The sequence below is a fragment of the Pyrgilauda ruficollis genome, unplaced genomic scaffold (genome assembly GCF_017590135.1).
Source record: "Pyrgilauda ruficollis isolate IOZ18807 unplaced genomic scaffold, ASM1759013v1 scaffold25, whole genome shotgun sequence".
Classification (NCBI taxonomy): Eukaryota; Metazoa; Chordata; class Aves; order Passeriformes; family Passeridae; genus Pyrgilauda; species Pyrgilauda ruficollis.
This window is the reverse complement of record NW_024523822.1, coordinates 5,866,246-6,010,424: the sequence shown is the minus strand read 5'-3', so window position 1 is coordinate 6,010,424 and position 144,179 is coordinate 5,866,246. Positions and strand designations below refer to the sequence as shown.

Genomic DNA, 144,179 nt, shown 5'->3' with positions numbered 1-144,179 from the left:
AACAATTGGAAAAGAAAACCCCTTGGTATTAACATCTACAGGTGGTTGTCTGGAGAAGAAAATGTATGCAATGCTGTTGTTGCAAAATACCTGAATACTTAGACAAAAACATGCTGGGAGTCAGTGACTTTACATTAAAAAAAAATTACAAATAAGAACACCAAGGTAGTGTGTTAGACACGGAGCATTAGATATCTGAAAAAACTTTTCATAGTAGCTACTGATACAGACCTGGAGCTGCCTGTGCCAAACCAAAGGAACAAGGTCTGTGTCATGAAAGAGAGGTTGGTTTCCAGCTGTGGGCTGCAGGACAGGGCCAGTCTCCGTTCACCATGGACTGCCAGCACTCACCAGTCAGTGACTCAGGTAACAGCTACGCCAGCTCAGCAGTTCTCCCCAGAAGGCCCTGGAGCGTCTTCTGCAGGAAAACATATTTTCCCTTGCTTTTTGCAGATAGTAATGGAAAAAGAACACTCACCTGGTTTACTGAAGTCTTGACCCTGGTTCTCCGGAGAGCACCCTGCATGATTTAGTGTCCTCTTGCTCCTTCAGTATTTTTGCAAAGAGCCTGTATGGCTCACAGGTTTGGACTCTCTTCTGGGAGTGGAAGGGGACATTTTCTCAGTCAGAGGCAGAAGGTTTAAATCTGGATTTCCCCAATATTACATGAATGCCCCAATCACAATTCTTACCTAACCACACCAAGACTTTCCCAGAGTATATGGGATTTGCAAACATAGTTGCAAGATGTAGGCTAGAGCTGGATCACTTGAGACCCTGAACTGCCAGCCTGGGCTCCCTCCTCCATCAGTCAGTAGAGTGTAAATCCAAGGCAAGCCCAAAGAAAGGCCATTCTGATTTCAGCATTTTCCAGTGAAACCAGGCACTGTCAGGCTCCTGCTGGGATGTTGAAGGTTTAGTGAATGCTGGTGTATGTTATCAACATGCAGGTATGGTGATTTCAGGTCCTTGTTGCTCTTTAACCTCAGAGTGAAAGAGCTCAATTGATGTTCTTCCTTTTTATCAGTGGTTATGGCCAACCCAGGAGATTTCACAGGCTGAGCAACACCCTAGTGCCAACAGTGCTTGCTCCCATTACACCTCTGTGTGAGATCCCCCTGAGTCAGGTTTGAAGGAGCAAATTCACACAGAGGAGTCACTTCCAATCAGAGACGCTACAGATTTGCTGTGCAACTATCCAAGTTTCCAGCATCCATCTCAAAGAATGTAGGCGTCCTGTTTATCTGCCCTAAAAGCAAGAAAGGCCATGCCATTTCCTGTGTCTGTGGAATCTTCGAAGGCAGTTTGCAGAGACTTTGAGTCAGGCATCTCCCTCTTTCCATAGCATGTGATTGTGAGGAAGCTATTAGTCATTTGTGTAATCTATTTTAGCAGGGGAGAAAAAGTTGAGGTCAATCAAATACTTTGTAAATATAAGTATCTCCTAACAGGAAAACAACTTCCATTCCTCTATGTAAATTGTAAACAAGAAAATAAAACCCCTTTTTGAGATACTTGTTGGGTACTTGCTTTGGTATTTCTTAAGCATATGCTGTCAGTATAACCAGTTGGTGATTTACCCACACAGCATTCAAACACATTTCCAGTTACAGCTGCTCTGCACTTGCTAAAGAAAGGCACTCAGTCAAAGTGGACTCTGCATTGGCTGTACAAACAACTGGCTTCATCATTTTTGCTCTGTTCATTGAATCAATAGCTAAGAAATAAACAGGTCCATGTCTTGTATACCAGAAAAGTGTGTGTAGGCAAAATAAATTTTGCTATTTACTTCAAATTATTCTACAGTTACCCACGTGTAGCGGGGCTGATGTGTTTTTTACCAAAGCAGTAAAAGTTGGACAAGTTGTCAACAGCAGCCATGCTATTACTTGAAATACACATATCAGCTCCAAGAGGTCTGGAGTTACAAAGGCTTTCAAATATTCAAAGAACTAGAAACTTTCTGTTCCAAAATGTATATACAGGAACATGTTATCATTGAAGTTTCCCATAAAATAAACACGTACTGGTGACTTGTGGCCAGTGAGCAATTAAACCACATAACAGTTACTTAAGGGAGACAAGTGAATTCCTAGGCAGTCGGACTTGTTAAAGAAAATGACAGCACTCACAATGGAGAATGACTTAAACTATCACTGAGGTAATAGGCAAAACTGCATTCAGTATGCACATCCATCCTATACAGACTGTAGCCCTAGTGCTTGGAAGGAGATGCAATGTTTACAACTATTCCAGTATCTGACAGAAAGTCTGATTTATATTATACATATATTGATTTTTTAAAATTTTATATATATATGTTTATATATTCTTCTTATGTGTTTGTGTTTCTCAAAAAAGAGATTGGTTTGTTGTTTTGGGTTTCTTTTAAAGGAAGATAAAACTCTAAAGCAGAACACGTACTTAGGCATTTCTCAGCAAAGAACTGCCCACTGCATATAGCTGCCAGTCTGAGAACTCCCCAGCAGGGTGGCAGTAGGACATCTGTGAAACTAGATCAGGGCTGCACTGCCTGGCAGCCCCTGAGAGAGGAGCAACTCCTTCCTCTGCAGCTGCATTGAAGATGCAGGAGAGAGCCTCCCTCTGACAGCAGAAGGAGGGCAGACAGGCTGGGCAGTGAAGGCTCTCACCCTCCATCTGTGCAGCAGCCTAATGGGACATGGAATAGGCTGCTAAATGTCCAAGGTCTGCCAAGCACAGCACAAGCTGAGCTTGGTGCTGAGGGAACAAGCTGCTGTTTCCTGAGCTGTGGAGTCACACAGAGACACCATGAACCCACCATTTTACAACTTTCAGGCTTTCTGGGGTACCAATAAAATGGAAATGGGTTTAAAGTGCCTTTAAGTTTAAATTGTGGGTTCAGATTAGAGAAGGCCATTGCAGAGATCAGTGGTGACCAACCATTACCTCCCTCCTTGCTCTTGAATGGCACACACAGAAGTACTTGTCTTCTGAGGGCAGATTCCATGCTGAGAACCAAGCAAATGTCTCTGAATCCCAGAAATCAGCACCACAGAGAAGACTAAATGAACCTAAGTGCTGCAACCAGGAACAAGGTGACCTCAGGAAGGAAAACAGGCACTCACTGATGATTATATTGCAGCATTCCTAGAAGCATATAGGACTCACAGTAAGACCTCTGCTGCCTTACTTACAAATAACTTTTGTATCTGCAGATTGCTAGATTTACCATTAATCACTAATTGCTTCCAATTAATACAATCAGTCAAAATCCACAGCAAGTTCACCCTGTTCCTTTCTGCACTTTGACCAAGACACCAGGAACACTGCAACTCCATTTTTAGGTAACACTCGTGCCAACAGACCTAACATGTGAATTACACCCCAGGCAACTTAACTCAGCCAGTCGGGGTGGTGGTTATATAAAGCTGGATTTTAGTGATCTGATCTGATGAACTCCACAACTGGACTTCTTGAAAGAATCCTCTTAAGTCAAAATTCAAAATGTTCAAGTCATAGATTATTTATTTCTAATAGAAATAATAGCTCTTGCCAGCTGCAGAGGGAACAAAAGGAAAGGCAAACTGAGCTTCTAGGTCTTGCCACTCGTCCCTAAACAGGACTCTCCCTTCTAGTAGGAGCAAAACTCACCTTGACACTTTCTTCTCCCAGGCAGTGTGGCAGATCATAGCCCGTTTGCCTAAGGCACAGCCCAGCACATCATCTCTGCCTTTCAAACAAACCCATGGGTCTGCTTCCAAATTACCTTCCCATTTTTAGAAACTCCATCTAATCCCAGAAAGCTTGCCTCTGTAATCCTCCTATCTCTCTCTGCTTCTCTAACCAACTCCTTCCTCAGCACTCACTGCCAGCAAAGCAGCTTCCCTGGGGCTCTGCATGTCTCAAAACAACTTCCTACATGTCCCTCCCTAAGAGATTCAATTTCATTGATATGTACTTGAATGCCTATACTTGTATTTGAAAAGCAACCTCTTGATTACTTATTTTTTATTATTTCGAGAAGTTTCTCACCAATGTGCTTTCATGCACCACATCTTGTACCTATGCAAGATGAAGTTATGAGCTGGAGCAAAAAGTGATCAGTCACACAGGTTACATTGCATAAATTTATTCCAATCTATTGCCTCTGTTCTTGGAAGGAGTTCTGAAACTCCCATCCCAATGCTCAATCTGCTCCTCCTTTGTTTTTCCCCAACAAATTTATGTAAAGTAATACCCCTCTCACTGTGAAGCCATGCAAATGCTTCGCAGTTAAAACCTCAAACTGCAAATAATTTCATGTCTAGCAGTGCCTACCAGCATGTATAAGGCATTCCCACAGAAACAACCAAGCAGCAAGACTGGAAATGAGGAAATGATCATGTAAAGCAAGCATTTCACCATGCAGAATCTCCATACAAATAGATGTGAAAATATAGATTTCACCAGTTGCAATGAAAGAACATTTTGTTCTGGGACTGCATTTGGGATATGCAAGCTCTGGCAGGAATTACTTAGTTTGAAATGAGTGAAGATAAATTAATACAGTTTCCATTGAATATGCCAGGACAATTATTTTCAGTCTGTATAAAAATATTCACAGAATGTATTTCAACATAGCATCACAAGGACTGACTTGAAAAAAGTGGCGCAAAGCAGATTGGAGGCCACATAAATAGACTCTCTGTTGAATTTGGAATTGTAGAAGGTGCAACAAAAGTTGTAGCTGACCCTCATCTATACTTAAATAAAAAGAGAATGTAAAGGGTTTATGACCATTTCTGTCCTATTTACTCTTCTTTCCAAACCAGTATTTTCTGAGATGCAGGAGGGGGACATAACTCATTACAGCTGACGGATTTCTGTGCACAGGGCACTAACGCATGGTGTACAGGAAGCTGCTCCCCAGGGCCACCAGCATTTCTGATGTCTCAAGAGGAAGTTCCTTACCTCAGTTTACAGGAACGACTGCAAACCAGCTAAGTTCTGATTGAGAAAAAGAATTGGGTTGAACAGTGCATTTGGTGTGAGGCTGGAGTGAGGGGGTACTTTCAATCAACATGAAAATCAAAGAAGAAACAGCACTAATGTATTAACATTAATGTATTTAAGAACTTGATTTTTAAAATCAGATGCAGTTAAATAACAGAAAATCCTTCTGAAATAAACCCAGTGCAGTCCTCACTGCACAAGTTTGAGCAAGTTCAAATCAATGCATTTTATTTTGATGTTGCTGGACACGGCCAGGTTAGGTGCACAGTGAGAAGTGTCTCCTTTTCCAGCCACACACACTGAGTGGCACTGGGCACAGCACACCAACATACCAACACACGTGCAATTAAAAAAATACAACATCAGAAAACTCAGAAGAATGCTGTTACTGGCAACGTGATTCTTTTGTGTCTCTGTACTTCAGAGGTCTTTTAAAAAAGCACAAAAACATTAAGTGCATGGAATATAAACAAAAAGTTTATTGATTTAATATATGTTTTCAAGGCACTTTCATGTTGCAGTTTATAACTCCATTTGGTAAAAAGGGGAATCCTTCAGAAACACCATCTTCACTAAATAAAACACACAATTTCAAGGCCAAGGAAAACAACCAACATATTCAAGCCAGATTCTGACCATAAAATATGTGTTCCTACAATCTCAAAAAAATCCATAACCACAAAATGGGGTAGGTTTTTTTGCATTTTCTAGATTGATTGTAATTTAGGAAACCCAGTATGAGATTCATCACAGCTAGTTTTTATCATCTCAAACCTGGACTAGCTAAGCCAGAGCAGACTTATCTATACTAAATACCTATGTATGAAAAAGATAAACTGTCCTCTGCCAAAAAATATTCTGCACTGTCCACAGGGAAAGTGTAACATAATCAGTTTTTAATTTGGGGGTTTTTTTACTAGGGATTCAGGATGGGATTTTAAAGCTAAATTATTATACAGTTATCAGTTACAATATTGCCTCTGCATTTTGCATTAAACCAAGTAATCACTGATTAACAATAAACTTACATTAATACAAAGTTTTCATTAAAACATTCCATAATATGGCAGGCACTTTGGCACAGTTGTCTCACAGCAGCAAAAGCTGAGGAAGAAAACTGAATGCTGGCACACTTCCCTGATTAATTAGGTATTAAGGCTGATTTTAACTATAAAAACAAAAACAAAATTGAAAAAAACCACCTCTCAATGCCTTAAAAACTGAGCAAAATGCACAAGATATAATCCTGTAATTGCTAATCTACTGGAAATCAACATCTCTTGTAAACCAACACCATTTCGGAAACAGAGCAAGATTTCAGCCCCTTATGCTAAAGCTGAAAGAGCCAGCATAAATTCCACCATTTCTCTGGATGTTCTTATGTAGTGCTTTTTTCTCCTACCATGCAAATGCTCGAACTCAAGAATGCCCATTCAATTGTGGAGTAATAACTGAATGGAAGTTTTTTTGACTATTACATCATGGTCTCATTTTTTACCAGCATCTCATTTACCATCTCATTTCACCACCAGCACTACATCAGACCTGTGTTCCATGTCCACCACACACTAAATACCACAAATTTAAGCACACCTGCCTTTACACCAATATACTTAGCAAAATCTCACAAAGAACACATTTCATTTCTATTTATTTGTTCAGCCTGCCACAAGCTGATTTTGTCACCAGGCTCCAAGAGTTTTCAGCAGTGCTCTATTTTGGTATCAAACTGCAGGTACACTGTGTGGAAGGATCTGGAGCATGAGGTGTCTTTTGCTCTCAACAGGAAGGTCTGAGAGCTAGAAAAAAGCGAAGCATGCATATTCATGTATCAGGAAAGTGCTGAGATTAGAATTCTTTATTCCTCTTTGGAATGTGTCCTTGTGTAAAGGGATCAGGTTGCTGCCACCGTCTAGAAGGCGTTGGAGGCGGGCAGCATCTGACAGCTGGGACCTGGAGGAAGCTGGTGTTGGTAGAAGGCATCCCAGGAAATGGCAAGAGACATACAGCTGTACCTCCACAAAGTGTGCAGGGGTGTCCCTGTGGTGGCTGGCAACACCACCTCTGGGCTGAGAGTCGCTCAGAACAGTCCCAGAGACCTCCTCAGGGAAAGCTGGAAAGGTCCACCACACACAGATCTATAGTGAGATCCAGCTGAGACACCGGAACATCAAGAGCCCTTTATGCTGATCAGATGCTTGAACTCACACACTGGCAGCAGGGAAGATACAGTGATGACAAATGTAAAAATTGTGTAACAAGGTTCTAATACATTTTAGTTTGGGCACATGAAAGGTTCATACCTTCAGTCTCTAGCGCTCTCATAACTTGACCAGCTGAAGATGTGGCTTGTATATTTTCCAAGTATGACATGGACTACTCTTCTTGAAGTGGCCTCTAAAAAATGCACCACGATCATGTCTGCTCACGGCAGAGGTGGTAAAGATGAGGACTACTCCCACTACTCCTGTGTTCAGCTCCCAGAACACAGCAGTAAGCACACTTTACATCTGGCCCACCTTGTGGGTGAAAATTTCCCATAACTAGAATCTATAAAGTACAGAAACACACTTAATCATCAAAAATTTTAGAAATCAACCAAAACAAAGTAGTATGAGATAAATACCACCAAGGATCTCAAGGTCAGCAAATCCATTCTACAAAAGCAAAAATGGCAGTACCTGAATAAAATTAGGCCTAAATAAATATGGTATTCCAGTGTTTACTGAGCGGATGCAGTACTGAGACTTCTGATAACAGAGTATTTACAAAGAGGTTGGATGGAACCCATAGCAATTTAAAGGCGAAATATAGATGAAAAGTTCATAAGAGACTGGTTATGATCACAGTGCCATTTTTCCTTGAAATCAGTTCATTCTTTGTAGTCAACAGGAATTATATTATTTGTTCTCAGTGAAAATAAAATTGGGCCTTAACTCAAGACTGCACATCACTACTGAGCTTGGATTTCCAAAAAGAGTGAAATATTCACTTTGTACAGAAATTATTGCACACTTTATCACAGAGCAAAGGTGGAGTACATAGTACTTGGTAGCAGTGCATAAGGCATATTTGTTCAGTATTCTGGAAGATGAAGGGTAAACTGTGAAACTTCCAAAGAGGAGACACACTACCTTCAGGATTGCTTCTGTCAGTAGCTTCAGGACCCATGACAATATGCAGCCCAGGCCTTGATTCTACTGCCATCTGCTTGAGTACATAGACTCCAAAGAAAGTTGTGTTTGCTTCACTGAAAGCAGAATTTACCCATTTTCAGGAGCAGGAAATTTTATGCACATCCGGACATAATCTAAGCCTAAAGGCAATTAAGCACACTGACAGACAGATATCTGTCAGGCTGACTGACAGATGCTCAATTTTTGCCATGTGGAGTAGAGTTAAAGGATATATTTCAGCAGTTTTCAGACACTAAAGCCTAGAGTTCAGTATAAAATCAGGAAAAAATAAACCAAAACAAAACCCAACAGTATCTCACACTATTCCACCAGAATCCTTATCCACTGCTGTATTTTTGTTGCTGAATTGAATTCTGGATATCAAGTTTAGTGACCCGTCAAAATATTCAGTTTTGTTTCTTTAGTATTGGCCTCTGAACAGCCTTCAGGTCAAAATTACATTATTGAAATTAGCATCATGGAAAAATTAATTATTGAAACAATTTGAAGTTCTTCAAAGAGAAGTAGTGATCCAGAAGGAATAAAAGACCTTTATAGCAAAATCATTTAAAAAAAACACCCCAACAATTCCATAAAAAATACATAACCCATGACAGAACATTCTATTTTACCTTTCATGAGAAATAAAAAATACTGCATACATGTGGTGCACTCAAAATCCATGAGGCCAAATTTCCCACTGAATTAAGTGAGAATTTTGCTGACATACCAACTGCAAATCTTCTATCATGGCCACTGTATTCAATAGGATTTTTGTTATTATTATTTCACTGGTATTTAGATTTCATCTAATACACAGTGTATTTGACTCATTTGATAAATGAGTTTATATGTCAACAATATATATCAATTTTCCATACAACACCAATTAGCAAGGCCAAAACTGGTGTGTAACTATACCCAGTACTGACTGTGCTTCAAAGTTGGGTTTGTTTTTCGACAATATTGGATCATTTCAGGATCAAGATTTAAAAAGCTGTTTTTCAGATACCTCTCTGTAGTTGGAGAAGCCACTGCAGGAAGCAGCTGCTCATGTTTTACTGTCACGAATGTAGAGGCTGTACTTCTCTCAGCCCCCTTCAGGAGAGGAGTCACTGTGACAGAAGGCACAGTCAAACTCCGTTCCATACATCGATCTGCACTACTGAGGATTGCATCTGTTTGACTTTTGACTAAAGGTTTTGTCTTCTCTTTCTTCTGATACATTAACAAAATGCACACAGAAGTAACAGCAACAATGAGCAGCACAGACACCAGGACCAGGGAGATAATAATGTACCAAGGGTTGCTTTCACCTGCCTGCTCTCTGGGACTCCTGGCATTAACCTGGTTTGTAATCTTCATCTCCACAGATACACTTGTTCCCATGGCCTGATTTAGCAGTGGACCTTCCTCCCAGTGATTCTGCCCTGGCCACATAGTTGGTTCAGTCTTCTGTGGTGCTATTGCAGGCTCTTCATTCTGTGAGGAGACTAATGCCTCATCTTTTGAAGTAGAGTGAGCCTTGAAAGTGATCATGCTGGTTACAAAATGCACTTCTGTTGTAAAACCCTGCACAACTGGAGGACTGTGTGGCACAATGGAATACTGAAAACAGCCAACAGCAGGCTGCACAGCATCTGCCCTGAGTATAAATGTAAATGAATCATTCAACAGATTGATGCCCGTCATATTTGTGTCTATGTCTAGAAGCAAAACACCACTATCAATGTCAGCCTGGGTGAAAGTCTGAATATCTTCAAACACTGCATCATTCACAAACCTTTTCTTAACAATTCTTCCGTGAGAGGGGGGCACTATCACTTCAAATCTAGGATTACTGTTTGTCAAATTGGCTAGCTCAGAAGCATCCAGGTCACCGCTTCCAAATGTATAAGCTGCTTGATTTGATATCTGCAGGTCAGATACAATTTGTACTAAAGGTTTCACTGTGATGTTCAGCACTTGTCCTGTTAAACTGCCTTCTGCAGTAAAAAGCATAAACTCCAGTACGTCACTGGAAGCAGTAAGATTTGTCAGGTGATAAGAGAGCCTTCCCGAGTACAAATCTGCCTGCTCAAATTTAGTAACCTGCTGATTTCCAATCATGAGGTGCCCATATTTGAGTGGCTGAGTTATTTCATACATAATATTAGTGCTTTTTCCATTTGTGACGGCTGACAGCTGAACGTCAGTAATAGTGACAGATGTCTGGCCCTGTGGCAGCGCAACATTGGTAAGGTTGACTAGGACAAGAGCAATTGGTATGACTTCAAGACTGAACAGTTTGTATAAAGGGCGATGTTTACCATCAGTCACACTGAAATAAAACACCCCAGAAGATGAACTTCCATCCTGTACAAACCACACTTTACCATTGTCAATATCAGCTTGTGTGAAATCTTTTATAGAGACATTGAGATTGCTTTTCATTGCTAAGTAACCATTATTGGGGTTGCTAACAATGGTGTATTTCAGCTCAGCTGGAGCATTATCTAAGTCTTCAACTTTCAGATTCTCTGCCCCCAGCATTGACACATCTCCCTGCAGGACTTTCAAGTGCAGTCTTTTAGTCTTCAGTTCTGGAGATTGGTCATTCACTGGGAAAACAGTGATATTAAACATCTCCTCTAAAACTTCACTATGGGGCTTTGTAGCAGGCTTGCTCTTCAGGTTCAACCAAACAGCAAAAGTGAAATTGTCATTTAGAGATTCAGAATTATCATGTATGTACATAATTCCAAATTTGTCCAGTACATATTGGGAGAAGTTAGGCTTTTCTTTGGTAACGTTTCGTTCTCCAACAAGAATCATGCCATGCTGGGGTAAAGACATAACCTGATACCAGACCTCATACACAGAGCGCTGTACATCAGGTAGCTTAATCAATAGGTTTGAAGCATCTAGATTTGTTTTGTTGATTAATACTCTACCTCCTTCCTGGACTATGGCACCTGGCAGAAATGAAAAGAGAATCTTAGAAACTGAACATTTTATAGCTGCACTATAAAAGCTTCTGATAGTGTTTTTCACCATTACAGACAGTGGTTTTTTACCATTATAAAAAACAAAATATCTTCTACAGCACTAGGGAGCATCAAACATATGTAGCTATCTCATTTCTAAGGGTGCAGTGAACACAGCTTTCCAAGCTACTACCCTACAGTACTCTCTGTCTCAGAAGTATTCTGGTCACTGCTTACTGAAGAGAAAGAAATTTTTGGTTTTACTCCATTCTTCAGTGGACCTCTGACACATCCAAAACAATTTTGAGCCAAAACAGTGAAGCATTTTTACCTGAATTTGCTAGAAGACGGCTATTCTGATCATGCCTATCAATTTCATATGATATGACAACATGGAACATCTGGATATCCAGAGCTGATGGTGGAGAGGATACAGTAAATGTAAAGAAATCTTCTGCACTCCAGTCAGCTGACTCAGCATGTAAGTGTTCATACATGATCACACCTTCATTGACCTGATTCAGGTAAAAAGAAGACAGATGTGTAAGAGCAAGGTGATTACAAACAGAGAAGTGTTAAGGACAGAAAAAGTATCTTAGAACATTGTTCAAAAAGACCTTTGTATCTTAGTCCATGCACAGTATACACAGAATCACAGAATTGTTTAGGTTCCAAAAGACCTGTAAGATCTAAACCAACAGTTAACCCAGAGCTGCCAAGTCCATCACTAAACCCTGTCCCAAGTGCCACATCTACACGTCTTTTTAAAATATCCAGTTGGTGATTCAATCACTTTTCTAGGCAGTCTGGTTCAATGACATAGTCAGCTATGTTTCATAAGAAGAAAGGTGTTCTGCTATTCCATTTAAACCTCCCCTGGCACAGACTGAGGCCATGTCCTCTCATCCTACTACTTGTTACTTAGGCAAAGAGGCCAACAGCCCCCAGCTCCTTTTCCATGGGGCAGCTTTCCAGCCACTCTGCCCCCAGCCTGGGACTGTTATGATCCAAGGACAGGACCTGGCACTTGGCCTTGTTGAACCTCACACCAGTGACCTCAGCCCATCAATCCAGCTTGTATGTACACTGAGATTATCCTGCATTTCTCCTTCTCTTAAGATGGACTCTGTGTTGCCAGATAAACACCTGAAAGTAAGTGAAATGTTACTGGGCATGAATGCTTAGTAAAAGCCTTACATGAAGAGCATGAGAACCTGCCTCAAACTAGTAATGGTGATCACGTGTTCAGATGGACTGTATTTTTAGTAAATCAGAGTATCAATGTCTATGGTTTTCTTTGTAAGGACACTAGCAGGGCTGGATTTTTTGTCCTGAAAAAGCATATGAAAGGCTGAAGGCTGGAGAAGGACTTTCATGCAGTTATTTCCTTCAAATGGCAAAAGATACTTGGTAAAAGACTAAGAAAACCTGAAGGAAGTGTAATTACCACTGATATTTACTCCCACTTACAAGCAAAAAGTTGATGGAACTACGCAGTGGAAAATTTCTACATCACAGCAAGATGGGGATCCCTTTTAGGGGATTCTTAAAAGACAAGAAGGAATTTTGTTTGTCCTCTCCCTGCCTGCACTGACCTTGCCAATCATCATACTCAAGGAATCTTATCAGTCCACTGTGAGTAATCAAGCTTCAAAGTATTGCAATATACTGCAGTAGTATCTCCAGAGAAACAAACGAACATATAAGATAAAACCATTTATCTCTTTAGAACCCAAAGCAAAAGGCAGTATTTTCAGTTTATTTCTCACCAGCTTGAACTATACCTGAGTTTTATGATCAATACTACAATACATTGGAACCGTAATAGAATTCCTAATGATAACAAGACTAGACCACTTACTGAATCTTATTCAGTAGATTCAGCATCTGATCTGCTTGATAATTCATTTACTGGCCTGGAGAGATGACAGCTACACCCATTAAATCCTTGGCAAGTTTCCAGGCAACCACTAACCAAACCTGCACATGTTAGTTTGTAACTGCCAGAGAGATCTCTGTCAGAGATGGCACTGGTTTTATATTTACTGTTTTAACACACTCCTCACCCCCTGCAAACACCTTGAAGGGATTTATTAGTACACATTTCTATCATATATGCTTGAAAGATGTGAAAAAAAGAAAACAAAATCCCCCTAGTGTTAACACAGATGAAGTTTAGAAGTATAGAATTTGAGGTGTAAATACAGAGAGATTGAATCCCAAAATTACTGCAACAGCCCCCACTGAGATCACCAGGCAAACTGGGCTTTCAAGGTCAGTTTTCTCAGCAGCCTCAAAACCATCCCAATTTTTCTCTAAAAAATCCAGACTGATGTGATAAAATCCTTTATGGACATCTCCAGGTTTCTAATTTCCCTATACTGATTTCATTCTTAATGGCTATTATAGGACAAACAAACAAAAAAAATAATAGCAAAAGGATATGTTAGCTCAGGGTAACTTTCCAAAACCTCTCTAGGACTTCAAGCTGAGGACAGCAAATTTTTGTAAAAAATAGAGGCACAATACACATCCTTTAAATTCAGCAGTGTTTGGTATCTATCTTAATTGACTGGTCATTTTGGGTTTTTTGACTGAAAATCCATTCTAATGTCTGTGCTAAGAACAGAATGGAATTGGTGAGGATTTCTGTGTTTACTTCTGCAATGACTCTATATAGAAGAAGCTGTGGCTTGCTGTGAGATGAAAATACTTCTAAGATATCACAGAAAGTACTGCAGAGAAAAACAAAAATCAAACATTATGTTGAAAAACTCCTGTGTTAATAAAGACTGTTTAATGTGCAAATAATTTTCTTATATTAGCTGAACATCTGTTCAAGAAAAATGTCCTGAAATGCAATAGTAATTTCTGTTTCTTTTTGCTGGGTTTTTTTTTTCCTTTTGGCAACAAAGCAATAAACCACAATACATACAGAAGAGTTCAGCACCCCAAAAAAAGTAATAACTACTTTTCCAAAGTGAAATTTCAAGTTCCTCAACACAGAATTAAGTCAGCGAATACCCACAGACCTACACTAATACAAAATGGTTTTGAATTCAAATTAGTTTTTCAAGCTTATTACTGAAAAGAAACTAAACGCTTTCATCTCTATTACATGGAAAATGTATAATGTTTGTAACATAAATGCGATTTTCTTCACTCATACTTAACTCCCACACTGAACTGAAAGTTTATTTAAGATCCTTTTTCTTTCTGTTATATCTCACCCTCTACCAGAATAAACAGCAATCTTGTTTGGATCCTTGAATTCCACCTGAAAGAAGTAATTTAGCTCTACTTGTCTGAAATTAAAATGACCAATAGAAGTATCTCCAACAGACAAGAAAAGCATACATATTATTTCAGCCCAAAACCTTTCACAGTTTATAAAGTTAAAAGGGAAGTTAGCTATACATTACTAAAAACTAAAGTTACAGAGAATAAGTAAAATGTTCTGACATGGTACTGTCCAATACACACACATAATGGTCATATTCATAGGCAAAAAGAGTGACACTTCAAAAACTAAGCTGAAATATTTTTTGTCTAACATGCTTAGTTGTTTCATCTAATACTCAAAAAAAATCACGTATTTTGGGATCAGAAGGGTAAAGTGTAATTATACAGTTCTTTGCTTTCATAAAACAAGACAAAACTCAGCAACTTTAGAAACAAGACCAATGACATAATGGGATTACAACATGTTTTTTATGAGAACCATTCTGTGTTCATCTTGATTTATAAAGTCCAGGTGGAGACCCATTCTACAACCAACCTTGGTCAGGTTGTTTCAAAGCCTGATGACAACAAATAAAAATGTTGTCCATTTTCCAGGTTTTACTGCCCAAGTTTCAAATTCTGGGCAACAGATTTTCTTATTCCTTCATATACTCAATCAAATAGCTATATTTAAAATCTGTAAAAATATATTTTCCCATAAGCGAAGTCAGAAGATTGACCCCATTTTATCTCCCTCACTTTGATTTTCTAACAATAGCTTAATGTATGCTGAAGATAGTTATATTCAAATTCTGCACATAGACAAGTAATTTCTTTTGCAGAAGAATTTTTCCATCAAGTTACATAAGCTGCCACGTTGTAGTCATTTAGTAAGAGAGCCTGTATCACGGTTAAGATACTTCACACACTTAGTACCATAGCCAATCCAGTCAATAAAAGTCATCTTGGGGACAGCCATGAGGACTTTGTACAGCTGAAATGGATCTGATACTTGGGACTTTTCACAGAGAAAAAAGCTGCTCTTTCTGCCAAAAACTAAAAGCTTCCAACCTCTGACTGCTGGTTAATGGCACCAGAACAGCTCTTCCTGACAAATAGTTTTACAAGCAAAACAGTGGGAATTGCCAAGACCCTGCTAGTATCCAAGCAGAAGGGAACAAAAGTTCTTCTTTTGTTCATTACTAGATGCCAGATATTTAATGACATAGCAAATCCTGGTGATTGCACTGATGGGTCACATATGCCTGGTTACTTAACAGATATAAATGGATCACACAAAGAATGAGCAACTGAGATGCCCTCTGAAGTAACAATCTACCCCTCAATTAGCTGTTATAAATGCTTACCATAGACTGCGTAAAACTGAAGATTTCCTGAGTGGTATCATCAGAATCTACTCTGATCAGCCTTCCGAGTTTTGGGGAAGTTACAACCACAAAAGTTATAGTTCTGTTTCCTGCACTGGTCACATCATTGGTTACAGCTTTCAAATCATGTTGTGAAATAGGTTTCCTGGAACCTAAAAAATGTCAAGTATAGGAAGAAGATTTACAACAGATTTTTTTCCAAAAGTCTAAGTTTTGTATGCACTACTCGCACTCTCACTCAGGTATTCTACTTAGCATTTTAGTAACATTTTATAAGATCAGCAGGGTTACTCTTTTTCTAGTTACCTTCTGGTTACAACTCTTCAACATCTTTTCCAATTAAAAAGCCCACTAGTAGGATGTACCCACGTTTTAAAAATGCAAAAAATGCAGTTCTCTTCAGCACATGTAATCACTAAATACTGGCTTCTGCAAAAACTGCCTGAAGTATAGAACAGAGCATGTATAAGAAGTTCTGTTTCTACATCATGTGTCTAGAGCCAAATTCAAACTCCAATGTTTTTGGTATTCCCAGATGCCACAGAAGACATAGGTGATTTGACTCAGAGAAGAGTCAAAATGGCAAAGTTTCTAGTGAACACATAAACCAAAAAAAAAATCAATCATTAACAGAAGTACATTTTATCAATATGAAATAGGATTTTAATTAAATAAAATTAAAACATAAGTACTGAATTAAACAAACTAGGAAGAAGACCATGTAACAGAAATAACAGCCTGAACTGAAATTGTGTATTATGTATTAAGACAGATGGAGACTGAGTGTAACAAAATTGTTTTAATACATAGCACAACGCTAACCTTACTAAGGTTACTACCTTCTGTCTTCAAGATTATAAAGAGCTTTCTAAATTAGTCAAACCAAGACAATTTTTGACACAGCTGGGACAATAATTTCTTAGCTAATAATTTCCTAAAAGAAAAAAAAATTATCTGGCCTCTTTTTGATGCAGTTTCAAGGTACACAGTCAGCAAACTAAAATTTATGTTCAATAATCATTTTAGAGGAGCAAGATTCCCATTATCCTATTCCCCTGTATCCCCACTTCTGCCAAATTTTTCAGATTTTCTCTTCTCCTTGAGCAACAAGCTTTATAGGTTTCAATACATAATTTCAAAGACTATATGCTATTAAATATACTCGAAGTCTGAATTATCAATCTATCTCATACAAGAATAACACAAAATAACACAAATATTTTATATATATATGCCATAATATTCAGAAGAAAAAAACATGGTAAGGACAGTGAAGAATAGGGATGCTTTGAAAGCCATTATTAATACCAGGAGCCTGCTTGTTCACATCTGCTTGTGCTCTGGTTCAAATAACAACTGCTTTGAAACAGAGCTGTTATAAGATCTTCTGTCTCTTCCTGTTTTCCCATTTTTACCTTCCCATGTCTCTCTGTTTCCGTACTGTTTTGAAAAGTGAAGGAGTCTCTCAGGTTGAGAAAAATTCTCCCAGACAATAACTAATTCAAGAAGTCTCCCTCCTCTACCTCTCCCTTCTTTTCCTTTTTTTTTTCTGTGACAGGAAGATATGCACATGACCTTGTGCATACAGCAGATGTGGTCAAGAATGTACAACTTAGCACAACAGTTAATCAGACCACATAAACCGGCAAATGCAGTTATTTGCATAACCTGCTAGTTATGCAAATCAGGCCTTATTGCCTTAACAGAGTAGGACAGTGACCCTAAAACATGGTCACACTGTAGTGATGGAAGTTACTGCTCCAATTTTTCTTGACCATACCAGGTTACCACACGACTGCCATCACAGAGCATGGCCATGGGGAGCAAGGGATCTGCCACAAAACTCCCTCGATTCCTAGCAGACCTGATCTCACTCATTGAACACCACAGGCTGAAATAAAGTCAAGAGACACAGACAACATAGTCTATCATGCTCTTTTGTAAATTAGCATCCTCCCCAAACATAACCTTCTCCTTCATCCACTTCTCACCTGAGAGTTGAGAACTTCCCTGGCACTCACAGTAGTTCTCTGGTCTGACACCGCAACAGAAAGAGGAAGCTTATTTGCCAGCCAGCAGACTGGGTGAAAGAAAATGAAGTGAGAACACTGTCCGTGTGTTCCCAATCACAGAAGGAGAGATCACAAAAACCCGACCCAAACACAGGGGACAGGATCAGACAGAAGAGGAAGACACACAACAAGAACAGGTGACACTGAGTAGGGTCAAGCTAATCAATTCAAGTAGAATGCAGCAGCATAATGTCGGCGCCTCATAATTTTGTTACACATTTTTACTGCCTGCATTTAAGATTTGGAAAATGCTTTGGCATGAGCATTCTCCCTACCACTACTGAACAGTTATAAATCATCTCATCTAGAGACTGATTAGACAGCTCTGCTTCCAATAAACTACAAGTCAGGCTTACTCTCCTCAAAGAAACTCAGCTCATTTGTTTTTTGAGCAATTGCCTTCCTGAAGAAGCATATCCTGCCATTGCACATAGCTAGCATACAGTAGAAAAAGCTAATATATCTAGCAGTCAATTTTCTGAGTATGCGGAATAAAACAAGCTTCTGTTAAAACAGAAAAAAAATCTATGAATTATATAAACAGATCTGGTATACCCAACAGAAAAAAAGACAGCAGTTCATGCTCTTGTAAAATTGCAGAACAATATGTTTTAGGGAATAGTTTACACCCAGTCATGACATGGTAAATTCTTCACAATAAATTCAATTTTTACTACTCCAGAGAGAAGATTTCTCAAGCTGGCTAAAAAATATGCCTTTTAAGTAGGGCTATAAAATTTAACAGGACACTGGCTGTTGTTTTTATATATAGTAAACATTTGGCACCCTAGTTGTTGCAATAGTTATTTCATGATGGCAAAGTACAGCTGAAAGCTGTACAGCTCCAGAACGTCTCTAAAAAATACCATAAAGAGAACATGTAAAAAAGCTAGTAACACTTTATAACATCTAAAAGGAATTTTGCTAAGGCAAAGTGAGAATTCAAGGAAAAAACTGTACTCTTGGATGATTACAGTTTGCAGTGGTGAAAGAAATACTTCATTTTCTAAATCAAAAATCTGATTGACAGCCTAGAGACTTTGCCTTCTATGGAAGTATTAGGCATACTTTTCTTACAATTATCATTGGCTTAAGATAGAATTCCAGTAAATCCCCGTGCCCAAGGCAACCTTACACACCAAAATTGCAGGTTCATAAGCGTTGTAAGTGGATTTATGTGAATCCCATTTATATTGACTGAATTAGAAGATCATGCTGTTACAATCTCATTTTTTGTTGCCTGAGTTTAAGAGGCTTTTGCTGCAAACCTTTGTTTATGCAACTTATATTCAGGAAGTGTAAGAAGATAAAGTGCTTCTCTTCCATATCCAATTAATAAATCAAGGTACAGATTACAACCTCTAGAACTCTGCCAATTCCCAGTATCTCTCTGATTCTACAGATCACATTCAGGGAAACTAAAAAAAGAAGGCATCACGAACAAAAGTGTGATGCAAGACACTACTGAGAGAAAACTAACCTTTATTTCTCCTTTAATCCTGCAATAAATGTTAGATTCCTAACTCAATAAGGGATTACTCTCGCCAGTGCAAAGGAATAAATGGCTCTGGTGAGACCTCTTAGCACATCAACTCCTTCAATGGCATGATTTCATTAAAAAAATACTCAGCTGCTGAACCAAGTAGCTACAAATGCACAAATATGAATCAAAGTTCTCCAGCCTTCTGATTCGTCACTGAGTCTGTGCTGCTGTCTATAACTCATTTTAAACAGAAGAAAGTGAACTAGCAATCTAGAAAACTTACATGTGCTACTCACAGTCTCATGGCCACAAGCTTCACTCCTCTATTGCTTTTACAAGGCTCTATCACAACCACCAAGATATCTCTAAATATCTGAATGGACTACAGGGATTTTAAACAAACCTGAATAGGAAATCTCCAGAGCTTAGGCAGACAGTGTTATTATCACGTTGTAGTTGAATATTTCACTGCCAGTTTCTAAGACTCCAAGCATGCACTTATCAAAAGGTTAAACACTACAAAGCAAAAAAGCAGCATGCTGTTTGAAAAAACATTAACCCTTTTTTAAAAAACATACAGTCCCAGCTACAGTTTTCCATAATTTAATCAGTTAATTATCTGACAAATTATCAAAACAAATCAGTTAAAAATCAGACAAATAACTCTATATCAGGCAATACTTTCAAGTGGACAAAATCATGATCATCTCAAAAAACAGACCTGGAAAGACTCCGAGTCCTTTGTTCACTTCAAGGCTAATGATCAGCATCTGAGCTGTGATGGTAAAAATCTGTCGGGGTGCAAAGTTCAAACCATCTGTCACCTGAAAGTTGAAGCCTCCAGACATTGCTCCTGTGAAAATCAAAACTATAAATTTATTCTTGTATTACTCTGTCACAGAAAACACAAACATGCACTGGACACCTTTCACTCTTGGCTACAGAGAAATACTGTTGAGGAATACATTCAGTGGAGCTGCAGGTTGAGCTCTGGGTGGCAGGAGCCTGAGGCAAGAGGTTGAGCCTTTGCTTAACAAAGGGCACTGGGACCTGCTGCCAGGGGACCAACACTCAGAGACATGGCAGGAGCTGAGGACTTCAGACTTTTGCAGCTTAGACTGCAAAGTCTTTTGGTCAGGGTCCCCTGTCAGGGGCTCCCAGCCAGAGCCATTATTCTGTAGTTGCACAATAATTAAATTATTTTAAGGATACAGGCACCTGAGATTCTGCTAAGGGAAACCCAGAGTGAACTCAGTGAGGAAACCTTGTTTGACTGTGTGAGTGTTGGGTATGTCAAGCAGGGCTCACTGGAGCCACCAGATGAGAAGGGGGGTCCATCTCAACAATCAGTCTTGGGTGGTGTCAGACTTCTCTTTCTTCACTGACTCAGTGGAGCTGAAATCTACTTAAACTTGGGAAGAAAATTACTCCAAAACTTCCAACTCCATTTATGTCTTAGGAGGGTCCAAAGCACTTAGGCAGTCACTTTTTGGCAAAGAAGGAATTTGGGGAGAAAGGTAACTTGAATGTTCTTTCATTTTGTTTTATATTTAAAGGTCTGAATAAACTCTCGGGTTGCTTCCTTAGCCTCTTCGCTGCACTTCAGCTCTGCTGAAGAAGGTATGTTGTCACAGCTTAAAACTATTTCAGAGGTTATGTGTACTCATAATAAATGCACATTTTTCCCTTTAATCTTAGGTTTTGTATGTACTTTGGCACAAGCAACAGCAAAATACCTCCAGGAGTCTGAGTGGATTCCTGTAAAAACACATGTCTCAGAACTTACAGGCTGCTTTCAAGCAGAGGGTCCCCATGTTGTTCAATTAGGTAAAAAGACCAAAAAAAAGTGAAACATTAAGTGTTGCAAAGAATTACCATGCTCTTGTATTTGCTTTGCCCAATTTAGCCATAAGATACTGCTACAACAATACAGATACTGAAAGCCAGAGAGCACCGCATACTTTCATGTAAAGATCAACATACTTTGCCTAACTATAAATTAACATATCAGAAGAATTAAATGTATGTTCTGAGATTACAGTTAAAAATACATCTAAGAAATGCTCTTATATTAGCCAGGCAGCTGAAGCAGCTGTGGAAGATATGATCATATTGTTTTTATTGTAAAAGCTCCTATTTTCTGATATATTCTAATAAAAAAGAACCAGTTGCTTATTCAAAAAAGCATCTGGGAGTCTACTATTTGTACTAAGTTGAAAACAAACCTGCTTGTACAGCCTCACTTGCTTTTTTGGCTAAGGCAGGTCAACTGCTTGATTGACATAGACGTTTTGTCATCAGCAGTCAGGAAGAGAACTGCATCCACTGAAGCTCTGCTTGGGTGGAGCATTTATCATTTTATCACAATTAATTTTTTAAAACGTGACTGATCAGAGGCGATTAAAAGGACACCAGAATGAGTGTTTGTAAAAGCTGCACTGAGAAACACAAAGACTTCAGAACCAACAAGAGTTCAATTTATTGCTGCCCTAAGAAAAACATTGCCAGGGTTTCAGGGCAGGGCCCATACTGCAAAAGTGACAGAGGAGCACCCTAGAGTGAAGCAAGAGTGAAAAAGACAAGGAATTCTTACACTGAAAGAGGGGTACAGAAAAGGAAAAGTGTGTTCCAGTTTTGCATTTACACTGTGATAGAACAATCAGAGATTATGGAAGAAAGAAATAAAAATCCAAGGGGAAAACATGAGAACAAAGAGGAAGATTTGCAACTCACACCACAGAATACGCAGCATAATGTAATTCATAAGGCTGAGCAATGTGAAGGGAAAATTCTGAGGTCTAATTTAGAGGCATAAAAGCGAAGTATAGTAGTACTTTCATTGGCAGTAAAGAAGACACTCAGAATGAAGAGTCATTGCCACGTACAGGCATAAAAAATTATAGTGCTATGAGAAGTAGCCAGAGGATGGAAGAGCTGCCTCAACCAAGGAGAACCTGCTCTTCCCTTTGGAAAGTGCTCAAGTGAGTAGGAAGAGTAGATGGGGGTGCTTCCAAGAGGAGACAAAGTAGCCAGCACACACTGTAAGACTGATGACAAGGAACAGAGGAAACAGAGAAAAGGGATGAAAAGCTGAATGACAGCAACATAAGGAAAGGCCCCAGGTAAGGCTGGAGGCAGTAAGATGGGAGTAACAATTACATTTCCAGCAACAGGTCAAGATGAAGGAGGGAAGAAAATTGCTGACCAAGAAATGCAAGGAAGTCAAATGACCAGAGTACTTTGTGAAGCACTGGAGACCATGAGGTTAAGCAGACAGCAGAGCCAGAGCAGCTGCAATATCTGACACACAACCTGGGTAATTTTATGTTACAAATTTACTCTACACTCCCACTCACTGGAAAATGAAATTTTTTGTTCTTTTCACTTTTATTAATCAAGATTCACTCTCTAAGACTACAGATGTGCATTTGCCCTTTCTGGAACACAGAGCAGATTAATTTCCTCACACTTACCACTGTCCTACCATCACAGGGCTTCTTACATGTCAAAGTCTCCCTTGGAACAATTTAAATAGCTTGGCTCACTTTTATCATGCTCTTGACCTTTTATTTCCTGACCAAATTATTTGAGCAGGATACTCACAGCTCACCAACAGCTGATTGTAAAGCAATTTCAGCAACACATATGCACTTTTCAAGACAGTGCATTATAAGGCAGAGCACTTTGGCCTCATGAAGACACAGCACAAATCTGGAGTGACTGCTGCACCCAAGGGAGCACTGGAACTCCAGCCTGCCTCTGGGCTGGCAAGAGAACAGTGTATCTCTTCCATCTCCATCCCAAAACAATGACTTATTCCTTCTGTGGCAACTCCTTTCTTCCTTCAACTGAGGCAAATAATAATACAGCTGGAGCAGGAAACAGGCAGCTATCACCCTGTGAAAGCCCTACCGCTTCTGTCTGGAACCCCACTGGGAAGCTCTTTCCTGTGGCTTCCCACCACAGCCACTCAAGGATGCATGAAGCTGCCCTGACTTCTTTTATTCCCCACACATTCTCCAAAATGGAAAAAAACCCCAATCTCTAGCTCTGGATAATAGGAGAAAGAGTCAATATTTAAAGCTTAATTCTTTCAGAACCTGGAAGGCACACTGATATCACAAAGATGAACCATAACTTCATCATTCATTACTGCACTATGGGAGGTATCTATGAGACCGTCGGTCCATGAACAGCTCTGCGCTGTAACAAGACAGAAAGGCTTCAGGAAATTTTTGATTACAGTAGTCAAAAAAATGGACTCCTATCTCTGAAAGGTGCATGGAAATGTTCCCCTACTGCAAAACTGCTTTGAGAAAGAAGGCTGCTATCTAATGAACCACAAAAAAACCAAGGTTTCCCGGTGAGCATACATTAAGTAGACATCACACATCTAGTTTCGTTTTTGAGATAATGTATAACCAGTGTATAATACTTCACATAACCAGTGTTCTGAGGTCTTTGTGACATTACAATGGGACCTTTAATGGATTATAAACACAAATATACTGAAGAGGACCACTATTCTGGTATCAGATGTGGTATTTTGAAATCACATACCATTGTGTACAAATACCAGCTGCCCTTTAATAATATGAGCCTGGGTAAAAGCAAGGATGCTCTTGTTTGGAGAAGACTTCAGAGCCAAGTGTCCATTGCTAGGTGGAGTAATAGAATACACCAGTTCTGATGGTGAAGAGTCCTTGTCTTCTGCACAGAGGTCATCAACAGTTATTTCTGCAACTGAACCCACCCAGACCTAGAAAAGCAAAAATAATTTTAAAAATAAATAAATAAAGAAAATGCATACAAAAGAAAGTTGGGACAACAGATGAGGGACAGGGATGTATGACACATGACTCCAAGAAAAAGGAAGAATAAAGATTTCTGCTGTGCAACACTAGCAGCTGTAACAGGTTTCCTAACTGTCCATCCAAATCTCTGATCATAGACTGGCATAGCTCATCCTGGAAAATAGCTTGCTAAATAGAAGACCTTAAAATAATACAAGCAAACACACCCACCCCGGTTAAGAGTTTCAGACAGTTGGAGCACAAGTGCTCTATTTGTCAAGCATTATACAAATTCTCAGAAACATAACAAAAATTGTATTATGATAACTGAGTCAAGGAGATCCTTTCCAACACATACACATGAATACTAGTGTCATGCATTTCACAGCAGGTAAGGCACTGAATATGTTCTACTTTCACCAGAAGAAAAGATGAAAGAAAAACAGCCTGGGGACAGCACAACCTCCAATACAAATGGAACACTTCTTGTATATGTACTATCTTCTTCTAGCAAAAATGCACTAAAGGCCCTTTTTTAGTGCACTAAAAAACCCAGAGATGCTCAGTCAGAGCACTCAGGGAGATGAAACAACTAATGCCTCTAACGGCTGCCTACCATTTTTGCAAGGTTACAACTGCAGAAAAATAGTTAACTAGTTTTTAGAAAGAAGGTATAAAACCCATTATTTACGTCTGGTAAATCTAATCTAACCCATTATTTACGTCTGGAGCACATTCTAAGTCTAATTCCAGAGGAGAGACATGAGATTGATAAAAGGACTGGAGGACCTCTTCTATGAAGTCAGTCTGAGAAAATGGGGGCTGTTCAGCCTGGAGAAGAGAAGGTTGTGTGGGACCGCAAAGACACCTTCCAGTATCTGAAGGGGCCTGCAGGAAAGCTGGAGAGGGATTCTCTGATAGGGACTGGAGTGCCAGGAGAAAGAGGAATGGGTACATACTGGAAGAGGGGAAATTTAAGGGCAGGGCCCATACTGCCCTTAGTTAGGTATTAGGACAAAATTCTTTACTGTGAGGGTGGTGAGATACTGAAGCAGGTTGCCTAAGGAGGTTGTGTATTCCCAGATTCTGGCAGTGTTCAAAGCCAGGCTGGATAAGGCTTCAAGCAGCCTGGTCTAGTGGGAGGTGTTCCTGCCCACGGCAGGGGGAGTTGGGACTAGATGATCTTTAAGGTCCCTTATCTCAAGCAGAAAGGACTGCTCTCTGGGTTTCATTCCTATCTGACTAATAATTTATTGTTTGGAAAGGATAAGCAATGGCCCATTTTGTTCTTCATCTCTGCTGTATATATCTGGAAGTACACACAGAAGTGCTATACAAAGAACAATACATATTTATCTCAACATGAAGTGAAATTTCTAAAATATTCACTACATCAATATCAATTATTTCCATACACAATTTATAATATAGCATAAAATCTTAAGAGCTTAACCTTTAAATACCTCAGCTTGTGCTTCAAAACACAATGCATCATTCCCTGCTGTCTTCCCAGGGTCTTAGTACTTAACAAATATCTGGTAGTAACATCACACCAAATGGTTGAAGGGGACAAATGATCCTTAACAAAGAGCATTTTACCTCTGCCAAAGCCAAAAATCAGTAATCACAATTCACTAAGTATTAATTCTACTTTTTAACAAGAACCATGAAAGAAAATTTTTAAGAGACTGAAATTTGTGTCACCACACTTCAACAGAGGAAAGATTTAATTCTAGACTGTGTCACAAAATATGTGCCATGGAAAAAGACATACTAAAATGAAGTTTGATTTTTTTTTTCTAATCATATATATAAACTAAGTAAGTTTATAATAGAAAATACCTTTCAACTAACTAACTTTTCAACCCCTGAAATACGTATTTTGCTGTAACGTAATTATTAATATTAAATTTTGATAAAGAATTACACTTATGGCACAGAACAACAAGTAACCGCACAGGGTGACTTAGTGAGTGGCACCAAATAAGCACATCAGTGTCACAGGTTTTGTACTGAGACCCTTTAATTCATCTCAGTAGAGCATTTGCCTAGATTATTCTATGAAGAAAATAAAAAGTTACACACAGAATATGCAAAAATATAAGAAATTATAATGGACAGATGTTACTACAAATGACTCACTAAGTTTCAAATTATTTTCCTTACTAAAGGAAAAAAGAATTAAAATTTCTAATTACAGAAAACTGTTTTTTTCTGTAATGTCAGTATTTAATTTTGTTGTCCCAGCCCACTACCACTTAATGCTTTTTAAGTACTATACATGGCCTGCAACATGATCTTCGAAGAATGGAAGGGGAGATCTAAGACGTGGAAAGAACCATAGGGAAGCAAACACTGAGAACATAGCACGAATGTTACAAGCATATTCTTTTTCATATCTGGGATGAAAATCTCCTTGAAGAGCACCATGAAAACTGTATCTGAGCTTCCATGAAGTAGCATGACACTGATTTTTCATATGCCTAACATATTCCACAGGTGTAGTCCAAAAAAAGATTCTGACCTTGCTGATGTAAAATAATTTATTCTGCTCTACTTACAGGATTCAGCTCATCAGTATTTCCTTGCATGCCACATATTGTACCAGACAGTGTGTACTCACACTTTAACTCTAGAGAGCAATTTAGAGAAAACAACAAAAATAATCTGTTGAAATTTGGGCATTTTAAAAAAATCTAATTCTAGGAAAATATAGCCCTCTTGTGGCAACAGGAGAATACAGTAATTTCATAGCATTGCCACCCATGTATTTAAACACATATAATTGCAGTATATAATGCCAGGATAGTGATTTTCTTCAAAACGTCCTTTTACCTTTACCCATTCCTATTCCAGAAAAAAAAGAAGTCCATAGAACCTGTGGAAATTTTAAGAAATTCTTGTACCTAAAATGCTGATAATTTAAGTTTCTTAATAAAAATACATCTCACAAAATTGTTGCAATGGAAAGCATTTAAATTAAATTCATTACAGAAGTTCTCAGGACAGTAAAACTTTCTGCATCTCAAATGTTATGTCATAAATTCTGAGCCAGGGGGGAAAAAAAACAACAAAAACAAAAACACCTTAAACCCTCATTTACTCCAGCTTCCTAGAGAAAAAACAGAGAAAAAATTCCCAAAATGGCTGGATGTCTGTCACTCTGAAACTCCCACCATGGTGCTCATAACATTGATAGCAACATATAAGGCTGTTTGAAGAAGGAATGTTATAGCTGTCTCTGAAGTGAGGAAGCTACAGCTAGACTCATTCAGCATACATACACACACCCAATAGTTTCTTGCATTTGGACAGAAGCCCATGACAAAGGCCTAAATTAACTTCCATATACCCACAGCAACATCACTGGCCACATAATGCACCTCTTCACAAAAGCCACTTCTCAGCAGCAGATGCTACATCCTAGCCTATTGTTTTAATCACTTTCTGTTGTGACCTGCAAAATTTCTGAGGTCCTAAACTTCAGTCAACTCCCAGCAGTTCTACTGGACTTCTGTTTTTACAGTACTTGTCAGTCATTTTATACTTTTGTACATTTCCAACCTTACAAAATAGATAAAATTGCTACTGAGTTTTTAAAAGCAACATCTTCTGTTATTCAGTATCTACCACTAGCAATGTTCTTGAGGCGCACAGACTGTTTGGCTGAACATGGGGCCAGCCATCATCACCCTACACAAGAATGCCCATCACATCTCAATATTTAGCAGAACTAAGAAAAATCCATTTTCTTCCATCCACTGAGGATGCGCAAGTTTGATTCGAGGAAGGATCACCTCAGCATATTCCTCCCAGCAGATAACTTGACTGCCAGATTTGTTTTAGACTGCACATGAATCTATGAAATTTATTTATTATTCAATTTTAGACTGCACATGAATCTGTGAAATATGTGTACATATTGGTAGCCACTCACAACAGACACAAACTTGATTTTTCAACAATAGCTTGTGCATGATTAGCAAAACCACAGGCACAAAGGCAGCATCCTGGTTCTAGTACACAACTGCCTTCCCAGTAGAGAGGACCAGCTCTGGGTAGGTGAAGCTTTGTTATCCCTACTCTCAGGAAGCCTAGATTCACAAATATTTTTAGAAAAATCTGTAAGTTGCATTGCAGTAAACTACACAGCCTTAGGTCTGTTAATAGACTGCAATTCCAGCAGTTCAATGCCAACAGTTTAATGCCAGCAATGCACCAGAACAGAGACCCCAAAAAACTTGGCTGAACTTGGCTGCTCTCTTCTCTGTGACTAGACAAAGATTACTGCATGCTGTACTGATGTCTGTAGAGTACCACTGTAATTACTTCAACTGGGGAAGATTTTGCTCTGTGCCACTCAAATATTTGTGAAGGCAGTCTGCTTTTCTGCCAGCAGTGTCTGCACAGGGCAGGCTATCTTCTGTTGTGGGCACCTGCTGATTATCTTTTTCCACTATGAAGCGGTACAATACTTCCACTACAGCTAGTTAAAAAATAATGTATTTTCTCACATGAAAAGATGTGAAATACACAACACAAAATTACCATCATCTTTACAGTAATACACTCTCCCTCTCAACACACAATTAACTACATAAAATTAAATGCATGTTTTGGTACCACCTACTTATAAACTGCAACACAGACCACTGGGAATGACTGCAGCTTCAAAATATCCTGCTTATCTTCTTTCAAGCCTGTTCCTAAATACTTTCTCCACGTTGATGTCTTCCAGCTAGTTTACTGTGACCACTTAGCTGACCATGTTCATTTCATCCTGATTTTTGGAGTCACTTAATTTGTTTTTACTAATCAGACCTCAGATTGAAAGTCTTTACAAGTGGGGGCTTTTTGGGCACAGTGTCTTTACTAAAATGGTTCTCATTATTGACTGCTATCGCAACACAAACAAATATTATACAAATACGTCCCAGTTTAAGTACTATAAATTAATTAATTAATTAATTAATTAATCAATCTGAAAATGCACTGAAACTGAAGTGACAGTAGTCATTTCTGTAGTGGTAGGTAACTTTTCAAAGATCTGTAGATTAAAAAGTCAGCAATGGTTATTAAGAGCTAAAGGTAGCTTTGGCTAAAGGTAACTTTAAAATTTTCTTCAGGATTTTCTGGGGGGAAGGCAGTTAGAAAAAGTTAATATGTTTTTTCTTAGCTCACAGTATCACACTGTGATACTGTGAATTAATAGCTCCAGTGATTGGACTAATATTTTGATGACCCCAGATTTCCACAGATTGCATCATATTATTTGTAACTCTTTAAAAGGGAAACACTCCTGTTTTGTGTAAGAAATACCCAACACATAATGAATTCTCTCTTGTCCCATCCTACCGGCATATCTGGACAAGAACAGGCAGCAGAATGTACTTCAGCAGGTCTGACCCTTTAGTGCACTTCATGGCAAGTGGCATAGGGTTGGAAGGCTGCACAAATACAACAGTGAAAAGTTGGCATTCTCATCATCACTATTCTTGGTACTTTTCTAAGTTACAAGTTCATTAACAGCCCTCAAGACACCTCAGCAAACAACACGAAAATATAACAAACATCCAGGTGCAAAGCATCCACCCTCACAAGCCTTACATCAGTCCAAGAGACTTCACATAACTTTAAGATTAAAAGAATGCTCATTCAGCCAGCTAGATAAACTTTACAACAGCCAAAAGAGTTCTCCATGTCTACAATCTTCCTAAACACAAATACTATGTACTGCCTCCTTTCATTAGCATTAATTTCTCTAAATCCAAGGAATATGACATATTATACTGACTATCCTACCAGATACAAACCTAACAGTCTGTTATTGAAGGTGCATGAAATGGCATAAGAATTAATGGAATTAATTTTAACACTCCAAAAGGTTGACAAACATACCTGAAGAATTCTGTTTACTTTTACAACCGGAGCTTCATCATTTACTGCAGTAACAGTTACAAACACCGTTCGAGGTAAACTCTGTTTCCACAATTCTGTGTTATTTACTATCACAGTAAAACTGTCCATCAGCTCTTCACTATCATCATGAACATAGTAGATTAATTCTTGTTCCACCTGAAAAATATAACAAGCTGAAAAACTAAAGAGGCTAGAAGAAAATAAACGCCACATTGAAAAAAATCCTAGTCACGGCTCTCTGTATTTACTGTATGAACATTTCATTTTAATATCAGATTGTACCTCTATCTTTGCTCCATTCACAACAGTGAATTTTACTCCTCATCTGTCCATTCTTCTAGTCAGACTATCTTGCCAGTCTTGGCACTCTTTCCTTCCTCCTGAAGGAAAAATGGAAATCCAACCCCACTATATTTAACAATGTTTCCTGGAATCTATAAACTGAACACAGTGCTAGTGTGTGACCTATGATACCAGCTTGCTTCTTGGACCTAAATGACTTAAAATTATTGTGCATATAGTGGCTATCCGTGAGCAACGAAATTACCTAAAAAAATTACTTTTTTTCCACTTTTCTACTTGTTCAATCTATGTAGCACTTCCTCTGCTTTTTTTCAAAATGGACCCACAGTCTCACATTTCCAGAGTATCTACAATTCTACTTGAATATGAGTGGCCCATCAGTCTACTGTGGCTATAGTACATTAGTCTGTATCAATAGTGCCATCAAGGAAGTGATGCAGTTCACCACAACAAGGCAGCCTCCCTCCCCACTCCAAATGACCAGATGGAAAAAACAGAAAGATCTTTTAACTTAAGGCCAGAATAAAGCTCAAACTCCTATATCTCACTACCTCTCACAAAATCCCACAGCTTACAGCAAAGCAAATAATTAATCAAGACTAGGTCTAAGAAGATCTAAAGACAGTACCTGTTTTCTGGTAAAGGTGGCTAACTTTATTCCAGGTACACGAGAGTTTTCAACAAACCCATGTTTTGGCTGCTCAGTTAAAATGAATTCACAGCTGAGTCCTGCAAAGTGTCTACTAGAAATTTTTAGATAGTCTTCCACCAGGGCTTTTGAGCCCCCTTCAAATACCGTAAAGTTCCGTATTTCCAGTGGAATCATTCTGGGGATGATGTCTACAGAGATCTCTATTCCATTCACTGTTCTGACACCATTGGTCACATCCAGAAAAAAATGGTCATCTAGTTGGTTAGAAACTGTCTGCACATACTGAACTTTGCCCTCGTCGACATCTTGCTGTGTGAAGCTCAAAGCTGGCTTTTGGTCAGAACTGAGATAACTTTCTTCCAAGGAAAACTTCCGAATGTATCCATGTACTGGAAGCTGTCTTACTGTGAACACAATCTCAGATGGAGGACTATTTTCATGAATAACCTTAAATTTAAGAACATATCCCAAAATTATTCAAATGGAAGTGGGAGAAATTCCTTAATTCTGAATTTTTCACTTTTAACTCTGGGATTGTCTACCTAACTAAACTGGCACTTCTTAGTTGGATTACACAGTTCCCAAAACAATACAATACCTTAAGCAGACACACGTTAAATAAAGGTGGCATGGGAGGCGTTTTGTAATCCCAAATATGTTTTCTAAGTTAAGGAACGTACTGCATAATTAACCACTGGCCTCACATCTACAGATCCCTGCCCGAAACAAGGAACTCAGGATTTCAGTAACATGCAGCCAGAGCCCTCTCGCGGTGGTTCCTGGAAGGCTACACACAAAAATTGGGCAGGGAAAAATTAATCAAACAGAAATGGCCTCAGGTTTATGACTTTTTTTTTTTTTTTTTTTTAATTTTGGATGTAACTCTCAAACAATTTTAACTGGGCTAGCTCCAAATTAAATCAAACAAAACGCTTTCTTACTTGGCATTTCCCACTAGCTCAATTAAGACCAATTACATGAAGTACAAATAATTGTTATACCTAAAACAAAAATATACATGCAGAATCTCCAAGTGATTATTTTCTTATGCACCAATATGTAATAAAGTCAAAGACTATGGCCAGTATTTTCTTTAACATGATCCATTTTCCTTCCTAAAAATGGATGCTTGCTAGTGTCAGTCTCTCCTGAACTGAACACCCAGAATGCAGTCATATTAGTGGTAATCAAAAAGAGTTAAAGAAGAGAAGACAAAAACTAAAGACACTGCCAACGACTAAAAAAACTGAGGAAAACTTACTACAAGATTGGAGGAATGGACAACATGGTTAACCTACTTGCAGTTTTCCTTTACTGATTTTTACTGGTTTTCCTTCTTCAACCAAGAGATTGTTTTTGTTCACAATCCTTGGTGGCTGCTGATGACTTTCCAAATACACGCGAACCTGTAGTCCAGCATCCAGATGGACATCTCCAGCATGGACTGTGAAGTTAAATGTGTCAGTAAGGTTGTTGCTGTCATCATGTCTGTAGGCCACATGTCCCTTTATCAGATCAAGCTGAGTAAAGGAATCCGTTAATACATTATTCACATATATTCTTCCGTACTTTGGGAAAGAGAGTATCTTGTATGTAAGCTCATGATCATTTCTTATGTCTTGGTTTGTAGCAGCACTTAGATTAGCTGTTGAAACAGTTTCTTCTTTCCCTTTTTGAACCAACAATCCTGTATTATTTGCCAACTTAACATAAGGATCAGTGGCATTAACTTCCAGAAGCAAGGAAGTATAGTGCTTACCATCTGTCACAAAAAGCACAAAACGCCCAAAATCTGCACCATGGTGTATAAACAGGACTTGCTTTTGCTCCAGGTCCACTTGTTTGAATTGATAGAGTCTATGCAAAGTATCATTTGTGAGCACCAAATCTCCATTGGAAATACCACGTCTAGTATATAGCAACTGTCCATCATCAAAATCAGAATCAGGATCATGATAGCAAAGATCTGCCAAAGTTAATAATCGCTGCCCATTTCTCACTATGTCAAATATCTTATCAATTACGCGAACTGGCTTCTCATCATTCTTCAGCTGGACAGAAATAAAGAATCTGATTTCTATTGACAAAGGTTCTACTTCTGAATCAAAGTTTGCCCCCTTTCCTGACTCTTTGCTGTAAGCTCTGACAAGAATTTCATCAAACATGGTCTCAGAATCGTCATGCACATACATAAGGCATTTATCAGTTATATCTTTATTAGTGAAAGTTGTAAGATTGTCATTATTCTCAAATGAACCAGAAAAATTAGTAAGTTTTAATTTCCCATGCTTAGGAAACTGTATAACTTCATATTGGAAAGTTTTATTATCTGGTGTTTGCACAAATAGTTTTGTACTTGTTATTAATTCTCCTTCCCCTTCAATAACATTAAGGCCATTGTTAGTCAAAATAATGTTTCTGAAATCTGATTTGATGTAGACTTCAAAGTCATAGAAATTTGAATCCAGATACTTTGTAGAAATGAGAAATCTAAATGAATCATAGTCTTCATGGTACTGGCTGATTAACTCATATGCCACTTTTCGATCAGTAATATCTTTTTGGCTAAAGACTGAACCTCTTTTCAAAGGCTGGTCATTAAGCAGTATCTGTCCATTCTTTGGTACGGACAGAAGTTTGAAATGAAGCTCATCTTCAGGTATTTCTAGATCTTCAATCACAGCAAACAGATTATCAGAATTCAAGTACTTCTTTTTTGTTTTTTCAATTTCTAGAGGAGCATGTTTCAATAGACTATACCTTAACCATTTCACTCTGATTGGAAATGTATGCTCTTCACTGATTCTGTTTCTTATCCTAACTTTGAACTTAAATTGTTCCATAACGTTTTCCAGCTGAATGTCTTTAAAAGTGCTACAGTATCTCACCCGGTTGCGCTGAACAGAGCGTTGAGAAAAAGAGCTGACTTGCTTCCACGCCCCCCTTGAATCCTGCCTTTGGACCTGACCAAAGTGAGGTGGCTCTGTGATCTCGTACCAGATTTCCAGTTCCTGGAGGACAGCATTTATTTCAACTGCCAGATGCCTAGGTCTTATAAGAGTTGTAACACCTTGGAGAAGATTTATTCCTGAGTTGTTGACAACTCTGTAATCCAAAGGAACTGCCATGACACGTAACACAACAGTGTTGCTCACCTTCTCACCATCACTTGCCCTGAGAACAATCCTTGAGTTCCTGACACCTGTGTGAACAAAGAAAACAGTACCTTTGTCTAAATCCTCATTAGAAAAAGTAATGATAGCTTTTCCAGGATGCCTTGAATTTTCTAAAAATCCTGCATCTGCATTCAGATTTCCAAGCACTGAAAGTGTGAGACCCACAGAATCTGTATCTTCATCTACAACTTTTATCAGATCATTTGTCAAACGTTTCTTTGAGTTCTCTAAGAGAAGAAGCAAGTTTCCCCCAGGAAGTATGATCTCAGGTGCATCATTTACTGGAGTAATAGTAATGCTGAACATATGCTGCTCATTTCCACGCAAATATGGAGACACAATCTTCTTACTGCTGGCAGAAATGGAGAAATTAAAATAATCATAAATGTCCTCAGAGCCATCATGGACATACAGAATCTTCCCTTGCCACACATCCTGCATAGTAAATGTATTTACTTCCTGCAACGGTTCAACATTCAGCTTCAAGCATCCATGAGAGGGTGGTTCCTTTATATCAAAAAGAATTTGTGACTGGTTAACTCCTAATTTCTGAAAGTCTAAGTTAACTTTAATATGCTTAGATTCAAGTGAAGCTTGTTCACCCTCCAGCACAATCAAGTTACTCAGAATTAAAAGGTGGCTTTTGTCTTCCTTGCCCAGAGAAATCGAGCTTTCATGGGAAATGGCAAATACAGGAGCTGCTTTCACAGAAGAGTTCTTTTCAGCCATCTGTAAAGAAAGATTTGTTTTAAAAGAACTTGGTATTTCACATCCAGCTGAAATGTCCTTAGTTACTAGAACATTCTTCAGTGATTTCTTTTCTGAGTTGGCTTTCAGGTTCCTTAAGCAGCCTTTGAAGGAACCTCCTCTGGCATACTTCCCAGATACTGAGATTAACTTCATCACTTCCGATCGTATGCTGTCATCTACACCACCTACAAAGAAGGATCCCTTCAGAAGGGGCAACTTACTCTGGGGAGGTAACGACTTTCTCACAGTTTCTTCATCCAATGTTAGCTGCAAATATTCTGCAGTAAATTTCAGTTTGATGTAGTGCCAACAACTATCATTGACTGACCTACGAGAAGAAAGATGGATTCTACTTTCAGGTTTTCCAACATAAGCTTTAATTAAACCATCTTCCATTTCCATTGCAATGAAATCTCCTGCTTGCCCAGGATGGTAAAGCAGCAAGCCACGTGCAGCTGAGGTATGTAAAGCATACTCAAAGATTCGCTCATTGTCCACATTCCTTGATGGGAAAGAAATATAGGACCTGGAACTGAAGAAACTAATGGGCTCTTCTTCACCTGCAAAGAATTCATCACTGCACCCCACTGAAACTTCATGGATGTTTCTGAAGCCAGGAGAAGGTCTCAGAGGCCTCAGAATGTCAAACTGATTGAATGACACACCATCAATACATCCTCGGAAACTGGGTAGTGCTCCAACAAGGTAGGGAACGTCGAGTTTACCAGTACCACCTATGTAGACTCCATAATCAATGTTTAATTCATAAAAAATTCCAGGCATTTTTGCACTAGTTCTATCATGTTTATCAATTACCAACGTGACATTATCATGTTCATGATGCAGTTCAACCAGGTGCCAAGCCAAATCATTCAGCTGAGATCTTTTCTGAGAATGCAGTACTCGTTCTCCCACACCAAAGTTAATTCTCAACTGCAAGAGACAGAATTTTAACTATAAAAATCCAAAATCATCTTTTTTACAATCATACATTAAGATATAGCTAATACATTAATTGTCATATCTTTTTGCACTAACCATATAATTCACAAAATAGATTTGAAAAAATAAAACCCTAATAAAATTCTATGTAGGTTTACTTGTCATCACAGATGTTTGAATAACTGCAGAAGCAGCAATGGACTCCTCTGCAATTCTGCTAGAAACAGCAACTCCTGAGAGCCCACCTGAAAAGTGATCTTTCAAAAACGCACCTTGCAGAAGAACAATTACTCATATCCAAGCATTTTCTGTAATGCTAACATCATTAAATCTGAAATTATGTCTTTGCTGAACCTCATGTTTTGAACACAATGATCTTGATTTTAAGATCTAGAGATCTCAAAGGCTACAGAGATATAATTGTAAGAAATAAAAGCCATACTTTGAAATTATCAATTATATTAAGTGACTTTTCAATTTCTCTAAACAGCAACTTGTTTAGCTACCTTGTTATAGATAGGAGCCTTAAGAAAAACTGTGATAAACACAGACTACACATAATTTTAGCTACAGTTATAAAGCATACCTGTACATATCCTGAGCGCAGCTCCATTAAACAATAATCGGTTTTCCCAGCTGCAAGAAGAAGCAGTCCCTGTGGCTTGCTTGTTCGAAACTGCAACTGTAAGGATGTCTGAGAGGATGCTTCTGCCATGTTCAGCTCCACAAAGCTACCACCATAAAATGATACTGAAAGAAATAAAGGAAAATAAATAGGAAACTCAATCACACACACACACACAAAAAAAAAAATCTGTCTTTCTTATTCATACCTATATTAAGTAAACAATTTATATTCTTTTCTATATACCTATTCACATACAAATGAAAATAAACCTCAGATATCAAATTCACCAGTCCAAGCAATTTAATAAGAGCCCAATGGCCATACCAGAATGGACAAGGGATGAATACAGTCCAGTTTTCTTACCTCCAACAGTAATGACTGGAATGGTAAGAACCACGCAAATATACTGAACACTTTCAAATAATCCTTAATTTTTGTTTGTTTGTTTCAGGTCTTTTCCTGAGCTTCACACCCAGTCTATTTTCTAGGTGCCACAGAATTTCTCTCTGAAGTACTCCTCTAGTTTCTCTTTGGAAACATTTTCATCTACAACATGCTCTTACATCTCCATCAGAGACAATCTATGTCATCTCTACAGAGAAGACACACAAGTCTCCTATCAGCTGTGTCATTTTCAGATGTTTTCATCCCTCTCTTCCAGACATAACTGCCCTCTTGTTTCCTGTATGCAACTTCCAACCACCCCACCATCCTGTTGGCCAGTCACTCAAATCTGTACAAGCCTCCTTCATTGTCTTCTCCCCTCTTTCCTGCTCTGAGGAACAGTAACACCAGTAAGAGTTTTCATTTGACTGCTCACTGCTTTTACCATCCCCATTATTACTATTTTGAACAACAAATATCTAAAGACCAAATCCTCCAAAATTCTGCTGGTAACTCCCCTCTGACACATAAAAAAAATCAATCATTTACCACTTCTCCTATTTAATCAATTACTTAATATACAAAGCCCTGCACTCCAGTGAATGCTAAAAAGCCTTGGGCAGCCAACTTTTTATAAAGTTTGAAATTCTAAATCTTGGACACCTTGCCCACCCCCATCAAGAAAACTCCAAGGGGTTTGTAAGGAACTCTTTAAAGAAATCTTATAGATGCCTTCAAAATTGATCCTTCTCATTTGTGCATCTTTTATCTTTTGTTATAATACCTACAAATTTGAGTTATGGATTTCAGGCTTACAGTCCCCTGGTAATTCTTGTTTTAAATATTAGCATAAAACCTGCCACCATCCAGGCTTCAGATACCAGGGAGTTGAAGCATGAGATCAGATATTACCGTTAGCAAGCAAGTTATTTCATCACCAAGTTTATTTTAGGTCAACCCCCTCTCCTCCCCTTCCACCACCCAAAAAAAAGGAATTTCAGTATAGGAATCTTCCCATTAGCAGTGAACACCACTTAGTTTAGCTTCTCTGCAGTAGCCATGCCCTTTCTGAGTGCTTCCTCTATACTAGTAACTTCATCAAGCGAGCATGGACCCTCTGCAGGGCTTTTGTTCCTGATGTACTTAAGCAGGATTCAGTAAAAGTTTTGATTCCTTCAAGCTGATCCTTGACCTTTTTTTTTCCAGACATGTCTATTTTCAAATTCTGTCTGTCAAAGTTTATGATGCTTTCAGCTGTGTTTGGACACAGCTTGTAAGAACACCACATTTAATAAATTAACACCATATTTAATAAATTAAATATTTATTTTGCAGTTTTTAGCCTTTCTCATTTTAAATAATTTTCTCATTTTGAAATCAAGCATTACTGCAGAGGACTTCTGAGGTTTAAATGTTCCAGTTCCTACATTAACTGTCCCCTTGCTTAATCTAATACACTTGGACAACTCCTATGAAGTGTGACTTTAACTCTGACTCTGAACTGGATTCTGTGCAGAGTACAAAATCAAAGACCTAATTTAGTAGCTCACTCATGAAATAACAACCAATAATAGTATCTAAAAATTTGCTATAGGATATATAAGTAGCTTTCCCAAGAAAAAGATTTCAGCAAAACCCACAGCCAACAACTATGTAATATCAAGCTATATTAAGTACCCAGAGAAACACAGGAAAGATCTTTACATTACTGAAATACACATATTTCTTCCAAAGAAAAGTCACGACTGTGCCTAGAAAACTTGATCCCAAGTGGAACAAAAATGAATTCTTCCCCAGCAGTTTGCTTCTAGTTTAAAAGAAGCTTTCATTAAATAGCTCAAATACACCTTGCAGGGTTTAGATTAAATTTATACACTGAGAGGACCTATGCCCTTTGTTGTACACAAAAATGTTATTCTGTGGTGTAAATAAAGAAAGACCTCCCCTTTAAAGCAAGTAGTGGAATAACATAACTAGAGACAAATCCCCCGTATAAGTAAGGAGAAACTAATAAGACAGGAAATAGGTTAATTAATTATAATGTTTTTATATAATGCTAAATTCATATATTGGATTTTGGGGGAAGAAATTAAGCAGAGAGACTATGGATTACTCAATGCAATTTAGAGTAACTCGAATGAAGCTGTGAAGTCAATATTTTGCAGAGTACCACTGGAAAACAGTTTGATATTTATACTATATATGAATTTTCTGGGAAAAAAAGAAACTCAGGTTAAACCTTCTGCCTTCTATAAAACACTTCAGAGTCAGAATCCGTCACTGAAGGTGGGGCAGGTAGTCACTGATCCACCAGTTAAGAAGATTTTGAACCACCTACAGTGCCTTGGCATGATTTCTTTTATAGCTAGCACAACCTTATTTTTAATATTATTTTTTGACACATTACTTGCTATATCACAGATAAGATCAAATTCACTGTTGAGAAAAACATCACCGCTACCACAGAATACATAATATGGTTTGCTTACAAATCTTACACTCTCCAAAATATGGTGCTGATATTTCAACCCACAGGAACTGGGTTAATGAAGCTTTGTTACAAGGACAAATAGCAAATGTAAGCAGCAGAATGAGAGGTGAAAAAAACCTCCAAAGAATCAAAATAGGACACTTCATAATGAAAAAACATTCCTCCATTTTTGTCAGCTTATCTAAGCTGGTAGCAGATGATACCAACAGCACATAACATACACAGGAAAAATGGAAGTGGAAAAGGAAGCTGCCAGATTCACTGGGAATGCCCTTTAAGGCTAAATATAACAATTATTCAAAAGGGAATTCTCAGGGTTGTTTCACACTTTCTCAGTGTAAAAATTAGTGAGATTTTGAGGGTAAATCAAACACTACCAGAGTGTGTAAGCCTCTTACAGTCACCTAAAATGTACACAATGAAAAATATCCCTATGCTGCATCTACAAATGCTTTACACACCAGAAACTATGTTTAAAGGTCCCTTCCAAACCAAAGCATTCTACGACTTGCAGATAAAAGACAGTCCTGTAGTTAAAGCACTGAATGTGAAATGAACAGTGCTGATGTTATTTTCTGGTTCTATTACAGAAACTCATTGAAAACTGAAGAGTTGAAAAAGCCACTTAAACCTAATTTCAGTGCACTGCCTATAAGAAGCTCATGGGGTTTTTTTCCTTCCCAGCCTTCAACTGTTTTCTGCCCTTTTGCTAGATTGCCTCTGGGTGAGGTGACAGCTGTAACAGAACCTGGAGTAAATGAAGAGAGCTGGATTTTAACAACCTCTCCTGAAGGAGAAGTCGATCCACATGGCCTAGCAAATCTCAGCTTGAAGGCAGCACAAGCAGAGCATCATAGGTTTGTGCACCTATAAGCAGCAGGCTTGTGTCCCTACCAGGTGGTTTGGAAATGTATCATCTGCCTGTGCCTTGCACTGCCTGCAGCGCCAGGGACAGAGGACACTAACAGCAAGCCATAAAGCACCAGTTGGCCTAACACCACTATCAGTAATATCCACAAAACCCTTTGTCATGTCATTTAAGACAATGCCACTATTACTAGACATTGCCATTTCAGTGGCACGCAGATCTTCTGACATCCTTGATATGTCTGAGACATCTCTTTGAGGAATAAAATAATTCCTCCATCCACTCTGGCTGCAGGGTCTTCACTCACAAAACTGAGGAACATCACTTAGAGCTCCATGCACCGAAATTCTCTCATGGAAAGAAAAGATGGGTGTATTTCATTTACAGTATCTGAATTTAATCCTTTCATTAATCTCTTCATTAACTTCTGAAGTAAAAACTATTTTTTAAAGGTTACAATTAAATATTATTTCATTTTTAACCGGTCTTCTCAGCTAGTGAAAGAGATGCCCCACAACCACAGAAACTGACCATTCAACATTTTTAAAGAACGTTATAGCGATTGGTTTTTCTCATACGGGATTGCAGAGAGGAACAGAAGGTGGGTGAAGGTGGACGAAAAAGTACACTTCTTCAACTGCATGCTCAACCAATAATTTTTAAAATACATAAGTAATAAACTTTACCAGTCTTTTAAGCTCAAATTGCCATGTACTTCAAGTTACATCTCAAGAAACAGAATTCGCAGGTTAAGTTTTTGGTTGTTTCAATGGTTTTGATGACTGCCCGAGACCCGCACCTTAACGTGCATCACTACTGGCGAGGTGCCTGGCCTGTCTTGAAAAAGACGCACAAGTCTTCACGCACAAGACAGCCTAAGCTCTATGCTAAAACTCAGATACCTGCAGTTGCTGGCTGATACTTATCATCAGGACTACTAGCTCACACGCACGGAGCCAGAATATTCCTGTTTCTACCTCAGCGCTTTTCCTCATAACATACTACAATTATGATAAGAGGTGGAGGGAAAAAGTTTACATTTACATTGCTAGCAAAGCATCCACACAAAATCCAAAGTTTTTTATTAAGAAGTCTAGCTATGTCAAGTCTCAGCGTCTGTGCAGCAGGAGGGGAGGCAGGCACAAGGCGGGCTCACACCCGAGCGGACAGCTCGGCCTTCAGTCTAAAGCAAGAGGACACCACGCCTTCACAAAATGCCCGCCATCCCACCACCTGTGCGGCCGCCTGCACCGCCCGCCCGCCCCGCTCCCGGCCGAGGGGCTGCGGCGGCAGCTGGCCCGAGCCCGGGGCCCACGCCGCCCTCTCCTGTCCCCGTCGGGCTGCTCCTTTCGCGGGAACACCGGCGACAAGTCGCTCCAGCGCTCCGAGCAGCCCCGGCGCCGGGGCTGCGGTCGGGCCGCCCCTTCCCCGCGGGCGCAGGTGCCTTCCGGCCCCCGCCACGGCCCTACCTGCGAGAGCGGGCCGGCCGGAGGCCAGCAGCAGCACCAGCAGTGCCGGCCGCAGCAGCGCGGCGGGCGCCCCGGCACGGCCTACGGCCTGCGCCCGCCGCCCTCCTCCCCTCCTTCCCGCCCTCCTCACAGCGCAGCCCCTGCGCCGGCCCGCCCCCGCTCCAGGAGCACAAGCCTGGGACAGGAGACGGTGCAGTGCTTTCCCATAGCCTGGAGCGCCTTTCACGGGTGTGGGTTAGTGCGTGCTTCGGGTGGGACCTGCCCACACGTGGGTTACAGCTGTTGTCAGTACTCACCCACTGCGCACCCTCTGTCTCCGTGGCGTGTCGCAGGGGGACATGGCGCAGTGGGACATGGCGCAGTGGGACATGGCGTGTCTCCATGGCGTGTCGCAGTGGGAGGCTGCTCTGAGGGGCCGCAAACCTTCCCCTCTGCTGGCTGGAGCATCTCCATCCCTCGGAGTGTTTGCATGCTGTCTATAAAGAAACGCATCACACGGCTTTGCGAATAGACATGTTACAGGTAGACCAAACAATGGTTTCAGAAGCTGAGATGATAATAGAATCAATTAGGCTGGAAAGACCTTTGAAACTGAGGCCAATCTATGACTGAACACCATCATTTCAACTCCACCATGCCCGTGAGTGCCAAATCCAGCCTTTCCTTCAACACCTTCAAGAAAAGGTGACTCCATCATCTCTCTGGGCACCCCATTCCTATGTCTAATCACCCTTTCTATGAAGAAATTCCTCCTAATGTCCATCCTGTACCTCCCCTGGCACAGCTTGAGACCATGTCCTCTCATTCTGTTTCCTGGGAGAAGAGGCTAACCCCCACCTGGCTACAATGTCCTCCAACCTAGTTATAGTGATAAGGTCTGATTATAACAAGTACAGGTCCTAAATTAGAAAAAATATGCAGTTCACACCTCCTCACTGCAGTCCTGTGCTTAAAAGCACAAAGTGTCAGCTTAGAAAATGTTTTTAAAGAGCATATTTCAGCCAGTCATTTATAAGGCTTTACCACACTTAATTCAAATATGCAGACATGCCTTGAGTTAATGATCCGTGCCAGGAACTGCCTTGCAGTCATAAAATTTTCTGCGATTTTATCAGCTAGCAGGGTGCATTGCAATGTGTCTCAACAGGTCGGTTGTTTTTTTAACTTGTTACTCCCTTACACACAGGACTGGAATCTGTGACCTGAAATATGACACTAAGCAAGCAGAGTAAGTAACTGAGATAGCAAAACTGAAAAGGAAAAAAAAAAGAGAGAAAAAAATGGTGATGGCACGAATATCTTTTCTGGGTCAGCTGTCTGGTTCTTCTCTTCCTTTGAGGTTTGCAGTCAGCATTAAGTCTAGGTTTTCCTTAGAAATTTTTGGCAGGCTTTGCTGTCTTTACAGTTTTAGAATAATGTATGTGACAGCAGGGGGAATCTGTGCCCAGATCGAAATCATCGAGAGGGATCTTCCCCTAAGTATCACTTAAAAACTTTATTAAAGATCTCAAAGGTAGAGGCCTGATAAACTTCATTCACTTCAGACTGGCACTCAGAGAAGATTTGAGAAAACCTGGAAGAAGGTATTGCAAAAAGCATCTATTTAAGATGTGAACAAGGTCAAAAAGAGGATTTAATGTGGGATAACAATTTATAGCATGACTAATACTGGAAAAGCAGATCTCCAGATGCGCATCAACAAACCCCTGTGCTGCAGCAGGGAGGCCTAGGGAAAAGTTTTGCCTTTGCATCATTCACCTGAGTTACACAGGTCTCACTTAACTTATCCCTACACAGTGCAGAGAAATTTGCAGGGAAAGTCATTGGATTATACCTCAGAAGGGCCCGCATCACTTGCACTGTGGGCCTTGAGAAGCAGTAGTCAAAAAATACTGCAGCAAGGTGCTTGAATGGGGGGCACAAGGTATGTAAAGGAGTGTCCCATACATGAGAGGGATTTTGGGATGTGCACCTAGTGAGGCACATGCAGGAGGACACTGTGCAAGCAGGGGGCACATCTGTTGTGGACCAGGGCACCACTGGTGGTCTGAGTTCAGAGAAGGAAAAATAAATAAGCAATGTTGCTGGGCTGAGCTACAAAAACTTTGTGAATATGAAAAAATATGAACAAGCCATATTTTTTTAAATACTTCATGATTCATGGTATAGGATGAAATTTGAGAATATGATGCAGTTATTTTAGGTAATCTATTCATGTTATAGCTACCAGTACAGTCACAAAAATGTAATCAGTCTCTAGTGAGTAATGGCAGGAATCACCGAATTAATACTTTCCTTAAACAAAATAATCTTCTTTTTTGTTTGCTCATTTAAAATTTGCCTTTTGTCCAAAGAAAGGCAATTGACTCTGAGACTAGTTGACTCATAGAAGGGGCTGACAGAGCTAGGATTGTTCAGCCCAGAGAAGAGGAGGGTCAGGGGAATCTAATCAATGATTCTATCAATGTCTATGAACAGGCGATAGGAGCACGTGAAAAGAGGGAGTAGGACTTGTTACAGGTGTCCAGGCACCTGTACAAGCTTGTACATTGTACAAGCACAATTAAGCCCAAACTGAAGTAAAAGAAATTGCATTTTGTTTTGGATTTGGGCAAATCTGGGAGAAAACTTCTAAAGGGGGCTCCCTCTAGAAAGCAAACTCACACGGCCCCTTCCTCTTACCAGTTCGGGAAGGATTCTTTGGAGAGAAGTGGAAAGAACTTGTTTATTTAACAGGCAAAACACCCCCAGCACACAAAATGAACAATACCAGATGGCAACACTTTCACTGATTTGAAAAGGATGACAAATTCAGAAAGTCTTTCTTGGGAATGGTCGCTCTGTTGTTGCTCCCTCCAGCGCTGGGGATAGCTGCTGCAGTCACAAGATGCAAACTCTCGGTGTTTTTTAGGTCCCAGTTTCAAGCAGGTTTGAATGGTTCCAAAAAGGGAAAGGAAAAACAGTCTAGGGAAAAATCTGGACTGCTTAGCTAAACTGACTAACGGAAGCAAAAAGCAAAAGCAAAGCAGGAGCGAAGCAGGAGCAAGAGCAAAGCAAGCAGCAAAAAGCAAAGCAAAAAGCAAAAGCTGCACTATGTACTGCCTCATCTCTCTGTCCTGCCAGCTGTTGGGGTGTAGGCTGATAACAAACCAAAACAAACCTTGCTCTTCAGAGCCAGTCTTGAAGGCACAGTGCATAATATCTAGCATTAACAGAACACACGACTGGGGATACAAACATCATAACCTCACCTTAGGACACATTTAAATACAAAAAATCCTGTTCATGCTTGGGATAAAGCACTAGAACAGATTGCTCAGACAGGGTCTCCATCTTTATTCACACTCAAAACTTGAGAGGGCGCAGCCCTGAGCAACAAGCTGGGTGTCCCTACTTGGAACAGAGGGGTTGGTCTGTACAGGCTCCAGAGGTACCTTCCCATCTCAGCTGTTCTGTGGTGCTGTGACTCAGAAATCTTCATGAACATTTAAAACAAACATTGAGACTTCTGAAAAGAGAAAGGCCATATCTTGAGCAATGCCTACATGGCTATGGCTTTAAGGCACATTTTCTGAAGTAATTTAGGATTTTCCAACTATGGGTTCTGCTTGCTTTTAGTGGAATATAGTTTCTAAAGAAATGTGCCAAAGATTTGGATAAATACTATTCCTGTTAAACCATACTTCATCATTGTTAAGCACCATCAATCTACTTCTTTTTTTTATTTCTGCTTATCCTATAAGTCTGTGATTTGGGGGGTTTAATTTTTCCCCCCTTTTTATAATATTTAGCATATATTATTCAAGGATTTTTTTATGTCTTAAAACACAGCAGGATTTGTTTCCTACAAAAAAATCCAGTCATTGAATGGTTCTTGTATGCCATCTGCATAATCCAGTAGTTGATCTCAGTGCTGAATAGTTCTGTTTGAATGTGTAAAATCATGCAACTAGTTAGTTGACCAATTCTTTACTAATAATGATGGAGATCTGCTTGTTTGCATCTGACAGCCTATCAATATAACAGTTTATTTTTATTTTATTTGGCTGGAAAAAGGTTCCACTGAGAAGACAGGATTTTCATGTGGTACTGGAAACCACTTTAAAGATTTTCAATTAATAATACTCTTTGCAAATTGCTGCTGCAGACAAGATTTTCTTAGGGTTCCCACAGGCTTTCAGACAACTGGGGGGAAAAAATACAAAACCAAGAACAAATAAACAGAAATCTCCCACCAAAGGTCTCAACATATTTTGAAACAACTTCTATCCTATTTCTTTGAATTTGGTAAAATTATGCTGAAATTGCAATTGTGGGTAAGTTACGAACACTTAGCAGACATGCCTGGATAAATATAATGGGAAAGATTGAACACTGGCTACACTGTGTCAGGTGGAAAATATTGAAGTTCTACTTCCTGAATGGAGGTGTAGAGTAGTGGACCAAAGCTTCTTAATATCACAGATACAAAGCAGTTGTGTATCTATGCTCTGAAGCCTCATCAAAAGCAAGTGCAAACTTTCAGTGGCCCGTATAAATCCCAAAGATGCTGGTTGGAATGACACTAGAGGGAGTCCTTTTTTCTTGTAACAGCTCCTTAAGTAAATAGTGCCTTATCAATGAAAGTGTTGAAATAGAGCTCCTGGGAAAAATGAAGGAGCTGTTAATTTAGATGGGATCAAACAGTATTTAACTTCTAAATTCTAAGCTTGCAATGATTCATTAATACAACTGAATTTTTAAAGGGCTTTTTTTAAAATAAGAGCTTTTTTTTCAGTAAAGAGTGTATTTAAAGTCATCATTCAAAATCAATCTCTCACATTATTGTTCTGGTAATTTAAATTACAATGGACCTGTTCTACAAAGCTATGTTCTTCTCATGATACCTAACTTAAGATTGATAGGCTCTATGTTTTCAAGTTAGACTAAAGACTTTTACTGAAGTCAATGGCAGTTATCAGCTCTCAGCATCTTGGTGCATCCCACAAGTTACTGTGGTATACTGGTCCATGCATGTTCCTAAACCACATTAACAAATTTGAAAACTGTAGGTATCTGAAAGAGAAATTCATATGCATGCAGGACTGGAAGTCCTCAGTAGCTTACAATTACAGTTTATCCTGTGCCACTGGGATTGGGAATATTTATTGTGATGTGGCAGATCCTAAATTGTAAGCCTAAAGCAAGCCAAAGCTCTATGCTCTGAATTAAGCAGGAGAAAGACAGGCATTCACTAGGGATCAAAATGCTTCCTTTCTTCCCCATGCCTCAAACCAATACGTCTTAGCCTGCTTCAGGTATTCACCATATTCTTGTCCCTTCCAGGATCTCACAGAATTAGTGCTCACCTCTTGCTCCTCTCCTGATGTTGAATGAGCAGTATTGGGGAGCTCTGAGATTGACTTGGGCACAGGTCATCCAGGAAAATAAAATTATCTTTTTCTGCTACAAAGGCATAGTCTGAGAAACTCAACACAGCAGTCAGCGCAGGAGGCTGCAGCTATTACTGGGAGGAAGAGGTTTGGAGAACCCAGAGAAGAAATTGGTGGAATGAACCTGGTGGGTAGTGGTGCCCTTTGCTTGCACAGCAGTAGTGTGCCTTTGAGATCAAGCTATTAAGAGGCCAGCCCAATGGAGATCTCCACTGTAGTAATGTTATCAGGGCAAGAGAAAAATCATAGCCATGTAAGCAGGCCATATAGCAAACTTTTCCCCCTTAAGCTATTCATGGGGTAGAGGTTTGCTCATCCTTCTTTTTTCCTCTGTGGGTGGTAAGGCTCAATTCCATCAGTTTGCAGGTCTGTACATCTTCAGGCTGTGCAGTGGTGGATCTACTGTCCTCACATTCATGCTTGGATTCTCATGGCTGCTCAATTGCTCTAATAAAGGCTGCTAAAGCAATAGAGTTTTAGAAGAGACAAAGAAGCGTGAGTGTATATTATGATGCCATGGCATAGAGTCTGACTTATCCCCTGTAGGGTAAATGCTAGCAAACACACGACACTCACCCTGTGATCTCTCCTAGTTACAGATCAAACTGTTGTTGTTTTCTTTATCCCATGTGTTTACTGATTTACATGTATGAAAGGGTCTGAATTTTCACACTGGCCTTAAAAAGAACCTTCCTTTGCCCCAAGTTTGGTGTTAAGTGTTGCAGTTTAGTGTCCTGTCTTCTGAAACTGTACAAAAATCTCAGGTCATTTCTTTCTTTGGTACCTATTTAGAACATCCAACTCCAAAAGTGATAATCTTTCCTCAGAGATAATATTTCAGAACTGGGAGTCTTGAAACAGACCTTCATTCCTATCTACCACCAAAGCAAATCAATTGTCAGTCAGCCAAAAGTCCAGCAAAGAAAAAAACAGCAGCTACAGCAAAACTATGCAAGTTATCTTTGCACAGGGGGGAGACTAGAATGCAGCTTTTGTACAGGTCAAAGAAGGCAGAGGAACTCAAAGGGATGCTGCAAAAGAAAATGCTTTCATGCCCCTGGCTTCAGTACACTGAAAGAGATAAAGCAACTCCCTGGAGAGGGCTTCACTTCCAGGACACTTGTGTATGGTCTTTCTCAAGATATTTGAAGAATTTAGGTTCTTAGGTTTTAGTGAAAAATATCATCTCATTCCATTAAATGGCTGAGTTAGAGACTGTACAGGGATCAGAGAGTGAAGCAGCTCAATTACAAGCAGTATGTCAGAATGCTAAATAAAAGTAGTTAAATAGAAAAAAAAAAAAAAAACACTTTCCTACAGTTTTGAGTTTGGGGGCTTTTTTTCTGCACTGATATGTGCAGTTCACTAATACTTTTTGGCTTTAGCAGGTTTTTATGCCACTCCTGCAGATCAGAACCTTCATGAGTGTTGTTTGTACCCAGTCTCCTCTGGTTAGACTCTGCAGGTGGTTAGACACTTTTTCTTCAGGAAAACCACTTCTATTCCTCCACACCAATTTGGTTTTTTTCAGTTCTCTGTGCAAATGGTTTGGATTCTTCCAACAAAACTAACTCATCCTGGATGAGTGAGAACTGTCCAGTGCCATTGTTATTGTTCTGGTGGAGGATCTCACACCTTTTCATATGCTGTCTTTAGTTAGCATCACTGTAAGCGAGTGGTGTATTCTAGCCCTCCTGCTCTGATATTCACATGACTCTCATTCCTACTTCCTGTATTGAAAAGTGCATTTGCAAATGTATTTTATATAGCTTTGCTTTTTGGATTACTTATTAAACTGCAGCTGTAGTAAGTTCATACCATTGCTATGCAGCAAACTGTCTCTTTGTCTAAATCAATACCCTCTTGATATCTGGATGGGATTCCTGTCTTGCATCAATCTTAAAGAGATGCTGCTGCACTGGCTAAACAACCTCTGGCTCATGCTAGCTATTTTCACAGCCTTCACGATTTTGACTGTTTTGTTCTTACTAAAGCACTTGCATTAGGAGAAATGTGATCCTGCCTTTTTTTTCTTTAGCCATGGTTACAGAACAATGTTGGCTCTGGGTGAATAATAACATAGGATGGAAGCAACCACCTGTATCATTAAATGAGACCTTCCAGCTACTGTAAACATTACCTCATATAATAATCACTGTTACTGAGTTATTGAACTCTGTCTTTAAAGCATTCAGATGGCTTGGACTCATCCCTGTCCTTTACCTAATGCAATTTTTGCAAAGCTGACCCTGAACATGATTGGAAACTACTGAGTTTTGGCTGAAGTTCTTTGTGGGCAGTTGATATCTCATTTTTGCCAATATTACTTTTGAATCAAGATAGCAAACTCTATGTGCTGACATTTTTCTCAATGTATTTGTAGCTGGCACTCTTTTTACCATCAGCCCTGGTTGAACAAGCCTGCCTTGTCTATCTAGCTTCTTCTCGCAAATTAAGTTCTCAGTCCCCTCACTGTTGTTTTCAGCCTTCTCCTCCTTTGCTGATTTGCAAGCACTTGCAGAAACAGAGGTGAACAGAATAATGTATGGCCACTCGGATCTGGTCACAAAAAGGCTTTGTCTCACACTTTCCTCTCATTGCTTCAGATGGTCTGGCTCTGCCCTTAGACAGTGGACCACACTGTCAAATCCAAGAGAAATCCATTCACTTCAAACCTGGCAAAGGAGAGGACATCTGCAACATTTTGCAGGGGAGATGGCTGCCACCATGCTGCTCTCCAGAGGCCCCAGATTTCTCTGGTTTGGCTTTCTGATAGCAGCCTCTCAGTGATGGATCAGACCAATGGAAACATTGGATTAATAACTATGCTCCCCATGCCCCACGTGAGGAGCATGGCTGGCATTGGCAATTGGCCTTGTATCTCAGCAGGGTCTACCATATTTATCCCAACTGAGAGCCTGTGTACACACTGTGTTAGATTCACTATTTTAGCTCTTTAACCCCTATAATTATGTTATTCATTTCATGCACCTTTTAGAACTTGTGTTCTGGTTTTCTCATATCTAAACAAGTTGCCTCATTGCAACTTTTTCTGAGAACTCTCTGCCAGTTCTCTTTTGCTGCATCATTGTCATTTATTTGTCTGGGGTAATACAAGTACTGTACTCCTCCCTGAATGGACAGTTTAAAAACAGTCACAGTCCAATAGTTTAGGAAATTGGTCTGATAAATAACAAGAAAAGAGTGAAATGGTGGACCAAAGTGTGATGTGATGACCAGAACTGCAAAGGCAGCCTATAGGTTTTTAATACTTTGATATAATGTTACTGTAGTGATTAATAGGGTTAATATTTTATATATAGTGTAAGTTTTGCCACAGAGTTTGGAAGAATAGGATTTGAAGGCTGGGTTGGTGCTCTGGTGCTTGAGAGCATTGTATCAGATAAGAGTATGTGAAAAAGTTAATGAGAGTTTTTGAGTAAAGAGAAGATTGAAAAGACCATCTAATCTACTGTCCTTCATGAAGCAGATGACAAAAATTCAGTGAAGTATGGCCTTGGACAGAAAGACAAATAATATTACTGACCTAAAGTCCTGCTAGCACTATCAAAAACATTTGCATTGAGCTTCACAGAGCTTAATCAAAGATTTTTAATTTAGTATTTTTAGAAACATGGAGACATGGAGGTCTTGGGGTGACTTGGTCACCAGTAGAAGTGGATTCATAATGGCTGTAATTTTTGCAGGCAGCAGGAAAAATTCTGACATATCTTCAGGTTCTGTTGCTCTGTGGCTAACTTGTCATGCAGCCAGGTTTCCTGGTGTCTCCCAGCCATGACAGTTTCTTATACGAAGAAGAGGAAGATTGTTTTCATTTTTAATCCATTAATTTCTTTATGAAAGACAGTGTGGATTTGAAAAGCAATGTCTTAACACTTTGGGTATGTTTGACTCATCCTGTCTGACTGATCTCTCACTGCCATAACAAATCTGGTGTGAACACTTTGTTCTGGTGTGTGGTATTTCAACTCTAAGATTACATTTTGGAAGCAGTCCTGTATCCCACTCCATTGTCCAGACCAACTGAACTGGAGCCAATTCAGTCTGTGCTCTTACTACCACAGAATGTGTCAGGGGTTTGGGTGGCCCTGTGGCAGCTAGGAGAAAGAAAGATGTACTCTGAAACCAGCCACAGACCTCCACAGCTGTAAATAGTGTCCATGGTACCGACTCTATTTTATCAAGTGTTTCCACTACTCCGGGTGATACGCCTGTATACTACTCTATGGAAAGTACTGGGCTTCTACTGTCTTCCCTACCTGGTGTATAAGTCGTCCATACAACTGACCATTGCCTACCCACTGGCCCTGCAAATAGTCCCACAATTAATTGCACATGTACCCAGACACCCTTTCAGACAGGGGCTCCGATACTGGTAACCCAGTCACCCTGCGGGTTTTTTCCAGCTGTCAGACCTTGTGCTAATCCTGTATACCTCTTTTAAACTGATCACTGATGAAAGTTTGTGTTCTTGGTCTTATTTAGGTAGGAAGACTCAGTACAAAAGACAGAGATAGCATCAATCATCTTAAGATCTTGATGGCTTGTGTTCACCAAGGACTGCTTGTTGATCAAGAAATATGCATTTTGGCCCTGAGGAATCACAGGTGACAGCAGGGTTCATCTGCAATGTCTTTCAGTGCAAAATTTTAAAAGGAAATGTTGTTGAGAGTTAGTTTCTTCTTCCAGAGAAGCTTTGCTGGTCATCTCAGATCTGTGTAGTGCTGTTGCTCTTCACCAGGCGCTTCAGGCTAGAATGGGAATTATTTTACTCTTCAACAGTTTAAAAATGGCAGATCTCATCAAGGCAGGCTATGTCCATGCTTTCCCACTACCCCTGGGTACTATCAGCACTAGCAAAATTTGTGCTCTTGTTGAAGAGTGGGTCTAGTGACATGGTAGTTGAAAGCAATAGCTGGGATTGGAGACCATGGAAGCTTCACTGAACCATGGCATTGTATGAGTGTGTCTGAGCTGGCTCTGAGAGCAAAAATAGGGCCAGGTATGTCGAGTGGTAGTATTACTTTCCAGATTATATCCAGGCTGCCTCAGGCTTCTTTAAAGACATGTCTGCTCTACAGGGGGTTTCAAAATAGAAATTCTTCAATGCAGCATCACTGGAGTCAAAAGGAAACAGAGATGAGTTTCTTCAAAACAGAGGTATCCTGTCTTCTGATGGTCCGTCCAAATTCTATCTGGGAGACCTAGAAAGGATTGTGGGAGGTGGATAAAGAAGACAGGAAGGAATGTTGACAGAAAAGGAAAAAATGTGGAAAGGAAAGAGAAGGGAAAGAGTCTCCCTTGCTGTCTGCTCTGCAGGTGGTAAGTGTGTGGCTGAGACAGAGATACTAGAAGGAAGAGTGTTGTAACAAATTACAGAAGAGGTTTCATTGACCATTTATTTTTACAGTCTGTCAGTGTTTCCCCTAAAGCTAGGATAATCCAGAGACCTTAAAATTACTTCATAGGCAGATCCCCAAGCTGCCAATTGCAAATTGGCGATTTCTGTTCTCCTTCAAAAGAGAAGTTTGTTCTCCCCCTTTTTTTTATGCTCACAATAAATTGTGATTTTTCTGAGGCTCTATATTTGTATTCTTTGCACAGAATTTGCACAGAATTCTTTTATTGTTACATACTCTGGCCATGCTTCTTCTGCAAACACTTTAGCTTTTAAACACAGCATGTCTGGTTTATTTTGGCTTCCTTTCTCTTTTTACCCAACGTATTAGAAAAACAGACATGTGTCTCCATTGCACTCTGTATTCACAGCACACATGATCTGTGCCATTTTGCATCTTCTGCCACTGTTGATCTCATGTGGTTATTGAGAACCCTTTATTGACATTGACCAAAACACGCTAAAACTACAAAAGCTTTATTTTCCCAGTATTAACCTAATTTTCTCATTAAGAGTGGCAGACCAAATCTAATTCAATTCTTGCAATGAGATCTCAGGACTAAGCACTTACATAGCTGTTTTCTGAAGAGCAGACTGCCTGCAGGAACTCCTGCTCCATCCTCAGTCCTAGTGATGTGACACCACTGAATCCAGTTGAACTCCAGTGTTTGAAAACACTGCTGACAATGAGAGCAGCATCAGACCCACCTCATTGTGTGTATTTTACATGTGTCTATAATTTTTTTCCTTCCCATTCCTAACTTTGTTATCAGGTCTGTACCACCGATGCTCATAAAGTCTAATGCTTAATAGCTCAAGATAGATTTTTTTTTTTTGTTGTAGTTATTAAAGAATTTGGAGTTTTGAAAGGAAGCAGTCCGTTGCCTTCCTTTTTATGAATACCATTTTTCATATAGAAAACAACAGGATTAGTCATTTGATAGCTGACATTTGAGTCATGTTATCTTTTTCCCTTAAACACAATGCTACACAAATACCTATTGCTCTGACAATCAAAATCCATCTATTGTAAAAATGTCCTTAACATTTGGGTTTGCTTGAGAAGGTAGCTTTAATCCTCTGTCTGACAGTCAAACAAGAATGTTTCTGTTATGGGTAGCCTAGGAACTATGTTTCGCAGCTGCTCAGCCTTCTTTGAATGCAGCATGACTTCAGAAATAGACCCATTGAGAGCACTACTTTCCCTGATATTTAGTCTTCTTTCTAGAATATTGCCCCATCTGTGTAGCAGTAATCAAAAGGGAAGTATAACAAAGGGAGAAATTTACTTCTGTTATTCTTCTCCTTTGACAGAATCACAATGTAGGGAGTGCATGGCTAGTCTCCACACACGGAGAGTCAGCAACAAAGCCCTCCATCCTCCAGCAGAAAGAATTTCCTTTGTGCTTCCGGTCCTCTTACCTGAAAGTGTTGAGCATTCAGCACCTCCTTCCAGTTCCAAAACAAACAGCCAGCTGCTTTTAAAAAGCTGACATCTTGTTCACCTGTCTAGAAAATGGAGTTAGGATTTGTACACATCTTAACCAATCATCTTAACATCTTGTCCCTGTCTCGAAACTTAATATTCCCCAGTTGCTGCTGTTTTGAATGATCAAATTAAATGTTTAACACTTCCTTCATTGTGTTCATTTTCAGTGGAAAAAATTGCAATTAAATGTTGGTGTTGCCAAAGAAACCATAAAGTCACCAGTTATTTTTGTCTGTGAAATCACAGAGTAGCCATATTATCTTGCCTATGCTGGCTAGTGAGGATAGGCACATGCTAGCACCAATGTGGCAGACATCACTACAGTATGAGGCAGAGAAAACTTCTGAATTGTGAAAGGAAATGCCTTGGAGACCACTGAGACTTAGGAATAGATGTCCATTAGTTAATCACTGGAATTTGAACATTACAGTAATTTGCTTTTCCACAGAGAACTTGTGAAAACTTACAACAGACTAACTGGATCCCAAGTCCAGCTGAGATAGAAATTGCCTCAGTTCTGCTTCAGTGATTGTAGCAATGATGATTTATACCATCTGAGCATTTGAGTTCATGTTGCTGTTTGTAACCATGGTGAGAAAGGTATATTCCTGTGAGCTGAGTAACATAGCACGCTGGAATTTAATTATTTTTCTGTTTCTAGTTTCTCACTTTGTCTTATTAATGTTACAAGCAACAGCAAAAGTAATATGAAAAATATACAAAAATTCAGATATAATATTTTGTAAGTAGCTTTTACAAACTTCACTTGATGATATAGGAACACAGTAAGTTAAGTTCATTCGTCTGCAAATATTTTGTTAAATTTGGAAATATTACCCACTCTTTTTGTCAAGAGATCAAAATTTTAGATTCATTTTCCAGTGTGAATGTGATTCATTCCTGATGTTTCTGATGAATCATCCCCTGTTCTTACCTTGTTTTCTTCAAATGTAAATGCGAAAATATATGCAGCCTCTAATTCTCAGACCTGTTTTGGTACATAGGTAAAACTCACTATGTGTTTAAGACATTCTTAGGAAGCATGCAAGGCAGTCACATTGTTCTTGCAACAATGGAGAATAATGTTTGGATTAAAGTTATAGCATCTTTGTTTATTATCATTTTTCTGGACACACCAAGGATAGTCAAATAAGCAGTTAACTCTGAAGTGTCTGAGTCTTAGTTATATTCTTGTAGGATGGTGAGAATGATTTTATCTTTCAATTAGGGAGCAAACTCATGTGGAATATTTTGGAGGTAATTTGGGAAAGAAAAGTGCTGAAAATGTGGTGAAATTCAGTATTTTATTAGATCCATTAACATAACATTTATTTCACTTTCAGCAGTGCTGAAAAGCAAGCACAGTGAAACAGAGTTCGCTTGCATATAGGCAATTGCAAATGGGTTTGCCCATTTTATCACAACAGATCTGATTTCTTCTTTGTCAAGGGATAGTAAGGGAAAGAAGCAGCCTTACAACTTTTTTATTTGCATTTAGCTGAGCTTTATCTTAAACACATATTTAACCTTGGTTTTTAATCCTAGTAATCAACTGAAAGAATATCTTTAAGAAATTGTCAGCCAAAAATAGCAGCTCTATTGCCAACACTACCTCCCCTTCCCATCCAGCTCTGGCAAAGGTTTCCCTTCCTCTCTTTCTCTTCTTATCCAGCCATGTCATCCAACAGGACCAGAGGCTGGGATCTGAGAGTATACAGGAAGGCAGCTGGGGAGAGAAGAGATAAAAGCTTGGAGAGGACAGAGATGATTTCTCTTGTTCCTTATATACTTTCTAAGCATCCTGTCTGACTTATAGGGAAAAGACACCCTATCTGACAACTAGCTTAATGTCTTTTAAAGTGATATCCTTTTCCTAATCTGGTATTTGGAAAACAGTAATGACAATTGATAGTCCTGAAGTGTCATTTTGAAAGATCATTTGAAATAGTCTATTTGGAAACTTTAGAATGACGTCTTGAGTTTTCTAGAAATAAATAAATGGTCTCCTTTTTCTTACTCTAGTTTACAGAACCAACCTGTTCTCTCCATCCAACCCCAGAAGTGCCTTTTTTAAACAAACTCAGTGCCTGTGGCCTGCTCTAATGCATTGTCAGATCCCAAATATCATCTGCCACCTGCCAGCCACTGACATACATCTTGATAAACAGTGTTTCTCATTTCATGTGAACTAGGTTGTTCTTGTTTACACCCAGCAGTATAAAGCAGCTCCTATTGTCCATTGTTCCCTTATTTACTCTCAGAAAACCAATTTGTTTCTGGCAGCCTTCTCTTCAAGGTATGTGATGCAGAGTACAGATAAAAGTGCAAGCATCTGTTAAGATGACTGACATTATTCTGACAACAGTGTAGAAATCATCTGCTGGGGAAGGCAGGCAGGCACAGCCAAACAAAATTGACTGTAGCTTCATTCTGCAGTGGCTATGATAAAACATATGCTTTAATTACAGGAGAATTAAAACAGCTGTGCAAAGCCTGCTGTTTATTTCCTAGGCTTCCTATTCATGGCAGACATGCACACACTGATTCCTTCAGCAGGAGCTGACTTTTACATAGATGCTAAGCTCCAGCACACTTTTAAGGAAAATAGTCTGGATAAAGGCAAAAAAAAAAAAAAAAAACAAAAAAAAAACAGGGTTCTTACAATATTAATTGTTCTTGGAAGCTTTAAGGAATGTTTGCAATCCTAGAAGCTGGTACCTGACAGACTTCAAGTCTTGATGCTTTATTTCAGCCCTGAGTGATAGAGGAAAGTCTCTCCAGTCATCAGTGCTATTTCAGGCAACACTAAGAAAATTCTTGATGTTTTCCAGTTCAAGCTTTGACCTGACCTGACCCTGCTTAATTTTAAAATTTGACCAGCAGGGTCTGAAATTGTTTTTTCTGTATCTAAGGGTTGAATGCATGTTTAAATGCTTGAGGCCTCTACTGTCAATATTGGTCCTCTGATTAAAGAGAAATTGTTCTATTTGACCTTTACACAGCTGATTTTGTCTTGGCAGCCCTAAAAAATATTTCTGAAGGAAAAAATTACTGAAATCTGAGATTCTATGGATTTTTTTTTTATTTCTCACTAAAATATACTTTTAATAAGGACCTAAGAATCTTCAGTGGTGTCTGCTGAAAGTGGTGTTTCTCCATTGTTATTTTTTTTCTCATTATTGCTGGCTAGAATAAAAAAACAATGTTCTCAAAAGAGACCAGCTATTACTCTTCCTTCCGTTCTATCCTTCTTGAGTTTTATTTTCAGTTTTTATTGTGTAAAATCAAGGAATTCCTCTGCAAATACCAGTGTCAAATTCTCTAAACATCAGAAAGCAGAAATAGCCATAGAGAATCTTCTGCAAGACCCCATTACTTTCATAAAACAATCAAAATTAGATAACTGACATGTAAACCAGGGAAAGACTCTCTCCCATCACTGATGTTTCTCTGGGCTGCACAGGGATATCAGGTTGATACTTTGATAGATTGCAATCTGTTTTCAGCAGCTGACCCAGACATAACATCATCATTTCCTGATTATATTGATATGTGTTTCTATTATTTGCTTATTTTGCGCCTTGAGAAACAATTCCTTTTTGTTGTTAAACTGTAAACAGCATAGCAAGGCCTCATATTAAATCATAATTATTTACCATGCTGTTCACGCACCTTTGTCCCTGGGGAATGTGGTGACGTGAATTTACAGGAAGATCGGGGTATTTCTCACCAACAGTTTCCTGTTATTGATATGCTTTTGTTTAGTTGTGATCTTTTTTTTACTCTTTCAGGTTCTCAGGGGAAAAATAAACAGGCACATGACATTAATCACAGTCCTTGGGTATCGTATTGGAAGTCTCACAAATACTTTCAATGTGGAATTGTGAACTACGTTTGCATCTTTGGAAAACACCAGTGACAGCTTATTGTTTGCTAGTACTTGCTCCCCTATTCTGATAAATGATTCCAATAATTCTTTAAAATTCTTTTGTGATTGTGTTCCTTTTTAGATGCCAGAAGGGTTCAAAAGTTTATGAAGACAACCTTGAATAGTTTGCATCTGTGTGTGTAGATTTGCATAATTAGGCTGTTTTCATTTGAGACAAAATACAGACCACATAAGAGATACAGAGGTAATTCAAAAATCCAGAGTCCTTTCAGCAAATACTATCAAACATGGCCAAAAATGTTTTCTTTAAGATAGTTTGCCAACTTTTTTTTTCTTTAAGAATATATGAAGTCTATATTCTTTCTGCAAAATAATATTATTATATAAATTGTATTTACAAGTGTGTCAAAAGTCACCAGTATAATTATCAGGGTAGTTATCTAACATATCTAAGACGTAGCTTCTAAATCTTTTTCAGTGGTTTTGGCTATTCTAGTTTTATGTCTGTCATTATGGATATGTGGTACACTACTAGCCAAAAACCTTTGCAAAATATCTTGATTTTGCAATAAGGAATTGCAGTAGAACAACCAAGAAAGTTAGTAACAAACCAACCTTTGGGAGGTCTAGATATTTTTTCTTCCAGAGCATTGTGGAAATATTGTGGTTATAGGCAAAATGACATTGTGTCCTAGAGAAAGCACACCAGGAAGGCCACCAAGAGGTAGATCTGTTGGCTAAAGTAAAGTACCATTAACATAACTCACAAGTAATGTAGTAGCTATTCAGATTCATTACCAAATTCTCAGGGTTTAATACTTTTGTTTCATCATTGTTAAATAGCTTCTTTCTTAGCATCTGTGCTGTGAGATTTAGAGAAAAATCTCAGAGTTGAACCTACATGTCCACAACCTATTTGTGGCTGCAGTTTTATTGTATTTGGTACTTAGTAATTCAGTCCTGCACTGTGTGTGACACTGTTGTTTTCCTTCATTTCTGCTGCTATTATTAAGGACTAAGAATAAGCTCACAAAAGCTGTATGTGATATAATGTTAATAAAAGTCACAGGATCATAAAATGTCTTCAGTTGGGTGGAACCTTAGAGGTCAACCAGTTCTAAAGAGACATCTTCCACTATCACAGGTTGCTCAGAGCCCAATCCAGCCTGGGCCTGAACAATTATAGGGATGGGGCATCCACAGCTTCTCTGGGCAAACTGTGCCAATGCCTCACCACCCTCACAGTAAAGAATTTCTTCCTAAAATCTAATCAAAACCTTCTTTCAGTTTGAATCCATTCCCCCTTATTCTGTCACTGCATGCTCTTGTAAACAGTCTCTCTCCATGTCATATAACTTCATTCCAAGGTTTTTAACTACCTTCTTCTCCTGAAGTGTTTAACTTCTGGATGACATGTAGATGTTATATGATTTCTTAAAATACTCAATTGTTCCTGTCTGGGCAGGCTATGTAATCTAAATGGCTCCGTTAAAAGTTTTTCAATCCTGCTCCCACTTGATTTCTGTGAATTTGTCCTCATCTGTAAGCTCAGCCAAATGAGATCTCGAAATTCTGAGAAATTTCAGGTTATTAGGTCATTCTAGTTGTGACATGTTATCCTCTGGACTTCCACACCTTGAAAGCAAATTGCTGGTTCCATTACTGAATCAGATGCATTTCCTCCCAAAGCTATCAGTTTAAGAATTCACAAATTAGGCAAAATACCTTTCTCTTTGTGGTGAAAAAAAATTACAAAACCCACAAATTATTTATTAAGTGGGCTATAACAAAGTTTTCTATCTAATGTCTTTCATTAAGTGCAAGTATCCGTCAAGTCATAAAAGTGTGCCATCCCCACAAGTCAAGTTTTTTCCATTCCAAGCAAAGCTCAGGTCTAACAGATTAAGTCCCTAGCACACCAGCAAACTCAACTCCCACTCTGATATCACCCTTCAGAATCTTGGGTTCTCTCCCAGCACATAGTCCTCTAAAATCCATGAAGTCCTAAAGTCCCTTCAGTCTTTTTCCAACACATTACCTTTTTAGCATCACCTGTTGGGGCGTCAACTTCAAGTTGTGCAAGCTGTGCCCTTGGCTGCACCTCAGCAATTTTGTGGCCTGAATTAAACCATGGCTTAATATTTCACTCATACAGCTGATGTATTCTTCAACCTACTGCCAGACACAGCTGACCTGGTGAAGATGAACTCAGATAAAATGTTTTGGAAATTTAGGAAATGCCTAATTCCCTAGTCATATCCACTCTGCTACACTCTGAATGCACTGTATTAACGCAGTTCTTCCTTCCTCAGCAAGTATTTAAGATACAAATCTGGATCTTCTATTTGAGTACCACACAGGATGGAAAGTAATCAGAATTACATCTGATCCAAAATATTTCAGATTCTTTACTCCTACTGGTTTGGTGTTTGGGATCACTTCTCAGGAGAGAGGAAGAAAAAGGATCTGTCATTTTTCTGAGTCATTGAATATTTTGTTGCTGTTGTTTCTTAGTAGTTCTTGCTCTCTGGTAACTACCTCAAGAGCCATTTCCAACAAGATGGTGAGACACTTGTACTTTGTTATATCTCTCTGAAACCTCAGTAAGTGATCTTGATATGTTTAACATCTCTCTCAAGATATTTCTATTATTATTCTGTCATTCCACAGGAAAAAGTTATTTCTGTTGTTGTTAAGTGCCTTTTGAAAACAGAGATGTCAGTCATGATCATTACAGAATTATGACCCCAAATCAGAATGCCTTTTCCTGTGCATGGATGCTTTGGCCACTTTGATTTGTCTGACTAACAGATTGCTTTCATTTGTCACAATTAGGAGGACAAATGTCCAAGATAACAGTCAAAACGAGGTATTCAAAGGTCAATGTTAGGTAGAAAAGCTTATTCACAAACCCTGCCCTGCTTCCAGAAATACCGAAGTTCTAGAAAACTAAACTTTCTCAAAAGCTACTAAGTCTCCTCTGTTTCCATAGTTCGATGTCGTATTGGAAAATTTTTTTTTCACACAGAATGTGCACTTATCTATTCAATCAATAACAATTTTACATATTCCTCTGCTTCCCTCATAACAACTGTATTTTCTTCTTTAAATTCATACTGGTCTAATAATAAAAAGGTCCTTGATTTCCCTGCCACTGCATTGTAGGTTTGGGTGAGATGTTTTTTGTAGATCCCTTCCAATGAAAACAATCCATTCCATTCCATTCCACTCCATTCCCTTCCATTCCACTCCATTCCAACTTCCACTCACCAACTGCCAGATAATGTATGTCCTTGGTACTGCATTATTGTTCACTATATCTGATATGTATATAAGTACTATTTTAACACAGGGCCCAGAAGAATGCTGTGATATTTATCTCAGCTGAAAGACTGTGGTAGTGTTCACCTTACTTAACTCAGTCAAGTGCAGTGCAGAAAACTACTGGTTTTCTGTGGGTCCCTTCCAACCTAGAATATTCTGTGATTCTGTATTCTGTGATTCTGCGGTCTGTTCTCCCTAGATTCCCTACATAATTTATAGAGAATGATAAGTTATTTGAGACAATTCCTCTCACCCTCTAAAGAACATCAAGACTGGGTCAGATAAGTGTCTACAGTTGTTGTGAATGACCTGGGTTTACAATTGTAGAGGTTTAGAAGGAAAGCAAATAACTGTACAGCTGTATGAGAACTTTAAATCGGAATTGTGTAGGTGGTAGTTAGAGGGGACAGTGGAGGCTGGAGTCTAACCTGCCCCTCTAGGTAAGGCTGCATGAGGTCAACCACAGCTTTGTGGCTGACAACACAGCCCTGTGTCACCTTGGCACTAGCACACACTAACTGGTCACACCATTAAGCTCTCTTAGTCCAGACTGGTAGTGTTTGCAGTATATCTCATTTTGATATGGTAAACTCTGCTCAGAGTCCTGGTACTGCATGTGTATCCCCTTCTCTCCTTGACAGCTTTTTATCTTTTCGGAGGGGTTAACACTGTTCATTGTCTAGGTGTGATTTACCAGCGAGCTCAAGCTCGCAGTGGCACCCAACACACAGTGGGTACACAGATTGTCACGGAGCTGTGCAATGAATGCTCTGAGAGCTCAGCCACTATTACAAGGAATGGCAGATACATTCTGCCTTTGAAGAGGCAGGATGCAAACACAGGTTAGCCTTAGGTAGGCCTATACACTGTCCTAGATTCCTAAACAAGATACCAGTTTTGCAATTAAAACATATATGTTTTACTTGAGAGATCAGTTACACAGGTGGGATTTTAGTTATGCAAATGCCTATGGATGAATTGTGCAAATCTCCTACCTACCGTTTTGTTTGCAGAGAGCAGCATCCCTTAGTATGAAAATTTGATTGACTTGAAGATAAATTTAGTCTGGGACAAGTGTAAATACTTGAGTTATCATCCTGCTGGCCAAGGCAGTCTAAGATTTTGTCTAATATCACCTTGGAGGCAGTCTGGCCTCACTGAGACATTGCTCAAACCCAATACATAAAGGGGGAAGGGGAATTCCAGTGACAGGATCACAAGTCCCCAGAAATGCCTCCAGGCGATCTGGTTGTCTTGAGTGTTCAAATGGCATTTCCAAACAGTTTTGGTCTACATTTTAGCTAAGAAAATGTAACACAGTGATAGTAGAGTCTAAGTCCTGAAGTCCTTTCAGCTGTAGTGATGTCCTCTGATGACATACTTGGCTAATGAGAGCTGAGTCACAGCAATCAGGAGACTAACAAGAAATGGGAGTAATTGTGTGCAGACAGCCTCTCCATTTATCCCAGAGGTAGCTACAGAGTCCCATGAATCTCATTTGCATCTTATGTAGGGAAATTTCCAAGTGTTTCAAAAGCTGCATGATGGAATAGAGTTTACAGTATTACTTATATTCCTAAATTTACATACACCAGTTAGAAAGCTGATCTCATGTGAGAACTGAGCTCACAGCCAGTGAGGTCTACCACAGAGAGTGCATTTTGAAAACATAAAACCCACTATCTTTCCTCTTGAAAAATATTTATTCTTTCTTTTCCTAAGCTATGTTTTTCTCTGGCATTTTTCAGATATTTGTGCCAATATCATTTTACAGCAATTTTTGGCTCAGAATACAGCATATTAAACTCTTCCTCTCCACACAAAACAAACAAATGAAAAGAGAAACAGAAAATCCTTTATCTGTTGTCTTTTTTTTTTTTCACCAGAATTAAATAGCTATCCATCACTATGATAACCAAAAATCACTCATTAACGTTACCAACCACATTCTGGAAAAAATGAAGAATAATGTAGATGTCACTTGATAGTTCTCAGTTAAAAAAAAAAAACAACAAATTAATATATTATCAAAACAATTTTACTTATAGATTTTATTCATAGTATTTGCTGTGTAATAAGTAATGATTTTACTTAGAGAACTTCATTTTAAAGTACGAAGTGGTTACTTGCAGTTATAGTGGATTATGATGTGATACTAAGATGTATCTTTCTCATTATTTTTTATCTGGATTTTATATAAAATTCACCAATCTACAATTTAAAACAAATATTCATCAATATCCAAACCTGCAATGTTCCCAAAGCATTTTGCTACTGCTTTAAGGAAAAAAACTCAACACAATAATTCTTACAAATGTCCAGGTTGCATCATTTGTCAATTCTTTGTTTGATTCCATCTGGTTTCTTGCACTGCACTTTTAACTCCTCGGATTCCATCCAGTAAAATCATATTTAATTAAGAGATTTAGATCATCAAGAGCTAAGCAACACTTTTTCAGCTAATGGTGAAATTTTCAGGTGGTTGACTACAAGCACAACCCCCGTAAAGTTTATAGAAGTAGAGAAATTATTTCTTTCGTAACAAAGAGTGAACAAAGCACATGGCTCTTTCACTTGGAATCAGGGTTTTTTGACATTATGATTTGAGCAAATAGCCACTCCACCAGCAGGTTGGTGCATCATGGTAGTGTTGGCTGAGACTGAAGAAAATTGCCAAGGAAAGCCTTAGTGGCTATGAATTTATTCTGGTAAAAGGGTCTCCTGTCAGTAAAGTTTCTTCCACTCTGAACTGGTTTAGGCAGCGCCAACAAAAGTACTCTCCTGCTCAGGTGAAGAAATGTTGCCAGTATTGCTAGAATAGAAAGTCTTTTGCGAGCAGACAGCCCAACAGTGTGGGTGCACCATGCACTGCTGGTGCTGCACAACTGCCAAGATGATGGGTGAGCCCCGCTTGTCCCCCAGTGCCTGCTTTGTCTAAAGAATTGAATTCAGATTGGCAGCAAGAGGAGCAGACTTCAGAAGGACTTGCCAGCCAGCTGCCAGGCTGCTTCCGTGGATCCTCAATCCCCTAATCCATACATGCAAGAATATTACTGGTTATGCTCATGTTGGCCCTCAGAGGTGGCATCTCCAGCTGAGGAAGGACCATGACTGCAGGTTTGTATTGCCAGGTCTTGAGGGTAACCTCCACACTGCCCATATGGCTCTACCCAAAGCATTTTCAGGAGGGCTGTGAATGACATGCCTGGAAAAGGCATATGACGTATGTAGCACTCAGCAAGAAGTGTGCCTGAGACAAGGGAGACACAGCCTGGGAGAGGACCAAAGCACTAGAAGAGAAGTCACATCTTGGGGAATGAAAGAAAACAAGGAAACCAAGGTGGAGAGAAGTAATGAGACAGACAGGATCTGAGGAGGGCACAATCTGGTAGGCAAACAAGCCGCAGCTTTGCAGTAAGCATTGCTGGGTGTAGGTTTATGGTTTTCTCTTTCCTCTTGATTTATGTTTTCTTGCTTTTATTTCTCCCTAGGAGATTGAGTGTCTGTGTGAATTCAATGGCAAGGCTCCTTCTCCCAAACTCAGAAATACTCTACAGTATTTGGAATTTAAAATTCCAACTTGCAAGGCACAAAGAAAGTTATTTTCTGAAAATGATGCCTCATTTTAATATAAAAAGTAGTAAATTAAATTCTCAAGAATAAAGAGAGATTTCCTATTCCGCTGGAGATTTCTGGCTCTTTTAGAAACATATTTTATTATTATTAGTAATTGACTGTTTCTCAAATATAACTTTTGACTGAATCATTTCTTTCAAGCAAGAAGACAGCACCCTGTGGCTGATGAAAACATTTGCAAGTGCTAAATGTACATATCAGAAAAAAAAATATTTACCTTTCATAAAGGCATAATGGCAAGGAAAAATTCTGAAGACATTTTAACCTGCTGCTTGGAAACTTGGCACTAGGGTTGAGGAATTCATTCTTGCATGCTTTACACCCCGTGTATGAAGTCACACTTGCCCTTCTCTAAGCACTTATTGGGGAGGCACTTCAGAAGCAGAACATTTATACTCATGGGGAGAATCTTAAGGCGTAAGCTTAGGTGGTAGAGTGACAAATTATTTTCAAAGGATTAGCAGGAGACCTGAGCCTGTTTCCACTTCTCCCCATCTGGTGGGTAACCCTGGCTATATTACATCAGTACATTGATATATACTTTCTTCATTTTTGTACAGGAAAGGGAAATGTGCTTTAGAGATAAGGATGTGATCATTATAAAAGGAATAAATATGGCTATTTTCTTAAATCACAAGTATAGGACATAGTCATTACACTGCAGTGCTAAAAGCTTCACAGCTCTCAACACTGGCTCAATATTCCTTCTATTTTTTTCTGTTTTCCTTCTTACATGTTTCAGATCATGGAAAGAAACTTACCCTTCCAAGAAGAATTGGACAGAAATAGTATAAAGAAGTAAATACTTGAAGTATAATTAAAGAAAACTATTTAAACCTGTTGTGTGAGAAAGGGAACAGATAACAGGTTTTAGAATGAGAAGTCATTTTGTCTTACAGAGTTGGAGGAGAAATGAAACATGCTTTATTTGAGAAATAACTTTTAACTTCAGTCTGGAAAAATATCTGTGGTGATAAAAATACATAGAAGAACTTTTTAATAGAAGTTTTTTAAAAATGCAGTCAGGAAGAAACCAATTAGCATAGTAGTGAGGCTGAATATGCTTTAACCTAGCAAGACTCAAAAAGAGAATGCTAAACAGGAGCCCAAAGAAATACTTTAAAAGAGACAGCAGTGTTACATAGCATGTCATAGAATCACAGAATGGTTTTGTTTGAAGGCAACCTAAGGGTCATGTCTTTCAAAACCTCATACAACCTGGACTTGGACACTTCCAGGGGTGCAACATCTTCAGCTTCTCTGGGTGACCCCCATGTTTTCCACATACAAAGTTATACTGCTTGTCTGATCTTCCTTCTGTGTAACTTAAGCCTTAGAGTCGCAGAGGAAATAACAGGGATATTGGACTTATGTTGTAAGTTACAGGTGTGATACATCACTGTAACCACTGTACCACTGTTAACCATAGCTAGCATTTGAAATCGAGGTGTTTGCACATATGAATACATAGCTGCCTGACTCTAGATGTGTGTGGTTTTCTCAAAGCAGCATGGCATGCACAGTCCCACATGGTACTGGGACTTCTTTGCACTTTACTCTGTGTAAGTTCACAGGAAGACATGGTCTTTGTCCCAGAGCATTTTAATGTCTACCTAGAAACAATGGCATGAAACAAAAGGAGGGAAGCAGAGAGGGAAAGGGACAATGAGGTCTCAAAGTTACGTGAGTCAACTCCACATACAATGGAATTGACCTGAATCCTCTGAAAGGCTCCTGGGGTAAATAGTTTTCTGTCCTGGTATGTGTCCGGGCAGCTGGTGCTTTTACACAGCTTTGATGGTCTGTCTATTCAGTTTCATTCTGATGTGAAGGATGTTGTTTCCATTTTCAGAGAAGAGGGCCTGGTTTTGAGGAGGGAAGCAGGACTTCCACATTTACATGCCACTGAAATGAGTTTGGGAAATAAAATAAAACCTAGGACATACAGTGTTTCTGCAGCATGTCTGAGAACTATAACAGGAACTGATATTGGAGTTATCTGTCCTTCTGGACTTCAATGCTTCTACAGTCCCGGCAAGTTCAGAGAGATATGGATATGTGGGCAGAGGCTATGGAGAGCATCTTCCTATGATTTAATTTATATTCCTTGAGAAATTAATAAAATTTAATTGCACATGACAGTCAGTCAGTATAATTTATGTGCACCATCTGTCTTACATACAAACATACTTGTGTGAAAATGTGCTAGTTCCCAAAATACCTGTGTGAATAAAAATATTTTCACATGAGTCTCTCTGGAGGAATGGTTGCAAAGATGCACAAGCCTCCTGGAAGCAAACATCTGTCCAGAGACAGAGAAAACATTCATGGCTGTTGAACAAACTTGCAGAGCTCTAATGAATAAATAAATTGTAGCAGTCTCATGCTCAGATCTTCTTCATTAAAATTGTTAGGCTCTAGGATACAGAAAAAGTACACCATAATCCAGTTTTCCCATACCAAATTATAGCAAAAAGAAATAAAGCTAATTGACCTTCCTCTTCATATTAAACCACAGAATACCTGAAGGTGTGCCTTGCAAATATTTAGAAAGCACATCATGAAAGAAGATGATGCAATAGGTAGGTCACAGATCTGGTACCCACAACAGCTGGCGAGAGCCCTTGCTTTGGCACAGAGTACCAGTGGGGTCCTGGGTGGGGACCTTGGCCTCCTCTTCCCTCTACTTGCTGCCTTCAGTGCCTATAGTGCCTTTCTGTCTGTGAGTGTGGCCATGGGAATGCACTAAGGACTGCAGGATACTTGTGAAACGGTGGAGGAAGTAACACATAGGGTCAAAAATTTGTGTAATGCACAGGGTTCCCCTGTTGTTTGCAGGAGAAAAACATTCCTACCTGGCTAGAAAAAATTCGGCCAAAGCTCCTACAGACATTGCATCTGAGCTTTTCAGGGTACAAAATCTGTAGGTAGCTCGTCTGCTATTTCTCCATGTGAGCACTGCCATCTGAATTCTCAATGCTTCTGTCTCCTCTCTTACTAAGGGTGCTATTTATAGCCCCTCTGGCTGCATTCCACCTGAAGGTCAGATTGTTTACAGGGAGTAAGGATATATTGTGTTTTTTAAATAGAGGACACATATTTTGATTCATTAAAAAGAACACCAATTCTTTTCCCTGCACAAGATAATAGACAGACCTTACTCCTTACTCACAACAAAGACCTGGCTGCAAATCCAAAGCATTCCAGAGAGAAGGGATGGATAAAAAAATGGGAAAGTTCAGTAAGGGCTTTCACATGCATGCAGGAAAGTAAAGAACATCCAGCTAATAAACACAAATAAATACCAATGAATGCAATGGCATTTCTGTCCATTGAATACTTAACCCTGGTTTTATGTTTGTTTTTCTTGCAGTGACTCCTGCTCTGCTACTAAACAGCATATGAAGTTTCATACTTTCCTGCACACTTTCATACTCTGCAGGCATGCTATGGCTCCCATTATTTATTTTCCAGTCACAGAATTCTTTACTCTTTCCTTCATTGGAAGCAGGATTGACTTGAGAGTTTTTGGGTTCTACCACCCCAAACAGAAAAGGAAAATGGCAGATACTGCATAAAAGTAAAATGTTGTTTCAGATATATTGTAGATTGTATTTTTTTTCTCAAAGTTTCACATGTAATACCGAAGTACTTCATGTCCTGGTGAAACAAATGAGTCACTGACCATAAATTATTATGGTTCTTACATTTCTTCACTGCTTTTTAGATCTTCATCTTCTCCTTGTCTCAATATAACAAGGGAGAAAATGTCACAAAGATAAGAACTGGTCTCTCCATTCAAATGCTTAAAAACATAAATAAAGAAATGAGCTATTCTACTACTTCTATAGGCCAGTCCTTTGCAGCACAAAAGCACATGGAACAGGCAGAAACTTACATGTGGACCTAGGTAATTCACATCACTGAGCAAAGAGAGCTATTTTTGGCAATTAGGAAATCAGGTGTCCTGAGAAAGAAACCTTATCCAGCGTATGTAAAAGAGGACAGTGTATGGCCAGTGAGCTGATTATAGGCTCAGGCTTAACTGGAGAAATAAGGTCTTCAGCCTCTCCTCTCCTGCTAATTCCAGCCACTGCCATGTCACGTGTAGTTGCAGCAGTACAGCCTGCCCCTGAAATTCAACCTTTCAAGAGACCTTTAAATCTGATCTCCTCCTTCCATTACTGAAACTACTGCAAAGTTAAGAGCCTAAGGAACCGGGGAAAAAAGATTTTTTAAATTTTTTTTTTAATTTAAGTGATTGGAAAGGGCTGTTTCATACTTATCACCCTGTGAAGGCATCCAGGGAATTGGGGTTGGAGCAGGGTTGGTAGGTCAGGCTGAGGTCTGCCCAGGCACATGGCAGTGGTGGCAACTCCCTCCAGCATATGAAAGGAGCATGAAAGCCTTCCAGTACCTGAAGGAAACCTACAAGAAAGACAGACAAGCTTTTTAAAGGGCATGTAGTGACATGACAAAGGTGAGATGCTTTAAACTGAAACAAGGTAGGTTTAAACTGGATATTAGGAAGAAATTTTTACTGTGACCGTGGTTAGGCATGGGGACAAGTTGCTCTGAGAATCTGTGGATGCCCCATCCCTGGAAATATTCAGGGCTGGGTTGGATGAGGCTCTGAGCAACGTGGTCTAGTGTAAAGTGTCCCTGCCCATGCCAGGGAGGTTGGAACTTAAAGGTCTTTAAGGTTCCTTTCACCCCAAACCATTCTATGATTCTATGTAAAGAAAAGATGCAAACTCCACAGCTGAATTTGTTAATGTCCTGTGAGCAGGGAAGCTCTATGGCTCAAGTCAGATAATGAGCTCTGTGGGCCCAGGACTAAGTTGGTTAGTGCTTCTTAAAAGATTGCTTGGTATAACAGAAAACCATGAGTTTCAAAAAATTAATCTTATTTCAGACTACAAGAAACTGGAAGGTGCAGGTGGACAACAAGTTCAAGGAGTGATTAAACTGGGGTCTGCCCAACAACTGTGTTCACCGATTAGTCTTTCAGCACAAGTATCTCTGCTGCTGGCGCAGTTTGAAGTACAGAAGAACAGTCTTGTTGTTGTTATAGATTTGGTCACTAGAAAAAGCTGCCAGATGCCAAGGAAGCCCTAAGAAAAAGACTGTCTAGTTTGATGGCTGTTAGGGAGCTAAAGGTAATTATGAGGAGAATACAGGGCTAGAAGAATTTTCAGCCTGAACCGATATGGATTTTCTCCCCCCTTATGTTACGTTCTTACTGCAGCACTGGATAACTCTATCTTATCATGTGTAAGGATTGAGCTCAGCTACCACATGCTTCCTACATGAAATCATCATGTTCCAGGTATCCCAGTACTTGCAGAATTGAATCAGCTGAGGCTGATCTCACCTTCTACTTTTTATGTGTCCATCCTTGAGATCAATAGAAAAAAGCCACCACACTATGATTATCTACTTAGCAACTTATTCAAGACAAAGCAAAACTACCTACAGACTTGAACACCTTCAGGACCAGGGAGAGATCTGGACCCAGGTATAGTCCAGGTCGCTGTATTGCTTTTGTGTGGCCAGGTTTTGGTAGAGTGGGGGGACTATAAGAGAGGCTTCTGTGAGAAGCTGACAGAAGTTTCCCCAGCATCTGACAGAGCCAATGGGCACAGATTGGACCCACCACTGGCCAAGACTAAGCACATTAGAGAAGATAATAACACCTCATTAACATATTGAAAATATAACTTTTTTAAGAAGGAAGAAAAAGGATTTTGCAGATGTAATTTCACTCACAGAAGACCAGAGAGAAAATATGTAAGAGGAACAACCCTGCAGACACCAAGGTCAGGGCAGAAGGAGTGACAGGAGATGTTCCAGGCTCCAGAGCTGAGGTTCCCTTGCAGCCCATGGTGCAGACACGGTGAGGCAGCTGTGCCTCTGCAGCCCCTGGAGGTCCCTGGGGATGCAGAGATCCACCTGCAGCCCCTGGAGGAGACCCACGCTGGATCAGGTGGATGCCTGAGATGAGGCTGTGAGCCTGTGGGAGGCCTGTGCTGGAGCAGGATCCCAGCAAGGACCTGCCCACCCATGGAAAGAGGAGCCCATGCTGGTAGGACTTGTTCCTGGTAGGACATGTGACCCTGCAGGGAACCCCCACTGGAGCAGGTTGTACTTGAAGGTCTGCACACCGTGCAAAGGGACCCACACTGGAGTAGTTCCTGAAGAACTATAGTCCATGGGAAGGACTCAGGCTGAAGTTAATTAAAAACTGTGTTCCATGGGAGGAACCCCACAATGGAGCAGGGAAAGGATTCCTCTCCCTAAGCAGCAGCAGGGACAATGTGTGATGAACTGAGCATAACTTTCATTCCCTATCTCCCTGCACCACTGCAGAGAGGAGGCAGCACCCAGCAAGGAGAGAGAGGTGGGAACAATGTGGTTTTTTAAGATTTGTTTTATATTTCATTATCCTGTTCTGATTTTTGATTGCTAGTAAATTCTAATAATTTCCCCACGCCAAATCTGGTTTCCCCATGACAGTATTCAGTGAGTGATCTCTCCCTATCCTTTACTCATGAGTCTTTTGTTTTATTTTCCCTCCACTGTCCCGTTGTGGAAGGGATTAACAGAGACTCTTTGGTGGTTACCTGGTATCCCAGCAATTATTGTAAAGCCTTGATAATATTTTAGGAAAATTGATATCAACCTTATTAACTTAATTAATACCCAGGGCATTTGTGCATAGTTTTCGTCAAACATTGCTTTACTGGATGCTTTAAACCAGTTGTGGTGGTGGTGCTAAAATGTTGTGGATGACAGTGCCAGCCCTCACACTGGCCAGAGGAAACCAGAGATTGTTGCTTGACATGGCCACTGCCAAATTTCAGCAGTTTGAAGAGACTTTGTGAAGTAGAGAAGTGAGAGAATTATGGAAGGGATAGAGATACTCTGCTGTTCACTGTGATTGGTTTTGTACTTTCTTTTGGACAGTGTTAACATTGGCAGCCCCAAGCTCGCAGCCTCTTTTGGGAGCCAAGTCCCAAGAAGTCATGACATCATGACATGTGCTAAAGAATTTAGTCTGGGCTTTTTAACACCATCTCTTAGATTGAGCACATCGCCACTGATTTCTGAGTCTCTGAGTGCACACATGCAAGGAAATGCATTCCCTTGTAGAGAAGTTTATTGCGGGATAAACAAAAATTTTCCCCAAAAATCTTTGTATATTTTTAAACATCAGATGATGTTCCTAATTAATTCTTTGCAGATAAGTCCTAGGCTGCTAGCAAAGCATTCATTCATTACACAAAATTTGTGGTACATTTTTAACAGGTGTAAACATCCTCTGTTTTGTAGATAAGTTACTTGGCCCTACAAGACTACAAGTACTTCAATATATTAACAAAGCAGGGGGCGGGGGGTGGGAAGACACAAAACTTCTTTATGATGCAATGTTTCACCACAGCTCATTTATGTTCCCTTTTTTTATTACATACCAGACTGGGAAGTTAAGGTGAGACTGGGTACTGGTGGCTTCCCAGGTGGAAGGAGGAAAGTGCAGGACATACTTGCCTACAGAACAGGCTTGAGCTTTCTTTGTGTGCTGCTCTTTTCTTAAGCTTATGAAGCCTGATTATGTTAAAAGCTGAAAACTAGCAATTTAAATTTCCTAAATGCCTTTAGAAAACCAAGAACTCAGCCACTGCCAAGAGAAACATGACTTCCTGAAACTGGACAACATTGCTTGGGTTTCCTTTGAAGAAAAAAAAAAAAAAAAAAAATGGAGAGCAAGCCAAATGCCTGAAATATGTAAGACAGAGCGATACAGAGTTAAGGGGAAGCTACATAGGAAGCAAAGCAAAGCCCAAAATAAAGAGCAGGAATGGAAAACTAAAAATAACAAACAGGAAAGTGTGACACAGCTGCAAGGGCTCTGGTGCATTCTCCCCCAGCATTGTACCTTTTTTTTTCAGGAACATACTAATAGTGTGTTTGGATTTCAATGGCATTCCAAACTGTTATTTGTTCTTCAAAAATAGATGTTTCTCCTGTGAGGAAGAAAGATATTTTCAAGTAATGTTCATAGGATTTCAGTTGTTTCAGTTTATCAAAAATGCTTTAGTTAGGCTCAGTGTTTGCAGAGGAGAAAAACTGCATTGATTATGTAATTTTTTGAAAAATTAGTCTGTCTCCTTAGAATAACCAAGATAAGCTCATGCATAATCAACTGTTAATTTCAATTGAGTTTTCACTTAATAGCTTTCAAAAGTAGGAAGGGAGCAAACGCATGAATCTGAGATGCAATCACTTTGGAAGCATAGTGAATGGAAGGGGGATTAGGGAGGATTAGGAACACCATGTACTAATAAAGTTAAGGAAATCTCTGTCTTTTTCTTCATGCAAACACAAGTTTGTTTGTTTACATAGAGCATTTTGGGACCAGGAAGGCAGCTCAGGGGACTTGGTGCTGCCTGGACTGTGGCTGGATCCCCGCTGGTTCCTGCAGGAAAGCCAGTCTCTCCAGGCATGGGCACCACACACCCACCCAACCATGACTGAGGTACTCAGCACGTGTACAGGGGTAACTGGCAGCTGCTGACAATGAGAGGGCAAGAAATATTTCAGCATTTGCCTGTCTTGCTGTTTTAATACCTATTTGATTGCTAAACTCACCCATCCTGAAATAATTAAGCCAAGTAGTTGAGTTGTGCGTGGTCTCTGGCCACCCAGAAGAGAGATGGTGCCACTTTTGGAAGATAAGAAAAGCATGAACACACCAGTGTGTCAGACACAGTTTCTTGGACAGTGACAAACCCTTGTGAATATCACATTAAGACAGGCCAAAGTGAAAATCATGATGTTTGTGAAGTTATCTGTCCAATTTGTGAAATTCCTATTTTTGGCAGACACAACAAGAACAGGAAATATTTACCAATTTTGCAGGTGTTAGGAAATATTTTCAAATTGCTGGTGTGACCTGACAGTCTGTTTAAATAAATACCAAGCAGGTACATATATTTTAATTTAAAATATATATTTTGATGTGTTTGCTCCAATATCTGTGTCCTTGCAGGTTAGAGTGGCAAATTCATATTGTTAATCACACTCTAGTGATTAGGCAGTGATAAATCTCACAATATCAGTGTGAACACAATAGTGTCTCACAATACATTATACAAGCTTTATATAATGAAATCATACATTAGAGTACATTAAAGACGTTTCTCACAGTTGATGTTGATAAGAATGTTTTTCATTAAAAGTTTATCTACACTGGAAATATATTTCTTACATATTATTTTAATTGTGGGTGAAATACATCTGAATATATTTTAGGCTTCTCTATTCTATGTATTTCAGACACTGCTCTAAAACATTTGATTATATATTGTTTGAATTGTAATGGTGTCTGCAATACCCTATAATACAGACTGTAATGCAAACTGCATTAAAGCACAGTTCTTATCAGTGTCATCACGCATTAGAAAAAAAATGAGAGTTGTTGCATATATTATACAGCTTACAGTTCAGCAGCTGAGAAAGTAACAGCTACCTTCCAGAAATGAGGCCTATTTGCCAAACATGTTCATACTATAAGTAATATATGACCCCACTAAACCCAAATTAAATACTAGATGACAGGACCACGTTCTGTGATGATCTATTTCACAGCTTTTACTTCAGGACTAGTAGTGGATTTGGCAGTGTCAGGTTAACAGCTGGACTCAAACGATATTAAGGTCTTTTCCAACCTAAACAATTCTACTATTCTATGGCTCTATGATAATTTCCACTATTTACTATCCTGGTGTAGTCCCATTGTCATTGGTAGCAACAGATAAATATTTCAATAGATGAAGGATAAAATAAAAGGATGGCATACTGTAATTTCAACCTGAAATCTATTATGTGTACAACAAACTGTCACTGAAGCAGCTAAAGAGATACAAAAGCATTTTACAAATTTGATGAAAAAGAGTAAAAATTGTCCAAAAATGTTTTCAAGGCATTCTTGTCCATCTCCTCACTTCTCCTGACTTGCCAGTTGTGGATTCACAGGTTATTCCTGTATGAAAAGTAAAAGAGTATGAAAAAGTTTCAGGCTGTGACCAGAGCTAAATAGTCCCTGGCATGGTAATGGCCAGGCCAACAGGAAAAGACAGCTTCCAAATCCTTCCTGTACTGGGATTGGCCAAAAAGTGGCTGTTCCAAGTAGGCAGCTGTGATCCAGCCACCTTGTTTTGGAGATGAAGGTGGTTGAAAGATGAAGGTGTGGACACAAATCTTTCTGTACATGGGACACCACTCATTTTCTTCAATCATGAATGGTCACAGAAATTTGCTGAAGTAGATGTCGTGAAGCTGTTTCTGTGGATTTGAGAGCAAAAGCACACCTAACCTGCATGCGCCGTGGCTGTACCATCACCAGCAGGCTTACTCTGTCTTAATAGATAGACACAATAGACAGTGATGCTTTCAGTTGTTGTTTTTTTGGATTTTTTTATTGAACAATAATAATATTACACTCTTTAAAACCAACTGACTTATTAGATTTACATTCAAGAACTCATAATGTCATTTATGACACTGTTGCAAAATATTAACAATGTATGCAGTATTTACTACATTCTTTAAATATTTCTCATCAGTCTGCTGGAAGACCATGGGTTTGATCCTGCTCTCACTGAAATCAAGAAAAAAATTACTTTTGATATCAGTAGATTAGAATCAATTCACTTGCTAGTAAGTAGCCCAAGAAATCATTATTCCCTCTCAGACCCTAACATTAAGTACTGGTTAAAATGTGGTATTATGCTAGTTTGAGATTTATGTTTATATGTCTCCAATTATCATGGCAAGAGAACCTAGACTTTCATCGTGACATTTAGATATCTACTGCTGTCATCATCCTCTTGTTCCAGATCAGCATGATCCGTGCCTGCTTTCCCAGGTGAATGCATCCTGCTTTCACAGATGTTGACTTTGGATCTCTTTAAAGGCATCAGAGTTTCTGTTGTTTACAGTTTTAAAAGCATGATTTCAGATCCTGAACTGAGCTCTGGCTGCTGTACTGTGTGTTCTTTCTTTCACTGCAGTCAAAGCTCAGGTTGATTTCAAAGGAAATGTTAAAATCAAGCCGCACTTCCAATGAGAATGCTCTGTGTTAGAAGGCTGTTCCTAAACTCATGGCATCCAAGTTCACTCTGACACAGCAATGTCAATTTTCATTGTCTGTGGATCTGGTTGTCTTCAGGCATATTAGCAAGCCCTTCTCAGTGGTGATTTTTAGCTCAAACAAATGTCACTCAGCTTAGACTGAATGAGGGGCTGCCTGTTCCTGCAGCACTCTAACACATATAAGTTTTTCTCCTGGCTGAAATGGGACCACTTGCTCATGCAATTGAGAAACAAAGGACTGGGTACCAAAATACTGTCGTTTGTGGGTGCACTATCACTTGCTGAGGGTTCAAGTCTTCCCTGGTTCAAATAAACTCCCTGTGAGTCACATCTGGGCCATAGCCAATAAAGACAGAAAGCGTGAAGGTCCCTTTGCTGGCCTCTCACCACTCTTCCAGAAAAAATGCAGATATCACCTTAATGACACCAACTAGCTGGTTTATAGAAACATATATATTTAAATAATGATAAGCAGCTTTTTTTGTTTCAGATCCCCTTCTACAAATCGGTAGAATTTACCAATCTGCTGTTTCTCTGTACAAAATTTAACTTTAGAAATTCAACTAAATACAATATATGTCTGCAGTGTCTTGTCTAAGTTATTCACAATGTATAAACTGAAGTGCTAGATGTTTTCTCTCTGAAAAAAGGCATATTTGTCTCTGAGGAATTGTCACCAAACTTCGAAAAACTAGAAAGTTGTTAACAGCTAATGTCGGTTTATTTAATTTACACTGTTGTGCTTTTGTTGTTTTTATTGTTATTGAACAAGGGTGTTCCTTCCATCTGAGGTGTTGTTTATATGTGTTTCTTTCACAATGGTTCCACATCAATAGTATCACTCACCCAAACTGTCCCCTTCATTCAGTGAGAGATTTTCCAGCATCAGGTTGGCAAGAGTCAGCCTCTGGCACTATTTAAATGATCATGTTGGGTTTTCAGTATTACTATACATTCAAAAAGCCATAATACATTTCTCTGTTCAAATACTTATCAAAACAAATATCAAAAGTCATATACACTGTACAGTGTATTTTTAAGTAAACATTTTTCTCATTAAAAACGGGTCACATTTGAGCTTCAGAGATTACATGTTCATACATTATAGATCTACTTTGTTCTTAAAGTGTGTTGTTGCATATTCAATAATCTGTGAGAAATGCATTCACTTGAAAGTCTTACAAGTGTAAGTAAATATCAGCGAGGATTTAGCCATTTCATTACTGGAGAGCGAATAACTTTCTCTTTAACGAATTCCTCTTTTACAGAATTTCCATCTCCTGATGCCATGTCATTGTCTGAAAAAAACACAAAAGTAAAGGTGGATTTCATGAACATGAGAGCTTTAAAATACTATCCTGCAGCAATGTCCCTGGTTTTATGAATACTTTGGAAAATCCTTAACTGGTATGTTTGCAGAAAACTCAGTAAATTACCTCCAATTACCTAGCTGCAAAATTTCTACCAAATTAAAGCATAAGTCATATCTGTTTTCTAATAGTTTAAGCATAAGGCTGATGAGTTGACTTCAGTTTCCAGTTCTGACTGTAACACTCACTCCAGTGTGACACAGGACCAAGCAACACATCCTCAATAACTACAGCAATAAATTAAACCTCTGCAGCTATTCTCTGACTGAGGCCAGCTGGCATGGAATAGCCTCGTGTGTGCCACTAACTCTCTTACTCTCCAAAAATAGGTAAAAGATACTCAGTTTGTCAGCTGGAAACAGTCCCTGGCTGAGGCTGATTCCTAAGCTGTGACTGAGGTTGTTTGGCACAGTTAGCTCGCTGGGGGGACAGTGTGCAGTCCACTGCCCCACTGTTTGACCATGAAAGGAGTAAAATTGCAATGTACAGGACCTCTGACACCTTTCAGCTTGCTAGGCATATGTAGGCATGGTGGTCTTTGTAAAACATATGGGTCAGAAACTTGCCTGTTTAAAACACAGAAGCATTTACAGCTGTTTTAATTCACTGATGATCACTTAGATGCTATAATTACCTCTGAAGACCACTTTCAAATGAAACCCTTTGTGACCACCCCATGGACTGCTGCTCGTAGTGTCCCTGCTCTGCTAACAGTGACAGACCTCTGAGGAGAGAAGTAATTGGGAAACTTTTGCAAGGCTAAAAAACACTGTTTGTTTCCATGCAGTGGATATCTCGTCCTGGCTGGGATAAATCAAGCAGTTAAATATCGAGGCAGCAGGAAGCTTGGGACAAAAGGAAAGTGAGAAAGAGAAAAGAGGAGGAGGAACTGATGCAAATAGGCTGTCTGGGAAGGTTTGGAATATAGACTAGATAGAGAAAAAAACAAGCACACTCATTATTTTGGCACCTTCAGTAATAAATAGAAGACGGAAAGGCAAAAGAGCACAATCATGTAGCAAAATACAAAAATATCAGGGCTGATTAGGCTTGCAAGAGGTTTTTTGGAGATTATTTTAAATGTGATATAAGCTGCAGAAGTTTGCTTCAATCTAACTTTCTCTAAGCAAAGAAAGAGAGAAAGAGAAATCTTGTATTAAGACAGTAAACTCTACACAGCTTAATATAACAGAAGAAAATTTAAAATTGCACACAAATTGCAGTTGGAGAAGAAATGAAATCCAAAGATTTTTAGGTGAAACCCCATAAAAGATGCCAATAGACCTAGAATTAAATCTCTGGGGGTTTTTGAGTTGTTTTCTTCCTTCTACACATTTGTATTTATTTTGGTTTGTGTTCATTTTAGAGTAAACATCATTCAGTCAAACATACTTCAGTATCATCAGGTGTGAAAAAAGGCACTTAATCCCACCTCTACAAACTTAAGTGATCTTTCCTTGGTGCATCAAAAATATGCCAGGTTGTCACACTCACTTTTTTTTTAATTTTTATTTTAATTCTGGACAGATCTATTACAAGCTTCAGACATAAATGTAAAGGAAATAAATTCCAGTGATACTATGACAAATGACTACAATAAAACATTTAATAAAACCGTTCACTGACAGCTGAAAACATATTACGCTCTGTCCTCATGTGGAAAAAGAAACATTGTTTTTACTATGCATTATCTAACACTAGTAAATGCAATATAGTGAAATCCTGAACTGATGTGCAAGCCGTAACACAGCCTCCTGCTGCACAGGTGATGTACTGCTAGCACATACAACAGTTGCAAAATATTTCAAAATGTTTCTAGCATGTGTCACTGCTCGCCTAATTCCTTGCCACATGTTAAGGAATAACAAAAATAAACCTACTTGTGTTGTTAATGGTTTGCACAGCTCTACCAGAGTACCCACCACTCACATACAGAGTGGTAATACATCATGGGAAAGGTGTTTTCTGCTAAAATCCACTGTCCCACAAAGTCTTACCTGTGTGTGAAGATATTTTTCGTCGATTTGGAGGCTTTGAAGCAGAAAGTTGAAAAAATGGGAACTTCAGACACTTCCCTGTTACTCTGTCACAGATGCCAGAGGGACAGTTGCATGTTTTCCTGCATTCCATTCCATAGCTACCATAGGGACACTCTGGAGAAAAAAAAAATATAACAGAGCAGTTTTCAGTGATCCAAGTCAGCTGCTGTCTTAGTAGCTGGTCTGCTTGAAAGTGGAAAACCTTTGAGAGGAGGTCAGCTAGACCTTAGCTACAGGATTTCAGCATGCTGACTGCTTTTTTTACAGTATTTTCTAGTATTAATAAATATTGACACACTTTACATATATAATTTCATTTCCTGAACTTACTTACACTGTGCTACTGGTAATCCTTCTCTGAAACACTCTTAGATTTAAGTGCACTCTTACATTAAATTGCCTTAGTTAAAGGTAAATATTAAAGAATATGTAGGTATACAATTATAGAAGATTTAGTTTAAGGACTAGCACTGAATTTAGAAAGGAAGATAACTCCAGAAGTTCCCTGAACTCACTATGTGGTTCACTATGATATTATCTGACTTTCATGACCGTTGGTATTTAGAGCTGCAATCTGGTGCTGGTGCAGGGCTGCTGTGGCCTGGGCCAGCAGTCTAGGAGGTGGATGCAGCCTGACCCTGAGGAGCTATCCAGCAAACTCACCATCCTCCTGGAGATGCTGCTGGGTCCTGGGGAGTAGCCTCCCACTCAACACCTTCTCAGATAGCCAGGTTCTGCCTTCCCATGGCAGAACCTCACCTGCATCTCCAGCCTAAAGAGAGGCTATGCCATGAAGGGATCTCTGGCACCAAGGCAACTCCCTGGTTACGCTGCATCTGGTCACATAATGCCCCAATTCAAACCTCACATCTCTGAGCAAGCTTGAAGAGGAGCACTACAAAGCAGTTGCTAGATGGGAACAAATGTTTTCCAAAGAAAACAAAGTTAGGTACAGGAGATTTTCCCTATCCCATAGCTGACACGTATCACATGGTGGGTCATATAATTTCCCAGAGGGTTTAAACTAGGGGCTACAGTCCTTATCTTCCTCTGCCTTGCTGTTGAATAGGATACCTTCCCAAAACCATTGCTAAAGAGGCAGAGACTGGGAAAATTCATGTCTAACACGCCCTTTCCAAACCCACAAACAGGTGACCATTCCCAGGAGAGGTTTGAGATATCCCAGGAAGGGAAGATCTGCAGAGGTTCTAATTCACCGCCTAAGGGAAGATGAATGACTGTTCAGGGCTGGACCAAGGAACCATTTAGCCCAGGCCTCCACAAAACACTTAAGAAAGGTGACCATAGTAAGCACAAATGATACCTCTCTCCTCATTTTTTCTCTCCTTTCCAGCTATGAGACCTCCTCATCCAGACATAGTTTCTTTGTGTATAACACCCCACAATAAAATTACCCTTTTCAGTTTGTTCATTCTCCTCTTGAATGAATGCAAATTTTAGCTTTGCCATACAGCCTAGGTAATATGAAAATCAAGCTAATGCACTATAGTTATATAGTTATAGTGTAGCCAACATTTTTCAATTCTCTGTGTATCAAATGGATATATGGATTTATTCTTATAAATGAAAAGCCCTAGAAGATCAACTGGTTCCGTGAAAAGGACTGCACAGTGAGTCACTCTAGCAGGGAGAATCTTACTAGGCCTTAGCACATTCCCCTTCCCAAGAATGACTCTTTGATCTGCTGCTTGCCCACATAAAACAAAAACAAAATCCTGCCCAAGCGGAATATCATCCCTGTGTGCATATCATCCCTGGGAGAACAGCAAAGAGCACACACTACATGGAGCATCAATCTGCCTGCTACAGGTGCTCAGCCTGGAGAGGTGGGATGCAAAGCTGTGCACAACAGCATAGAAACAAGTCTGAGCCCAAAGCACTTGGCTCTGTGTAGAATAATCCTGGCATTGATGAGACTTTTTAGATTTCATGAAATTGAAATCTGAGTAAATTTGTCTAAAAACCTTTTTAGAAGGTTTTTTTAATAGGATCCTGTTCCTAAATAAATTGCAGATAACTCCCAGTGGTTTCATGGAAGCAATGGCAACACAAAGTGTTTTGTTTCAGGCCGTAATGACTTTGCTATTGATAATCGTACAATGCACTCTCCTAATAATAAAAGTTTCCCAAAAAAATTTTCTGGAATATATACTGCCCATTTTAGAAATAAGGAATTGAAAAACAGAGAATTCAAATCGTTTCTCCAGAACTTCAAAGTAAATTGGCAACAGGAAGCCGGAGAGAATTTAGCCATCCTGCATCTGTCAGTTATTACAAACATGGAAGTTATTAAAATGAGTGAGTGACCTGGTATCATAGCTGCACATGGATATATAAAATAACAATGTCTGACCGCAGGGAGAGATTGTGCTCTCTCAGAGCTGAGATGAAGAAAGAAAAATAATTCAAAATTACATCTATAATATTTAGTGGAAATAAATATATGAGGAAGAGAAGCTTTAAACACCAATTTAAATTCTAAGTCAAGATATGGCTTTACTGAAGTTAATGAGAGTTTATCCATTGACCAACTGGGAGAAAAACCCAAACAATTTACTTCACTTCACTTTACTTTTCTACAGAGCACCCAAGATTCAGGTATGGGGATTCAGATCTCAAGTCCCATAATATTTCTTTTTTCCTATTCAAAGGGTGCTATTGCAAAGAAACTCCTATGAGGAAAGTGAAAAGTACACACTAATTCAAAACAATTGTTAATAGAATTATAGGCAGTATCTTGCACTGTGATGATTTTTTAATAAATTGAAGATCAGTCAATTATCTCAGTAAAATATTTTCCTGGCAAATGCATGAAAGATATAATCTTTATGTCTAAGTTCTACTCATTTACAAGTACTATTTTCGGTTTCACACTCAACCATGCACATGAGTTTATTTTAAATAAGGTTAAAAAGTGTGTGCTGTATGTGAATTAGCCTAAGTGATTTTTGCAGCATCAGGTCCTAAGTCATTACTTTAACTGAGTCTATTAATACTCCTGATATTTAACTGCCAAGATATTCCCACTTTTAAGGAAGTTATTCTAGGGCTTATCTGTGTCTACTTACTGAAGTGGTACACAAACACAGCAAAACCCACTGCATTTATGCTTTGCAAACTCTTTTTTTAGAGTAGTTGGCTTTTTAAGAAGTTCACCCTGATTTTTATGAATATAGTACCTTGTCATCCTTTAAAGATTCCCCTGTTTAAATGGAGTGAAAATAGCTCCTAAATGAAAAATGTGATTACAGCCTCTGACTAAAGAAATCAGCATGCAACATAGCTGGAATAAACTGAATGCAGTGCCTGGCTGCTCATCTCACAGTCAGCTTCTCGTCTGTTATTGTCATTCTTCAGGCAGGAGGGTTTCTGTTTGCCTCCCCTGACCACATACCTACGATGACTGAGCACCTCAAGGGCAGGACTAAATTAAACAGGACAAAGTCTCCAGGCACTCAGGCTGTACTGCTTTCTCCATCCCCCAGACCCCAGTGTGAGCACCTTGTCCCTGGGCAGGCAGCTGGCAGTGCCAGAGGGAGCACCACACCCAGGAGTGTGCAACAGAGACCCTGTGACAAGGTTGGACTTGCAGGATTAAAGTCTTAATAATTTATAGAAAGCCGCCCACCAAATCAATAGAAAGAGCAGGACTAGCGCCTGGGTGTCTCAAGCTCCAGTCAAAAATCTCATCTCCAAGCACACCTTGTCGGTATTTCTTCACACATGTCCCCAGGTGTAAACAATATCATCACACTAATAAACCTGCCCCAGTACATGTAATGCCTTCTAATGACAGCAGGTATTTTTCCCCTTTTTCCTTAGCTAAGGGATGAGCTGTAAAAATCCCATTTTACTCCTTTCAAGCAAGAGGCAAACTTTGCAGGTGTGTTGCTGTCAAATTGCCACAGCAGGTGCATACAAAGTGAATATCATTACCTTTGCAGATACCAAATTCATCACCAAAGTCATCCTCCTCAGTGTAAAACTGGCACTTCAGCCCAGGACCACACTTGACACCATCCATACCCGAGACAGTACGGTAGCAAGTCTCCCCCAGAGCAGCTGCACACACTCTGCAGCAGCCACAGTCATCCAGCACCGTTCGCTTACAGCGCGCGGTACTTTTGCATGCATTACTGTCACACGGATCAGGGCAATCTACTGCGTATTTCGCACTCCAAGCAGCTCCAGCAGGCACAGGCATCAGGAGGAGTGTGAGGAACAGGAAGCCCTTCATGTCTTGCAGGGGTAAATGCTCCATCCCAGAGAGCAGGTCTCAGTGCTCAGCCGGCTGGTGCCTCTTGCCGAGGGAAGCAGCGGTACAGAATCCAAAGTGGTAGCTGCACACATCAGCCTACAAGTTTATGAGCTTTATAAAGTGTGTTGCCCACATGTTGCATCGTCGTCAGCTTCCTCAATCCGGCAGCGCTGCTCCTGCCAGCCTCCCTTGTTTCAGTTTATGAAATCCAGGATGAAGGTTGGATTAGCACTCTGCTGCCATCCAGGAATTGAAAAGCCTGAGCTGATGTAATCTGTTATGTTTAGTTGGTTGTTTTGCATGAGGACTAAAAACTCACTCACATCCGTTTCAAATGCTCAAGGACGTCTGCCAAGAGTAAAAAAAAAAAAAAAAAGGTAAAAAAACAATCAACCCCGAGGAGGTTGCATACCTTCCTGCAGGACAGGGATTGCTCTGACGCCGGGTACAGTGCTGACAGGAGAGCTCTGCCTTGCTATCACAGCATGTATGGCCAGAAGAAAATCACACTGAATCATCTTACTGCTGAAAGAATAATCTTTAACAGAATAAATCTTTGCCATACTCTTTTAGGGGATGTGGACGGTTATTTTGGGGAATTAAATGAGATCATGTAGTTTAATAGCCAAGCTCAGATTTTTCAGTAGTTTTTTCTGCCTGCATTGAAATGTACTTTTTAATCAGTGTTTAAGTGGAGGTGAATTAAACATTTCACTCAAAGGTTACTGCTAGAACTAAAAACTGGTCAGAATAAAAACATCACTTTGTGGGATCTTCCACAGGAAGTTCAGGAGAATGAGCAATGAGCTGCCCCAACTTCACAACCAAAGGGGAAATCCCCATCCATCATCAGCACTGTCTGCACAGCGCTAACATAGATCAGGGGACTGATTCTTCTCCCCTTACACCACTTCTATTCTGACAAACTCTATGGGAAGCTCTGATGTTGCTCTTCAATGAAATCGATGTAAATAAACAGAAAACAAATCTCAGCTTCCCGTCTCCTCTCTTAGACTTTCTTTATCCTGCCAGAGCCTTGACAAGAAACAGCAAACAAGGGGAGTCCAGTGAAACTGATGAGCCACTGGAGAGATGAAAATTTCTGCATTAAAAAAAATCCACAGGAAAGGAAAAAAGGAATCAAGCTAGCCATAAATAAACCTCTGAATACCAAAAGTTGTTGCCAGTGAAGTTAGTGGGAACCAAAACAAACTGAACTGTGTATGACCAGCTTGTCACTTGGAGTCCTGTGTCTCAAGTGGGCTAAGGACACTGCCAGTAGGCTGCCAAATAAAATGAAGGACTAAACTAGAACTACTGGAGAGCAGGAAAACCTGTTCTTCATGAATGCAAATGTGAATTGATAAACCCAAAACCAAAATGCTTAACTCTTCTGTCTTGCGAAGATGGGGAAAACCAACATACTGTATGTTTCATTTGGGTAAGGTGTTCTCATGGGGGAGGGGAGGGGAGGGGAGGGGAGGGACTGGCCTAGTATGTTTAACACTTGTCAAAAGTCAATGTAAAAAAAAAAAAAAAATTAAAGAGTTAGGTTGAGGTCTCATACAAACCAAGGAAGTACTATTGGTAAGCATGAGCTGACAGCAATTAGCTCAATTAGTGGTAGACAGCTTTATCTTCAAAATGCAAAGCAACTATCATCTAAGAAGTGAAAGGAGTACTCCCAAGGTGGAAATGAAAATTGCAGCCAAAACCAGAGGAGGAACACAAGTTTAAGATTATAAGAAGGAGATCAATTAAAATTGATGTCCTACCATTGACCCCATCACAACTGAACTATTGCAAAAGTCTGTTTAAAAAAACAACAACCCAATATTTCTTCCGTAGTTCTCAAGTCAGCAGAATAATGTAAACCACTGCCCGTGTCTGCTGGAATAGAATTGACTAAAACTGACATTGGTTTATATTTATAGGTCAGGCTATAAGCTGTGGGGCTGAGGAACCAGTGTAAACCCCACTGGGCAGTCCCTCATGTGGGAGAGAGATGCTAAATGTTCAATCAGAGAACCAGGGAACACAGCTAAGACCAGTAACCCCTTCAACACCCGGGCCAGATCTGCTCCTAAGGGTGAAATAGCCAAAAAAAGAGCTTTGCACACTTGGTGCATGACAGGTCTGCAGGAGTAAGGAGCAGGAAAGCTCACCTTTAAGTTAATTCACACCTGCACTTCACACTCATACATGCTTACTCAGAGGAGATAACAGATGATGTGTAGTGTGCAGACCCATTCACACATATACTTAGACATTTATGCCTGGTATTAACTACCAGCTGGTAAAATCCTATTCTGTAAATATTTATAGGAAATGCTCCTTGTCTAAAACACCAAATGAGATCTGAAAGGGCTACATGTCACATTTGGGTTTCTCACAGGAAAAATGTCCTAGAGAGATGATAAATAAAAAAATTACACACAGATGTGGTGAGAAAAAGAAATCGTAAAAGGAATCAGCACACTCCCCTAGCAACTAGCCAATATTATTTGGAGTAAGATGGAAACTGTATCCTATGCTTGGAGCTAGAGGCCAAAGTAAATTATTACAATGGATTAAAAAAAATACATGTAATAGAAGAAAACAATATGAACAGATAAATATCTGGATTATATGAGTATCACAGAGGAAATAAGTATACTATGATCTTCCACACTGTCCATTGATTAAATAGTGAAATAAATCCAGTGTCACTCTCTTCGGTTTTAATGTTTCTCTGCTGTTTTACCTGTTGAATCCATTAAGCTTTCCCTTCCAGTGAAAAGTTTAATCCTGTAAAACCCTGAACTAAGGTTTTCCATGAAAATTGATGCCAAGGGAATTAATGAAACTTCCCCAGATATCAACAGCAGAAAATTTGCCACCATTATTTAACTTGTGGTATAAAGATATTTCAAAGGTGGAAGACCTTCTGGATCAGATCAGAGCTAATTTTTCTTCCAAATTTACAGCACAAATTGTCTTTTTGCCTGCTTACATCATAATTACATCACCATATATAATGTTTGGCACTTCTTCTAGAAGAAGAAAAGGTTTCAACCCTTGGGTTCCGTGCTTTACAGGGAACCAACAATCTAATATTGGTGAGTCATGTTTCCAGCAGAATACTTCTGAGAACTATTCTTGCATTTCTCTTGTAAATAATCTATTTATCAAGCAAAAACAGTCTATGGGACTGTCTTGATGTTGCATTTATGCCCTTTGAAAAGTGTGACCCCACCTGTTAAAAATCCCCATGAAACAGCAATCTTCATGACACATGATTAGTCTCCTCACTAGGTTAATAGGCTTTGTTCATTCTACTTTTTAGGTAGAGAAACATTCACCTCCAGTCTTCTGAATTTAACCATTCTGGCCACTGTTACTATCCAGTCTTTTGAATGTATAAAGTTGGGATAAGCAGGAAGCACTAATATCTCTTTAAACATAGGAAAATATTTAATGCATTACCCTTGTTTCTCATTTCTAAAAGACAGTCCCTAAACTAAAAATATGTTACCACACATTCCTGAACAATCCAACCTTTTCCCAGGCTTCCTTTTCAAAAAGCCACAAGCACAATGCTATATGAGAAGCAAAAATTCAAAGGGAAACACCGAAAGGAAGCTGAGCTGCAAAGTCCAAAATGAAAAGCCAGAAATAGGAAGTAAGAGATAAGAATCAGGAAAGTGAGATAGCAGCAAGGACTCCCCTTTGTATAATTTCTTTTCTTGTATCTTTTCAATGAATTGCTAATTACTCTTTGTTTCAGCTGTAGCATAGCAACTCCACTCTGGTAAAAATAGGTGCTTTGGGACATTTCCTACTCACTGAAGGCAAGAGATGTTTACATGCCTTCTCCAGGCAGACCAGGTGCTGTGCAGAGAACTGGGTAGGCACAAACTGCAGCAGCTACCATAGAAATTACTGGATATGGTGGGTTACCTGCAGAAGGCCTCAGGAATGAGAGCCACACCTTCTTTAGAGCACAGCAAAAATATGTCCACATGCAAATATGTCCACGTGCCCATCTGTCCATGTGGCATGTTTAGCCTGGGAGCTGCTAGCCAAACCTGCTGCATGTGATTTATGCTCTCTGAGTTTGCCATTGAAATGGAACTGGACCCTGTCAGGTCTATGCTGCTTACTGAGCCCATGTGGCACAGTCCTGTGCTTCCACGGGCTCCAGTTGTGGCTGGCTCTGACTGCAGGACCTCTGCCCTGTGTGGCCTCTTCACAGAACAGGTATTCCCAGGGATTTTACAATCACCGTAGTAATCTGCATAGCAGAAATCTCTGGCTTTCTCTCAATTCAGGTATGAATCAAGTGAAATAGTTCTTCTATGCTTGGAGAAGGTGTTCAAGAGGCAAAAAAGTCACAGAGAGGTGTAAAAGTTCTACTACATGGCAGCAAGGGTCAATATTTCCATGGTGGGAAAGTCTGAGTTTGTCACACCCAATAAATACATAGTTGATTTAAATGGGGAAACATGATGAAAAAATATGTTGTGATGCTGTTATGCTGAAAACTTTTAAAATCCTTTCAAGACATCTATATTTCCAGAGGAAGAAAGGTCTTTCAGTGCCCAAGACCTCCAAGATCTATACCAGGGGATTTCAGAACAGTACAAGAAATTCACATACCTTTTCTATACTTCAGGAAATTTGCGTCTCTGAATATAATGACTGGTCACTCACAGCCCAAAACTCTGCCTTCACACACACACACACCCCCCACACCCACACCTTATCAATACCTTTGTCAGGAGCTACTTCTTTTGTGACACCTCTTGGTTCTAGAAATCTAAATCACCCCAGATATATCATATGTACATCTAGGCAGAAATAAAGCTTATTCATACAGAAAAACATCTTTTCAGGTCTGGTCTTCAAATATTCTGTTTCTTTATCAATAAAAAAAAACCAAGATGTGAATGATGGTTCTTTGCATCTTCTGCTTAGTGGGTCAGGTGTCCATATGGTAAACGGCTTTAATGCTGAGATAATGTGGCTATTTCATCCTTCACTGTCTGCCATATTTAACTGATGTAGGAACACACACTCATTTCTCTATTGCCATGAAGCCTCTGCTCTTAGTAGGTCTCTGCAGAACTAGAATAAAATGTATTAGATTTGAAAAAGCATTTTAACCAGTTTTTTTCCAGACATAAACAATAACACAACAGTCAGTAATATCACAAATACCATATGGGTTTTATCTTTTCTCTATGCAATCCAAATGGTAATTATACTCTGATTCTATGAGTTCCTGATAACTAAGCCAAATTCCTATTGAATAAATATTTTTTCTTGGTACCTGTGCAGAATCTGAAAATGCACTCTTTCGGTTTCCCTGGGTATAGATATTAGACTCACATAGTTTAGAATTGGTGGGAAGTATACTTTTCCTTGCAACTCAAGCTGATTTTGATCTCTGTTTTTTAAGATTAAAAAATTGATAACGCTATAGACTTTTATGGGAATATAATCATATCTTAAGTATTAATGTGATTTCTACTTTTCTGTACTAAAATATGACTTTTGAAACTTTGTTGCAGTTAAGTAGTGCTATTGTCTTACAACATTTCTGCAAATGTTTTAGCCATGCTTTATATATAGTTTGGGCTTGACTAAGTAGCTATTTCCTGTAATGAATGACAAACTATTAAAAGCTTATTATCTTCTTGTGCTCCATGTGCTGCTAACAAGCAAATCTGTAGTCATATGTGTGAAATGTTGAGTTGTTTAAGTTAGGGTTAGGTGTTTTCACAAGCTAATGCTTCCATGTATTCTTTGCAATATAGCCAGGATGATTTCCACTGGCAGAGAAAATCAATTTGAAGTAATTGACTTAGATATATATGCAAGTATATCAAATTTATATTGATCACCATTTTTCGTTTAGGAGAAATCTGTCCCTTTCATAAGTACTCAACTTTGAAATACAGAAGATTTCCAGAATAATTAGGTGATCCCAGAAAGGCCAGAGGAGAACATCTGTATTTCCTAAGTAACACAACTACAGGGAAGACCCAGAGAATGTCTGAAAGGAGTAAGGACACCAATGGGGACTTTTTTTCCAGATTTTTTTCCAGTGTCACACATACTTTTTTTCCTTGGGATGAGAGGCTATTTCATTATTCCTTCTTTCTGCCACACAATCTCTCTGGCTAAGCCTTAGTCCTCATTATACTGTTTTTCTCCTGTATTATACTGTACTTTCTTTCTGATCTATGTGCAAGTTTACTTATACCACACACAAAAAGCGCCCTAAAAATAAGAGCTCAGCAGACTATTCCTTTACTCCATTTCTCCATTTTTATTACTTTCTCTTGTTCACAGTTCTCACACTCTACCCTTCATGTCTATCCCAGCTGAAGCCTCTGAGACTTTGGATTAACGGGAGCAAAGCCTTGTTAAAGGACACTTTGGTGGCTGGTCCTCAGGCATTGCTGTGCTATATGAATTGGCATTTCTGTGCTATATGAATTGGCATCTACTTCAGTGAACTTCAGATTTGGAAACAAACTGAATTAATATTTTGGCTTCCATGGAAAAAGACACCAGTCAGGGTCTCCAAGAACAATGCAGTTGGAGGGACCTAACACAGGACCATTTGTTTCCCCAGTGTGGCAAAAGGATTTTCACACACATGCTTCCTACATCCTTTTTCCTTTGTTCCATAAATTGTATGTCTCTGTTTGCAAATAAAATTTTGTTTTCTTTCCCTAGAGCACGAATATTGTGGGTGAATGCTGACCCCAAAGGCATAAGTGCTGTGTCAGCAGGGTCAGATTTCACATGATGCTTTCAATGTTTTATGATCTCTGTTGTATGTTTTTTGCTCAAAATATGGAAAGAAATGTTTGCAAACAAGCTCTAATCAGAAAGTGATGAGGAGTAACAGCTGCATATTGCCTGTGACAAATTTGGTCTCATTAAGAAATAAAACCGTTAGAAAGCTTAAAATTATAAGTTATAAACCTATAAAGAGCACTTCTAAGTCTATTTTGGCTTGTATCTCATTATTTTCAGCTTTCTTAATGTATTGATAAAAGAGGTGTAATAGCTCTGTAGTAATAGAGGTGTAAACACTACCTTGCATTTTTACTTAGAAATGTGATAGTTTATATGCCGCTATATACATTCAGAATAGGAGATGAGAGAGTAAAATATAATAAACAAGTAGTCGTTTTTTAATTTTATTCATTGATCAAGGTTAGTTATTTGTTCAAAGCTTGATGGTAATTTTCAGTCGTTTTACCAAATGCCCAGAAGATTTATTCTTTAAGAAAACTACCTGGGAAAAAGAAATATGAGTGAAATATACAAAGCTGGAGCTATCTTTCCAAGTTGTGAATCTGACAGGCTGAATATGTGATTTCTCCATAATGGCACATTATTCTTCTCTTTTGCTTTATCTTTTGAATTATCATAGTCTAAGCATGAGCTATTTTAAATGTTTCCTTGACCATGACAGAATAAGCTTTTTAATCCACAAATAGTTCTGAAATAGTTCACAATCAGATGCACTTTCTTAGATGATTTATTTAAAACCAGATAGCTGCTACTCAATCCCATGTTTTAATTGTGCCCTGCACTGTATTATGGATCTTCTTCCTGTGCTATAATGTTTTGGACTATGAACGCTGGCTGGGTGCTGGGCAGGTGTCTCGCGCAGACTGTAAAGAAGCTGCAAAGTGAACAAAGAGGAAGGTCAGCTGCAGATAGTTGTTGCCAGCAGGAAACAGCTCCCAACACCACCAGCTCTGGCGTACGACATGTTCCCTCGTGGATCCCGGGAGGCCACTTGGGCCAGAACAGGGCAGAGTACCTTCAGCGCTGGCTATAGTGGCTTTCTTCTTCTTTTATAAAATGAGAAATGTTTGGGTTTTTTCGTTTATGAAGCATTGGATGTAAAAATAAAAAAGTCCATTTTCAACAATCAGCATAAAGGGAAAGGGGTTTTTTGTTTGTCTATTGCCTAAGATAGATGCCTGGAACAGGACTTGGAAACCACTGGCTGTGCAGATGGAAACCCTTTCAAAGACACTGGAAGTGTTTGTCTGGGCAGACACTTCCCACGATGGCTAAGCTGCAACCAAGCACCATGAGGATGGAAAATCCCAACCCGGCACTGCTGGTGGAACAACAAACCCTTCTGGAAATTGCCACCCAAATATGAATATCAAAATTGGTAACCACTAATGTGATCCTGACTTTAGTAACAGTGCAGGAAAAACAAGGGGAAGGAAAGAGGCCTGGAAGAAAAACAATTTAAATCTCACTTTAGAATTCAATCTAGCTTTTGTGTTTTCTTACCAGCAGTGCTCTCACCTTGTTCAGGTAGTCTCAATATTTCTGCTCAATGAGGCAAAGACTGCTCAATAGCATCATTGTTCATAAGACAGAATAGTCTGTTATAAAGTAAGATGGTTTTTAATAATTCAGGGCTCTGATGTGCAGTCCCCTGTCAAATCTCAGTGGCACTCCCTGGCTGATTGTTGCTGCATCAGAGTCTCAGTCTACAGGCCAAGTTAACTTCAGCCATCCATTTCTACTCCTGGAGCAGCACAAACTCCTTCCACTCCTCTCCACTGTGGATGTGGTCGCTTCTGAACTTGACGTAGCTAGGATCACAAGCACCACGGCACCCTGTATCACCCTTTTCAGCACCCTGTTCTCTCCTACCTACGTTTGATTATACAGCCACACCAAGGGAACTAGGTTAGAACCCACCTAATATTGCAGAAAGAAAATGAACCACACATTAGTATCAGCAAGTTTCTTTTCTGTCTGTCTGTGCAGTATCTACAGTAATGCAGGCAAAATTGCAGCCTTCACATTATTCTTTTCATTATTATGTGGATTGTATGTAGGAGGAATTTGTTGACAAGGTCTGGCTGGACCACTTTGAAAGACAGGGCCTCTCACAACCCCAGTGAAAGGGAGAAGTGCAATTTTTCCACAGTCCTCCATCAGCATGCCCAAAGTTCGGAGAATAATTGTGAGCTCAGTGTAAATATTTGTTACTTGAACTCTGCTAAGACCAGTATCCAAACAGGACTGTGGCTTTTGGCAAGTAATGTGATGTCCAAGATTTTAACCAGTGAAAGCCTCGTCACTGTCAATGTGGTCCATTGCCATTTGAATATATCACAGGTTTTGCACATATACTAGTCCAAAGTCCACCCTATTTTCATGCATCTACTTTCAAAGCATTTCTGCTTTTTTCTGGTATCAAATTTCTGGTATTCTTTCTGAGCTGAAAAAAATATGTCTTAGTTTTGATTGCAACAGCTTGAGACAGACTGACCAGCACATCCTAATAGGTAACATCCTCTACATTGTTTCAAGGTAATCTCAACCAACAGCCACGTACTATTTTTCCATTTAAATGGAAACCATAGAATCATAGAATAATTTGGATTGGAAAGGGTCTTAAATATCATCTGTTCCAACTCCCCTGCCATAGACAGGGACACCTTCACTCAAAGCCCCACCCAACCTGTCCTTGAGTAATTCCAGGGACAGAGCAACCACAACTTCCAGGCAACCAGTTCCAGATCCAGTCACTATCCTCTGAGTAAAGAATTTCTTCCGAACATCTCATGTAAACCTACTCTCTCTCAGTTTGAAGCCATTCTCCCTTGTCCTGTCACTACATGCTTTTGTAACAAGTCTGTCCCCACCTTTCTTGTAGGCTTCCTTCAGGTACTGGAAGGCAGCAATTAGGTGGTCTCAAAACCTTCTCTTCTCCAGGATGAATAATCCAAATTCTCTCAGTGTTTCTTCGCAGGAAAAGCGCTCCGTCCCTCTAATCATCATCATGGCCCTTCTTTGGACTTGTTAAATAATAGATAATGAAATACTCATAACGGTTACTTTTTAGTACTTTTTAGGAGTGATTGAGTGATTAAAGTAATATTTAATTATTTTCATTTACTGATATTGCTTCTGTTCTAATTATTCCTATCTTGATTTTCTATGTGGCTGCAGTGACACTTGTTTTTTTATTAAAATAAAGGTGTTATAAGAATGTGTTAATAGGGCAAAGTTTCTTGCTTTTTACCAAAAAATGTATTAATAATTCATAAGAATGAAGTCTCTGAAACCCTATTGTTTATATATTAAATCTAATATATGTCTTTGTAAGTGGCTAAGATATATAAATTCCTATTGTATTATTATATAAGGGCTTTTTTTAATAAAGGCTTTTTTTGCTTATCTTTCTGCGGTTCCTTGCTTCAAAAAAAACCTGTGCCACCTTGAATTGAATTGCAATTAAATTAAACCTACTTGTAATCTGTTAGACATTAATTATGAAATGCATAAGTCAATTCAAAAGAAGCTCGTTCAGAAGATTGTGGGGTTATAAGCATACGGGGGTAGAAGTGTCTGAACCAGCTGCCAGGTCACTAATAAGATTAGGATACATTTTTTAAATTAGCAATCTGTAATTCGAAGACATAGCAGACATATGAAAATGACTTGCTGTAATTTGTCTGACTATGATGAACCAATTCTTCTGGCAAGTATTCCAGAAAATTATCTTGAAAATCTGATGGCTTGTTTTGTTTTAGTTTTATTTTCTAAATGCTTCTTCCTGATGCCAGATTGCATTGCCCAAAAGGTAGGTTACTTTTACAGCTTGCTAGATAGCAGGCAGCTCTGTAGTCAGAAGATAAAACAAAGGCTTTGACTAGAAGCTGTGGAGGCAGTCCATGCTTCAGGCATACCACCACAGTTTCAGGAAACAACGGTTGTTGACAGTAGATAGTGATGCCCTCTGTACTGAGAAATAGAAACTTGTTTTAAAAAATAATTAACAAAAAAATTGAACACGCAGTGCACTATATGTACAGCCGAAACATCAGGCACTACTGCCCAGCACAAGAGCAGTATGAACCTAAGGACCAAACCTGACTGGCCTCTGCACCCCAGTGTGATGTGTATGAGCTGTCAGTCCCCTCTCACAGACAGAAGCAAGGGCTGTGTGTCAGCACTGTGTGCTCTGCTCAGCACCATGCATCACATGCCAGTGCCACTTGTCAGCTCCTTGCGCAGCCTGGCCAGCCTTAAGGGCTGCTCTCTGTGCCCAATCATGACTGTGTGACAGGCAACAAGCAAGTCAGATCTCGGAAAATAATCCTTAAGAAATATTGCTTACCTGGAAGACCTCAGTAAAAACAGATAGAGAAGCAAAAGTGTGACAGAGAACTCAGCTCTGCACGGACAAAGCTGAGAAGTGCGAGCATAGACAGGAGCATATGCCTGGCCAAGGGCAGAAGGATTCCTGAGGCAGGATCCCTTAATCCACTCATAAATTTCCAGTGGGGATAAAAATAGCACAAGAGAGCTGGTCTGATAGAAGAAGCCAATGTTTAGGAGCTGGAAGGTACTGCCCAAGGGGACACCTCTCAGGCACCTAGAGATTAAGTGCTAAAGCATGTTGGGTTAAAAGAGACAAGACTAAATTTCTCTCACTAAGTGAAAGTGGAATTGCAAATGTTGTGTTAGTATGTTTAGTAAACTCTGCCACAAGCTGCTGAAAATTAGCTCTTCTTAATCTGGTAAACAATGTGTTTCCAGCTTAATTTTTTCAGGCTTTGTTGGTGTCTGTCATTGCAAAACTGTAACATACATGGAGTCACTCTCTGTGGCTTTCCTGCTTTGATTTCGGTTCTGAGAATTAGCCCAGCAGTGCTTTTAGCAGTGGTCACCTCCTTTTCCTGGACCATTTTTCTGCTCATCTCTGGCTGCAGAAACAGTTATCCTTCTGCCGTGTGTTTTCAGAGGTGTTAACAAAATCCAGAATAGTGGGACACTTTGCAGGACTCCTGCACTCTCCCTAGCCCAAAGTGCACCTCCTCAGTGAGAGGGGTGGGAGGGCAGGCACTGTCTCAAGACACTGGTATTTCAAAGCTAGCAAAGGCTTCCCTCCTATTGCACCGGGAGGGAGCAAAGCCTCAGGGTGGACTGAAATTGAGTCAAGGCTGCTGCCCGATAACTGTTGCTGGGGAGGGGCTGCTGGCCCTGGGCACTGAGATGGGCTCTGGTAAAAGTGGGAGGGAGCCACAGGGGCTTGGCAGGAGCAGTCAGGCCTAGCAGTAACACCCTTCCACATGCTCCATCACCCATAAACAGAAAAAAGATTATGCGAATGAGGAGAGATCACGCACAGGAAGCCCACCATCTGAACTGTAATGAGCCTGCTGATTATGGTTTCCAGATTCTATCAAGCACTTTTTTCAATCAGTGAAAGAGTCAGCCACTGTTCACATGAGTGAGGGAGTGAAAGTCTTGCCTTCACCAAGTTGGAACACCAATTTGTGACCACTGGGCTTCATGGTGTGAAAAGTCTCCTGTCATTTACCTCACAAAGTTAAAAGGGACTAATTTGTGTTGCAGCATCCTCTGAGATCCCCAGTTGTAAAGTGAGAACAATGGTACAATTATTGGTGAGAACAATTCTTTCCACTTTTATGTATCTTTTGCTTTTTCCCTCAGTTTTTCCCAGTTTTCTCTGTATTCCAGTACTGAGCCAAATCCCACTGACATCTTCTAAGATCTTCCTTCCCACACCCTTGGACAAGAAGTGGGTCTAAGCCCCCACACACCACAGTGGCAGGTTTTATTGCACTATGGCCCACGACTGACCCAGTTTTGTGGTGTCCTGTTGCTTCTTTCCTGCGTGTATATCCTCTATGAGCTTTTCCTGCTCTGCTCAGAATTGTGGTGTGGCTCCTGGTCAATAATCAAAGCCAGTAGGTCGTTGTTCTGGAGTTATTTATTCATGCCTCTGCAACATCTCAAAGCTTACAGTATTTAGTGCATGTTAGTGCAATAAGCACAGAAAGAGAGAAACTCTGCAGATGATCACATCAAAGTTGTTAGTTAAAAAAGACCTAGAAAATATTTGGAAGGTGATGTAGTACAGCAAGCTAACCATAGATTTCTTCAGAAACACACCAGGTCCTTCTGTTACTAGAAGTCTATTGAAATCCATAGCCAGAGCCCTGTTTGTTTTGACAGATGTTAGGAGCTATGTTAAAGAACTATAATTACATCTATTACAGTTGGTATTTATACTTTTTGAGCAAACGATTAACTGAAAGTGTGAGATTATGAACCAAGCTGTGAGAGGATTTCGTTTGTTTGATCAACAAAACAAAGCACAAACAAACAAATAAACAAAAAAACAACAGACCCAACACCCACGCCCCCCCACCAAAAAAAAAAAAAAAAAAAAAAAAAACAAACCCAACCCCCCCCCCCCCCCCCCAAAAAAAAAAAAAAAAAGAAAAGAAAAAAAAAAAAGCACAGATTTTAAAAATAATTAAAATAAAGAAGGAAAAAATCTAAGGAAAAAATACATATTATTTTTATCTATATATTTGTATCTTTATAATGAAGACTAATTTGAAAACTGTTTCTCTCTGCTTAATATTTTAACTTCTTGAAATTGAAATTAGATAAATAAATATTGAATAATGGTAAAACTATGTATTTGGGATTTAATAACTTTCCAGATAAATATTTTAACATTTTAAGCTTTTGTTCTATTTTTTCTCATTCAGCAGACTTCTCATTCACTATCATTCTGAAACTGAATTTTTATGTAAGTACACATTAAAAAATGTTGCTTTATCCCAAGTGCAATGAATACTTTCCCATCCTAGTAAGAAGTAGAGTGGAATCTAATACAAATTATGTTTTCTACATGGCAGTTTCCTGCTAAAGCTTAGTAAAGGTGGTATCTGTACAAATGTGGATACTTTGAGCTGTTCACAGAAAGCTGTGGTGGTGGTGTCATCAAAGCTGTAAAGCTGGGAGGTACATTTCAAAGGTGGTGCACTAAAGCAGCAGCATCCAGCTCTAATGCACAGCACAATATTTATTAAAATGCTCTTGTTTCATAGATCTGTCTAACTGTTCTTTTTATCCAGCCAATATATTCTTCAGTCAGCTGCGTATAAACTCCAGGTATGCTTATATTTTCACGTTCTTCTCCAAAAGAAACCATCCCACAGCACTGGCCAGCACAGATTAATGGCCCACCTGAATCTCCCTGGAAGACAAATCAGAAGCAGCTGTCAGTGAGTCCATTTCTCACCAGAGGAGCATGCAGTGCCACCTGCAGTGCACAGGCATATTTGGAAATGTTGTCTGTAACCTTTTCCAGCCTGTGAAATGAAGCAGTTGGCTTACATCATTCAATAGGAGTTGGATCAGGAATAAAGAGAGGTTGCTTTTCAAACCTGAGGGACCTTTGATGCAAATGCTGTGGAGCAGCAGAGTGCTGTCATAATTCGCTTTCAAAATACATTTTTTATTGTTGGTATAAATTGATTCTCATCTCTTTATCAATTGTCGCTTCTGGATTCAGCACAGAGAACATCAAAAGCAAGATCCAAACAGCGCTTTTGGGTAATTCTGTACTATTCAGATGTTGACTTCTGGAAAGGATCAAATGATTGAGACCCTGATAGCTCTGCTTTTTCTCCCATAACTACAGGTGGCGTCTCAGAAGAGCACCATAGCTAATGAAATAGTTAATAGATAACCCCAGCTCAAATTCCCATACTCTTGATCCTGATTGGTACAGTGACCTAAAGTAAACAAAGTTTTAACTTGTCTTTTTCACAGCAATAAAGTCTCTCATAAATGTGGTTTAAATCACTTAAAACATGATCATCCTCCTAAGATGTCTAACACTCTTTGTTCCCAGTGAAAAGGGAGCCATTGCCCCACCCTCGTAACTTTGCTTTTTACCTCACAAGTATCACTCAGATATAATTTACTTTTCCCTGCAGCACACAACATGTTGTTGGTTATTTTTGGGTCTCTGGCATAATGTTTGTAACAGCTTTTCTACTAACAATTTTAAGAGTTGTCTTACGGAGATATTTTGATGGCTTTCCTGGTGATGTGTCTCCCCAGCCAGCCACCTGGCAGAGTGTGCCAGGTTCAACATCTTCAAAAAAGTCAGGCAGAGCCAAAAGTTGCACATATTTATTCAGCTTGGCAGTATCATTCAGCTAAAAAGGGAAAAGAAAAAAGAAGGAAAAACAAGGAAAAACTAGATTTCTCATGCAAAAAGGAAAGGAAGTATCACATAGCTTCAATTATCATTTAGTCTCATTTTACCACCACTTCCCTTAAAAATCACTTTTCACTACTTAGGAACTGATCCTGAGCTTAATTGTCCCTTTGAAAATTCACAAGACTTTCCATAGTAGCATTTCAGCAATTTCCCATCTATGGCAGCAGTAGTGAGTTCAAGCCCAGCTTTCCATTGGATACAGTGGGAAATGTAAAACCTGCATGGGAGTTAGGTTGTTGGATCTATGTCCAGTTCACAAACCTAACTTGCCACTAAACTTCAGTGTTGAAATCAGGTTCTGGTGCTTGACTGACAGAAAATTCTCGAAGCACAGTGTGATGTGCCCACGAACAAAGATGAAAACAAAACTATAAGCAATTAGACACAAAAGCAGCAACATCACTGAGGAAAAATCAGCTCTCAGTCTATTCAGACTGCCAATTTTCGCTCTGAGATATTCAAAAGGGCTCAAATGATTCAGACTGTCTGTGTTTTGTTGGCGTTTGCCTGACATATCCATCCTTCAGCAGAGGTCAGTAAATGAAAACACAGCAAACCCTGACATATATCCTCAGTGTGCTTGGTAAGGGCTCACAGGTACCAAATATACATTTTCAGTCTTATGATTATTGCACCATGATTCATTTCACAGGGTGATACAGGGTGATACATGGTTCTCAGCTAAACAATTCTGGCTTTATACCTTTCAAAAATGCATTCCAACAAATCAAAAATTTATTTTAAAATATATTTGCAGCTATCATTGCCAGTGCTGCTGGAAAGTTCCAAAGATGGAAAGCTTATTCCAAGCCACTGAATACTCCATTACTGCAGAAGTGTAGAGACAGGAGGTAAGCTCTGGTACTAGTACTATCCCTGCTTCTGTGTAAAATTCAGAGGATTTTGAGATATCTGTGTCATTCTGGAAAGAGTTGTGGTTTTCAGCTCTAGAAATATTACTTCCTAGTGATCCATTTGATTTTGTGTTCACAGACACCCTGTGCTCCTGTCAAGTGGCCACAGGAGAAGTCAATGAGATCAGTCTGATCGACATTGACAAGGAAGCAGAAGTAGAATGCTCACTAACATCCAGGGGAAGGAGCTCCTCAGAGATGAATCCTGGTCAGGTGCTTGAGCCACAGGTGCCTGTAGGTGTTCCAGCTAGCGCAGAGAGGGATGTGGTTACCTTCCTCCCTGTGTCATTGCCATGTCAAACCAGTGAGACCATCTAAATACTAAAAAACAGGTTCCAGTCACAGAATAATAGAATCATAGAATGTTACAGCTGGGAGAGACCCTAAAGATCACCTAGTCCCAACCCCCCTGCCACAGGCAGGGGCACCTCCCTGTAAATTCAAATTCTCATAGCTCTGCCCCACTTTGGGATCAGATGACAATGTTGGCAAGGACATTTTCCATCCTTCATTCTGCAGTGTCCTGAGCCTCCTCCACTTTGTGACCACTCTGTGCTCCTAGACCTGAGTCTGTATGTCCTGTATTATCCACACTTTCACTTTACCTGCTTACACCTGAAAATTAGCAGTAAGTTTCATCTCCATTTTTACTTAGTCCAGCACAAGATCTAACTGTGGGATAGAGATGTGAGCCAGACTCTGTTGCATACATCCCTTCAGCATCGGCTTTGAAAAATTACGGGAGAATGTGCTTTGTGTTTTGGAGGGGTTGCTGCAGTGAATGGATTAAAAAGAGAGTTTTAGAGCAGAGAACAGGCTTGAAATATCATATCTACTCACAGAGCCAGTGATCCTCTAAGTCATCTAGATTAATACAACCAAAACATAGTACACTGTTCTATGATATTGTTATCTAAACAATGTACTCTTCAGTATCAAAGAGTAGCCAAAATGATCATCAGCAAAATTCCTTTCATAAAAATAGAGCAGTAATTAAAACAATACCTTGAGGAGCATTATGCCATTATCAAAGGGAGGCCAGTCAAACTGATAATGAGGAAAGGTTTCCATAATCCCAAATATCTGCTGTGCTCCTTCAGGAGCACATGGATGTCCAATGAGCTCCAAGAACAACTGTCTTCCAATTCATCTATTCTGTAACTTATAGAAAATATAAGAAGAGAAAGTCACTACAGGAACTCAGCAACATCTCTGAGGATAATCAAAAGACATGCAACACAATACTGTTTTGTTTTACAACACTGGTATTAAAACAGATAGAGCAGGAAATCATTCATTTCAATGTTTTGACATGAGCTTCTTTTTCTGTGAAATAATTGTGTGACAAGTGACCTCCAGAGATTTTCAGAAATTTTGTGAAAGAGCCTCCCATCTTTAGAAGGGGAGCTGCTTGCACAAGGACAGTTGCTGCTGATGCCTTTCATTAACCTCTGAAACGTCTCCATTGGATTTATGACCTAATCCTGCAAAGACAAACTTTTCTGGCATCAGTAGCATGCCAGAACACACATCAATACTCAAAGCTTATCCTGAGCATTATACATATGAGTAAATGCCCTGCCAAAGTGAGTATCTTTAATATTAAGAAGCTTTTTGTCCTTAATTTTCAAAACACAGGATTCAGCACATTAAGGAAGAAGGGTGTGTGTTACCTAACCCAAGACACCCCAGTAGTGAATATTTTTTAAAAAAGGGAGAATGTTAAAATTCAAAGAGTTATACATTCACTTCTTGCTATTAAATGTTAAGAGTTGAGCAACCAATAAATTCCGCTATGTTCCAAGCTCTATAAGTATAATCAGAAATGTAGTTATTAACATTTGTCTTTCTTCATTTTTCCCTGCTAAACTTAATCCAGCCCAAAAATTTGACATTGCAGAACACATACTGCCAGTTTCCTCTGCTTAATTTTCAGAACATAATCTCACTATAAATAGGAAAATTTATTCAAGCCAGAACAAAGACTTTATCAATACAAACTATAAAAGAACAATTTTCTTCATTCAAGATACATGTGCCACTGAAAGACGTTATTCATTTATTTATACAGGGAAGTTTATTTGTGGAAATATCTGCACACTTCCTCAGAGAGAATGAGATGTCTCTCAAAACTCCGTCTCTGTGATTCTAACAGGTGTTTCACAGGCCACACAGAAATTCATGTTGCTGAATTCGTGCTGTTTTGCCTAAGAAAAAAAATTATTTCAGGCATCATTAAGACATGAGATCCATTAATTAGGAAATTTTACATGCACTGCAATTGCACCAGGCATAGAACAGGTGTTGGTGGGTTTTTTGTGAGCATTGTTTTACAGCTTAGGAGAAGGAAACCAGGCTGGTTCAACTTGCCCCAGTGGCAAAGACTTAAAGTCAGAACAAAACAATGTGCTGTAAGAAACCCAGATCAGTTACCAGAGCACATTCTCCACAGGATCAGAGACACACAATACCCTTTCCACTGAATAGCGAACAAATCCGAAGTTTTATAAATATATCTGACTAGCTGTCTCTGACATATTGATTGAAGAATAAGAGACAGACACCAGATCCCATTAAAAAGTCCCTTAATTCCAAAAAGGAAGACATGGTTGTGTTTTGTAAATTTGCTAAACAGAGAATGCTAGGAATTACTATTTCTACCCTTACAATCACACCTGATTCAGCTGAAAAATAGTGAAAGTCAAATTCACTCTGAAGGAACTGTGTCCTCTGTTTCAGACTAACTCACAGAAGGCTGGCCAACCTACCCACACTGTGTTTAAGGAGGTCAGGTTTGCACAGGTTTATTGTAACTTTTTTCCTTTTAGATAGTGAAAATAAGAAGGAAAAATTGCAGAACTAAAATACAATTCAGGGAACATTTTAATAAAAACAGGGCATTTTACTTCCTAATGTGAACAGTAGATGTCCCTCTTACCTTGAGTCAGCTGTCCAACAGCAGAGCATCCCACCTGGGGAAGAGATGCTTCTGCTCACATTTAACTTGTCAAAAGGACAAGGTTCCTTGTCACAGAACACGACATGAGTGACATTCTGGGTTTGTGAGCCTAAGTCGCTCAAAATGAGAGGAACAGTGTCCACATCTAATTCAAATTCATCTGTCTCAGGGTATTTTGAGGCTTAGTTCCAAGCATACACATAAGATTTGTTTTAAATCCTTGGGACACATTCCCTTCTCTAAGACATTGCTTTTTCATATTGTTAATTATTGCATAAGCAATTAATTTGGTCTTTTAACAGCACATTATTTATGCTGCTTTGACAGGAAGTTACTAATGAAGGTAACTACAATGCAGATCAGTAGTTTATAGCAACTAAAAACAATAACAAGTTCTAGGATAATTCCAGGGAGAGAACTGCAGCTGTCTAACAATCTATGTAAAAAATCAATACTCACCTTTCTTCACTCAGAGGCTTGCATACCATGCCTCACTTCAATGAAGAATTAAAATGACCCCATTTTAAGACACTTACTCACAAGGTACTGTTGTCAAAACCCACTGCCTTTCCAGAAGAGCTCCTCCACAACAAACACCTAAATTCTTGTCCTGGATAGCAGCCACATAAGGCCAGGAATGAGGATGCACTTCATGTGCTCCAACAATGTCCATGCAGCCACCTGAAATGCAAGAGAAGTGCAATTGTATTATGTGTTATCCAGAGGAACTGGGAATCTGGATATTTTTACTCTTAGGTGGGTACTTGCATCTTGTTAGTAGGGTAACAGCAATTAAAGAGAGCAGGGGAGCAAAGGAGCTCTCAGGTGTCAGCTGCTGCTATTTGCTGTCCGGAGCGCTGTAAATCACCGTGCACGCATTTGTATTCAAATGCCCCCTACAGGAAATGGGTTTGAAAGTTTTTATTAATAGCTCCCTCTCTTGAAATTTCCCTTTACAGTGTTAATATTGTATTATTTTACTGCAGATTGATTTGTCAAGATTCTCTCTTCCAGTTTCTTAAAGAAAAACCTGCCCTTGAAACTCCTCATAAAACCCAAATAAAGCCTAATCCCTAAATAACACCTAGATGTCTCAGGGTGTTCAATGCACTTTTTGGCTTAAAAGGGAAAACAAAAACAAAAACAAAAACAAAAACAAAAAAAAAAAAAAAAAAAAAAAAAAAAAAAAAAAAAAAAAAAAAAAAAAAAAAAAAAAAAAAAAGAAAAAAAGAAAGAAAGAAAGAAAGAAAGAAAGAAAGAAAGAAAGAAAGAAAGAAAGAAAGAAAGAAAGGGAAAAAAGTAAGAAGAATTAAACTGGCCATCTTTAAACTGTAGAAAAAATGGAGAATGAATGTAACCTGAAAAAGCTTCAGAGAACGGCAGTGTTGAGGAATAATCAGGGCATGTGGAGTTCAAAAGTTGCTCCTAAGCTGTGGACCTAGATTGAGTAAACTCAGGGCACATAAAGTACAAAAGTCACTCCTGTGGACCAAGGTACATCAGTAGCCAGCAATTGCTCCACAGAATTCCACTGCCCAGGTAATATCTTCAGTTAAAAGACTGAAAAATATTCATATGTAAATTAACAAGAGCCACTGAGACCTGTCAAACATCTGTTATTTTATAAACTATGGAATATAGGATATAAAAGACAAGCCAAGACCAGCCTCACACATGTAAGACAAAGCAATTTGTATCTTGTTAGAAATAATTTTGGGGGGTGCAGCTTTCAGATACAGAAAACCCTAGACTCTGAAACTGCCAAACGCAAAAAAAATCTAATCTGTGGTCACAAAAAAAGATAAATTGGTGAGAAAAGCATTTCTGTATTGCAGACCTCTGTGTCTGCATGCATGTCTTGCACACCTTGCTGGCAAACCACTACAAAAAAACCCAGTCTGCCCTTGTGTGAAGAAGTTACAAAACCTGCTACCATATTCATTGTCTTTAGAAACAATCTGAAATATAACTTGCCCAATATAGTTAGCTCCCATTTTTATTCAAGAATTACAGAACGGCAGCTCTCAGTCTCAATCTCATTGGTGAACGAGATTGTAACATAGAAATGTTTATTTCTGTGTCACAGAATCTTATTAGTTAGAAGTCAGTTTGAAAACATGCACATGGTGCAGCACAATTCATGTTTCAGAAGACTCTTCTAAAGCTCTTTTAAAAGAAAACAAATTACTATTAGAATTCATGGGCTCTTGAAACAGCCAGCTCCAGTTCCCCCAAAGTCATTCTCCATTCTCCATCCAACCCCAGAATTATTCACCTACTGGACACTATCCACAGGTAATCTCTGCAAAGAGAGTCTTAAAGGCATAATTTATGTCCTTTATGGCTTTGCCCTCCCAATAAATAGCTGGATTGGAAAGCAGCATAAGAGACAAAATAGGAAACAGATACATGCTCTGGCCAAACAATAGAAGGCTTGTGCTCCCAGAGCATAATATCTAATGCTGGATACTTTCTGCCAGGTACTAACAACATAATAGAAGGAATGCTGATTTGCTGCAAGGCTTTGAGGACTCCCTGAGCTTACTACATCTACCTGTATTTCTGTGTTACTATATTTCCTGCTGGTATCACATAGCAAATAAATGGAAACAGGGACACCAGGTGAATAGCTGAGGCAGAAAAGACAAACCGGTAAGTACCATGAGGCACTGGTACCGGAGAAGAAAATGAAATAGGTATACCCCACCACACATTCTGCCCTTTCCCCAGCAAGTCCCTGGGAATCTGTCTCCCAGCCACTAAGGGATGTGTCCAGACACACTGGGGTGGGACTGGGGATGTGGTAGCTCAAGGAGAAGACAGGGAAAGTGTGGCAGCTCTGCCTTGCTGTTCTACTGGCAGCTGCCAGCTCTGCACCTCTATCCTGCCCTCCCTTCCCAGCTCAAGAAAACAGCCCTTCAGCTGAGCTGAGACTGCCTGAACTCAGTACCAGCAGACCTGGAAGGTTTAGAGGAGCAGTGTAAATTGGTCTCCTGAAATGGTGTCCTAAAATCACATCTGATGCTCACCTCAAGCACCAAAGAAAGCAGCATGAAGGAAAAAGGAACAGAGTCACTGCAGAAGGCAAATGGTCAGAATGACAGAGCGTAAGGTAAGGGATAGAAACCTCAGCACAGCAATGCACAGATCTGAAAGTGATTCACTGACCCCTGGGCCTGAAGCCCATAGGAAACCTCCCCAAAGGCAGAGGCTGGTCATAGAACTGCAAACACACCTTGTTCTTTTACTCAGGCAGTGGCTTCTGCTGAGTGAGAGGCTCTGCTTTGTGAGTGCTCTAGGCAGAAAGGACAGAGTGTTTTGTTTTGCCTCACTCCTCTTGAAGACCAATTAAATAAGCAGCAGAGGAGCTAATAAAAGAATTTTACTTGAGAAGAAAGCTTTGCTTTGGAGTTTCCCTTTAAATGCAAAAGGCCAATAGAATCTAAACTTCACCATAAATTAACTTACTGCCATAACCAAAGAAGCCCAGCCAACTAATTGCACACCCTAAAATTTTATGTCAAATTTTCAGCCTCAGTGATGTAAATTGCAAGAGGAAGATAAGTCTCTGACAAAGCATTTGGGTACAAAATTGGTACTGGTTATGTGCATATCAATTTGATCTTTAATACCTGTGCCATTGGGGATTTTGCAGATTGTCAGAGAGGTCATTCAGGAGCTTGCACAGAATGTCATCAGTGGATACTGAACAATAGTTTAGACTCCATATTTCTAATTCTAATTATCAATGTCAATGGATCTCTCAGAATTGGAGGGGATTTTTGAAGACGCATGGATATGCTAGTACCTGTGGAGTTTCAGAAGAAACATCTTTAGAAGTAAGTATGATTTAGAAGTAAATGGAAGTACAACTAGAAAAAGAGTATAAACAGGCCATAGAAGATTAAGTTTTAGATAGCAGGCATAGATTTACCTGTATCTATTTACCTGGAAAACATCTAGGAACATTTGCTAATGTTTTATTCAGTGTCTTTCAAAGAGATTTTCTTTGAAAACAGATCAGGCAAACATAGGATGATAAATACCAAACCTGTTTTTACTGGCCATTGCACCTCACACAGGACCATCCAAAGATGAATCATTGTAGCACTACAGGTTTAAACATGTCTCAGCACACAGAATTTTTTGTTCACAAGTGTTCATCTTGATCATGTCTCTGCATAGCCCAGACAGGAAACAGCTTCAATATGGTAAGAGTGCTAATTAAAATACCATAAAATAAAACTTTGTCAAATAATTGTGACTGATAAAAGAAAGAATTGTACCTATGGTGATTTTGTGTTTAGGAGAACAGTGTAAAAAAGAACATCAGTGCCACAAAGTGATGATAATTACAGGAGATGTGCTAGTAATGAGGACAAAAATTTAAGAAAATTAAATCTTGGTGAGCTTTAGCAGTCCATGGAACTGTCACCTTGTCACATAGGTGACTGTGTCTCAACAAACACACATCAGTGACAAAGAGCTCCACAGTCTCTAAAATTAGATTTACATCTGGTTCTTCAGAAAAATTGCCAAGTTATCCTCAGTCCCAGAAGGGAAAGCAACAGCAAATTTGAGCAAAGTCTGCCAAGGTCTTCTACAGGTGAAATTCACATGGTGCTGGGCCAATTGAGCTCAAGGTATGATACAGCAAGAACCCAGAAGATTTCTGCAAGCTCCTCATTGTGGGCTCCTTTCTGTAGGTTGCCTGTTGTGAGGCTCAAGACTTCAAGAAACCATCCAGTGTGTGTGACTGACATTTCACTAGTTATAGAATATATAGGTTTTAGAATAGTTGATACTCCAAATTATTTAATATTGATGCAAGTTAATTTTATTATTTAGGTATATATTTAAAAGGGAGAAATTGTGTTTTTACAAGGCTCTAGATAAGACTTATTCACAGAAACATAGAATATCCTGAGTTGAAAGAAACCCCACAAGGACCACTGAAATCCAACCCCTGGCTCTGCACAGGACACCCCAGAATCATATCATGTGCTTAGGAACATTGTCCAAGCATGTCTTGAGCTCTGTCAGGCTGGTGCTGCCCTTGGGAGCCTGTTCCAGTGCCCTGAGTTTTCAGGACTCAATTCAGTTGCCTAAAACTCAGCATTTAGTCACATTTGAGATACTGTGGGCTTTCCAGACACAGACACAGAGCTGGCAAATCTGGCACAGCATTTTCAGAAGAGTGATGGCCTTCTGCACCAGACATAAAACACTTTAAGACACTTTAAATATCATCATACCCTTAGCTATCGGCCATGAAACCACACTCAGTGCTTTATGAATGCTCAGCCAGTGCAAACCTAATGAGACAGCATCAGATCCTGAAACAAGAAAACATCAGATTCCTTGGCCCTGAGGGTCTCCTGAGCAGAAAAGATATTTCATTAAAGAGGAATGGACTGGAATTCATGTCTGACCTGGAAGCCACCTGAGGTGTCTGGAATGAAACTATACAACTTCACATGGACAACTGAATCAGCCTAAATTTATGTGATCTGAGTCTATGTTTCACCACTATGTTTCACCCCTATACTCATACATCAGTTCTCTGCAAATGCTACAGAGAGAACACAAAGTAGGGTAGAGCCTGTCTTCACACCACAGCAGATGATGCAAATTCTCAGTAACACTTCTGCTCTAAGGTACATTGCTGGGGAGGGTTTCTCTCCTTGTCGTGGTTAAGCCCTTAAGAGAAAAAACAAAGCCCACATCCTCTTCATTTATGCATATATATTGATAGATTGGTAGATAGAGATATATTCAAGAGTGAATAAGAAGGAACATCAGACAGAAATCATGGGTGCTTTCCTCCCTTGGTACACCTTCACTGCTGTCATTCTCCTGGTAATTCATGGAGGTAAGTATGTAATTTAATACTTTTGAAAGTAAGTCCTGATGTACAGAATTCTAGTTAAGCTAACACTTATTAATGTAAAGGAAGTAGTCACAATTATTATTTGTATTCTTATAATTAGTTCCTCTCCACTGTCTGCATGTGTTTGATCTTTCACACTAACAAAATAATTTCTGAATGGGTCTTAAGGAAAGCTGCAAAGTCCAAGCTGTTTGGAGGAGTTCTGAGTAGAGAACATAATGATTATCTCATCGTTCTCTCCAGAGCCATACACATACCTTAACTGCTTGATTTTCTCTTTTTCTGGAAAACAGATTATCATAATGTGGCTTCTACTACATAGTCTGGTTTCCATGCACAATATTTAAGATATGGGAGACAGTTACTTGCAATGCAAGATAAGAAATTAACCATATCAGTAATCTTCAAGAAAAGAAATCTGAGCAGAAGCAACAAAACTTTGGTGTGGGGTACCCCACTGATCTTATTTCAGTATTATTGAAATGTAATGAAGTTATTCTGCTGTGCAGTTTTAAAATTCCACCCTGAAGACCATCATTGTGACATATGTGCACACTTGTGTGTCTGTATCCTTTCTAATTACAACTGCCATGTTTTCTAAGAGACTTTGAGTGTCTGACAGTATTTGTCAGCTCAGCTGTATGTCTTGTGGTTTATTATTTTAGGATTGTGCGTGGATATCATTGGAGGAAATGAAGTACAGCCACACTCGAGACCATTCATGGCCCAAATCAAGGGACCAGGAGGAATTATTTGTGGAGGAGCTTTAATTAAGGAAAACTGGGTGTTAACAGCTGCACATTGTAAAGTGTAAGTTCTTACTCTTATTCAGAGATTGTCCTTAGTGAGTCTCCAATATCTGTTCAAGCAGGAGAGTTAGTATCTCTGACAATTTTATCCATTTATCATGATCATGATCAATTTTATCCATTTATCATGATCATGATCATGTTCTGATTACTGTGCATTATAGGTTCTATCAGCAAATTTGTTATAGTGAGTTTAAAAATATAACAAAGTATACTGGTCTCCACTGTTTCTGAAGAGATATTTAAAAACTTCTAGATACACATTAGCATAGAATAGAAACATTGAAGCAGTGAATTTGTGGGGGAAGTTTTATCCCTGTTTTCTCAGTCAACCTGTACACTAGATGAGAGGAGTGTCCAGTCTAAACTGCTGCTCTGAGAACAAAAATAAATTCTTGTAATTTTATTCTATAAGAGATAGGCAATTCACTGCAGAAAAGACAGCATGTGGTTAACACAGGAGCAAAAATCCTCCAAACAGATGACAGAAGACGGTGAGAGATCTCTGCCTTGGTATGTTGGCTTGCCAGCCATCTTTCTTCTCCTACCCAAATCAAGATGCAAATGGATATTTGGCTCTACTGAGTCCTTCAGCAAGGCAAGAAGTGAGTTTTGAATTACACATCCCATCCCTACTTGCTCTTGTGGGGAGGACTGAAGCTGCTGCTGAGCCAGACCTCACTCAGGCTCTGTCAACAGCCTGACCAAGACCAGTGAGCCACTGGACTCTGCAAACATCAGAGAAATGTATCCATCTCTCCTCCATCTCTGTCCTTGTCCAGACAGGGAGATCTGTGGGACCTACTGTGAAGAGAGCACTGGGCCCAAAAGCTGTGCATTAACAAAAAGTAAAGAATGTTTCCAAATGAGATGCCATTTAAGAGAAAATGCAATAAATTATTAACTTAATGATGGCTCAGTCAACAGACAGCTCTCAATAGATGAAGAAAAGGAACAAACGCTTTCCCAGGGTTGCATTTTCCACAATAAAACATGAATGAGTGCCAACATGCACATCTCCTGGAATATTCTCCCATTCAGCTGTAGGATGCGTTGTTTGCCCAAAACCAGCTGTACCTGTGGTCAGTTAGTAATCTCTGCTTGACCTGTTTGGCCAAGGAGTGCTAGACTTCTGGTCTCTGTCAGAGAGCCACAGCAGGCACAACTCTGCCACCACCTGAGGAAGTATATATCTTGGAAGTATAGAAAGTTGCAGAAAAACCTAGAAAAGAGGAATGAGTTGTGCATCATACAGATTCAGAAAATGGTGTTGAAGTCTGTTAGAGTCAAGCAATAGTACATTTCAATACAGTCAGGATACCTCTGAACTAACAGTGCTGTGGCCTATTTTCTTAAATTTTCAGCACAAATTACAGGACACAGTTGGTGAGACAAGTACCCACAGCAAATCTTGTGCATCCACCACTCATTCAGTTCCCAAAAGGAAACAATGGGGATGGATCCAGAGTCAAGTACCTGAAACCTTTCTGTGCTCCTGGGAAGATGAAAATAAGATAGTATGAATTTGATTCACTGAGTCATATTTTTCTTTTAGCTGTTGTATGAACAAGGGGTCATCTTTCAGATATTTTTAAATTACTGTTGCTTTTCAGGCACAGGAAAATACACTGTAATAGCTGGTCATTATAGCACCACATTAACCAACAAAAAATTTAGGGTTACATCAAAGTGAATCCCAATAACTATGTGGTCCTCTCCTCAGGGAAAAAAGCAAAGTTATTCTTGGAGCCCATTCATCAAAAAAAAGAGAAAAAGAACAGCAAGCTTTTCAGATTGCAAAAGGCATTCCTTATCCATGCTACGACCCCAGTACCAAGGAAAATGACATTATGCTGCTTCAGGTACAGACTTATATATCACTTGTGGAATATACACACTACACTGAACTATTTTCTTCCTTCTTGTCATCTAGGGAGATGAGCCAAGGGAGATTCTGGTGGCTTTTTTTTCTGGGGTGATATAGTCTGGTCTGCTAATCCAGCAGCCGGGGGAATTGGGGATGAACTGGTAACCAAGGCAATCAACAATTCCTGTAATGGTTGCCACGGCTAGTATACAAATTCTGGAGCTTGATCAAAATATTTCTGTTTCTGGCTTTTCCATAAAGGAATAAAAATACATGGTTAAAAGCACTAACGTTCTGTCTGAAAAGGAGGTCTAATTAAAAACGTCTGGCTTTTCTGATCCTCAATTTTGCCAGCATCAGTAATTACTGTTATTTTGTCTTCTAAATGGTCTGAGAGCCAGAGAAGTAAAATAAGATGTTTTTTAGAGCTAATAGGTCAGCAGAAGATAAGTGGGTTCTCATGAGACAAAGAATACTCATTTTCCCATTCTTACATTGATGACATAACTACTGTCACAAAGAATTGAGGAATCTCAGAAAGGGATTGCATTAATTACCATAATGGGAAAGATCTAATGGTTAATATGCAAGGACCTCTGTTAGACTGTGCCATAATACTTATTTTCCATATCTTCTACAGCTTCAGGGAAGAGCAAAACTTAATAAAGCTGTGCAACCAATCCCCCTGCCTCCTTCAGATGATGATCCCAGACCAGGAACAGTTTGCACAGTGGCAGGATGGGGTGTGACTACCAATCGTCCAGGCAAGTTCCCTACTGCCCTGATGGAAGTCAATATCACTGTCATCAGGAGGGAAATATGCAACGATAAAAATCATTACAATGGCAAACCTGTCATAACAGAGAACATGATATGTGCAGGGGCTAAGAATGGAAAAAAGGATTCGTGTAATGTAAGTATATTTACTATGACTGCCTAAATTGTATAATAAAAATAAAATATAATGTACTAGCATCATACATTTACAATCTCTCAATGAAGAATTTCATCAAATATCAGTGAATTTACCAAGGCTTGTTCTTCTAAGCCTTAAAATCAAACTTAAGATGAGTAAATTCACCTTCACAGCCTTTCAGTATTGCAGTTGTATCCAGGCACGGCAGAGAGCTATCCTCATCTTCAATACCATCAGTTTAATACTAAAATGTCCACAAAACATTATATGGGCCCATTCGCAAGCAGCTGATCTCAGTGGAACAACTTATTTGATGTCAGAAGTCTTGAAGTAGGTTTTGCTGATAAAAAGCCTTTTAACTGGCTCCCAAGTCAAGTACACAACTGTGTAAAAACTACCACGTTTTAAAAGACTTAAATATTGCATTTTAAAAGGTATCAGTTTCTGGAGACTTACACTTTCCATGAGGAAAGTTTTCAGTTTATTTCTTCATTTTCAAAAAGACTAATTCTTCCTTAGCACTGAGTTAGATTCATTCCCCATTACACACACTTGAAAAATTAGATTGAATTCTATGAAGCCTTTTTTTTGAAGCCTTTTCTTTCATTTGTTTTACTGATGGAAATCCTAATTTCCAAGGAGGAAAAAATGATCCTTAATAACACTGGCTACATTTTTATTTTCTCCATCTAACTAGTGGAAATTTTATTTAAAGGAAACATTTTTTAGCTTTTGTTGATTTGAATTACTATATTTTCCCTTTTTCTAGGGGGACTCTGGTGGACCTTTAAGATGTAATAATATTATGAAAGGCATCACTTCATTTGGGAAGCAGAAGAAATGTGGCGACGCTGGTGGCCCCGGTGTCTACACCCGACTCACAAAGCGACACCTTGAGTGGATAAGGAAAACCATAGGGGGGGCCTAATAGATTTGGTTTGGGCCACATGATTTGTGTAAATGAAATGGGCTTTTAAAAACAGCTTTATTAGTCTGGCAAAAGAGGTATTCTCACACTGAATTTTGGCAGCTTGATGTAGTTCTGTTATGACAGCATTTATAGCTTATACTGTCAGCCATGGAGTCATTGGGGGTATTTGGGACTGAGGATTCCAACGTCCCTGTAGTGCATGTTCACACTGAGTTCTACACGGACTGGTATTTCAAACCACGAACCTAATCCTTGTTTGGGTCCTCACTCCTTGTCTGGTATATAGCACTCTTTTGTACCTGGACTTCTGCAAAAACCCTGAAAGTTAGTGGTGTGCTAGGTACGGGTACAGACGCCTAAAAAACTTCGTTTCTCTGCAGCAAAGCTCTTGGTTTTATTGGTGTAGTGGATTGTAAAGCTTCAGAAAATTAAATTGCAGCAACGCTGGGACATAGGTGTTAATTTTCTAACTGTCTTGTATTTGGAACCTCTAGATTTTATCAGTTTATGTACTTTGCAATGGCAATAAAAAATCTACTGCTTTCAGCTGTCAATTTATGTGGAAAGCTCTGTCTCTTGCAGCATAGGTAGTCTATGTACTATCTGTAGGATCTGTTTACTATCTGTGTAATGTTCCATGCGTGTTAAATGTTTGCAAAACATACCAAAATAAGCAGCATTGTGTTTAAAAAATCTTCTGAAAACCCATGCTTCAGAGAAATTACATGACCATATCAATATGGTACAGCGCTGTTGATAATATAAAGCACTCTTAATTTTATGATGCCAGTACTGCTGTTTCAGACATACAGTGAAATTTTTAAATGCTTCATCAAGCATTTTTCAAGTAGCAAATAGACCTCTTGTGAAAAATGCTTCTGCCTGCTTCTGTATTAACAGACTTGAACATTTTTAATGCCATGAGCACCTCAAGAAGGGCTTGGATTTATTTTGTGTTGCTTCAAGAGGTTTTTACTTGGAGGTAGACATTACCTAAGAGAAAGCAGGGAACATTCAAGGGTGGAGATATTTTGCATGATTTTAATTTTAAAATTATTGCTCCATCCATCCTAAACAATTAAGCACTACTTAAAAACACAATGAGAAAGCACAAACTGGAACTTTTTTACACAACTGCATTTACCTGATCTCATTACGAAGAGACAGTAGTTTTCTCACAGAGAAGTAAGGAAGGATGAAGACAAAGAAAGCCTAAACTACAGGGATCTCTACTGGAAATTTTGATTATGAAAAACATCTTTTTTTCCCTTTGTTACAAAACATTACACAGTCAGAACTTTCCACATTCCTATTCTTATTCATAAATGGTTTTTTTCACTCTTGGTCTGAACATACAATATGTACACCCAAAGGGATGCACAAACACAAAAACAAAGCAGAAGCAGAGAAAAATATTCTCAGACAAATAAGATTGCATCAGTGAAACTGAGAGGAGAATTTGACACACTGACTGCTGCCAACACCCAAAGCAATGACTTGATTCTGTGTTTAAACACACAGGAAATAAGAAAATTCAGTATTTTTTTATTCTTGCAAACTACCTAACCCCTGCTTAGGCAAATATTCTAAAAACCTTCAGGAAACAAAAATGTCCTTATCAATCTGTAGCCCACCTAGGGCTGTTTCACTCTTCCCATGCATTAGTCTTACTTCATTTCTTTGCTCTTGTTTTCACTGCCTTTCTTTCATCTTGCTGTTGCATTATTTCTTCATTCTGCTTCCTTTTCGGTATGATTTTTTCTTTTTCCCCAAAAGTCACAAACAGCACCCTTGTCAGTGGAAAATCCCTCTCAAGCCCTGCAATTCAGTATTTCTCCATTTTCCAGATGGTGGTTCTGAACCAAGTGTTGGAGAACCTTAGAGGTCAGGAAGGACAGGTTCTGACCAAGGAGAAGTTTTTAATCCATGAAGAAATGTGCTACAGACACATGTGCAGCCTTCCTCTTCCACCTTGAAATTTAGGACCTATTCCAAAATACTTTTAAAATGGGGCTTTTTTTTTACATAGATATTTTTAGTGATTTGTGCAAAAGCCTGTAGAGTTTGGACTTACATGGCAAAAACAAAATTTCACCCTCTGTCACTACTGCCAGTAGCATAAACCTGTAGAAAAAAGAAGCAGCAAGAGCAAGAGAGAACTGCATTTTCCTCTAGATGGGGAGCTCTCTGCTCAAGAGGCATGATATGAGCCCATTCACCATAGAGTTTCACCTATGCTTCTGTTCACTATGGAACAGAACCCACACTAGCTAAGAAAAATGCTATGATAATTTGATGTCATTGTTTGCTTCTCAGTCTGCCTATATGAGATAATTGGAGGGAAGTAACAGGTATAAACTGCATCACACAAATTCATGTAACATAACATATACGCAGGTAGCTTCAAGTCAGATCATGTAGGGGCAGAACAGGGCATGTCTGCTAGACTTAGTGCTTTTAAGTGTGGGAACAAATGGATTCCTCAGTCGTTATATTCCAGACAATTGTTTTGTCGTATTAATATATCAGAGAAGAAAGACACATGTACTGTATGAGCAATGAAGTTTTTCTTCCGGCAAAAATTATTTTTGGATTCTATATGTTGTACAGTGCTCCATCTTGGACAGGAGGGATGAAGGTCTGATTTTAGTCAACCTAATTTTTCTTAAACCTCTGTGCCACCCCTGGAGATTCAGTTTTCAGTGCATACAGACCATAGACGAAGAACAAGTTGACTTCTTGGAAATGACTTCTGATTTCTTCTCATCATGGGCCTGAGCACCATACCAGGCATGTAACTGTCAATGAGCTAAAAGAATGCCATATTCTACAGGGAGGAATTCAGGATTTCAAATTTTGACCAAGACTTTGTATGTTAAGACCTCTGCACTGGCAGAATGAGGCAGCTGTGCAAGAACATGGTCAACTTTCAGCAGCTTCACACTCTGCACATTCAGAAAAAAAGCACTACAGTATACATTTAATTTCACTTCAAATTAGTTACAGTCTGGAATGCACACTTAGATGTCTTCTCAGACATGGTCACGTAATGGATCTACAGGTCACACAAACAAGGTCCTCTCATAGTTATGGACTTTTGAAATCAGTAGCTTCTCCCACTTTTAGATATTGTGCTTAAATACATCTGGGGCAATACAGCTTGACTTGTCAACAATGAGCAGTAAGTAACTAAAATATGAGAAGTTCTTAGGCTGAGAAACATGTGCTTTCTTATTTTTGACACTTCAGCATCCAGCCAAATGTGCATGGTTTCAGTATTAGACAGGTCCTTCCATGCTACGGCCTCTTATTTTCTGTCATGCATCTCCTACTATACTGGATATAAATGATATAAATAGCAAATATCATATCATATAAATATCATTTAGGTGCTGCCAAAAGAAAAGAGAGAATTTCTGGGCAAATAAAAAAGTGCATGAGCAAGAGACTAATTCTACTCATTCTTTTAACATTCAAAATGGGGGGAAATATTTTTAATATTCCTAAAACCTTTTAAATTACTTAAAATACCATTTTGAGTATTTAAATCAGATTCTAATTGTCTGATAAAATCTCCAGAAACAAACTTGTTCATATTAGAAGATAGACACAATATAAGCTATTTCCCACACTTAGACATCAGCTTCTTGGTAGCTATTTCTCAATTGACAACCAATATTAGCATTTTCTAATCTGCTTTAAAGACCACATGAGATGACATGAGAGCCCAGTAGCTGAGTAGGAGGTTTATTGCAATCCCTTACTAGGTAAAAGAGATGAGTGGTCTCAACGTTCCAAAGTTAAATTTAGTGACCACATAACTTGTGAGCAGCACAAGATGAGGTTTTAAAAATCATGAGAACTAAAGACATGATGGTTTCACATTCATTTACAGAGATAACTTGTGCCCCTGTTTGTCTCTTCTGCATTTGTCCACAGTGTAATTTTCCACAGACTGGCTCTGCTCTGGTCCCCTAATATCCTAATCTTTCCCAGCTACAGGAAGCATTCTAAATAAACTTCCAGTTGTGAAAAAGTGATAAAAGAAAGGAATCCAAACAATACAAGTTTCTGAGCTCAGGAAGCTTTAAATATAAAAACGCAGGAATGAAGCCTTACCCCTTACCTCTGATAATTCCTAACAATGACAACAAAGCTCCAAAGGTGCTTGTAGGCAGAACACAATGAATAGCACTACTGCTCTGTATCTGAACAGCTTCTGAGGCCCAGTCCTGACAGCCTTACTTAGCTGTTGGCACTCTACAAGTCTTGCAAGGCAAACATATGTTAAAGTCCAAGGGTTTTATTCCTTGTGAGCACTAAATAAAATTCACAATACAGTGACAGCTGCACTGTTTGCTGGCAACCAGAATTGAACTGGTACCCTTAAGAAATGAACTAACTGTTGTGTTTGGCCCAAATAGCATGTTCCTTTGACTATGCCCATCTGAATTCTTAATTAGATTATTACATAACGATGCATAATAATAGAATTATTATGCAATTTTTTGTAATTTAAATCACTGTCAAATATATTTGGTGGGTTCAAGGAAAGGAAGCCATTAAAAATCAGTTAAGGCATTTTCCTAATTATGCTAGTTATCATTACCATTATGAAAACAATAAACAATTCCTTGTAAATCATTTCTATTTAATTATATATTTAACCTAGAATTCTAGGAGTATTTAGACAGATTCCATACAACAATTTATGTGATACACAGAACAAGATTGATTGGTCTCTGCTCACTATAGTCTCTGAACTATTCCAGGCAAAATACATAAATTAGTATGTGGTTACCAATGGGGATGCTAAGGTAATGCAAAATTTATTGCTAGAATCCAAGATAAAAGTTGAATCTAACAATTTATGCTGGTGCTTTACACAGGTTGGATTCCTTCCATGTTTGCTAACATAATTGAAATATACATTACATTATTCTTCAGAGTTAGGATATTTTTCCTTTAGGGTAAGACAAGCTACTAAGATTTCACATAACAGACTGATAAGAAAATTTGTTCTTTTAAATAAATTGTACTGTCCTTTGCCATGTTTTTATTGGAAGGAAGACACATATTTTGAATTATTGAATGGGCTGAATACATTAATCACTGGCTTTCAAGAAAAAAAGTCACAGGAATGAGGTCAAATAACTGTTATTAAAAAGCTTTGTTGCTGTGCATGCTCTCCCCAGACCCATGTTGTTTTTACACACAAGACATCCCATCCACTGCAACAAAAATGAACCTACTCTGATCTGAGCTCAGGGTTATATGCAAGATTATCCCTTTGTGACCTAGAAAATAAAACATGTACAAAAGAAAAGGAAAGATACATCAGAATTCTACACTGATTATGCCAGTCATTTTCACCACCCACACCATGGCTTGTTCCACTTTACTGCAGCAAACATGCTGCATAGGATGTGGGAAGCTATCATCCTCTATTATTTTCATATAAATAAGGAGCTGAAGGAAATATATTCTTAATAGGGAGTAGGCTTTAACTGTCTGCACCATTTTGAGGAGATATTTCTGCCAAAGGAACACATTGAACCTGAACTATTGTTCTCCATGCATTCACAACGTCAGTCTCATCTGTGTTTGGTAATGTCTGTCTCTGCTGAGCTTTCCCATCTGGCTGCTCAGGCCTTGCAGACAGTTTGCAGCAGCTGATCCAACAATAATGAGATGCTGTCTCCAGCTGCTCAGTTATTACTGCTAAAGAGATCTTTTAACAGTGACTCCACTAAGCCATTTAGTGGAATTGTGTTTTGAGTTTGTCTGCAGTTGTAGTAAATCTTGGGAGCTACACGTGGAAAGCAGAAAGCTACCCAGTCTAGCAGCACAAAGAATGTACTAAACTCATTAACGTGGTTATACAAAAATCTCACCCACAAGCAGCCAACGAACTTGAACTGAAGGTAGAAAGAGTCTGAAACTAAACTGGGACTCTTGAGAGTTGCATTTACCTCATTGCTCTGCCATAGACTTCCTGTATCTTCTAGAGCCATGCCAATGCCAGGAAAACATGTGAGGTTTTCAGGCACATGGCAGCAAGAGAAACTGGAAGCTTTTTTCCTTGAAGTTACTGGACTTTGTCTTTTCTGGATGGGTGAGTTACTGAAAATCACACTGGTAAGCTAAACCCCCAAGAGAAAAAATCTTATGAGTAATAGTTTCTAAAGCAGATCAGATAAACCACATCCTAAAAGGAAGCATGAAAGTAAGAAGTCATGTGTGACCAGCTAAAAAGAATGTGAGTGACCTGTGTCCTCCCATCACTTGTACCTGAATTCTCCATGAACACAAGAGAATGGCAATCCTCTAGCTGAAGACACTCTAAGGATAAACATGTGAGGAACTGTACAGCCCTGTGGTGCCTGATGGAGGCCCACAGGACTGTTGCCAATGCAAAGTCTGCCCTTAAATTGTGAAGCTGGTACAGTGGCTCTCTATAAACACTATGACTAAATGCAAATGCCTGCTGTCCTGGTGCCGAGCTACATGAGTTCCTGCTAAACTTTTTTTACTTGAATTTCAACACCAGTAAATTATTTCAGCAGATCAATTTTCTAGCTTTGCTCCTTCTTAAGTGATTGAAATACACAGAATCTTTTCCATACTTATGATTGAGATTTTACTACTCAGTGAATTCTTTATGCTGGGTCTGTTCAGTGTCTGTAATGACTTTGAAGGAGGATGTTGAGTTGTAATCTTTGGAGGCACCCAAAACTATCCACAACACTGATTGAAATTTGATTACAGTTTAAGCCAAAAAGCACTGGAGGGCAATAGGGAGAAATCAGACAAGATGAAATTATTCATTTGCATGGGTTTTGAGTGTTGTTTTCTAGGTTTATTTCGTGGTTTCAATACCATGTTCAGGTCAGGTAAAATTTTCAAAGCAATTACATATTTTGCTTGCCTGTATGTTCTCATTGACCTACAACAACTTTCCTAATGAGTGGAGGTTATATCCAAAATTATTCCTTTTCCTTTTTTCTTTTCTAGTAAATTACTCTAATAGTTCTGTCAGAAGCATCTCAAAAACTTATCCAGTTCTATAAAAATGTTACTATGTTTCAGTTGTCATTCTGTTATGAATATGCTCGGTGACAGTCAACCTTAATTATTAAAGTGCTCAACTCCTGCTGATAGGTCTTCATTCTTAGCTAGAGTCTTCAGCATTTGCAAGATACTTATTAAATGAAATTTAGTTACAGTTTGTCAGATCATTTCTGTGGGTGTAAAACATATGTGGTTAAAATGTCTGAAGCTGACTTAGAACCATCTAAGTCGCAATCATCCATCACAGCATTTATTCTGGTCATATTTTGATTCATCCACAATTTTTTCCAATATTAATTTCTTACAGTAAGATATTAGGACTCTTCATAAGCAGGAAGATATCTGTGTAGCAAAGATCTGGTCTTTTCTGTTCATGAATAACACCAGAGATAAGGAGGCTTAATAGCAAGAAACAACCTCTGCATATGGTGTAGCCCTACAGCACCACAGAACTATACAGAGCTATAAGGAAACCTCACTATCTCTGGCAGGGTGCAAGGGAAACACTCTGCACCACATTTCTTCACAGCAAAATCCTTCATCAAAACACAGACGTGTCTAAATAACACATGGAGATGTGGTTTGGATGTCATTTGAAAGCTGGTTCAGTATCCTTATATCACGAGATGCAAAAGCAATCACATTTGGTTTGTGTTGTCCAGAAGGTCATCAGCCAGAAGACACTGGAAGCCACCTGACATTAACACATTCAACCCTGGCCTAGTCAGCCTTAGAAAGAAGTGGAAATACACATCCTGCACCTGGCACGGCCTTAGGAATTATGGAAAAGGATTCCAGCATTAAAAACAAGGAATTTCCCAGAAATAATTTATATCACAGTCTTATTAAGTCAGCCTTTACAAGCCCACAAATCAGGATTGTGCATTAGAGTTCTAATGAATTGACAAGCATGGGATACTTCCATATTTTCATTTGATTTCCAGGAAGGCCTTGTCCCATTGTCAGTTTACTGGGTAAACCAGAGCAAGGAAGAAATCTAATGCAATATAAAATTCTGCTTTAATTTACAGAAGGGCTTAGCATATATCATTCAGAGATTTGAAATTGCAGAGTATTTATTTATTTAGAAGGGCTATTTAATTGTTTTCAACTCTTCAAAATATGGTTGTTTCATTGTCCTATCTAAACATGGTAACAACCTATTAGTTTAAAAAGACCCTCAAAACACATCCTCATCTAGGTTGTAGTAGCTCCAGCAAACCAAGTTATGCTGCTTTACTACAGCTGAGAACCTGTTGCTCTGTCTCCTAATATTCAAACTCCAGAAACAGATGTTTTCTCTCTGACTCCTACACCTCTCCTCACCCCAATGCTCTGGGAATTTTTCTTCCCTTTCAGCATTCTCTCTGCATTTAGAATTTTGGCCAAAGCTATTATTGCCAGCAAGGAAAGGTGATGAAAAGTGTCTGGCTTCAAGACTATCTCCTCTTCAATCACTTCTGCATGGAGACAGAAGTGGTGAAGGAGAAACAACAAACTGCTTCTGAGTCAATCACACACGGTGGTGCTGAACACAGCACAATTGCACATCCAGAGAAAATCCTGCTGTTCCTCTCACTGCAGAACCACCCTCAAAGTCAGTGGGAGTTTGCCAAATGAGCACAGCTATACAAAAAGAGCATAGCCTAAGTATGCAGACATTTCATCATTTCACCTGTGAATCTGTAATTGCACTTTGGATGATTTTCTCACAATTCATGGGCCAGACACACAAATCCCATCTTTCATTCCACCTCGTAGCAAGGACTTTTGACTGCCAAGGACACCAGGTCATGGCCTAAAAAATAAAAAGAAAACAGATGCCAGAATAGATTAGGAGGTCAAATGGAAGAACAGAGACATTTTAGCTTGGAGTCTAGCTATTAAAATGAACTACAACAAGCGCCCAGAATGTACACTCAGGGCAGTGTAGAATCCCACAACTCCAAATGCTGCTTCGCTTGCCCTTGTTTCACAGCCTACACTGTCCTACATACCCTCATAAACTCCAGCTTCTCTGCTTGCCTTTCAGAGGGCACGGACTCACACGTCAGTACCAGAAGAACCGAGCAGGATAGAGTCTTACTGCCTAAGCCAAGCCATCACTGAAGTCCAAGCTAAGTGGCCTACAGGGTTTACAAGAGACTTGGTTTCTCCCAGGGTTTTTCCAGGATATGCCTAAGGCCCAGGATCTACCTGAAGAAAAGCTTCTCAGAGCTCAATTCCACATGTTTCAATAAATTTCTCCAATCCTCTAACCGCAGCACTAAAGTCCAGCCTCAGATACTTTTGGGAGAACCAACAGCTTGCAAATACTGGTCTCTCCTGCCTCTTATTACTATTACCTGACCTATCTCCCACACAGACAGGGACTGCATAAAGAATCTTAAATCACTTCATTTAAAATTTCCTTCTTCAGATTATTTATCACCAACAATGGCATGAAAATATGGTCAGGTGGGCAAAAAGAACCTAATACATCAAATTAATTACAACAGAAGGAGTTTTCCAAAACTCCAAAAATCAAAATATCTTGTTTGTAAACTTGTAAGTATTACACCACCAAACTTTTCTGTGAAGGTATATAGATAGAAGAAAATGTGATAAACATTATTTCTGTTTGACAATATATTTACAAAGTCCTACTAATCCAGTATATCAAAGCTCTAGCAAGCTTATCTCTGAAGAGAACTGATTTTAAAATTAATGGCATCACAGACAGAAGAAACCAATAGACATCAGTAAGATAATTTGAAAAATTGCCTGAGCAATATGCCTTCTTCATATACCTTAACTGCTAAGAAGGGAAGTATGATTTTCAGTGTCTGTGACTGCAATTTCACCCCAGGGCTGCTAGGCCAAATATTCAATATACCACCTCTAGACCAAAATGCCAGCAACAGGTTGGCCCATAGTGACAATTTCAGGCTGCAAATGTTTTGTTTGTTTTGACAAAGAATCCCAACATGGTGCTGAGCAGCCTGAACATCACGGTGGTGGACAAATCCTAGTAGCAAGCCACAGCAGACGAGAAAAGACAGCATGGCTTTATTGTTAATGGAGCATGAAAAGCAACTTCATCACACCAATGTTTCTTCAGAAGCAAACCACATTCAGAGTGAAACGAGTCAGCAGAACAACAGCAATTCAGTGAGAGGAAACACAGAACAAGTATCAAAGCACACCCTGACTGCAGAGGTGACTGACAGCAGGAAGGAGCCAAGCAGCTGTGCCATTTCAGCTGGACAGAATTCCTGTTGTCTCTCAAGTTTCTTTTCCATGAACACAGTCTGAGCCACTAATCTACACTCTGTTCAACTGCTGAGCCATTTAATGTAAATTATTTCCTGCTCTTCATGAAAAATCCACAAGGTGATTTTTGCCAAAGCCAGGTATGACTCCACGCCCAGCAGAGAAGCAGTGTAAAACTACATTGCACTGCTAAAGAGCTTTCTGGCAATTTACCATGTATTCTTTGGTTCTGTCCCTTCCCTTGCCTTGTTTCTCCCTCCCACTCCAAGGCTCTATGAAAATCTGTGCAGCTTGAAGCTGCTGCACCAGTTCCTTGCTAGGAAATGGTGAATACAGTACCATCAGTCTGATGCACTGTTCCAGTATCAGTCTACCAAAGGCAGTAAGGAATACTCTGCCTGGAAGCACTGCTACTGTTAAAGTTTAGCTCCTGGATATGGCTTTTGCACATTAATATGGGGGTTGGACTGAAAATACCAAAAATACCTTGCAATACATTTTACCAATTTTTATGGATATTACTGACATTAATCCTATGAGAAATCAGAAGAGATTCCTGCTGAAATTCACACTTAAAACTAGTATGACACTGAAATAAAATCAGCAAGTTCAATACAGTCCTTCTGGGTATCTGAGAAACAGGTATCTGGCATTAATTGCAATAGATTTATTTGAGGATTTTAATTATATTAGTAAGGGTTAGTAACAGGAGGTTTTCCCACAAAAACGGCTCTTAAAGATTTTTCAGATACATGTTGAATTACTTGGAAGCACTAAAAATGCACACACAAACCTGAATTACTGCAAGAAATGTAACTGTGTTGTGCTTGTATAATGGACTTTATGGTACTGAAATTTATTTACAGATCCATGATGATGTGCTGTTGGACTATTTTTAACCACAACAATTACAATGTAATCCCAAAGTCAATTGATATTTTGGAAACTTCCACAGCGAAATTTAGTGTAAGAATGCTGCTCTAATTTTAGTAACAATTAATATTAACTCCATGTATTTTTTTTCTCCTCATGCAGTTATCTTAACTCTGCCCCAATATTAGAATTGGTTAACTGGTTAACTTCAAACCTAGAAAAAGAAATCAATGTTACCTAAACTTAATGTGTCAACCATAACTGTAGTTCACAGGTTCACACTGAATTTTATCATCAACTTCAACTCTGAAGTTCCTGTTTTTTTCACTGCTTTGGCCAAGAGGAAATGTGAACCAAAACTATTTCTTACTGCAGTGAGGTTATGCCACTTGGCACTGGCAGGATGTTACACCTGCATCCTTGTAACCTAACCCACACAATACAGTTGCAAATGCAGTTTATTAACTGTTTGTTCAGCTGGTGTGCCTGTACCTCCTTGTACCTCCACCTTTCAGACCTCATACAATCACAACCAGAGCATCTTGTGAAGCCAAAAATAAAACTACCACTGCTGCTCTTATCAAGAGATACTAGTTTCATTGTGAGTTAATAAAGTCAGCCTACCCTTGCTATTATCTTTCCATTTAATTAAAATGGAACACTAACATATGATTTTAAAATCACAGAAGCATTCATCATGCACAAGTCTCTCCTCAACCCCTTCATGTGTGAGTCAAAGATCTGAAACAGAAAGTGGGATGAAAAAAAACCCACAAGAGTACATCTGATCTTTGTCATCTGAGCCCACACACTGAAATGATCTCTAAATGCAAAATATTCACCTGCTGCTAAAAAATACAGCCTTGACAATGCAAAGGTCAACCAATCCATCCCTTCTTGTGTTGTAGACAGCAATGACTTGGCCTTTCCTTACAGATACACAGCTAGAGAGGTGTACAACTCCTAACAGCTGTGCTTTGCTGTGCATTTGGAAAGACAGATGCTGTCTTCATATCAGTGGTGGGGCAATCGAAATTACATACTGCTCCCCAGCACAGGACAGACCATTATATCTAAAATTCAGACCCATTGGAAACAAAACGATTTCATGCTCAGGCTTTGCACAAAACCAGTCACAGTCTCCAAGGCATAGTGAAATTCTGCAAATGGTGACAGTTTTTTGGAAGGAGAGTAAGAAACAGAGACTCCAGAAGCAGGTTACATCTTCTTTGGCTGCTTTCCTGCCATACAATAAATCTACTAATGATTTCTGATGTGGGTGAGAGGTGGGGGAAGAGGTAAATCACATTTGAACAAAGCCAAGAAAATCAGCTAAAATGTATGGGTCATTTGCCTGAATAAATGCAACAAGGCTCTTTCTGGGAATAAACTTTACTACTCACCTGCTCAGAACACAATGATTCCAGCTCCAATTACAGACAGGTGGCCAAACATATTTCTCAACCTCTTTCTGGTTTCAATGTTCCACAACTGCCAATCCAAAACAAACAAGAAACAAAAATTTGACAGCAGGAAGAAAGAAAATTTTGTTCCCTTCATTTATGTACAATTTGGCCACTCCCCAGTTCTGAGTTGACATAAGGAAAATTTCAAGCTCATTTATTTCACAAGTAAGACAATGAGTATTTCCAAATTTCGATATCTTTATCAGTGATGCAGACGTCAGACTGAATTGAAGGGGCACATACCTGTGAGTTTAAAGCTATTTATTTACATGTCAGTCTTTATGAGTTCATACGTGGAAGCATTGTACTCCAGTACCTTCAGATTGCTGACTCATGACTGCAGCAGGTAGGGCCAGTTCTTATCTAGCATCTCAGCTATAGTCACACAAAATCCTCTTGTTAATAGTAGTGTCACATAACAATAGGTGCAGATATATGTGTATAATCAGATTGAAGTCAAATTCTCAAATGTGAACCTAAAAGAGTGTTTTGAATTGAACTGTAAAGACGTTGACTGCTAGAGTGATCTTAGCAAAAGACATACAAGAAAAACATAGCCTATGCTGAACAAAATAATTTAATGAGAGTTCCTCTTACTAATGGAAAAATAATCAGATTGTCACTGGAAAACTGAATCATTAATCCAGTCATCAGCTTTTTTTGTTTTAGGAGTTCCAATACATGCAGCTAATTCTGGATGTCACTAGGTCTGGATGTTCAGTAAGGTAGAATATGATACTGGGAAGTGCTACATATGTTTTCAGCAGAGTTCTTCTGTAGTCTAGTTTACCTTTTCCATTTGTTTCTGCTAAAAAAAAAAAAAAATCAGTATCAAATGCTTTGGTAGCCACTTTAGTTAAAAATGGTGAAAGACTGAAAGAAAGTAAGTTGTCTAGTACTTGCACTTCTCCATCACTGATCCAAACTGCAAGGCATATTCCTTTATTATCCAAGCCAGATGTGAAATGTGTTTGGAGCTGGAATTCAAATCAATGCCTTCAATGGCTTTCAAATCAAGAGTCCATTCCAGATGTGTGCAGCAGGTCCTACAGTGACAGCAATGAGATTCTCAAGGATCCAGCCCAGCATGTTTAGTCTAGAAGAAAGCTACTAAAAATTACTGCAAAAAAACAGTACATTTTCTTTCTGCAAGAAAAAAGTAGATAATAAGCTGGGGTAAGGGGCAGTATGGTTTGGGGGAGAGATACCATGGAAAAGCACCTAGAGAGTTCTTCCATGAAAACTTTACTGGCAAGCATTCCACTTACATGAAGGAGAATACCTCTGACAAGCCCAGGTCTTTGTAAGTCTAATTTCCTCAGATGTGTATGTTTGCACAGCAGCATCTGAGTTACACTTTACCCACTAGAATTTTTAATCTCTCACCCAGGATTTTACATTGACACATCACCCACCCTAATTTCTTCCACCAGAAATGAGGCTCCTTCTCCAACAAATACAGACTCAAAAACAACCTTGTTCCAAGGTGATTCTTGTGACTGAGAAAGACATAGGAAAGAGTCTATATGGTACAGTTTTTCCATCATCTTTGAGTTAATGATAACATTTCCCCTGCAGATGGCAGGGGAAAATGCAGAACGTTATTAAGGAAACTCTGCTCCTCATCTCCAGGGCTTGCTCAGTAAATGTATGATGGGAGTACTGTTTCCATTGTCCCTGATGCTGGGCACATTGCACTTGTAAAACAAATCACTGTAATAATTAGCTTCAGAACACCCTGTTATGTCATGTAGGTCAGCAGCAGATGGTGTACAACATTTAATACCAAACCATGCATGACCCTTGAAACAAAGAATGTGCTACCATAATCCAAGGTCTGGCATCTTTTTTTGGTAACTGAAATTTCTCTGAATCCACCGGCCTGTTTAATTATAGACCTGCCTGTTGCAGCAGAAATCATTTCCATAGACCACTGTTGCTATTGTTGTCAGCTTTGGGACATACCTTGTGCATTATCAGTGTATATCATACCAACAAACCTTTATCCTGTTCATGGATGTACACGAACACTTGTAAAGGTATGTTGAAAAAATCTTCCCAGGGACAATTATAAACACATACACATAAATAGTTTATTAGAGCTTACGAAGTGCTCAAAATCTTCAGACCTGAGATTTGTATGTATTTATGTGTAACTTTTGAGTGTTTAATTTTTGCCTTCTCTCCAAAAAGACATAAGTCAGAATATAGAAGGTGTCACCCAAACCACAAACTATGTCACTGCTGTCTTCCAAAAAAAGGTATTTCAAAGTCCACCCAATGAAACTGCTGCTGTGGTTACTGGCTATGAGATAGCCAAGGCTGATTGCTGAAACATTTAACTTACTTTTAAGTGGAGGCAGATCTATTTGATTTGAAAGTTGTATTGAGATCTATAGCTGAAGGAAACTATATGAGAGTTATGTCCTGCAGCATTTTATGTGAAGGGGACATATCACCATCTTTCTTGAAACACACAGAAGAATTCACAGTCTGTGAAAAAACAACACATTGGAGGAATTAACTTAATCATTGCACCAGCCAGTAGTATAAAGCCTCACTTCTTGCTCCAAAGGTGTGGACAGTGGTAACACTCCTAAGCTCATTTTGGGTGCCCTCTTGACCTCCTGTATTTGAAGCTTCATCACACACAAATCAGTAACGCAAAACACCACCATTTTTTTCTAGGGCCTAAGCCTTTCACATTCTCATTATATTTGCATCTACACAGTTCAGAGGATGCTTGAAGGGCCTAATTTATCCTGGGTAGGCTCAAAACACTAGACACACTAGACCAGGTAGAAGCCACATTTCGCCAGCTTTTTGAAACCTCCATGAATTCAGTCAGGTAGAACTGAGAATAGGGTCCACTATATTTTGTTTAATGATTAATATAAAATATGGTGGTTTTCTGGTTTTTTGCCTTTGTTTTTGTCAGAATTTGCTATTAGCAGAATTGTTCCTGTGTGCTTTCCTGCTCCAAAACCCCCTTATACAGTAATTAATTCTTTTACTCTCTGTGTAGTTTATTTCCCCATAAATATCTGCCCCACCGACACCTAACCACAGGAAAAGGTTTCTAAAACAAATGCTCTTCAATCACACTACACTAAGCTCATGACAGCACAGTAATGAGAAACAAAAGCCAATACAGGTGTGAGAAAGAAGAGTCATCTTTTGTGGTCACTGTCTACATTAGGCTGTGAAGACTCCTCAGCACTATGAAAAAATCCAGATTATTAGTGCTTTTAATGACTTAATGCTAGATTCTCATGTATAAGAAATTATATTGCTGTAGTGTATAAAGCAAAATGCCAAAGACACACATTTTTGCAATTTTCTCTGTGTTTTTGAAGCCTTCTTCAAATTATTCCCCAGAGGGTAGTAATTACAATGAGTCTTAAAAGTTTCAAGGGCAGATTATGATATTTACCTCTACAACTAACCTCTCTGGTTCAAAAAAGAATTCAACACTGATAGAATATTTGTACTCTGTAAATATACACATACACATCCTACATAAAATTTTAATGACAGCTGTGGAAAACTTGCATCATAAAACCCTTCCATACTCTGTCCTTAACCTTATCCCCTATTCCAAAATTCAATTGGACAGACAGCAAATATTTCTCCTCTCAGCTGTAGTACTCCTTCTTTCTAAAGATGAGCAAGTAGATTACAGAGATTTTCTTCTGTGTCTAAAATTTTGTGGAGTTAATTAAGAAGGTTTGCAGGAATGACCTCAGATCTGCACAATGGGATTTGTAACACTGCATTCTAACCCTAAAAAGGTCAAACATTACTGAAAAAAAACTTGTTCAGGAAAAAAAAATGTATTTCTAATATCTAGATATTTTATTACTTTTGAAAAATTTTCAAAGCCTTTCTGAATCCTACCAAGTAAAATAATTCAAGAGATTTAGGGCACTTAATTGTAATAGTCAATGAATAGTAACATTTCTGAAGTTCTGTATATAATTTTCTTCTTTAATGATGGTAGCTGTTAATACCCAATGAGGCAGTAACAGATTAAATCATCTCTAACTCATTCCAGAATTCTCTATTCTTGTAATTCATCTAACCCAAATCATACTGGTTACCCTTTCAGCTCTATTCACCTACTTCGTAGGTACATTAATATGCATAACAGACATGTTAATATGCATAACAGGCACATGTTAGCAGGCATTTCTTAGTGAAAATTAAATTTCATTGTGCCATTTTGGTTTTTTTTTACCTGGTTAATAGCGAATACCATTGATTTTTTACAATATTTTGGTACTCAAATGCCTGCATCAATTCTCAAAATGAGACTCAGGAAGTGATAAGTAGTACTGTCCCATCAAACTACTCAATTAACAAGTAGGTGGGTGGCATCAAACCTGGTATTCTTAAAGCCTACATTCATTTGTCATCAAGGGAAAAAAAACCACTGGGATTTATCCTTATACTATTGCTCTGAAATGAGGCTTATTTGCACTGAGAAAAGCAGTGAAAGAAAATACAAATCTATCACATAAACCCCAATTTCTTCTACGTGGGGTGAAATCCAGATTCATAAAGAAAAATAGCCAGAGCACCAAAACAAACCATCTGTACAAGACAGAAGACACCAAAATATTAGTCTGATATTTAATGAACTCTATCACACCCAAGTAAGTATGGGAATGCCTGCATAATTTCTGTTCAGGTTCCCCCTGTTTTCAAATCACTTGATCATTCACACTCCCTAATGCCCAGTCATTCACAGGATATTTTATGTAGTAGATTAATCAACTCCCCCGCAGATGAAACCAGCAACAGTGCTAGGGAAAGTCTGACCTTTCCCTACAGGCAAGAGCAACAAAACTCCACTGTCTCTGCATGCCCTGATCTCATGTACTCAACAGTCCATGTAACACACTTCCCCTGCCCCTTCCACGGCACAGCCCTACACGGCTCGGAGTGTTCTGAAACAGAAAAGCTGACAGGAAATTAATGTCTTAGGACGACCAGTGTATCAGATGGGGGCCAAAGGAGAACAAGGTAAAATGCTAGGGGTTAATCACACTGAAAAAAGCTGGAATACTATGTGTTCAGAGGTTGTGAGAACCCTAGAAATAGCTGTGGGCAGGTAGCTCTCAGACACTTTGTACTGTTCTGTAACACTTACTGGAAGAGATGGATGCACTTGCTTTTCCAGTGTAGATGTAGACTGTAGCATCTTATTTTCCAATTTTCTAAAAATTGGAATGTGCCTTTCCAGATGCAACTAATATTTTCCCAGACCTTCACATCACCACCTACTGCAATGCTATATCCAACCTCTGGGACCATCGGAAGCTAACCTGAAGTGAAAATATGACTAAATTAAGAAGTCAGTTGAAAAATATATTTAAATATCGTGGATAACACAAATCCCACCAAAGGACTCAATAGTCATTACACAAAAGCCTCAAAACAGCCCGTCTCTGAGATGGGAAATGAATAACAAATACAGAATATCAAATTGTGTTCAAATCATATTGCTCTAACCTGAGAGACTTGAGGTATTTTTCCTTCCATAAAACATGATTTCACTGGTAATGATCATACACACTTTAACAAAGCTCTTTGAATAAGGCCACCTTAGCAGTGGAAGAAGGTCCAAACCTGTACATCTGGAGTTACTGCCTGGGTCACCTGTAAAACCTTAGCGACCTCTTGTCCTCTTCTGAACTGGCATTTGGACTAGTGCTATGAGCTTGCCGTCAGGTTTCCTGGATGCTGTCAGTAAATCTATCTGTGAGGGAAGAGCAGTTCTGTGGTGCACACACTGCAGGGCCATTGATTACAGCACGACACCCCCCGGATGTCAGAGCCCTCCCTCAAACCAGGCTCACAGACACTCCACTCTGTGATCCCATTCCCTAAACCAGTTCTGCAATATAAAGTGGAAAATAGCTACAATATATTCTATATTCTGAGGAATATTATCTTGAAAATTACGTAGCATTTCCTTGGGTATGAAAGAAAGAGGTGATGCAGCAAGAATAAAGAAAGAGAGATCTGAATCATTAGGTCTTTAACCGAGATTCAAAGACTCAGATCAGCTCACACAAGACAGGTACATCATCATCAATTCCTAATAATATGCATTTCTTCGCAATGGTCACTGAGATAAATGTTCTGATGCCAATTTTCTGTTTGTTCTGTAATTATTTATATATAGTAATGTGAAAATGCAGCGGATATTTTTATCACCCACTCAAGATTAGTGAATTCTTTCTGTCCAATGTCTGTGAAATCTGCCCTTCCATGCACAGTCTGTGTTACTCTTCTTCAAAACCCTGCTGCAATATGACAAGAAAGGTCTTAGAAAAACATAACTGGAAAATAGAAATGTTTCTCCTTTATATATTCCAGCTGTTCTACAGCAGGCCTTCAGCTTTCAGAGGCATTTTCTGTAAGATTTATACTGACAACTTGGCAGAAAGCTAATCACATTGCTTGGATATGTGTCCCTCTAAAATTAGAGCAGACATTTCTGTGGAAAATTGATTGTGTATGCAAGGAAGTAATATTCTGTCCCACAGAGAGACCACACACACTCACTGGTATGTGAGAAGATTCTATTTTCAACAGACTATTCTCAACAGATCCCATTCCTTTATAGTAACAGGCTGCACAAAGTAAATAGTCATTTATTACTGTATTTGAGAAGATAAGTAGATTTTCATATGGGTTTAGCCAAGACTGACTTTCAAATGGTTTTAGGAAGAACTCACATTTTGGTCACACCATAATGTATTGCAAAGATGCCCATACCACAGTTTAGGAAGTGATTGTTGTAGTCCTGGATCTAGAACTCTGAATATATTTGCTCCAGCTCAAATTTCTATGTGTATGTTACAGTATAAATCTAGGTTTACATAGAATCCACATGAACCTCATGAGGTTCAATAAGACCAAGTTCAAGGTGCTGCTCATGGGTCAGGGCAACCTCCAGTATCAACACAGGCTGGGGGATGAACAGATTGAGAGAAGCCCTGCCCAGAATGATTTGGGGGCACGGATGGATTAAAAGCTGGACATGAGCTGGAAATGGGCAGTTACAGCCCAGAAAACCAATTGTATCCTGGGCTGCACAAAAACTGTGTGGCCAACAAATTAAGGGAGGTGATTCTTCTTCTCTGTTCCACTCTGGTGAGATCCCACCTGGAATGCTGTGTCCAGCTATGAGGCCTTCAACACAGGAAAGACCTGCTGGAGTGGGTCCAGAGCAGACCCACAAAAGTGATCAGAGGGCTGGAGCACTCTTCTCTGGGGACAGGCTGAGAGATGTGGTTGTTCAGCCTGAAGGAGGGACCCTGGGGAGTCCTTATTGTAGCCTTTCAATACTTACAGGGGGCTGATAAGAAAGAGAAGCACAGACCTTTTAGCAGGGCGTGTTGTGATGGGACAAGAGGTAATGGTTTTAAATTAAAGGAGGGGAGATTGACACTAGGTGTGAGGAAGAGATTTTTACAATGAGGGTGGTGAAGTAGTGCAATACGTTGCCTGAGGAGGTGGTGGATGCCCCACCCCTGAAAACAGTCAAGGCCCAGCTGGACACGGCTCTCAGCATCTTGACCAAGTTGAAAATGTCCCTCATCATTACAGGTGGTTTGGACTAGATTTAAATAATATTCCATCCAACCCAAATAATTCTATGACTCTATTTAAACAGAACGACATGTACTCATCTTCTAAAAGATGTTTTCATTATAAGAGAAAAATGTTTTCTGTACATTACTTCATGGAAAGAGTTTATCATCTCATCAAAAAAGAGCAGTTACATTCCATTTCTCTGTTGGCTAGATTGCCCTAAGACTATTAAAACAATTTAGTTGTTTATGTTAAGAGTTTTAAAATTTACTGACTCTCCAATCAGTTGATAGAGGAGGGAGAGAGAGGAAAGAAAGCACTGTTTTTTGTTGAAAGGAAGAATTTCAAAACTAGTTTGTTTATTAAGAAAATTAAATGATTGTCCCAAGAATCAGGTTTCCCAGAATGATACAAGAGCACGGTCTCTAACCAACATCCAGAGATGTTCAAGATTACCACTATTACAAAGCATCAGACGACAACCCTAATTAGTCCATCGATACTGATACCACCACCTCCTCTTCTTAGAACTTCAGTTTAATACCCCCACAGAAATTTCTCAATCATATGAATTAAGGATTATAAAATGCTATAAAAAAAGATATTAGGTATGCATTTCTGAAGCAAGTTCACTTAATAGTTATGGTTAAAAGAGTAATTATGTGAAAGCAGCTATTAACCTCTTCATATCAGCTTTGGAACTGGTGCAATCCAAGGGAGGAAAGAACACAGAAATTATAACCACTGACTAAAAAGTTCCATCTTAGTATTTGAACTGTCACAAGGAGATAGCAGTAAAGTAGAGAAGAGGTTTTGAGTGTCATATTATGGCAATAGATTTTTAAACATAAGTACCAATGTTTCACACAAGAAGTCAATTTTGTACAGAAGAGAAACTAATGAAGGTGGGTAGCTGAAGCATAGATTTATGGTCCAAAAAGGCATGGATACTGCCTAAAAAAGAGAAAAAAAATTGTGTGTCAGTGTTCACTATAAAGAACAAACTGATAAAGTGTACAGCAATAGAAAATAACACTTAAACAGGAAGTGTTCTGAAGTCTTTGTTTCACATGTTAAGCAGATTCCTTGTGTTCTTTCAACCTTGATCAAAATCTGACCACCTATTTTCACAACAATGTTCTCAGAAAGGTACTTTTTGGTAAATTTTTTGGTAACTTTTTCGGTAACTTTTTCATAGCACCTCATTCTGTCTGTGTGTCAAAATCAACAGCTACATCCTGAAGAACTGAAGCAATTATCTTCTTGTTAAAGCAAGTGGGAAACTGAGTCATTCTTGTTCTTCATGAATATTTCTTTCAATATACGCTTTCTCTCAGAGGTAACAAACTCATCTTGGGGGCTTCATTAGTTTAGTCTTGATTTTAGCTTACAGGATAATAACCTAGGGAAAAAGAAAAAAAAGCTGAATCAAATAAATGACAAAAAAGTTACTTCTGACTTTTCTCCAGCAGACATTTCCTAAATGGACCTTCTCATGTTATTGTTATCCATGTCAATAAGGTAGTATCCTCATAACTGATTCCAGGCAAAAGACAAAGTAAAAAAACACATCAGAAAAGCAAATATTCTGTCTGCGCCTTTGAATATGGAATAACTCACCTATTAATTTGATGTTTCAGCTCTCCTGTTATTCCTTCCTTCCAAACCCGTTGCAGCATGACTGCTAGGTAGAGAAGTTTTCACGATAGAGAATTTCTTAGGCATCTGAGCTGTTACTGTAAAAACAGTTTGAATGGAAAAAATTCCTTTTAAAAATGTGCATGGGAATACACGTCAAGCACTTTTTAGAACAGCACTGATTGTGTAAGAGCAGTACTCAGAAAGCAGATCTGTACACTAAGGGGGGCAGTGTGAATACTGACATTTGGAGCAGTCACCCTGCTTTCCTTCTGTCAGTGAGGAAAACATATTTCTACAACACTATTCATCTTATCCTAAAAGAGATGTCTAAACAAGATCAGATTGATCATTCCCTTTATAAAGAATGCCTTTTTACTACTGCAGCTCATGTCTGGCCTTAGGTTGATTGACTAGTTGCAGGAAAATCCTGCTTGTTAGAAAATTAACATCTGATTTCCCAGGACCACACAGGTTTTCTCCAGTGCCTGTAGAGGCAGCATGAAGAACTTTCTATTCAAGAAGACGGAAAGACTTCAAACTGCTTTAGAGACAGAGTTTCCTAGACCTGAGCATGCATTAGTGAAAAGCTCTGGTATTCTCCTTAGTAGAAAATAGAATTACACTTTCTGACCATAACCATGGAAACATATCCAGAACACTTAGGAGCATCTTTTATTCGTTTTCTAAATATTTCAATTATTAATCAAGAAGTCAACCATGTGAAGCTCCCTACATCTTCCAGGAAGCCCTTTGTGGACACGCAGCATGCAAACCCTTCCCCAATTTCCCCCAGCACTGCTGGAAGCCGGAGTCAGCGCTCTCAAAGCTCATTCGACGTTCCGTCAGCTCCCTCTGTTGCTGACGGAGGGAAACAGCCTCCCCTAGAATCGTCTCTCCTAGACCGACCCAGAGTACTGGAAGTTTGATTTGCACTCTAAAGGCCCTCCAGTAGATCTCTTCTAAGGTGGGTAGAGTGTGGGTGTCCCCTGGGCGGCGTTCCTTTGTCAATTAATAAAGCCTTATGCATTTGAGAAGAAACAGCCATGCAAGGCAAGCTCCTCCTCCCATGAGTGCACACCACACCAAATCCAGGCCTCTGGACTGCTCTGCACTTTTGGCTGGGTCTGCAGGAGCTGCACATGCGGTAAAGGAGAAGCAGAAGGAAGCAAACGAGAGGTCTGTTTGAGCTCTCCTACCCTTCTGGCAGTTGTTGATAACTTTTCCAGATGTGAACATGCTGGTAAAGACCCTGTGGCCTCTTGCAGTCCCATGGAACTTAAAACCATGCCTGGGTGTCCCACATCACAGCAAAATAAGACTAGTCTGCCAAAGACACTTCTTGGCTAGGGATAAGACCAGTTTTTTTCTCTTTCCTTTCACCGCACTCAGTGTCAGCTGTCTGCGCAGCCTGCTGCCCTAAGCCGTCTGCGCACTGGGAAGGGGAACCCTGGGTACAGCTTTCCTTTCACCACAGCAGCATGCTCCTGTGAGAAAAATCACAGAATCAATTAGGTTGGAAAAGACCTCTGAGGTCATCAAGTCCAGAATATAACCTAACACCACCATTTCAGCAGACCATGGCACTAAGTGCCACACCCAGTCTTTCTTTAAACACTGCCAGGGATAGTGCCTCCACCACTTCCCTGGGCAGCCCATTCCAATGTCTAATTACCCTTTCTCTGAAGAAAGTCCTTCTGATGTCCAACCTAAACCTAATGGCTTGGGCTATTTCCTCTTGTCCTGTCGCTGGTTGCCTGGCAGAAGAGACTGACCCCCACATGGGTGCAACCTCCTTTCGGGCAGCTGTAGAGAGTGATAAGGTCTCCCCTGAGCCTCCTTTTCTCCAGGATAAACACCCCCAGCTCCCTCAGCAGCTCCTCAAAGGATTGGTGCTGCAGACCCATCACCAGCTTTGCTACGCTGCTCTGGACTTGCTGCAGTACTTCGGTGTGAATTTAAAAAATGAGAGGATGCTGTCCTGGAGCTTGCTGTGCCTGGGCAGCCTGCACAGACAGCTGCGCTGCCGGAGCCGCTGCAGTGGGAAATAGGAAACACCGACACTCACCTCGCACAGATTCCCGGCCGTAGGCTCTTTCAGAAATCCCTGCGGAGGCCTTCCTCCCTCCACCCGGAGTGCTTTCTGCGCGCTGTCCTGGCCCCCGGGCCGTGCCGCTGCCATCGAGTGCCGCACCGATCCTTCCTCGGCCGCCCCCAGCCTGCCACCTGCACCCGCGGCAGGACGCCAAAAACACAGGTTAGCCAAGGCTTAATGTCAGCCTGGCCTTAGTTCGTGTTGTTTTTAATTCTGCCGTGGCCTTGCCTAAGAGCGACAGCCGCGGATGCCGGGCTGAGCGCGGCGCCGGCAGACGGTCAGACGCGCCGAGAAAGAGCGAGCAGACTGGGGGAAATAGTGCAAAACAAACCTTTCTGCTCACATATGTACAGCTGAGTCAACTGGCACAGAAAGCCTGTGTCAGGGAAGAAAAAAAATTTAAAAAAAAAAAAAAAAAACCTACATTTGTGTCACTCATGCACTAAAGCTGCATCACTGGCTTTTGGTGACCCAAGGCACCTTCAGCCACATAGTAACATAGGTTTAGGGGTCTGGGGGTTTCCCAGAGGGGGACTGGTTTTCTGCCTGGAACAAAGCAGGTTCTCTGATCTCCACCCGTGAAAAAGAACTTAGATCTCTTCTGATTTCTGAACCTTCTCACTACCACTGCAGCTTCCTCATGTCATTATTTTTAAGGTTATCTATCTTGTATTTTTAATATATTAAGGGACACTAAGTAAAGATTAAATTGGTCTTTTTACTTGCATTTTTTCAAATCCATTCATAGAGCAATTTGTGTCAGAAAACCATAAAACTTGAAAAACCTATCACAACTTAAAATGTAAGAGCCCAGACAATATTAAACAACATATTTTGGGTTTTAGACAAATTTTGAGCAAGATTTTAGTTTAGAGTAACAAAAGGAGACATATATATGTGTTATATGAACACAGGAGTTCATATAACGGGCTTCTGGGTAATTATTAGGTGCACCAGTATTATAATATATTAAGTTTTGTTTGTTTGTTTTAGTTTGTTCTGAAATAATATTAGATGCAAATTGCAAATACTTGAGATGTAGCTTAGACATCAGGATGTTACATGATTTTCTGTAACCAAACACATTTGTTCTTGCCTTTAAGGTCAGCATTAGTCACCTGTGCTTGCTTGTTGAGTACAGCTTTGTTCATTTCAGCACAGAAGTCTGTGTGTTTTCTTCCCCACCATCAAAACACCATGCTCACAGTCCTCACTGCCAGGCAGAGACAAAGCCTAACATGTCCTCATATACAAATACTGAAATTTCACAGTGTTTGCCCAGCATCTCTGTGTTTTGTAGAGCAGTGTGAAGCTGTCCCTATAGTCTTGTTAAACAAAATGAATGTGGATTTTAAGTATTTAGAGATTATAGAAATAATTGAACATACCACTATGATATTGTACAAATCAATTATACTGGTAGTAATACTGAAGTCACCAAAAAGGAAGAAACAACCAGATTGAAGATTTCACACCCAGAAAAGCCCCTTCTATTTCCATCCTTTAAAATGCATCATCTAATTGCGGCAAAAAATCAGGGTGACAAAGAAAACCAACTGAGACAGAAATTACTCGTACATGGTGGTTTGCACTGGGAGGGAAAGAGCGTAAGCAGAAATTCACAAGCAGCAAAACACCACTGGAGCTTGGTTTAGACCTGAGACTTTCAGCTCTCCTCTCATGCAGACCTTCAGTCTTACCATCTCACTACAGCTCGTTGCCAGGTAGCCAGTAGCAATTAAGAAAGCAACCCATTTTCCATTATCATCCCCACTCTCGATGTAAAAAAATCCACATTATATTATCTTCCTTTATGACAGCCTATTGCCAAGGAGTTTTTCTCTGCTCCATGTAGTGAAAAGAGTTTTACACAGCTGTCTGTTGTTATGAATAAAAAGTTATCTTTTTTTTTTAAGGTTGCAGTTAAAACAAGTTGAACCAGTTGCTGTTAAGTTAGCTTCATGTTGCAGCCACCTATTGTTAAGAGTTCTTCTTCAATTACCTGTTAATGGTTGGTGATTAGCCATTGTCCCCCTGATGCTTGCCCGGGAGTGACACCGGACCTTGCAGGTAGCAGGGCAGGGGAGTGACATCAGAGCTAATATGCAGATGAGAATGCATTTCACCAAATTTTGTAGTTTTCCAGGAAAACCCCTAAAAACAACGAGCCAACATAGAATTAAGAGACCTAAGTGATGTCTAAGGATGAGGAACTTAATTCAATACCTGCTAAGATCCTTTTTACTTCTCACCCTAACCTAAAAAGATATTAACTAGAGAAAGGACCTGAAATGTTAAACCGAAAAAGGGGAATCTCCTAATCTCCCATGAGGATGGAAGCCCCAGCTCTGCCTGCAGACCAGCGGACTGCATCATCATCATCATCACCCTCCTCCTGCTCCGTGCCACTCCTGGGAGCAGCGGCGGCGTGGGTGCGACCTGTCGATTTCTCCCCACCGGAGCTGATTCTTTTTAATAAAGGCATTAAAAAGGAGAAAGACCTCCCACCCCATTTATTTAATCTGTGATCCCACAGCAGCTGATGAGATGCAGTGCTGAGTTTGTAAACAGGGTGGTTTCAGCCATCCTGCCTTTTTTCTACCTGAACAGCTGTCCCCCGAAATGCTTCTCCAAGTCTGCCTGATAACACAGCTGCTTCCTGCAGAGCAACTCTGAGACACATCTGAGGGCCCATGGGATATGCTGGAGCTGCACCACAAACTCAAGTCTTGTCCCCAGCAGCTCTCAGGACAGTGCAGACACACACTGGAGTGTCCCACACAGGTCAGTCACTCCGAGCCTCCTTAGGTGATAGTTACACCCTTTTAATCCATTTCTTCTCCCCCCTTCCATCCCTTTTCCGCCCCAAAAGATCCTGATACTTTATATAAGTGCTCAGAAGCCCAGCAGGCACTGTGATATGTTACAGATCTTTTGCAACAGGGACAAAAATGAACAGCTTGTTCTTTCCGGTCTGAGCTGACAGTCTCATGTTTCAGCTCCTCCTTCACATTCCAGGCCTGCCCAGGCTCCTCCACAAAGATTTCAAAAATGGAGCCTCTCACAACTAGTTATCCTCTGAAATACTCAGTGCACAAAGCCAGGATCTTTGTTGTCTTCCTGTCAATGGTTTTGTGCACCACCGTTCTCTGCCTGCTACAACTCAGGTTTTTTAAACCTAAAATCAAAGATTTTTACTCTTTTGAAGTCAAGGATTCACGAGGAAGGATTATTTCTTTGGAGAAGTACAGAGGGAAAGTAAGTTATTATTTCACTTTTTCTGTCCTGAATCCATACTGACAAAAAATGTGTACATTTCTAGGTAAATAAAAGGCTTGGTTATGGGAGTTTTTGGCACAGCTTTGTGCTAAATTCCTATTCTTCATACAGAAAGCTGGAGAAAATTTATATTATCTAGGCCTGCTCCAGGAATCAAATATTAGATCTGGCAAATCAAGAAAATAAATTGTATTATTTAGCACAGGTCAATACAGCCTAGCAGGCAAATTGGTGGATTTTAATCTTAGTTAAGAATGTTGGGTTTGGATTTTGGAAGTTTATCTAGTAAATATGATTTTAGTGCATGTCCTAAATATCTGCTTTTTTAAATACTTATATATAAACAAAGCTGTAAGATTAAGTTTATGCATTTACTATGTTTTTACAACAGATTGTCTGAAAGTAAATATCTCCAGCTGCTTTCATCTTTATTTGTTTACTGAAATGATGATCAGACATATTATGTTTAGTCTTCCGACACGAACCATCATGATTACGAGAAATGTCGTTTCAAGATTTAATTGTGATCTCTACAAAATCTACAGGCTTTTTCCTTACCAGACTAAATAATAGCTAATAACTAAATAGCTAATAACCAATAACTAAAGTTATTTTAACTTTATTTTTCTGAAGGCAACTTTGGTTGTAAATGTGGCCAGTTACTGCCAATACACAGACAAAAATTACATCGCCCTGCAAGAGCTGCACAGAGAGTTTGGTCCCTCCCACTTCACTGTGCTGGCATTTCCCTGCAACCAGTTCGGAGAATCAGAGCCTGGCTCAAGTCAGGAAATAGAATCCTTTGCCAAAGGAAACTATGGAGTAACCTTCCCCGTTTTCCACAAAATCAAGATCCTAGGATCAGAAGCAGATCCCGCCTTTAAATTTCTAATAGGTAACTGTTTTCTTTTATGTATCAGGCTGCCTGTAATCATGGTACTCTCATTGAATCCAGGCTGCATGATTTTGTCAGGAAACATTAAAGTCTTCATAAACCATGAAGAGAAACAGGCATTTAGCATACCATTACTCTCATTTCAATTTGGAAATCAAAAATATGGGCTAAAGAATTGTATCCTGAAAACATCAGTTTTTCCTCACTGCTCATAAAAACAGTCTGGTCTGACCAGCCCAGCTAGAAACATCCATTTTGCTAGAAATGCTAGCACTAGAAACTCCCATGTACAAAATCCTATTCCAAAGTACGTGATTTTTATTTTTAAGAAGATTTCTTATGGACATAAAATGTAGCTATGGGGGTCATAAAATTACCAGGAGATTTTATATACACATACAGATGAGATTTTTAGCTGGGTCCTATGTCCACCTTTATGTAAACTGTATTGTAAAGCAGATTTACATATGCTAGTTATATATAACTACTGATTTGTATTCATTTGTCATGTGAACTTCAGGACCTAGCCTGCAAAATTCTGCATGAATACAGTGAGCATTTACAGACTTAGAACCTCATATTCTCACAAGCAAAATGAAATTCTCACTCCTTTCATTTGACCAAAGTTCTCATAGACTCAAAGCCAACTTGAAAAGCCCCTCTGAATTTTCCAGAGCTTTGACTAGGTCTTGAACCATATTGATATATGAAAGAAAAAATAGCTTATACATAACCCATTTCTAACACACCATTTTACCCAGAAAATAAAGTAGCAGGGAGCCTAAACCTTTATTCCATCTCCTTTCCTTCAGAGTCGATTTCACTCTCTCATAGTGCCTCTTGTCAGAGCACTGTTTCAATACTTAAACAAAATCTTTCCTGGAACTCTTTATGTGCTATATCCCCCAGGATACTTCCTATGTACTTGAAAATTGTTTTCATTGAGGAATCATTTAAGTGGCCACCATTGTCATTGTAACTGTGTTTGTTCCTACCTCCTCTTAGGCAGGCTAGTAAAACCCTCAGGTAACTTTGTTGCCCTGAGCTGCCAGAGGCCCAGTGGAATTATTGAGGGTTTTCTCTCGGTTCTTTATAGAAAAGACACAAAGGAACCCGCTCTGTGTGATGAATACAGATTCTAAATATCAGTGCCATCAGTGTTAAACATTGATACCTATAAAGAAAAAAAGTTCTACTCAAATTTTCTTATTTGACATGCTGTTCGCCTACAAGAAGGACAAAGATCCTTTAGTACTTCAATATTCTGAAATAAAGTTTTTCTCTTCCTGTATTCTTGTGTTTCACATTAAATTCCTGTGCATTTTCAATTAAAGTACCTGTTTCATTCATGTTGCTGTTTTGACAATCAGAAGGCTGAACATCATGCTATTAGCACCCTTTTGTGCCTGTGACTACTAGCAACAGGATGGCAACAGCACTGTCCAATAATCTAGTGGAAAATTAGTCCACTTGCATCACAAGTGTGGTGCCAAACTTAAATCCAGTGCTTTAAAAAATCTCTTTAGGGTCCAGCACCATTCCCAACCAAACACTTGTTCTCCAGTCAAAATCTACTGGAGCCTTTTATGAAAGCAGCCTAATTAAGGCATCACCAGTACAACTTCCTGCTCCCATCTCACTTCCCAAAACTGACATAAAACTAGGGATTCCCTGAATAAATATGTAGCCCTTGTATCCTCTTCCCTATGAAGTATAGCATAGCAAAGGTAGGAACTCTTTTAACAGTTTCACAGGAAGGGGGGGAGCATCACTGACTTCCAGTTTTTCAGATAGCATCAACAATTAGCAGCAATCAGTAAATCCATGCCCAGACTACTAGCAAAGAGTATGGTGGGATTACTTCAGCATAAATAGTCAAAGAATCAGTGTGGGGCCTGCAGACAATTCAAGGTGTAAATCACTAAAATTATCTGATTTCGTCCTTACAGATTCTTCAAAGAAAGAGCCTCGATGGAATTTCTGGAAATACCTTGTTAGCCCTGAGGGTAAAGTTATGAAATTCTGGAGACCTGAAGAGCCAATAGAAAGTATCAAACCAGAGGTAACATCATTAATCAGGCAGATTATCATGAAGAAAAGAGAAGACCTCTGAAAAAGCTATTCAACCCCATGGGTATACAGCCTTTCTACATTCTGGGAAACGTTGCTAGAAGCTAGACCATCCGGTGATTTTGCTACTCTTTAACTTGGGTGTTTGCAGTTTGTCTGCTAGTTCTGGATCGGCTCCTGCAGTGGCCTCAAGAAAGGCTGAGGTTACTGACACAGCAAGGCACTCAGTACTTTGCAGGGAGGGACCATCAATTTGCATAAAGGGTTTATGATTTCTTTTCAATAGCTAATTAAAAATTTCACCAGCAGGTAAATAGAAGGTTTATTAATAAATTACTCATATTTACACAGTCTTTCCCCCCATCTACCAGTAACACAGAGATTTTATACTCCATTAACACATAATTGCCCTGCCAAGAAAGACATGGGACCCAGAGACATCCATAGCAGGGTTTCACATATATAACTGAGCATACCAGCTTTGCAATATCTTCTCAAGGAAGACTACTGAACTGTGAAACTGCCAGTTGCAAAAAAATGTACATAGAAAATAAAATTATTAAAAGAAGGACCAAAATTGAAATAAAGTTTGCTTGCTGCTTCATATTTTGCGTATTTTACATTTCAGTTTTCCAACACCTTTAAAGTCTTCAACCTTCTCCATACATTTGTGATGCAGTACAGTGCCTCAGATGTGAGCCCCTATCCTGCTGGATTATTTGTCTTCTCACCTGGATGAAGGCAGGGCTTATGTAAATATTCATGGTTGCTTACAGAATAATTCAAGGGGCAGCAAAAATCAAGAGCCTGGCACTCTAACAGACATCTGTCTGTGAGACAATCCCAAACAACGCTCCCCAGC

At 39.3% G+C, this 144,179-nt stretch overlaps 6 protein-coding genes across 6 annotated transcripts; 2 read left to right on the top strand and 4 right to left on the bottom strand.

Moving 5' to 3' along the window:
• Positions 1 to 5,461: 5,461 nt before the first annotated feature.
• LOC121355456 (chondroitin sulfate proteoglycan 4-like) lies at positions 5,462 to 41,715 on the bottom strand. The gene is made up of 10 exons (XM_041470899.1): positions 41,657 to 41,715; positions 36,403 to 36,566; positions 32,247 to 35,807; positions 30,925 to 31,395; positions 29,973 to 30,149; positions 23,842 to 24,040; positions 20,003 to 20,134; positions 15,706 to 15,878; positions 11,448 to 11,631; positions 5,462 to 11,104 (listed from the first exon to the last, which is right to left on the bottom strand). The coding sequence occupies exons 2-10, from the start codon at positions 36,529 to 36,531 to the stop codon at positions 9,066 to 9,068; spliced, it is 7,065 nt and encodes a 2,354-aa protein (XP_041326833.1). The 5' UTR covers positions 36,532 to 36,566; positions 41,657 to 41,715; the 3' UTR covers positions 5,462 to 9,065.
• A 33,588-nt stretch (positions 41,716 to 75,303) lies between these two features.
• On the bottom strand, positions 75,304 to 94,950 carry ESM1 (endothelial cell specific molecule 1). The gene is made up of 4 exons (XM_041470918.1): positions 94,852 to 94,950; positions 83,366 to 84,035; positions 79,367 to 79,522; positions 75,304 to 77,297 (listed from the first exon to the last, which is right to left on the bottom strand). The coding sequence occupies exons 2-4, from the start codon at positions 83,688 to 83,690 to the stop codon at positions 77,197 to 77,199; spliced, it is 582 nt and encodes a 193-aa protein (XP_041326852.1). The 5' UTR covers positions 83,691 to 84,035; positions 94,852 to 94,950; the 3' UTR covers positions 75,304 to 77,196.
• Positions 94,951 to 97,581: 2,631 nt separating this feature from the next.
• On the bottom strand, positions 97,582 to 103,333 carry LOC121355477 (granzyme K-like). Its single transcript, XM_041470935.1, has 5 exons — positions 103,201 to 103,333; positions 102,674 to 102,820; positions 100,707 to 100,795; positions 98,549 to 98,722; positions 97,582 to 97,752 (listed from the first exon to the last, which is right to left on the bottom strand). The coding sequence occupies exons 1-5, from the start codon at positions 103,331 to 103,333 to the stop codon at positions 97,582 to 97,584; spliced, it is 714 nt and encodes a 237-aa protein (XP_041326869.1).
• A 5,104-nt stretch (positions 103,334 to 108,437) lies between these two features.
• Positions 108,438 to 113,610, top strand: GZMA (granzyme A). The gene is made up of 5 exons (XM_041470793.1): positions 108,438 to 108,532; positions 109,216 to 109,360; positions 111,083 to 111,221; positions 111,867 to 112,139; positions 112,912 to 113,610. Exons 1-5 carry the CDS (start codon positions 108,472 to 108,474, stop codon positions 113,068 to 113,070), a joined length of 777 nt encoding a protein of 258 aa, XP_041326727.1. The 5' UTR covers positions 108,438 to 108,471; the 3' UTR covers positions 113,071 to 113,610.
• A 4,671-nt stretch (positions 113,611 to 118,281) lies between these two features.
• Positions 118,282 to 136,297, bottom strand: CDC20B (cell division cycle 20B). The gene is given in 16 exon segments (XM_041470934.1): positions 118,282 to 118,370; positions 121,032 to 121,122; positions 121,124 to 121,141; positions 121,820 to 121,942; positions 122,934 to 123,151; positions 123,642 to 123,712; positions 125,684 to 125,760; positions 126,635 to 126,681; positions 126,684 to 126,753; positions 126,756 to 126,834; positions 128,262 to 128,318; positions 128,320 to 128,362; positions 130,973 to 131,057; positions 134,732 to 134,742; positions 134,966 to 135,076; positions 136,178 to 136,297. Coding segments are annotated over 16 exon segments (1,230 nt in total). The 5' UTR covers positions 136,218 to 136,297.
• Positions 136,298 to 140,116: 3,819 nt separating this feature from the next.
• Positions 140,117 to 143,921, top strand: GPX8 (glutathione peroxidase 8 (putative)). Its single transcript, XM_041470745.1, has 3 exons — positions 140,117 to 140,331; positions 140,986 to 141,247; positions 143,197 to 143,921. The coding sequence occupies exons 1-3, from the start codon at positions 140,125 to 140,127 to the stop codon at positions 143,358 to 143,360; spliced, it is 633 nt and encodes a 210-aa protein (XP_041326679.1). The 5' UTR covers positions 140,117 to 140,124; the 3' UTR covers positions 143,361 to 143,921.
• The last annotated feature ends 258 nt before the right edge of the window (positions 143,922 to 144,179 follow it).

What these genes read in the sequence shown, in the direction of transcription:
- LOC121355456 (XM_041470899.1), bottom strand. Translation starts at nt 36,531, where the DNA reads ATGGCAGAAGCATCCTCTCAGACATCCTTACAGTTGCAGTTTCGAACA. An exon ending in CCACCTTTACCAGAAAACAG is followed by an intron (nt 30,150 to 30,924) that starts GTACTGTCTTTA and finishes TATATTTTTCAG; the next exon opens with GTGGAACAAGAATTAATCTA. An exon ending in TCAGTTTTACGCAGTCTATG is followed by an intron (nt 11,632 to 15,705) that starts GTAAGCATTTAT and finishes TACCTGAATCAG; the next exon opens with GTCAATGAAGGTGTGATCAT.
- ESM1 (XM_041470918.1), bottom strand. Translation starts at nt 83,690, where the DNA reads ATGGAGCATTTACCCCTGCAAGACATGAAGGGCTTCCTGTTCCTCACA. An exon ending in TGAATTTGGTATCTGCAAAG is followed by an intron (nt 79,523 to 83,365) that starts GTAATGATATTC and finishes TTTTTTCTCCAG; the next exon opens with AGTGTCCCTATGGTAGCTAT. An exon ending in AAAAATATCTTCACACACAG is followed by an intron (nt 77,298 to 79,366) that starts GTAAGACTTTGT and finishes TGTTTTTTTCAG; the next exon opens with ACAATGACATGGCATCAGGA.
- LOC121355477 (XM_041470935.1), bottom strand. Translation starts at nt 103,333, where the DNA reads ATGGACATTGTTGGAGCACATGAAGTGCATCCTCATTCCTGGCCTTAT. An exon ending in GGTTTTGACAACAGTACCTT is followed by an intron (nt 102,821 to 103,200) that starts GTGAGTAAGTGT and finishes ACCCTGAGACAG; the next exon opens with ATGAATTTGAATTAGATGTG. An exon ending in AAATTGTTAGTAGAAAAGCT is followed by an intron (nt 97,753 to 98,548) that starts GTTACAAACATT and finishes TTTGTCTTCCAG; the next exon opens with GGAGATTCAGGTGGGCCATT.
- GZMA (XM_041470793.1), top strand. Translation starts at nt 108,472, where the DNA reads ATGGGTGCTTTCCTCCCTTGGTACACCTTCACTGCTGTCATTCTCCTG. An exon ending in ACAGCTGCACATTGTAAAGT is followed by an intron (nt 109,361 to 111,082) that starts GTAAGTTCTTAC and finishes TCCTCTCCTCAG; the next exon opens with GGAAAAAAGCAAAGTTATTC. An exon ending in GAAAAAAGGATTCGTGTAAT is followed by an intron (nt 112,140 to 112,911) that starts GTAAGTATATTT and finishes CCCTTTTTCTAG; the next exon opens with GGGGACTCTGGTGGACCTTT.
- GPX8 (XM_041470745.1), top strand. Translation starts at nt 140,125, where the DNA reads ATGGAGCCTCTCACAACTAGTTATCCTCTGAAATACTCAGTGCACAAA. An exon ending in TGGAGAAGTACAGAGGGAAA is followed by an intron (nt 140,332 to 140,985) that starts GTAAGTTATTAT and finishes ATTTTTCTGAAG; the next exon opens with GCAACTTTGGTTGTAAATGT. An exon ending in CGCCTTTAAATTTCTAATAG is followed by an intron (nt 141,248 to 143,196) that starts GTAACTGTTTTC and finishes TCGTCCTTACAG; the next exon opens with ATTCTTCAAAGAAAGAGCCT.